The sequence below is a fragment of the Catharus ustulatus genome, chromosome 23 (genome assembly GCF_009819885.2).
Source record: "Catharus ustulatus isolate bCatUst1 chromosome 23, bCatUst1.pri.v2, whole genome shotgun sequence".
In the NCBI taxonomy this organism is placed as follows: Eukaryota; Metazoa; Chordata; class Aves; order Passeriformes; family Turdidae; genus Catharus; species Catharus ustulatus.
The window spans coordinates 257,749-396,303 of NC_046243.1; the positions used below are offsets into that span (position 1 = coordinate 257,749).

Genomic DNA, 138,555 nt, shown 5'->3' on the forward strand with positions numbered 1-138,555 from the left:
CTGGGGGGTCTCGGGACTGGAATTGGGGTCCTGGGGTTGGGATTGGGGTCCCGGTGGTGGAGTTGGGGTCCGGGGACTGGGATTGGGGTCTCGGTACTGGGATTGGGGTCCCCGTTGTCCCGGGCATTGGGATTGGGGTCCCGGGGGAATTCGGGGATTGGGGTCCCGGTACTGGGATTGGGGTCCTGGGGTTGGGTTTGGGGTCTCGGGGGACTTGGACTGGGGTTCTGGGACCGGGATTGGGGTTCTGGGGGGTCCCGGGACTGGGATTGGGGTCCCGGGGCTGGGATTGGGGTCTCGGGGGAGTTCCGGGGGTGGCTCCTCCTCCCCTCCCCCCCCCTCGCCCCTCCCCCTCCTGCTGTAATTAACTCTTAATGAGGCCGCTGTTAATGAGCCGAGCGCCGCTCGCTCCCGCCCGGGCCCCCCGATCCCACCCCCAAATCCTAAAAAAAAAATTTAAAAAAAAAAAAAAATTGTTAAAAATTCCTTAAAAAAAAAAAAAAGTTTAAAAAATTCCTTAAAAAAAAAAAAAGTTGGGAAAATCCTGGAAATGTTTTGGGAAATTCCTAAAAAAAAATGTTGGAAAAATTCCTGGAAAAATGTTGGAAAATTCCTAAAAAATATTGGGGAAATAAAAAAAAAAGAAAATAAAAATAAAAATAATTTTTTTAAAAGAAATAAAAAATTTAAAAAAATTAAAAAAAAATAAAAAATAAAATAAAAATAAAAATAAAAATAAAAATAAAAATAAAAATAAAAAAAAAATAAAAATAAAAATAAAAATAATGTTAGAAAATTCGCTAAAAAATGTTAGAAAAATCCTAAAAAAAGTTTTGGGAAATCCCTAAAAAATTCTGGGAAATTCCCTTAAAAAATGTTGGAAAATTTCTTTAAAAAAAAGTTGAAAAATCCCTGAAAAAAGGAAAATTCCTAAAAAATTATTGGGGAAACTCCCGAAAAAATGTTGGGAAAATTCCTAAAAAAAAGTTGGAAAATTCCCTGGAAAAAAAAGTTGGAAAATTCACTTTAAAAGTATTGGAAAAATCCTTAAAAAAATTATTGGAAATTTCTTTTAAAAAATGTTTAAAAATTCCTAAAAAAAAAGTGAAAAAATTCCTTTTAAAAAGTTGGAAAATCCATGAAAAATGCTGAAGAATCCCTAAAAATACATTGAAAAATTCCTGCAAAGTTTCCTGTTGGAAAATTCCTAAAAATTCATATAAAACAACTCCAAATTTAATGAGGACCCCTAAAGATTCAATAAAAACTCTAAAAATTCAATTTAAAACTTTGAAATTCAAATTAAAAACTCGAAATGAAAAAACCTCAACATTCAATTTAAAGAAATTAAAATTCAACGTAAAACCAAATCAAAATTCAATTTAAAAACATCGAAATTTAATTTAAAAACATCGAAATTCAAATTAAAAAACTCGATTTGCTGAATGAGGAACAGAAGGCTGAGAAATGAGGGAGGAAAAAAGCAAAAAATGGGGGAAAAAATGTCCTAAAAATAGAGAAAAAAAAAACCCTAATATTTGAGATAAAAATACTCCAAAAATGGGGGGAAAATTGAGATTAAAAATACCCTAAAAATGGGAAAAAAACACCAAAAAATAAGATTAAAATATTCAAAAAAATTGGAAACCCCCTCAAAAAAATGAGATGATAATACCACAAAAAATGGGGAAAAAAAACCCCAAAAATTGAGATAAAAATACCCAAAAATGGGGGGAAAAAAACAACAAAAAAAGAGATTTAAATGCCCTAAAAGTGTGCGTGGGGGGAACCAAAAAAAATTATATAAAAATACCCTAAAAATGGGTTGAAGAAATACCCAAAAATTGAGATTAAAATACCCCAACAATAGAAAAAAATTGAGACTAAAAATACCCTAAAAATGGGAAAAAACACCAAAAATTGTGATAAAAATAACCCAAAATGGGGGAAAAAACCACAAAAATTCCAAATATTCCAAATAAATATTCAAAATATTCCAAATATTCTTTATCCTAAATCTTCCAAATATTAAAAATATTCAAAATGTTCTTTATCCTAAATTTTCCAAATATTTCAAATATTTTTTATCCCAGATTTTCCAGGGAAACTCAGGAATGTTTCACCTTTCCCAGGATCTGGTTTGGATCAGGATTTTGGACAATTCCTGGAATTTCCAGCTCTAGAATTCCCTATATTTGGTGTTAAACCCCAAATTTCCAAAATTCTTTATTCCAGATTTTCCAGGGAAACCAGGGAATGTTTCACCTTCCCCAGGATCTGGTTTGGATCAGGATTTGGGACAATTCCTGGAATTCCCAGCTCACATTTGCTGCTAAACCCCAAATTTCCGAAGTTCTTTATTCCACATTTTCCAGGGAAACTCAGGAAACCAAGATCAGGTTTGGATCAGGATTTGGGACAATTCCTGAAATTTCCAGCCCACATTTAGTGTTAACCAAAGTTCTTTATTCCAGATTTTCAAGGGAAACTCAGGAAACCAGAATCAGGTTTGGATCAGGATTTGGGACAATTCCCAAAATTTCCAGCTCTAGAATTCCCTGTATTTAGTGTTAAACCCCACATTTCCAAAGTTCTTTATTCCAGATTTTCCAGGGAAACTCAGGAAACCAAGATCAGGTTTGGATCAGGATTTTGGGCAATTCCTGGAATTTCCAGCTCTAGAATTTCCTGTATTTGGTGCTAAACCCCACATATCCAAAGTTCTTTATCCCAAATATTCCAGGGAATGTTTCACCTTTCCCAGGATCAGGTTTGGATCAGGATTTGGGACAATTCCTGGAATTTCCAGCTCACGTTTGGTGCTCAACCCCACATTTCCAAAATTCTTTATTCCAGATTTTCCAGAGAAACCCGGGAATGTTTTTCCTTTTCCAGGATCTGGTTTGAATCAGGATTTGGGACAATTCCCAGAATTTCCAGCTCACATTTAGTGTTAACCAAAGTTCTTTATTCCAGATTTTCCAGGGAAACTCAGGAAACCAAGATCAGGTTTGGATCAGGATTTGGGACAATTCCTGGAATTTCCAGTTCACATTTGGTGTCAAACCCCACATTTCCAAAGTTCTTTATCCCGAATATTCCAGGGAATGTTTCACCTTTCCCAGGAGCAGGTTTGGATCAGGATTTTGGACAATCCCTACAATTTTCAGCTCTAGAATTCCCTGTATTTGGTGTTAAACCCCACATATCCAAAGTTCTTTATTCCCGATTTTCCAGGGAATGTTTCTCCTTTTCCAGGATCAGGTTTGGATCAGGATTTGGGACAATTCCTGGAATTTCCAGCTCACATTTGGTGTCAAACCCCGGATTTCCCAAGTTCTTTATCCCAGATTTTCCAGAGAATCCCAGGAATGTTTCACCTTTCCCAGGATCTGGTTTGGATCAGGATTTGGGACAATTCCCAGAATTTCCAGCTCACATTTAGTGTCAACCAAAGTTCTTTATTCCAGATTTTCCAGGGAAACTCAGGAAACCAAAATCAGGTTTGGGACAAATCCTGCAATCTCCAGCTCTAGAATTCCCTGTATTTGGTGTTAAACCCCACATTTCCAAAGTTCTTTATTCCAGATTTTCCAGGGAATGTTTCACCTTCCCCAGGATCAGGTTTGGATCAGGATTTGGGACAATTCCCAGAATTTCCAGCTCTAGAATTCCCTGTATTTGGTGTTAAACCCCAAATTTCCAAAGTTCTTTATTCCAGATTTTCCAGGGAAACTCAGGAAACCAGGATCAGTTTTGGATCAGGATTTTGGGCAATTCCTGGAATTTCCAGCTCACATTTGCTGCTAAACCCCACATTTCCAGAATTCTTTATTCCAGATTTTCCAGGGAAACCCGGGAATGTTCCACCTTCCCCAGGAGCAGGTTTGGATCAGGATTTGGGACAATTCCTGCAATTTCCAGCTCTGGAATCTCCCACATTTGCTGCCAAACCCCACATTTTCAAAGTTCTTTATTCCAGATTTTCCAGGGAAACCCGGGAATGTTTCACCTTCCCCAGGATCAGGATTTTGGACAATTCCTGGATTTTCCAGCTCACATTTGCTGCTAAACCCCGGATTTCCCAAGTTCTTTATTCCACATTTTCCAGGGAAACCCGGGAATGTTCCACCTTTCCCCAGGGAGCAGCAGGGGAGCGGATCCAGCTGGAAATTCCTCCCACCCGATTAACTCCCCCCCCTTTAATGCGAGGAAATCCCAGGGAATGATTTTCCCTGGAGCTGGGGCGGCGCAGAGCACACACCATAAAGATACGAGGATAAAATTCCCATTTTTCCATCTGGGGTTTATGGCCAGGAGCAGATCCCGGCTTTGGGATAAGGGACGGCGGGGCCGGGGTTAATGAGCTCCCCGGAGGGTAATTAGCGCTTAATGGGTTTAATCACCCCCTGATGGCTGAGAGGAGCAGGGTGGGGAGGGGGGATCCAGGGAGAGGGAGTGGGGATTTAGGGGATGGGGGATTTAGGGAACAGGAGTGGGGGATTTATGGAATGGGATTGGGGGATCCAGGGAGAGGGAATGGGGTTTTTAGGGAATGGGGGATTTATGGAACAGGATTTGGGGATTTATGGATTGGGGTTTGTAGGGAATGGGGGATCCACGGAACAGGATTTGGGGATTTATGGAATAGGATTGGGGTATCCAGGGAGAGGGATTGGGGATCTGGGGAGAGGGATTGGGGGATTTAGGGAATGGGGTATCCATGGAGAGGGATGGGGGATTTGTGGAACAGGGATTGGGGTCAGGGTTTGTAGGGGATGGGGGATCCAGGGAGAGGGATTGGGGTTTGTAGGGAATGGGGGATCTATGGAACAGGATTGGGGGATTTATGGATTGGGATTGGGGGATCCAGGGAGAGGGATTGGGGTTTGTAGGGAATGGGGGATTTATGGAACAGGATTGGGATTTGTAAGGGATGGGGGATCCAGGGAGAGGGATTGGGATTTGTAGGGAATGGGGGATCCATGGAACAGGATTGGGGGATTTATGGAACAGGATTGGGATCAGGGTTTGTAGGGAATGGGGTATCCAGGGAGAGGGATGGGGGATTTATGGAACAGGGATTGGGGTCAGGGTTTGTAGGGGATGGGGTATCCAGGGAGAGGGATTGGGGTTTGTAGGGAATGGGGTATCCATGGAACAGGATTGGGGTATCCAGGGAGAGGGAATGGGGTTTATGGAATAGGAATGGGATTTGTAAGGGATAGGGGATCCAGGGAGAGGGAGTGGGGTTTGTAGGGGATGGGGGATCCAGGGAGAGGGATCGGGGATTTACGGATTGGGGTTTGTAGGGAATGGGGGATCTATGGAACAGGATTGGGGGATTTATGGAATGGGATTGGGGGATCCAGGGAGAGGGAATGGGGATTTAGGGAATGGGGGATCCATGGAGCGGGATGGGGGATTTATGGAATGGGATTGGGGGATCCAGGGAGAGGGATGGGGTCAGGGTTTTTAGGGAATGGGGGATCCATGGAGAAGGATTGGGGGATTTATGGAACAGGGTTTGGGGGATTTATGGAACAGGGAATGGGTTCAGGGTTTGTAGGGGATGGGGGATCTAGGGAGAGGGATTGGGGGATTTAGGGAGAGGGGTTGGGGTTTTATGGAATGGGATTTGGGTCAGGGTTTGTAGGGAATGGGGGATCCATGGAACAGGATTGGGGGATTTAGGGAATGGGGTATCCAGGGAGAGGGACTGGGGGATTTATGGAGAGGGATTGGGGATCCAGGGAGAGGGATGGGGGATCCATGGAACAGGATTGGGGTATCCATGGAGAGGGATTGGGGTATTCAGGGAGAGGGATTTGGGATCCAGGGAGAGGGAATGGGGAATCCAGGGAGAGGGAATGGGATCAGGGCTTGTAGGGGATGGGGGATCCAGGGAGAGGGACGGGGATTTATGGAATGGGATTGGGGGATCCATGGAGAGGGAATGGGGGATTTATGGAACAGGGTTTTGGGGATTTATGGAACAGGAATGGGGTATCCAGGGAGAGGGAATGGGGTTTGTAGGGAATGGGGTATCCAGGGAGAGGGACGGGGATTTATGGAATGGGATTGGGGTATCCATGGGGAGGGAATGGGGTATCCAGGAAGAGGGAATGGGGGATTTATGGAATAGGGAAAGGGACTGGGGTTTGTAGGGAATGGGGATCCAGGGAGAGGGATTGGGGGATTTATGGAACAGGGAATGGGTTCAGGGTTTGTAGGGGATGGGGGATCCAGGGAGAGGGATTGGGGGATTTATGGAACAGGGAATGGGTTCAGGGTTTGTAGGGGATGGGGGATCCAGGGAGAGGGATTGGGGTTTGTAGGGAATGGGGGATCCATGGAACAGGATTTGGGGATTTATGGAACAGGATTTGGGGCTTTATGGAACAGGATTGGGGTATCCAGGGAGAGGGGTTGGGGGATTCATGGAACAGGATTTGGGGGATTTATGGAACAGGGAATGGGGTTTGTAGGGAATGGGGGATTTATGGAGAGGGATTGGGGGATCCATGGAGAGAGGTTGGGGTTTGTAGGGAATGAGAACAGGGATTTGGTTTGTTGGGAATGGGGGATTTATGGAACAGGATTGGGGATTTATAGAACCGGGATTGAGGTTTGTAGGGAATGGGGGATCCATGGAACAGGGATTTGGGTCAGGTTTTGTTGTGATTGGAGGATTTATAAAACAGGATTTGGGTTTGTTTGGAACAGGGCAATCCCAAAGGAGGATCTGGCAATCCCAGACCAGGATCTGGGAATCCCAGACTTGGATTTGGCAATCTCAAATAGGATTTGCCTATCCCAAAATGAGATTTGACAATCCCAAAACCTTGTGGCAATTCCAATACCGGATTTGGGAATCCCAGATGAGGATTTGGAAACCCCAGACCAAGATTTGGAAACCTCAGACCAGGATTTGAGAATCTTAAATAGGATTTAGCAATCCCAGACCAGGATCTGGCAATCCCAAAATGAGATTCGGGAGTAAGAAAAGAAGATTTGGGAATCCCAGACCAGGATTTGGGAATAAAAACCAGGATTTGGCAATCCCAGATCAGGATCTGACAATCCCAACCCAGATCTGCCCCTCTCCATCCCATTTTCAGGGAACAAACTCTGGATTTGGGGCTGGCACATCCCTGGATTTGACCCTGATCCAACCACCAGCCCCAAAATCCTCGGATTTCACCCAAAAAGGAGCAGCTTGGGGGTTTTTTTTGGTTTTTTTTTCCAGGAAAAAATCCCGGGAATTCTGGATGGTTTGTCCATGGAATTAGGGCTGGGACGTTTAATTGCAGAAATGTTTAATTGCCATTAATGTCAACATTTCCCCAGGTGATTTCCTGGCTGGAATTGCCCCCAATTCCCAGCTGGATTTCCTGGATACCCCCCTGGGATGGGGATAAAAACTCCCAGAGCTGCTCAGGGGCTGCAGAAAATCGGGAATCCGCCAGGAGGGAGGTGAGGAAAAATCGGGAATTCTGCCTCTCCTGGTGGGAATTGGGGTTTGGAATTCAGGGTATTTGGGAAATCTCTGTGCAGGAAATTCAGAAATTCTGCCTCTGATTGTGGGAATGGGGGTTTGGAATTCAGGATTGGGAAAATCCCTGAACAAGGAAAATCAAGAATTCTGAAATTCAGGGAATTTTATATTGGGGAAATCTCTGTGCAGGAAAATTGGGAATTCTGAAATTCAGGGGATTCAGGATTGGGGAAATCTCTGTGCAGGAAATTTGGGAATTCTGGAATTCAGGGAATTAGGGAAATCCCCGGACAAGGAAAATCTGGAATTCTGCCTCTCCTGGTGGGAATTGGGGTTGGGAATTCAGGGGATTCAGGGAATTTGGGAAATCCCTGAACAAAGAAAATAAGGAATTCTGAAATTCAGGGAATTTGGAATTGGGGAAATCTCTGAGCAGGAAAATCGGGAATTCTGGAATTCAGGGAATTTGATATTGGGGAAATCTCTGTGCAGGAAATTTGGGAATTCTGAAATTCAGGGAATTTGGGATTGGGGAAATCCCTGTGCAGGAAAATTGGGAATTCTGTCTCTGTTTGTGGGAATTGGGAATTCAGGGAATTTGGGACTGTGGAAATCCGTGAATTTTTGGGAGGATGGAGCTGGAAATGTTGGAATTTTTCTGCAAAGTAGATTTTGGGTTTTTTTAATGGAATTTAGGGATTTGTTGTGTTTTGTACAGAATTTCAGGGAATTTTGGGGGTTTTTTAAATGGAATTTGGGGGATTTGGGGTTTTTTTTAATTATCCAAACATTATCCCGGTGTTTTTCCCGGTGTTATCTCGTTTTTTTCCTGGTGCTATCCCGGTGTTTTCCCAGTGTTTTCCCGGTTTTCCAGGAGCAGATTCCAGCTGAAGATGTCCCTGAGGTCCCTGCGGGCGCTGCCGCTGCTGCTGGCCTGGCTGGGGGTGGTGAGCATGGAGGAGAGCGGCCCCGGGTGAGATTCTGGGAATTTTGGGGGTTTGGGATCTGGGATCTGGAGTTTGGGGTTTGGGGTTGGGTGAGCATGGAGGAGAGCGGCCCCGGGTGAGACTCTGGGATTTGGGATCTGGGATTTGGGATCTGGGATCTGCTGTGCATGGAGGAGAGCGGCCCCGGGTGGGATTTTGGGGATTTTGGGATCTGGGAGCCTTTCCCAGCCCCTTCTGGGTGGATTCCATGGACAGGGGGTCGATTCCATGGATTGGGGATGGATTCCATGATCCCATGGATTCAAGATGTGACCGAATCACCAAATCCCAATGGGATCAGGAATCCCAACCCAATGGGATCAGATCCCAATGGGATCAGCAATCAATCACATCCCCATGGGATCAGCACTTCCATCCCCATGGGATCAGATCCCAATGGGATCACACTCCCATCCCCATGGGATCAGGAATCACCAAATCCCAATGGGATCAGCACTCCCAACCCAATGGGATCAGATCCCAATGGGATCAGGAATCACCAAATCCCGATGGGATCAGCACTCCCATCCCAATGGGATCAGATCCCAATGGGATCAGGAATCACCAAATCCCAATGAGATCAGAAATCACATCCCAACAGGATCAGGAATCACCAAATCCCAATAGGATCAGGAATCCCAACCCAATGGGATCAGATCCCAATGGGATCACACTCACATCCCCATGGGATTCTTCTCACTGTCCCTGTCCCCATCCCCATGTCCCCATCCCCATGTCCCCATCCCCATGTCCCCATCCCCATGTCCCTGTCCCCATTCCCATGTCCCTGTCCCCATTCCCTGTCCCTGTCCCCATTCCCATTCCCATGTCCCTGTCCCCATTCCCCGTTCCCATTCCCTGTCCCTGTCCCCATTCCCTGTCCCTGTCCCCATTCCCTGTCCCCATTCCCTCTGTCCCCATCCCCATGTCCCCGTCCCCAGGGTCCCGGTGGCCGTCCCCCGGCCGCTCCATCGCCGTTACTCCGAGGCCACCCTGGCCAGCGATTACAGCCGGACCATGGACCACGTGCTCAGGAAGAATTTCGTGGAGTGGCTGCTGGCCAGGAGGGAGAAGAAAAGCCAGTGAGTCCAAATTCCCAACATTCCAAATTCCTGAATTTCTGAATTTCCAACATTCCCAAAATTCCTGAATTTCCAAATTCCTGAATTTCCAAATTCCTGAATTTCCAATCTCCTGAATTTTCGAATTCCTGAATTCCTGAATCCCCAAATCACTGAATTCCAAAACTCCTGAATTTCCAAATTCCCGAATTCCCATACTCCCAAATTCCTGAATTTCCAAATTCTTGAATGTCCAAATTCCTGAATTTCCAATTTCCCAAATTCCCAAATTCACGAATTTCCAAATTCCTGAATTCCCAAATTCCCGAATCCTCAAATCACCAAATCCCCAAATTCCTGAATTCCCATATTTCCAAATATTCCCATATTCCCAAATACCTGAATTCCCAAATTCCTGAATTTCCAAATTCTCAAATTCTCAAACTCCCAGATTCCTGAACCCCCAAATTCTCAAATTTCTCAAAATTATCAAATCCCCAAACTCCCAAATTCCCCAATTCCTGAATCCCCAAATTCCCAAACTCCCCAAAATTCCTGAATTTCCAAACTCCTGAATTCCAAAATTCCCAGATTCCCAAATTCCCGAATTTCCAAATCCCCAAATAAATCCCAAACAATTCCCAAATTCCCAACTGTTCTGGGAATGTTCTCTCCCAGCAGAACATCAGGATTTTAATTTTTTTTTCCCCAAATCCTTGGAAGTTTTATTTTTGTTTTTATCATATTTATATTTGTATTTATATTTATATTTATGTTTTTAATTTTATTTTTATTTTTCCCCATTTTCCCCCAAATCCTTGGAATTTCCTCACGCCCCAAAATCCCGGGAGATGGAACAGAAATTGCTGGAAATGCGGAATTCGGGCTCCCTCTGCTGGGATTTTTGAGATTTTTTTGGGGATTTTTGGGATTTTTTTGGGAGATTTTTTCTGGATTTTCGGGATTTTTTGGGGGAGATTTTTAGGGGGGGTGGTTTTGGGATTTTGGAGAATTTTTTTGGGATTTTTGGGGAAATTTTTTTGATTTTTTGGGGGAAATTTTTTTATTTTTGGGATTTTTTGGGGAGGATTTTTTGGATTTTTTGGGGGGAATTTTTTCTTTATTTTTGGGAATTTTTAGGGGGGATTTTTTTTTATTTTAGGGATATATTTTTTGTGTGTTTTTTTATTTTTTGAGGATTTTGGGATTTTTGGGGGGGGAATTTATTTTTACTTTTGGGATTTTTTGGAGTTTTTTTGGGATTTTGAGGTGGGGTTTTTTTGAGGATTTTTTGGAAACCTTTTTGAGAATTTTGGGGATTTTTGGGGGGGATTTCCGGGATTTTTTGAGTGATTTTTTTTTATTATTTTTGGGATTTTTGGGGGGGAATTTTTTTGGATTTTGGGATTTTTTAGATTTTTGGGATTTTTCCCTTGCAGGGACATCTCGGAGCCCTTCAAGAGGGAGGCTCAGCCCCAGAACTCGGCCCCAGAGGGAGAAATTCGGGATTTGGGAACTCGGGGAGCCCCAGAACTGCAGGAGAAGGAGAGGTCAGGGGGGGATTTGGGGTTTTTATGGGGTTTTTATGGGATTTGGGGTTTTTATGGGATTTATGGGATTTGGGGTTTTATGGGATTTATGGGGGTTTTTAATTGAATTTTTGGGGGGATTTGGGGGTTTTTAAATGGAATTTTGGGGGGGATTTGGGGTTTTTATGGGTTTTTTAATGGGATTTATGGGGGTTTTTAAATGGAATTTTGGGGGATATGGGGTTTTTTATGGGATTTATGGGATTTGGGGTTTTTTATAGGATTTATGGGGGTTTTTAAATGGAATTTTGGGGGGATTTGGGGTTTTTTAAATGGAATTTTGGGGGGATTTGAGGTTTTTTTAAAAGGAATTTGGGGGGATTTGGGGTTTTTATGGGGTTTGGGATTTTTAAAATGGAATTTGGGGTTTTATGGGATTTGGAGTTTTTAAAATGGAATTTTGGGGGGGATTTGTTTGGGTTTTCTGCAGAATTTCGGGGGATTTGGGGTTTTTATGGGTTTGGGGGTTTGGATTTGGGGGGTTTGGGGTTTTTAAAATGGAATTTTGGGGGGATTTGAGGTTTTCTAAAAGGAATTTGGGGTTTTTATGGGATTTGGGGTTTTTAAAATGGGATTTAGGTTTTTTTAAATGGAATTTTGGGGGGATTTGTTTGGGATTTGTTTGGGATTTGCGCAGGATTTGGGGTTTTTATGAGATTTGGGGGGTTTTTAATGGGATTTGGGGTTTTTATGGGATTGGGGGGTTTAAAATGGATTTTTGGGGGGATCTGTTGTGTTTTGTACAGAATTTATGGGTGATTTGGGTTTTTTTTACTGGAATTTGGGGATATTTTTGGTGTTTTTTATAGACCTTGGGGGGATTTGTTGTTTTTTTCAATGAAAATTGGGGATATTTTATTTGTTTTAAATGGAATTCAGGGATTTGTGCAGAATTTGGGGGGATTTGTTGCATTTTAAATAGAAATTTGGGGGAATTTTCTCCCCTTTAACTCTGTTTTCACTGCTAATTTTATTTCTTATTTTTTAATTAATTTTTTTTTCAATTTTTTTTTTCCCTTTCAGTTCTGCAGCCCTGGAAGGCTCCGAGGGCCTGAGGGAATTTTTGGAGCAGGAATTCCTGACCTGGCTGATCTCGGGCGAGCTCTGCAGGGCCACGTGAGATCCCGAAATTCCCTTTTTTCCCCAAAAATTTTGTTTTTTTTTTATTGGGATCACATTCCCAGAAAATCCCTGGGATGCTCAAAGGCAGGGATGAAGATCTGGGTGGGATTTGGGATTTTTTTCGACCTAAATCCTACTCAGGATTTTGGGATTTCACTGATTTTCCAAAATTATTTCAGGCAAACTCCCACAAAAATAATAAAACAAACAAAAAACCAACCAAACAAAGCATAAAATAAAATTTAAAAAACCTAAACCAAAACCAAAACAAAAAAAACAAGACAAAATGAACAAAAAAACAAAAAAAAGCAAACAAAAAAACCAAAAAAAACCCAAACCAACCAAACATCATTAAAAAAATAAACAAAAAACAAAAAAAAATCCCCCAAAAACCCAAAACCAAAAATAAACTGGGGAAAGGGAAATTTCCAGTAATTCCTGCTCTTTTCTTTCTTTTTCATGGAAAATCTGCAATTCCTGGTATAAAACAGAGACAAAAAAACCCCAAAATCTCTGGAAAAAAAATGGCAAAAATTGGCAATGGGGAGAAAAAAAAAATTTAAAAAAGGGGGTGAATAATTCCCTGAATAAATCAGGAAAACCCTTTTAAAAATCCCTTTTTCCCCAAAAAAATTTCCAGGATTTTTTTTCCTTTGGATGCAGGTTCCATGGGGGGTGGTTGGATTAATAAAATCCCATTTTTTAGGAAATTTTTAGGAATTTTTAGACATTTTTGTTCTTTATTTTTTTCCCCTGCCAGGACTCAGTAGCTCCAGAATTTTCCATGGAATTCCCTCGGCCTCGGGAGGAGCAGCAGGATTTTTCTTTGTGTTTTCCTCATGAAATAAATCAATTTAATTCCAATTAATAATCAATTTAATTCCAATTAATAATCGTTATTAATTCCATTATTAATGGGGGATGTGGGGAGGGGGTTTAAACATCACAGAATTCCCAAATAAAAGCTGGGAATTCTTCAAGGGATCCTAAAAACCCCAAATCCAGCCTGGATTTGGGAATTCCACAGGAATTCCATCCCTAAATCCCAAATAAATTCCCTCAAATCTCCTGGTGAAGGGGCCCTGGAATCCTCCCAGGAATTTGTGGATCCCACAAATCCTTCTCTGATCCCACAAATCCTTCTCTGATCCCAAAAAATCTTCCTTGGTCCTAAAAAATCTTCTCTGGTCGCAAAAAACCTTCCCTGGGCCCACAAGAACCTTCTCTGATCCCACAGGATCTTCCCTGATCCCACAAATTCCTCCCTGATCCCATAAATCCTTCTCTGATCCCACAAATCCTCTCTGGCCCCACAAATCCTTCCGTGATCCCACAGATTCTTCTCTGATCCCACAAATCTTTTCCTGGTCCCACAGAACCTTCTCTGATCCCAAAAAACCTTCCCTGATCCCAAAAAACCTTCCCTGATCCCACAGAACCTCTCCTAATCCCATAAATCCTTCTCTAATCCCACAGGACCTCCCCTGGCCCCACAAACCCTCCCCATGTCCCACAAATCTTCCCCTGATCCCACAAATCCTCCCCAAGTCCCACAAATCCTCCCCCGGCCCCACAGAACCTCCCCCGGCCCCATAACCCCTCCCCTTGTCCCACAGCCCTTCTCTGACCTCACAAACCCTCCCCATGTCCCACAAATCCTCCCCTGATCCCACAAATCCTCCCCTGATCCCACAGATCCTCCCCTGACCCCACAATTCCCCCCCGGTCCCACACTCCCTCCCCTTCTCCCCCCCCCATTTCCCATCCCCTCAGACCCTCCCTCAGAACCCCCACAGACCCCGCCCCTTTCCCCGCCCACCGCCAGATTGACAGCTCCCTCATCCAATCAGCTCCCACCCCGTGCCCTCAACCCACCAATCACCGCCCACCTTCCCGCCACGCCCTCCCCCCTTCTTCCCGCCGTTACCGGATGCGGGGAGGCGGGGCTTGCACAGGGCTCGGCCAATGGGAAGGGCGGACGCGGGCGCGCGGGCGCGGCGGCAGCCAATGGGAGCGGAGGACGCCGGCGGGGACACGGCCAAGGTGACGCTGCCCACAGAGCCGCCGCCGCCGCCGGCCCGAGCGGACCCCGCGCAGGTGGGAGCCGGCCCGGGCCGGGCCCGCTGCTCGCTGCCCCCGCCGCAGCCTCCGGGCTCCCGGCAGAGCTCCGGGCACCGGGCTGGGGTCGTGCCCTTCGCTGCCAAGCGGGCGTTGGGGCCTGCGATGCCCTCAGGGGGTCGTGAGGGAGGGGATGGGGCTGGTGAGGGAAGGGAGCGAGCGGGGATTGACGGGCAGGGCTGAGGGGACAGCGGGGGACACGGAGGGGATGGTGGGGCAGAGACCTGGGGACAGCTGGGGACACTGGGGAGGAAAATCTTGGGGACACTGAGGTTAAAACCTTGGGGACATAATGAGGTTAAACCTTTGGGGACATGGGGGAGGAAAATCTTGGGGACATGATGGATTCAGTGGGATAAAGCCATGGGGACAGTCGGAGACACGGTGAGGTTAAATGTTAGGGACAAAACCTTGGGGACACGGGGGAGCAAAGCCTTGGGGACATGAGAGATTCAGTGGGACAAAACCTTGAGGACATGGTGAGGTTAAATCTTAGGGACAAAACCTTGGGGACACGATGGATTCAGTGGGATAAAGCCTTGGGGACATGGTGAGGTTAAATCTTAGGGACAAAATCTTGGGGACAAAACCTTGGGGACATGGTGAGGTTAAAACCTTGGGGACACAGCGGGGTCAATGTGACAAAGCCTTGGGGACACAGAGCAGGGGTGGGGACAGCCCAGATGTGTGTGTGACCCCAGCAGGGGTGACCTGGGCATGGTGACATTGGGAATCCTGCTGATTTGGGTTTATTTTCCTCTGAATTTGTTGCAGATCCAGCAAGATGCAGGCTCCCCTGGCGCTGCTGGGCTCCCCGGCTCTGGTGGGTGCCTTTCCCTGCCTCATTCCCGCTGGGAATTTGGGGATTTGGGGATTCCCTGCCCAGGCCAGGCTCAGCTGGGCCGTGGTTTAAACCCGGGTTTAAGGAGGAAGGGAGCAAGGTGACCTCTGGTGACACCATGTGAGTGGCTGGCACTGAGCTGCAGGGCCCTGGCGCTCCCTGCAGCAACTCCTGCATTTCCACTCGGGAATCTTCATTTTTCCAGGAAGAAATGTGGGAGTGATGGAATTCCTGGGGCTGTGCTCAGCCTGGGGTGTGTGGAATTGCTTGATCCAGGTGGCTGAAATAGAAACACTGCATTAACACCATCAATAACCCTTTGTGTTCCAGATTTGTTGGGATTTTAGGGGGGTTTCAATGGGGCTTTTCCTGAGGGGGGCTGCTCTCTGCTCCCAGGGCTTTGGGGTGGATTTTTAGGTGCTGCAGAGGCTTTGGGGTGGATTTTTGGGGGTTGGGGTGGGTTTGGGGTGGGGTTCGGGCTGGGGGATGTCCCTGAGCTGTCCTGTCCCTGTCCCTGCAGTTCCGCTGCTGCTCCCGGGCCCTGGCCAGGCCCGTGTCCGTGGCTGTGTTCAGCAGGCCTGAGGCTCAGACTGCACAGGTGAGCTGGGGGGGAATTTGGGGTTATCCTGCTCCTGATCCTTCATCCTCATCATGATCCTTTATCCTGCTCCTGATCCTTCATCCTCATCATGATCCTTTATCCTGCTCCTGATCCTTCATCCTGATCCTGATCCTTTATCCTGATCCTCATCGTTTATTCTGGTCTACTCCATACTCATCCTGATCCTTCATCCTGCTCCTGATCCTTCATCCTCATAATGATCCTTTATCCTACTCCTGATCCCCATCCTTGTCCTGATCCTTTATCCTGCTCCTCATCGTTTATTCTGGTCTGCTCCATACTCATCCTGATCCTTCATCCTGATCCTCATCCTTCATCCTGATTCTGATCCTTCATCCTGATTCTGATCCTTCATACTCATCCTGGTCCTGATCCTTTATCCTGATCCTCATCGTTCATCCTGCTCCTGATGCTCCATCCTCATCATGATCCTTTATCCTGGTCCTGATCCTTTATCCTGATCCTCATCCTTCATCCTGATTCTGATCCTTCATACTCATCCTGGTCCCCTGATCTTCCATCCTGGTCCTCATCCTTTATCCTCATCCTGATTCTTCATCCTCATCATGATCCTTTATCCTGGTCCTGACCCTCCATCCTGCTCCTGATCCTTTATCCTGTTCCTCATCCTCCATCCTGATTCTGATCCTTCATCCTGATTCTGATCCTTTATCCTGCTCCTCATCCTTTATCCTGATCCTTCATCCTGATCTTCATCCTTCATCCTACTCCTGATCCTCCATCCTTTATCCTCCATCCTTCATCCTGATCCTTCATCCTTCATTTTCCATCCTCATCCCCATCCTCCTTCTTTTGATTAGGACCAACCTGCCCCTGTCCCCAGCCCTGGGTGTCCCTGCCTGTCCCCTGAATGTCCCTTGCCCTGTCCCCTGAGTGTCCCTGCTGTCCCCACAGGTGTCCCTCACTGTCCCCTGGCTGTCCCCTGAGTGTCCCTGCCTGTCCCCTGAGTGTCCCTGCTGTCCCCTGAGTGTCCCTGCTGTCCCCACAGGTGTCCCTCGCTGTCCCCAGCCCCGTGCAGCCCCTCAGGCCGTTCCACAGCACGGCTCTGTCCCGGGACATCGACACGGCCGCCAAGTTCATCGGGGCCGGCGCCGCCACCGTGGGGGTGGCCGGGTCAGGGGCGGGGATCGGAACCGTGTTCGGGAGCCTGATCATCGGATATGCCAGGTGAGGGGGCCCTGGGGGTCAGGGGGGACAGGGGCTGCTCCCAGGGGGACTCTGGGGGCTTCTGAGGGGACAGGGACTGGTCTCTGGGGTTCAGGGGCTGCTCCCAGGGAGTTCTGGGGCACTATTCCCTGATTTCATTCCCTGTTTGTGGCACTGTTCCCTGGTTTCAGTCCCTGTTTATGGTACTATTCCCTGGTTTCATTCCCTGGTTTCATTCCCTGACTCTGGGCTGGTTTGGGGAATTATTCCCTGGTTTTATTCCCTGATTTGGGGCAGGAATCCCTGGGTTTATTCCCTGCTTTGGGTCATTATTCCCTGATTTCATTCCCTGTTTGTGGCACTACTCCCTGATTTCATTCCCTTATTTTATTCTGTGTTTGTGCATTATTCCCTGGTTTAATTCCCTGCCCTGTGGCACTATTCCCTGTTTTCATTCCCCGATTTCATTTCCTGTTTGTGCACTATTCCCTGATTTTATTCCCTGATTTAATTCCCTGTTTGTGCACTATTCCCTGATTTCTCCCTATTTTCTCCCCCAGGAACCCCTCCCTGAAGCAGCAGCTCTTCTCCTACTCCACCCTGATTTCATTCCCTGTCTCATTCCCTATTTGTTCATTATTCCCTGATTTCATTCCCTGTTCCATTCCCTGATTTCTCCCCATTTTCTCCCCAGGAACCCCTCCCTGAAGCAGCAGCTCTTCTCCTACGCCATCCTGATTTCATTCCCTGATTTCATTCCCTGTTTATGGCACTATTCCCTGATTTTATTCCCTGATTTAATTCCCTGTTTGTGCATTATTCCCTGATTTCTCCCCATTTTCTCCCCAGGAACCCCTCCCTGAAGCAGCAGCTCTTCTCCTACACCACCCTGATTTCATTCCCTGTTTGTGCACTGTTCCCTGGTTTAATTCCCTGATTTCTCCCCATTTTCTCCCCAGGAACCCCTCCCTGAAGCAGCAGCTCTTCTCCTACGCCATCCTGGGCTTTGCCCTGTCCGAGGCCATGGGGCTCTTCTGCCTCATGGTGGCCTTCCTCATCCTCTTCGCCATGTGAAGCTGGGACAGCCTCTCCTCACCAGTAAAACAAGGATTTCTCTACTCAAATCCCTCTTTCCTGCTTTATTTTCCTTTGGTTTTCACTTTCTGGGGGGGATTTTGGGCTGGGTGGAAAATCCCAGCTGTGGGATTGGGGATGGGGTGGAAAACCAAGGTGGGGTCAGCTCAAATCTGTGAAAATTCTCCCAAAATTGGGCCTGGGTTTGAATTAAATGTTGGGGAGAATTCCTTCTTTTTGAGGAAAAAGAAATCACAGGGAATGGGACACAGGGATGGGTTTGGGGACATTCCTGGGAATGGGACATGGGACACAAAAATGGGAATGAGACCCAGGAATGGGACACAGGAATGGGTTTGGGGACATTCCTGGGAATGGGACAGGGACACAGGGATGGGTTTGGGGACATTCCTGGGAATGGGACAGGGACACAGGGATGGGTTTGGGGACATTCCTGGGAGTGACACAAGGAATGGATGGAATTCCTGAGGAGAACTCGTCTCAGAAAGCTCCGAGCTCTGGACAAACGCGGCTGTGGAAGCAGAAGGAATTGGGGATTGTGGTGGGAATTCCCTGGAGTCTGGGCAGGATCTGTGACCCTAAAGCAGGGACAGCCTTTGGGAATTGTCCCAGAGAACAACAACCCTGGGAGCTGGGTCACATTTGTCCTCTGGAAAAATGCAGATGGAATTACTGAGCGCCCCTGGGACACTCCAGGAATTTTCCTTTTCCCCTCTCACTCCTCTCTGATCCCGCTGTTCTCCATCCTGGGGGTGCTGGGATCCAAACTGGGATCCAGACCAGGATCCAAACTGGGATCCAAACTGGGATCCAGAATCCAGACTGGGATCCAGACTGGGATCCAGACCAGAATACAAACTGGGATCCAAAGTGGGATCCAGACCAGAATCCACACTGGGATCCAGACCCGAATCCACACTGGAATCCAAACTGGGATCCAGACTAGAATCCACACTGGGATCCAGACCAGAATCCACACTGGGATCCAAAGTGGGATCCAGACCAGAATCCAAACTGGGATCCAGACCAGAATCCAAACTGGGATCCAAAAACCCCAAATTCCCCTTTCCCCCTCCCTCCCGCCAGCCCTCCGGCCCAGCAGGTGGCGCTGTCGCACCTTCGCCCTCCGCTATCCCGTAATGCCCCTCTGCGGAAGAGCCGCTCCTCCCTCCGCTCTATGGTACCGGGGCGGGCAGCGTGGGCGGCGCGGGGCCGCTCTGGCCGCGCGCCTCGCTGGTGCGGAGTCCCGGAAGCGGCGCGGGCCGAGGCCGCAATGGCGGAGAGCCCGGCGGCCGAGGACGCGGCCCCGGCCCCGGCCGCGGTGCTGGCGGCGGGCGGCGGCAGCGCCTCCCCCAGCGCCGCCGGAGCCGCGGGGACCCCCGGCGTGTTCATCCCCGCCGAGCTCTGGGCGGCGGCGGGGTTCGGCGCGGCCGCGGCGCCCGGCAGCGGCGTGGCCCCCGGTAGCGGCGGCGGCGGCGGCGCTCCCATGGCGGCGGCGGCGGCGGGGGCCGCGCTCCTCACGCACTCCGCCTTCTGGGACCCCACGGTCAGCGGAGACTGGGACAGCGAGCGGCCCAGCCCGGCCTGCCTGCTGCGGATCAAACGGTGAGCGGGGATCGGCGGGGCCCGCGGCCGGTAACGGGCCCTGCGGCACCCGCGGGCACCGGGACTCGGGGTGGGAACGGGACACGGGATGGGAACGGGACACGGGGATGGGGACGGGACACGGGGGTGGGAACGGGATACGGGGATGGGAATGGCACCGGGACACGGGGATGGGAACGGGACACGGGGATGGGAACGGGACACGGGGATGGCACCGGGTCACGGGGATGGGGCTGGCACCGGGACACGGGGATGGGGCTGGCACCGGGACGCGGGGATGGGGACGGGACATGGGGATGGGAACGGGACACGGGGATGGGGATGGGAACGGGACACGGGGATGGGGACGGGACATGGGGATGGGAACGGGACTGGGACACGGGGATGGGAATGGCACCGGGACACGGGAATGGGGATGGGAACGGGACACGGGGATGGGAACGGGACACGGGGATGGGAACGGCATCGGGGATGGGAATGGGGACGGGGATGGCACCGGGACACGGGGATGGGGATGGGACACGGGGATGGCACCGGGACACGGGGATGGGAACGGGACACGGGGATGGAACCGGGACACAGGGCCGGGGATGGCGCCGCTCCCCCCTGGTGTCCCGGGACAAAGGTGGGGACAGGTCCTGGTCCCTCCCGGTGTCCCGGAGGTGGTGAAACCCCAGAACACCTCAGACTCTTTTGGGATTAATTCATCCAGAGCACTAAACCTCCCAAGATAAAAATTTAAAAATTTAAAATTGAAAATTAAAATTTGAAATATAAAATTTAAAATTGAAATCCATTCCAGGGATATCATGTCCATCTACAAGGAGCCGCCGCCGGGAATGTTCGTTGTGCCTGATCCCCACGACATGACCAAGGTTTGGGGTTTTTGGGGATTTTTGGGGATTTTTGGGATTGATGGAAGGGTTTGGGATTGATGGAAGGTTTGGGGTTGGCGGAAGGTTTGAGATTGGGGAAGGGTTTGGGATTGGTGAAGGATTTGGGATTAGTGAAGGATTTGGGATTGGTGGAAGGTTTGGGATTTTCAGAACCCCCAGGCGCTCAGATCCATGGGATTTTTGGAATTCCCAGGGATATTTTGGGACCCCTGGGATTTTTTGGAACCCCTGGAATTTTTGGAACCCCCGGGATTTTTGGGACCCCTGGTGCTCAATATCCATTTTGGAACCCCAGGGATATTTTAGAACCCCTGGGATTTTTGGAACCCCTAGAATTTTTGGAACCCCATTACTGACCCCCTTTTGTGCCCCCAGATCCACGCTCTGATCACGGGTCCCTTCGACACCCCGTACGAGGGCGGCTTCTTCCTGTTCCTGTTCCGCTGCCCCCCGGACTATCCCATCCACCCGCCGCGCGTCAAGCTCATGACCACGGGCAACAACACGGTCCGGTTCAACCCCAACTTCTACCGCAACGGCAAGGTCTGCCTCAGCATCCTGGGGTAAGCTGGGCTTAAATCTGGGCCTGCCTCAGCATCCTGGGGTCTGCCTCAGCATCCTGGGGTAAGCCAGGCTTAACAGGGCCTAGGGTCTGCCTTGGCATCCTGGGGTAAGCTGGGCTTAAATCTGGGCCTAGGGTCTGCCTCAGCATCCTGGGGTAAGCTGGGCTTAAATCTGGGCCTAGGGTCTGCCTCAGCATCCTGGGGTAAGCTGGGCCTAAAGCCAGGCCTAGGGTCTGCCTCAGCATCTTGGGGTAAGCTGGGCCTAAAGTCTGCCTAGGCATCCTGGGGTGAGCCGGGTCTAGAGCTGGGCCTAGGGTCTGCCTTGGCATCCTGGGGTAAAGCGGGTTTAATGTCTGCCTCAGCATCTTGGGGTAGGTTGGGCCTAGAGCTGGACCTAAGGTCATTATTGATCCTTAATGATCATTAATGAACTCATTAATGAACTGTGTTTATGGTTCAGCACATGGACAGGCCCGGCCTGGGGCATCTCCTCAGTGCTGATCATTAATGAATTCATTAATGAACTCATTAATGAACTGTGTTTGTGGTTCAGCACGTGGACAGGCCCGGCCTGGAGCCCGGCCCAGAGCATCTCCTCAGTGTTGATCATTAATGAATTCATTAATTAACTCATTATTAGCACGTGGACAGGCCCGGCCTGGAGCCCGGCCCAGAGCATCTCCTCGGTGCTGATCTCCATCCAGTCCCTGATGACAGAGAACCCGTACCACAACGAGCCCGGCTTCGAGCAGGTGAGGGGACAGCACAGCTGGGGACAGCACATCTGGAGGGGACAGAACATCTGGGACAGCACATCTGGGGACAGCACAGCTTGCGGGGACAGCCCAGTTTGGAACTGGGAGTTCAGGCTGGAATTGGGAACCTTGGCTGGATCTGGTCAGGGCTGGTCAGGGCTGGGCTTTGGACTGGTCAGGGACTGATCAGGACTGGTCAGGATCAGTCAGAGATGACTCTGGACTGGTCAGTACTGGTCAGTACCAGTCAGAACCAGTCAGAACCAGTCCCCACCAGTCCCCGTCCCGTTGCAGGAGCGGCACCCCGGGGACAGCAAGAACTACAACGAGTGCATCCGGCACGAGACGATCCGCGTGGCCGTGTGCGACATGCTGGAGGGGAAATGTCCCTGCCCCGAGCCCCTGCGGTACTGGGGACACTGGGGGGGACTGGGGGACACTGGGGGGGGACACTGGGGGGGCTGGGGGACACCAGGAGAGACTGGGGGAGATTGGGAGGAGTTGGGGACAGTGGTTGGGACTGGGGGACACTGGGAGGGGCTGGGGGATACTGGGGGGACCCCAGAGGGGTTGGGGGCACTGGGAGACACTGGGAGGGGTTGGGGACAGTGATTGGGACTGGGGGACACTGGGTGGGGCTGGGGGATACTGGGGGGGACACTGGGACAGGTTGGGGGACAACCAGAGGGGCTGGGGACACCAGGAGAGACTGGGGGACACTGGGGGGACACTGGGAGGGACTGGAGGGCTCCAGAGGGACTGGGGACACCAGTCTGGGGACAGTGGGAGGGACTGGGGGACACTGGGAGGGGCTGGGGGGCACCAAGAGGGCAGTGTGGGCTCTGGGCAGTGTCCCCTGGGCTCTGTCCCCTCCCTGCAGCCCCTGGGGACACCTGGGTGGCCCAGCAGGGTCCTGTGGTGGCCCAGCAGGGTGCTGTGGTGGCCCCAAGGGCCCTGGTGACAGCAGTGTCCCTGTCCCCAGGGGGGTGATGGAGAAATCCTTCATGGAATATTTGGATTTCTACGAGGGCGTGTGCAAGGAGCGGCTCTACCTGCAGGGCCAGAGCATGCAGGTGAGAGGGGAGGGGACACAGCTGGGGAACATCTGGGGCACATCTGGGGACACATCTGGGGCTGGGGACACAGCTGGGGAACATCTGGGGCTGGGCCTGGGCCTGGGGACACAGCTGGGGCACCAGGGGTGATTCCAGGATCCTTCCTGTAGGGAATTCAGGATCCTCTGCACCTCATTTGGGATTCACCCCCAAAACTCTGCTCATTTGGGATTTCCCCCCAAAACTGTTCCCATTTGGGATTCACCCCCAGATTTACTGGGATTTCCCCCCAAACCACCCCTAGTCTCCCCCCAGCCCCTCTCCCCCACCCACCCCACCCCAATCCTGTTTGGGGTTTGTTTCAGGATCCCATTTGGGTTTGTTTTAGGATCCCATTTAGGATTTGTGTTTCAGGATCCTGTTTGTCTGGGGTTTGTTCTTTAGGATCCCATTTAGGATTTGTATTTCAGGATCCTGTTTGGGATTTGTTTTTATGACCCTTTGATCCCTCTGGGTTTGTTTTAGGATCCCATTTAGGATTTGATCCCTTTGGGGTTTGTTTCAGGACCCCTTTGGGGTTTATTCCAGGACCCCATTTAGGATTTGTGTTTTTTGACCCCACTGTGTTTGCTGCAGGACCCCTTTGGGGTTTATATTTCAGGATCCCATTTAGGATTTGTGTTCCAGGATCTCATTCAGGATTTGTATTTTTGATCCCTTGGGGTTTGTTTTTATGACTCTTTGATCCCTTTGGGGTTTGTTCCACGACCCGCTTGGGGTTTATATTTCAGGATCCCATTTAGGATTTGTATTTTTGACCCCTATGTTTGTTGCAGGACCCCATTTAGGATTTGTATTTCTGACCCCTCTGTGTTTGTTGCAGGATCCCATTTAGGATTTGTGTTTCAGGATCCCCTTTGGGGTTTGTGTTTAGGATCCTGTTTGTTTGGGGTTTGTTCCAGGACCCCTTTTGGGGTTTGTTTTAGGATCTCATTTAGGATTTGTATTTTTGACCCGTTTTTGTTGCAGGACCCCATTTGGGGTTTATATTTCAGGATCCCATTTAGGATTTGTATTTTTGATCCCTTTGGGGTTTGTTTTAGGATCCCATTTAGGATTTGTATTTTTTACTCCCTGTGTTTGTTTTAGGATCCCATTTAGGATTTGTATTTCTGACCCCCCTGTGTTTGTTGCAGGACCCCTTTGGGGTTTGTTTTTATGACTCTTTGATCCCTTTGGGGTTTGTTCCATGACCCGTTTGGGGTTTATATTTCACGATCCCATTTAGGATTTGTATTTTTGATCCCTTTGGGGTTTGTTTTTATGACCCTTTGATCCCTTTGGGGTTTGTTGCAGGACCCGTTCGGGGAGAAGCGCGGGCTCTTCGATTACCAGGCGCTGCTGGGGCGGCTGCAGGCGCTGCGGGCGCGGCTCCAGGAGCGGCTCCAGCCCGACAGCGCCGACATGGACTCGGACAGCAGCTCCTCAGAGCCCGAGCCGGACACTCAGGCCTGCCCCAAAGCCTAAAGCCAGCCCTAGGCCGGGCCTAAGGACTGCAGAGCAGCCGGGCTCGGGGCGGGAGAGCCGCGGGATCCTCCCCTCCCTGCTCCCACCCTGCCCCAGCCACGGGGATTCCTGCAGGAGAATTCCCAAAGAGAGGATTCACTGAAAGAGAGGATTCCCAAAAAGAGAATTCACTGAGAGAGAGGATTCCCAAAAAGAGAATTCACTGAAAGAGAGGATTCCCAAAAAGAGAATTCACTGAGAGAGGATTCCTAAAAAGAGAATTTCCTGGGAGAGGAGAATTCCCAAAAAGAGAGAATTCCCAAAAAGAGAATTCCTAAAAAGAGAATTTCCTGGGAGAGGAGGATTCCCAAAAAGAGAGAAATGCCTGGGAGGAGGAGAATTCCCAAAAAGAGAGAATTCCCAAAAACAGAATTCCCTGAGAGGAGGAGAGGATTCCCAAAAAGAGAGAATTCCCAAAAAGAGAATTTCCTGGGAGAGGAGAGGATTCCTAAAAAGAGAATTCCCAAAAAGAGAGGATTCCTAAAAAGAGAATTTCCTGGGAGAGGAGAATTCCCAAAAAGAGAGAGAACTCCCGAGAACAGAATTCCCTGAGAAAAGATTTCCCAAAAAGAGAATTCCCTGAGCGAGGAGAATTCCCTGAGAGGAGAGAATTCCCTAAAAGGAGGAGAGAATTCCCAAAACCAGAATTCCCTGGGAGAGGAGAAATCCCAAAAAGAGAATTCCTTGAGAGCTGAGGATTCCTAAAAATAGAATTCCCTGAGAAAAGAGTTCCCAAAACCAGAATTTCCTTGAGAGAAGAGAATTCCCAAAAAGAGGATTTCCTGGGAGAGGAGAATTCCCAAAAACAGTTCCTAGGAGAGGAGAGCAGAATTCCCAAAAAGAAAATTTCCTGAGAGAGGAGAGAATGAGAATTCCCTGAAAGGAGGAGAGAATTCCCAAAACCAGAATTCCCTGAGAGAAGAATTCCCAAAAACAGAATTCCCAGAGAGGAGAGAATTCCCAAAAATGTAATTTCCTGAGAGGAGAAATCCCAAAAACAGAATTCCCTGAGAGGATTCCCAAAAAGAGAATTCCCAGAGAAAAGAGTTCCCAAAACCAGAATTTCCTTGAGAGAAGAATTCCCAAAAAACCAAAAATCCTGGGACAAAGCCGAGCTGGGGCCGGGCTCCTCTTGGACAAAGGGAATTCCTTTGGCACCAGGAGATTTTGGATTTTGTGTTTGGAAAACACCTGCACTGCTTGGGAATTTGGGGGGATTTATTTTTTGGTTTTTTTTCCAGGGTTTTTAAAATTTTTTTTCCTTTTTTTTGGTTTTTTTTTTCCTTTTTTTTGTTTTTTTTCCTTTTTTTTTTGTTTTTTTTTCCAATTTTTTGGGGGTTTTTTTCCATTTTTTTGTTGTTGTTTTGTTTTTTGTTTGTTTTCCCTCAGATTAAAGAACGAGCTCCAGACTGCAAATCCTCGAGAGCTTTTTCTGGGGCCTCCCTGGTGTCTCTTCTAGACCAAAGAATTAAAAAAAATTTTTTAAAAAAGTTTAAAAAAAGGAAATTTTCACTGCTGGAACTGGGGGCTCCTTCCCCAAAAATTCACTTTGGAGATTTCACGTGGGAACTGCAGGAATTTCAATTTATTCAGATTTATCTGCAGGAATTTGTGGATTTATTCAGATTTATCTGCAGGAATTTGTGGATTTATTCAGATTTATCTGCAGGAATTTGTGGATTTATTCAGATTTATCTGCAGGAATTTGTGGATTTATTCAGATTTATTTGCAGGAATTTGTGGATTTATTCAGATTTATTTGCAGGAAATTTGGGAAAGGAGGGGGAGCACTCAAAGATCTCAGTTTGGATTTCTCCAAATTTTGCTTTGGATTGATTTTTTTTTTTGGGAGATTTTTGGGTTTTTTCTCCTGGAATTCTCTGCTCCCCTCCTGGAAAAAAAAAAAAAAAGACAAATTCCCAAATTCCAGGTGGATTCTTTTGCCAAATTCTGAATTTTTGGGGATGCTCAGAGCAGGGACACCCCAAAAAATTCAAAAAAATTCAAAATAATTCTGGATTTTCCAGGGAGGATTCACTGCAGCACAGTTTGGGTGACTTTTCAACATCAATTTTATTTTTTTTTTCATTTTTATTGACAAAACCCAGCACAAAATTCCACATTTTTTTTTTTTACCCCTCTCCCACTTTGGGTCCCTCCTGGTGTTGGGAAAAATTTCCAAAAAAAAACCTCAAAAAAACCCCCCAAAAAACAGGAAATATTTGGGATTTGGGATTGCTCTGGGCACAGACGTGGAAAATTTGGGGAATTTTGTGGAAATTTGGGGAATTTAATGGAAAATTCAGGGAATTTTGTGGAAATTCTGGGAAATTCATGGAAAATTCGGGAAAATTCATGGAAATTTCGGGAAAATTCATGGAAAATTTGGAGAATTTTGTGGAAAATTTGGGAAATTTTGGTGGAAAATTTGGGAAATTTTGGTGGAAAATTTGGGGAATTTTGTGGGAAATTTCAGTGGAAAATTCTGGGAATTTTGTGGAAAATTTGGGGAAATTTGTGGAAAATTCAGGGAATTTTGGTGGAAAATTTGGGGAAATTTGTGGAATTTCATGGAAAATTTGGAGAATTTCATGGAAATTTTGGGGAAATTTGTGCAAAATTCTGGGAATTTTGGTAGAAAATTTGGGGAATTTCATGGAAAATTCAGGGAATTTCATGGAAAATTCTGGGAAATTTGGGGAATTTTGGTGGAAAATTTGGGGAAATTTGTGCAAAATTCTGGGAATTTTGGTAGAAAATTTGGGGAAATTCATGGAAAATTCAGGGAATTCATGGAAAATTCTGGGAATTTTGTGGAAAATTTGGGGACTTTTGGTAGAAAATTTGGGGAATTTTGTGGAAAATTTGGGGAATTTCATGGAAAATTCAGGGAATTCATGGAAAATTCTGGGAATTTTGTGGAAAATTTGGGGAATTTCATGGAAATTTGGGGAATTTTGGTGGAAAATTTGGGGAATTCATGGAAAATTCAGGGAATTCATGGAAAATTCTGGGAATTTTGTGGAAAATTTGGGGAATTTCATGGAAATTTGGGGAATTTTGGTGGAAAATTCAGGGAATTCATGGAAAATTCTGGGAATTTTGACAGCAAACCACCTTGGGAATTGTTTTCCCCTTCATCCAAACCCCCTGGGGCCGGTTTGGATTCACCCCTGAGCTTGGGGATCCCCAGGTGCCACCTCTGGGTCACTTTGTGTCACTTTTTTGTCACCTTTTGTCCCCTCGGGGCGGGGCTGGGATTTTTTCCAGGGGTGGGAATTGCCTTATCCCGGCCCTTTTTTTTATTTGGAATTTTGTCCCCAACCCCAAGTGACAATCCTGGAGCCACTGCTGTAGGCAGAGAGGTTTTAGCAAAAAAAAAAAAAAAAAACGGATTTTTAGGATTTAAATGGAGTTGAGAAGGAAATAAATGCACAAGAGATCTCTGCTTGTATCTATTGTACAGAAGATTCTGGAAATTTTTTGGTTTCTTTATTTTGTTTTGGTTTTTTTGGGTTTTATTTTCTTCTTTTTTTTGTTTTTTTCCCTTTGTGCAATAAAGTTTTGTTTTGGCAGAACGGATCCTGTTGGTGTTTCTTGGTGGGGATTTTTATGGGGTGAATTTATTTAATAAATAAATTAATCATTAATTATTTAATTAATAAATTAATTGAGCTATAATTTATAATTAATTAATTTTATTATTTATTTTTTTCCATTGCTAGGAGCCAAAATTCCCATTTCCCACTGCAAATCCCATTTGCATCTCCAGACTCCGCCCTCAGCTCCTTTTCCAAAATTTCCAACTAAAAAAAAATTTAATTTCCACCTAAAAAATTTCCAGGCAGTGAAATCCAAGGATTCATCCCAGGGAACTTCCAGAGCTCAGGAAGTTTTTACAAAACTTTTATTGCCAGGACAGGAGGGGAAATTCCAGGAAAAAATTCCAACAATCCTGGCAGGGATTCCTGAAAATTCCAGGGGAATTCCTGAGGATTCCAGGGGGAATTCCAGGGAGGATTCCAAATAATCCCAGGAGGGATTCCTGAAAATTCCAGGGGGATTCCCAAGGATTCCAGGGAGGATTCCTGGGAATTCTGGAGAAATCTGGGAGGGATCCCCCAGGATTCCAGGGGGGATTCCAGGGAGGATTCCCAAAAATCCTGGGAGGGATTCCTGAAAATTCCAGGAGGGAATTCTGAAGATTCCCAAGGACTCCAGCAGGGATTCCAGCCAGGATTGCTGGGAATTCTGGAGAATTCCAGGAGGGATTCCAGGGGGAATTCCTGAGGGTTCCAGCAGGGATTCCTGGGGATTCCAGGAGGGATTCCCAAGGATTCCAGCAGGGAATTCTGAGGATTCCTGAGGACTCCAGGGGAAATTCCAGGGGAAATTCCAGGCAGCATTCCCAGGGATTCTGGCAGAGATTCCTGAGGATTCCAGCCAGGATTCCAAGAGGGATTTCTGAGGAATCCTGGGGGTTCCTGCTGATATTCCCAGGGATTCCTGCCACCATTCCTGGTGTTCTGGGTGCTCAGGGCTCAGCATTCCCAGGAATTCCAGCCCTCAATCCCAGGGATTCCATGTTGATTCCCACCCTCAATCCCAGGGATTCCAGGGGGATTCCAGCTCTCATTCCTGGGAATTCCAGGGGGATTCCTGCCATCATTCCCAGTGATCTGGGAGGGATTCCAAGTGGATTCCCACCCTGAATCCCAGGGATTCCAGGGGAATTCCTGCCATCATTCCCAGTGTTCCAGGCACACTCAGGGCTCAGCATTCCCAGGGATTCCTGCCACCATTCCTGGTTTTCTGGGAGGGATCCCACCCTCCCTCCCAGGAATTCGAGGTGGATCCCAGGTGGATCCTGCCCTCACTCTCAGGAATTCCAGGTGGATCCCAGGTGGATCCTACCCTCATTCCCAGAAATCCCAGATGGATCCCAGGTGGATCCCCCTCTTTCCCCCACTGTTCTGGGTGCTCAGGGCTCGGCATTCCCAGAAATCCCAGATGGATCCCAGGTGGATCCCCCCCTTTCCCCCACTGTTCTGGGTGCTCAGGACTTGGCATTCCCAGGAATTCCAGGTGGATCCCAGCCCTCATTCCCAGGAATTCCAGGTGGATCCCAGGTGAATCCCAGCTGGATCCCAGGTGGATTCCCACCCTCATTCCCAGGTGGATCCCAGGTGGATCCCCCCCCTTTCCTCCACCGTTCCGGGCGCTCAGGGCTCGGCATTCCCAGGAATTCCAGATGGATCCCAGGTGGATTCTGCCCTCACTCCCAGGAATTCCAGATGGATCCCAGGTGGATTCTGCCCTCATTCCCAGCTGGATCCCAGCTGGATCCCAGGTGCTCAGGGCTCAGCATTCCCCGGCGCCGCCTCGGGGGCTCCATCCTGGCCGTGGAGCTCCGGGAAGAGCGCGGGGAACCAGAACTGCGGCTCGGCCGGAGCCTGCGCGTCCAGCCAGGCCATGCCCTCCCTCAGCAGGTGGTCCTGGAATGGGAGGGACTGGGAATGGACTGGGAGGGACTGGGATGGACTGGGAATGGACTGGGAGGGACTGGGAATGGGACTGGGATGGACTGGGAGGGACTGGGAGGGACTGGGATGGACTGGGAATGGACTGGGAGGGACTGGGAATGGGAACCCAGCCAGGCCATGCCCTCCCTCAGCAGGTGGTCCTGGAATGGGAGGGACTGGGAATGGACTGGGATGGACTGGGAATGGACTGGGAGGGACTGGGAGGGACTGGGAGGGACTGGGAGGGACTGGGAATGGCACTGGGAGGGACTGGGATGGACTGGGAATGGACTGGGAGGGACTGGGATGGACTGGGAATGGACTGGGAGGGACTGGGATGGACTGGGAGGGACTGGGATGGACTGGGAGGGACTGGGAGGGACTGGGAATGGACTGGGAGGGACTGGGATGGACTGGGAATGGACTGGGAGGGACTGGGATGGACTGGGAGGGACTGGGAATGGGAACCCAGCCAGGCCATGCCCTCCCTCAGCAGGTGGTCCTGGAATGGAACGGACTGGGATGGACTGGGAGGGACTGGGAGGGACTGGGAATGGCACTGGGAATAGCTGGGGATGGGCTGAGTCATTCCCACTCTCATTCCTATTCCAATTTTCCCATTTCCCCATCCCCATTTTCCCATTTTCTCCCCACTTCCCCATTTTCCCCCCATTTCCCCAACTCCATTTCCCCATTCCCATTTCCCCACCCCAATTTTCCCATCCCCATTTCCCCATTTTCCCAATTTTCCCCATTTCCCCATCCCCACTTCCCCATTTTCCCCCATTTCCCCACCCCTATTTCCCCACTTTTTCCCCATTTTTCCCCATTTTTCCCATTTTCCCCTTTCCCAGCCCCACCTACCAGCACTTGCTTCGCCCGCTCCGTCTCCCACTTGAGGCTGGTCCGGATCTCGCCGACCGTCACAAACCCTTTTTTCTGGGAATAAAAACCAGGAAAAATCCCCCCTGGAATTCCACCCATGGCCCAGCAGAGTGGGAACAGCTCAGGCTCATCCCAATCCCAGGATTTTATGGAAAATTTTTTTTTCTCTGGCTGCTTTTCACCCAGATTTAAATCCACATTTCAACCGATCCAATCCCAAATTCCCAGTCCTGGAAGCACCAATTCCCCTTTCCCAGCCCTTTTCTCAGTGTCACTCCCAACCCTTTTCCTAATTCCCCATTCCCATTTCTTTTTCAGGTCATTCCCACCAATTCCTCATTCCCAGCCATTCCCAGCCCATCCCCAGTTCATTCCCAGTAATTCCCAGCCCATTCCCAGTTCACTCCCAGCCATTCCCAGTAACTCCCAGTAATTCCCAGCCATTTCCAGCCCATCCCCAGCTCATCCCCAGTTCATTCCCAGTAATTTCCAGCCTCTCCCAGCCATTCCCAGTAACTCCAGGCCCATTCCCAGTTCATTCCCAGTAACTCCCAGCCATTCCCAGCTCATCCCCAGCCCATTCCCATCTCATTTCCAGTAATTCCCAGTAACTCCCAGCCATTCCCAGTAACTCCCAGTAATTCCCAGCCTCTCCCAGCCATTCCCAGCTCATCCCCAGCCCATTCCCAGTTCATTCCCAGCCATTCCCAGTAATTTCCAGTCCATTCCCAGTTAATTCCCAGCCTCTCCCAGCCCATTCCCAGTAATTCCCAGCCATTCCCAATAACTCCCAGTAATTCCCAGTAACTCCCAGTAACTCCCAGCCATTCCCAATAACTCCCAGTCATTCCCAGTAACTCCCAGTAACTCCCAGCCATTCCCAGTAACTCCCAGCCATTCCCAGTAATTCCCAGTAACTCCCAGCCATTCCCAGTAACTCCCAGTCATTCCCAGTAACTCCCAGCCATTCCCAGCCTTTCCCAGTAACTCCCAGCCTCTCCCAGCCATTCCCAGCCATTCCCAGTCCCTCCCAGCCATTCCCAGTAACTCCCAGCCTCTCCCAGCTCATTCCCAGCCCATTCCCAGTAACTCCCAGTCATTCCCAGCCATTCCCAGTAATTCCCATCCTCTCCCAGCCCATTCCCAGTCCCTCCCAGTCCCTCCCAGCCATTCCCAGTAACTCCCAGTAGCTCCCAGCCCATTCCCACCTCTGCCAGCTGCAGCACCACCGTGTGATCCATGTTCAGCTCGGCCGGCACCGACTGCACCAGGAACGTTCCTCCCACTGGGATGATCCCAAATCCATTCCCCAGAACCTTCAGCTTCTTGATGGCCCTCAGCAAATCATCCCTGGGAGCAGCAGAGGCACCTCCAGCTCCATCCCAGGGACTGCTCCCACCAGGGAATTTGGGATCGGGGGTTTGGGCATCTGGACTTGAAGGGGCAGCCCCAAAAATGGGAATTTTGTCCTAAAAAATCCTCCCTGGGATTGGGTTTGGAGGGAAAAATCCTACTGGGGTTGGGTTTGTAGGGAAAAATCCTGCTGGGATTGGGAAAAATCCTACTGGGATTGGGTTTGTAGGGAAAAATCCTACTGGGATTGGGAAAAGTCCTACTGGGGTTGGGTTTGTAGGGAAAAATCCTACTAGGATTGGGTTTGGAGGGAGAAAATCCTACTGGGATTGAGAAGAGTCCTACTGGGGTTGGGTTTGTAGGGAAAAAATCCTACTGGGATTGGGTTTGTAGGGAAAAATGCCCTTTTCCCATCCCAAATCCCAAGGATCCCCAAGGATTCCCAGATCCCAGCACTCATTGGCTGATGGATCCCTGCCCCTTTCCCACCCCAAATCCCAAATCCCAAGGATTATTCCCAGGATTCCCAGATCCCAGCACTCACTGGCTGATGGATCCCTGCCCCTTTCCCACCCCAAATCCCAGATCCCAAGGATTATTCCCAGGATTCCCAGATCCCAGCACTCACTGGCTCACGTCCTGGGCGAATTTCCCCCTTCCCTTCAGCACCTGCTGCTGCAGCTCCTCCAGCGTGATCAGCCCTGCAATGAGGGAATTGTTCTGGAATTGTTCTGGGATTTTACCCGGGATTGTTCTGGGATTGTTCCGGGATTTTATCCAGGATTGTTCCTGGGATTGTTCCAGGATTTTACCCGGGATTGTTCCAGGATTGTTCCTGGGATTGTTCCAGGATTTTACCCGGGATTGTTCCAGGATTGTTCCTGGGATTGTTGTGGGATTGTTCTGGGATTTTACCCGGGATTGTTCTGGGATTTTACCCAGGATTGTTCCAGGATTGTTCCTGGGATTGTTCCAGGATTGTTCTGGAATTTTACCTGGGATTGTTCCGGGATTGTTCCAGGATTTTACCTGGGATTGTTCTGGGATTTTACCCGGGATTGTTCACTGGGATTGTTCTGGGATTGTTCCTGGGATTGTTCTGGAATTTTACCTGGGATTTTACCCGGGATTGTTCCAGGATTGTTCCCAGGGTTGTTCGTGGGATTGTTCCTGGGATTGTTCCAGGATTGTTTCCAGGATTGTTCCAGGATTGTTCCAGGATTTTACCCGGGATTGTTCCAGGATTGTTTCCAGGGTTGTTCCTGGGATTGTTCTGGGATTGTTCCAGGATCAGAGATCCACGGGATCAGGGATTCCAGGATCAGGGACAAAGGATCCCAGGGATCAGGGATGTCAGGGGATGGATCCCCAGGATCCCTGGGATCAGAGGATCAGGGGATCAGGGGTCAGGGATTCCTGGGATCAGGGGATCACAGGATCAGAGGATAATGAATCATTGGGATCAGGGGATCAGGGAATGAAGGATCACTGGGATCAGGGACAGTGGATCATTGGGATCATTTGGATCAGGGGATCTCTGGGATCAGGGGATCAGGGATCAGGGTCCGCTCACCTCCGTTGCGGTGTTTCAGCGCCAGGCACACCTCGATGATCTGCACCCCCAGCTCGTAGTAGAAATCTCCAACGCCCAACATCTCCGCCCAGAAACCTTTGCCAGCTGGGGAAGGATGGGGAAAAGGAAATCAGGGAAGAGGGAAATCAGGGAAAAGGAAATCAGGGAAATCAGGGAAAAGGAAATCAGGGAAATCAGAGAAGAGGGAAATCAGGGAAGAGGAAAACCAGGGAAAACGGAAATCAGGGAAAAGGAAATCAGGGAAATCAGGGAAAAGGGAAATGAGGGAAATGAGGGAAATGAGGGAAATCAGGGGAAAGGGAAATCAGGGAAAAGGGAGCAGGGAAATTCCCTCCCAGAGCAGTTCCTGCCCGCTGTGGGATGTGGATTTGGGGTTTGTCCCTGATGGGAATGGGGAATGGGAATGGGGATGGGGATGGGAATGGGAAATGGTGAATGGGATGGGAATGGGAAGGGAAATGGGGAATGGGAAATGGCACAAAAATGGATCGGGAGGACAGGGATGGGAATAGGGACAGAAATGGGAAATGGGAATGGAAATGGGATGGGATGGGATTTCTGGGATGGGATTTCTGGGATGGGATGGGATCAATGGGATGGGATGGGATGGGATTGATGGGATGGGATTTCTGGGATGGGATGGGATGGGATCAATGGGATGGGATGGGATGGGATTTCTGGGATGGGATTTCTGGGATGGGGGGACGAGCCCCAGCCCTCACAGGCCAGCGGGTCCACGCCGATGGTGGCGCACATGTCCTGGAACTGCAGGCGGAACTCCGGGCTCTTGCGGATCTCCTGCTTGTGCTTGCTGGCAAACGCCTCCAGGTGTGTCCGGAACGTCTCCAGCTGCTTGGACATCTGGGGACACCGGGAATAACGGGAATAACGGGGTCAGGGAGGGGGACACCGGGAATAACGGGGTCAGGGGGATGGGAATAACAGGAATGGGGTGGGGATGGAGATGGGGATGGGATTTGGGATGAGAAACGGGAAACAGGGATGGGGACAGGGACAAGAAGAGGAATCCCCACCTGGGCCAGCTGATCCTCAGCCAGGACCGTCCCTCGCTCCTTGTACTTGGCCTGCGGGGGAAAAACGGCGTGGGGAACGGGAAGGGCGGGACAGACCCGACCCGGGACAGACCCGAACCAGGACAGAGCCGACCCGGGACAGACCCGAACCCGGACAGAGCCGAACCAGGACAATCCCAACCCCTCACAGCTCCCCTCACCCCAAAATCGGGTGGCCCTGACCCCCCTCCCACAGCACCAAGGGCCCCCCTGGCACTTCCCTCACCCAATCCCGAGGACCCTCGGCCAGCCCCGCTCGTGTCCCGGGCCATCCCCGCTCGTGTCCCGTGCCATCCCCGCTCGTGTCCCGTGCCAGCCCCGCTCGTGTCCCGTGCCATCCCCGCTCGTGTCCCGGGCCATCCCCGCTGTCCCGGGCGGTTTTTCCCCGCACACCTCGGTCAGTTTTTTCCTGGCGATCGCCCCCGCCCCCACCCCCCTCCGGTGCATCCCGGCTCCGCCGCCGCCGCCGGCGCGCCCGCGGTGACGTCATCGAGCGGCGCCTGCTGTGATGTAATCGAACTGCGCCAGTTGTGACGTCATCGAACGGCGCCGCGCGCGGGGGAAAGGCGGGAACGCGCCGGCCCCTCAGAGCAAACCTTCCCCCCCTCAGTGAGGGAAAGGGGAAAAAGGGGAAAGAATAAAAGGAATTATGAGAGAATAAAGGGGAATTGTGAGGGGATAAAGGGAATTGTGAGGGGATAAATGGGAATTCTGAGGGGAAAAAGGGGGATTCTGAGGGGATAAAAGGGAATCTGAGGGGATAAAGGGGGATTCTGAAGGGATAAAGGAGAATTCTGAGGAGGAAAAGAGGAATTCTGAGGGAATAAAGGAGAATTCTTAGAGGAAAAAGAGAAACTCTGTGGGGAAAAAGGAATTCTGAGGGGAAAAAGAGGAATCTGAGGGGGGAAAAAGAATTCTGAGGGGATAAAAGGAATTCTGAGGGGATAAAGAAGATCTGAAGCTGTTTTTTATCTTTATTTTGTTTCAATTTTTATCTTTATTTCCCCTTCTCGCTCCTGTTTTCCCGGGGCTGTTTTGCCGTTCGCGGCCGCCAGGGGGAGACAGAGTCCAGAGAATCTCCGGGAATTCCAAAATTCCCCGGAATCCCAAAATATCCATTTATTTATTTCCTGTACCACACTACATTTTTTATATTATTATATTATAATATCATATTATTAAAAGACAATATTATTTAAAAATCACTCAGCACAGGATGGGCAAAAAATTAGGTTTTTTCCCGTTTTAAATGGGATAAAAGTGGTTTTAAAATTTCCCAATTTAAATGGAATTAAAAATGGTTCGAAAAATGGTTTGTGACTTTTTTTTTAACCCAAAATTCCCAAATTTCTGTCACCTCAGGGATCAAAAGGGTTTTTGTTTTTTTTTTTCAATTTAAATGGAACAAAATGGTTTTAAAAAGAGTTTGTGGGGGGTTTTTTTAACTCAAAATTCCTGAATTTTTGTCACCCCAGGGACCAAAAGAGGTTTTTTTTTTTCAATTTATAATTGGATTCCATTTCTAATTCCAGGCCTCTAAAATCTTGATTTTTTTTTTAATTCCAGGCCTCTAAAACCTTTTATCTTAAAATAAAACCTTAATTTCTTTCCTAAATTCAGGCCTCTAAAATCTCAATTTCTCACCTTATTTTATCCCTTTTAAACCCTCATTTCTTTCCTAATTCCAGACCCTAAAATCTCAATTTCTTACCTATTTTAATCTCTTTTTAAACCCTCATTTCTGTCTAATTCCACACCTCCAAACCCTCGATTTCTCACCTGATTTTAGCACTTTAAAACATTAATTTTTTTCTTAATTCCAGACCCTAAAATCTCAGTTTCTTACCTAATTTAATCTCTTTTTAAACCTTCATTTATTTCTAATTCCAGGCCCTAAAATCTCAATTTCTTACCTATTTTAATCTCTTTTTAAACCTTCATTTCTGTCTAATTCCACACCTCCAAACCCTCGATTTCTCACCTGATTTTAGCACTTTAAAACATTAATTTTTTTCTAATTCCAGACCCTAAAATCTTTATTTCTCACTGTATTTTATCTCTAATCCCAGGCCTCTAAAACCTCGATTTCTCCCCTAATTTTATCAGTTTATTTTTATTTTTTTTCCTAATTTCAGGCCTCTAAAATCTCAATTTTTTACCTTATTTAATCTCTATTTAAACCCTCATTTCTTTCTAATTCCAGACCCTAAAATCTCATTTTTTTACCTTATTTTATCCCTTCCACTCCACTCATTCCCATTTTTTTTTGCTCAATGAATAATTCTGATTTTTCCCCTCTGTCTCAGCTCCTCACCCTCCATTTATCACCCGCCAGGAAAATAAATAAAAAACCCAAAAAGGGCGAATTTCACCCCAAAGCCCTTGAGGGGTGAAGGATTTTTTCTGGAGATGATTGATGGGGAGGGATGATGGATGAGTTTGGGATTTTTTTGTTTTGTCAGGAAAATCCTTGGCTGGCAGCGCTGCCCTCGACCCCGGGATGGTGCAGCAGAAATTTCCTGTCAGGAATGAGGGATTTGGGGACAATTCTCGCATTTTTGGGGTTGGGAGGAGGGAAAAATAAAGGGGAAATGAAGGGGAAATTAAAGGGAAAGGAAGGGGAAATTAAAGGGAAATGAATGGAAAATTGAAGGGAAAATTAAAGGGAAATGAATGGAAAATTAAAGGGAAATGAAGGGGAAATTAAAGGGAAAATTAAAGGGAAAGGAATGGAAAAGGAAGGGAAAGTGAAGGGAAAAAAATGAATGAAAAATGGAGGAAAAATGAATCAGAAATGAAGGAAAAAAATAAGGGAAATTAAGGAAAAAATGAAAAAAAATGAAAAATGGGGGAAATGAAAGGAAAAGTGAAGGAAAAAAATGAATGAAAAATGGAGGAAAAATGAATCAGAAATTAAGGAAAATGAAGGAAAAAAATAAGGGAAATTAATTTTAAAAATGAAGAAAAATGAAAAAAATGGGGGAAATGAAAGGAAAAGTGAAGGGAAAAAAATGAATGAAAAATGGAGGAAAAATGAATCAGAAATTAAGGAAAATTAAGGAAAAAAATTAAGGGAAATGAAGGAAAAAATGAAAAAAAATGAAAAAAAATGAAAAATGGGGGAAATGAATGGAAAAGGAAGGAAAAGTGAAGGAAAAAAATGAATTAAAAATGGAGGGAAAATTAATCAGAAATTAAGGAAAATGAAGGGAAAAAATAAGGAAAATGAAGGAAAATAAAGGAAAAATTAAAGAAATTGAGGAAAATGAAGCAAAATTAAGGAAATTAATTAAAAATGGGGGGAAATTAAGGAAAAATGTAGGAAATTGAAGAACAATTAAGGGAAATTAATGGAAAATGGAGGAAAATTAAGGGGAAATGAAGAGAAAAAAAGAATATTTGAAATATCTTTGATTGAATTCCCTGGGAATTGACAACCCATGAACATCTCCACCTGAAATATCCCGAATTTCATCAATTCCAATCCCAAATTGTGCCAATTAATTCCATTTTTTGGCCAATTGTTCCATTTTTCCCCCAAATTCTTTCCCATTTTTTCCCAATTCTTGGCCATTCCTTTTTTTGAGGGGTCTTTGGTGGGGTTTTGAGGTTTTATTTTTAGGGGTTTGAAGGGTTTTTATGAGATTTCGGGGTTTTACTTTTTGGGGTTTTGAGGTTTTATTTGTGGGATTTTCAGGTTTTATTTGTGAGGTTTTGAGGTTTTATTTTTGGGGTTTTGAGGGTTTTATATTTAGGGTTTTGAGGGGTCTTTGGTGAGGTTTTGAGATTTATTTGTGGGGGTTTGAGGTTTTATTTGTGAGGTTTTTAGGGTTTTATATTTGGGGTTTTGAGGTTTTATTTTTGGAGTTTTGAGGTTTTTTAATTGGATTTTGAGGGGTTTTGAGGGAAGGGAAGGGAAGGGAAGGGAAGGGAAGGGAAGGGAAGGGAAGGGAAGGGAAGGGAAGGGAAGGGAAGGGAAGGGAAGGGAAGGGAAGGGAAGGGAAGGGAAGGGAAGGGAAGGGAAGGGAAGGGAAGGGAAGGGAAGGGAAGGGAAGGGAAGGGAAGGGAAGGGAAGGGAAGGGAAGGGAAGGGAAGGGAAGGGAAAATAAAATAAAATAAAATATAAAATAAAATAAAATAAAATAAAATAAAATAAAATAAAATAAAATAAAATAAAATAAAATAAAATAAAATAAAATAAAATAAAATGAGGAAGGGAAATGAGGGAAAGGAGAAAGGACAAAGAAAAGGACTAAGAAGGGAAAAATGAAAACAAGGAAAGACAAGGACAATGACAAAGGAAGAGGACAAGGAGAAGGAGGGAAAAAGAAGGAGAAGGTCGGGATTGTGCCCTTGGCCAGCAGGATGAGGAGCGGATGGTGCTGCTGGCGGGGCGGGGCGACAATCGCGACAATCGCGACATTGTCCCCGGCGCGGGGATCGCCGCAACCCGGCACAACAGCTCCGTGTCCAATCCTGCAGATCCCTTCCCTCAATCCCTGCAGGAATTCCTGCACCCTGCAGATCCTTTCCCTCAATCCCTGCAGGAATTCCTGCACCCTGCAGATCCCTTCCCTCAATTCCTGCAGGAATTCCTGCACCCTGCGGATCCCTTCCCTCAATCCCTGCAGGAATTCCTGCACCCTGCAGATCCCTTCCCTCAATCCCTGCAGGAATTCCTGCACCCTGCAGATCCTTCCCTTCAATTCCTGCAGGAATTCCTGCACCCTGCAGATCCTTTCCCTCAATCCCTGCAGATCCTTCCCCTGAATTCCTGCAGGAATTCCTGCACCCTGCAGATCCCTTCCCTCAATCCCTGCAGATCCTTTCCCTCAATTCCTGCAGGAATTCCTTCCCGGATCCCCGAACCGAGCGGTGCCAGGCCCCGGGGGAGCTGCCCGGGGGTAAATCCCGGGATTTGGGGTTCAGGTCATGGCAGGGGAAAAAAACTGATCAGGAACTGCTGGAGCCCCTGGAATGCCCAGAACCCCTGGAGCATCTGGAACCCCTGGAATTCCTGGAGCCTCTGGAATTCCTGGAACCTCTGGAGCCCCCCAAGCCCTCAGAGCCTTGGAGTCCTTGAAGCCCCTGAAGCTCCTGGAACCTCGGGAATCCCTGGAGTCCCCAAAACTCCTGGACCCTCTGGAAATCCTGGAACTCCTGGAGCCTCTGGAGCCCTCAGAAACCCCAAAGCCTCTGGAATCCCTGGAGCACCTGGAGCCCCCTGAGCCCCCCAAACCCCTGGAACCCGTGGAACCTCGGGAACTCCTGGAGTCTCCAGAGCCTCTGGAATCCCTGGAGTTCCCAAAACCTCTGGAATCCTTGGAACTTCTGGAGCCCCTGGAACCCTCAAAGCCCCTGGAACCTCTGGAACCTCGGGAACTCCTGGAGTTCCCAGAGCCTCTGGAATCCCTGGAGTCCTCAAAACCTCTGGAATCCTTGGAGCCCCCAGAACCTCTGGAATCCTTGGAGTCCCCAGAACCTCTGGAATCCTTGGAGTCCCCAGAGCCTCTGGAATCCTTGGAGTCCCCAGAGCCTCTGGAATCCTTGGAGCTTCTGGAGCCCCCTGAGCCCCCCAAACCCCTGGAACCCCTGGAACCTCGGGAACTCCTGGAGTCCCCTGAGCCTCTGGAATCCCTGGAGTCCCCAGAGCCTCTGGAATCCCTGGAGTCCCCTGAGCCTCTGGAATCCTTGGAGTCCCCAGAGCCTCTGGAATCCTTGGAGTCCCCTGAGCCTCTGGAATCCTTGGAGTCCCCAGAACCTCTGGAATCCTTGGAGCTCCTGGAGCCCCCCAAGCCCCCGGAGCATCCAGAACCCCGGGAGCCCTGGGAACCCCTGGAATCCCCAGAATCCCTGGAGCTCCCCAAGAGCCTCTGGAATCCCTGAAATCCCTGCAGCCCCCAAAAGCTCTGGAGCCCCGGGAGCCCCCCAGCGCCGAGGAGGGAATGGGGAGACTCGGGAGCGTCCCCCGCTCCTCCCTCCCTCCCCTCTCCCTCCCTCCCCTCTCCCCTCCTCCTCCTCCCCGCAATAAGGAAAGGCGCTCAGGGGTGGGGAAGGGCGGACTTTGACACCCCCACCCTCCCTGACCCCCCTCCCGGGCGGGTGTGGCACTCGGGGTCACCCCGGGAGGTGACAACACCCCGGGGACACCGCCAGGGCCACCCCGGGGTGCCCAGGGCAGATCCCGGGGTGCTCCGGGGGTTTCTCTGCCCTTCCCACGCAATTCCCAACTCCCTGCGGTGGGAGAGGGAGGAGGAGCTCTGCAGCCCCAGTTTGGCCCCAGAGCATTCCCAGTTCTCCCAGTTTGGCCCCAGAGCATTCCCAGTTCTCCCAGTTTGGCCTCAGAGCATTCCCAGTTCCCCGTTTCCCGTTTCCCGTTTCGGGTTCTGTTCCCAGTCCGTGGCTGTTGCTGCTCCCACCTCGCTCCGGGATCTCAAAGTGAATTCAAGGAGGGGAAGGGAGGAAAGCCTGGAACTGGGGAGGAATTGGGGAGGAATTGAGGAGGAATTGGGCAGAAACTGGGGAGGAATTGAGGATGAATTGGGATTGTAGAAACCTCACACACCTTATGAGGATGTTCACATCCCGATTTCACCCAAACCTCAGTCCCAGAGGCCTGGGGATGTTTTTTGGGTGATAATTCCGATCCCATGGAGGCCTGGGGACCTCATTGCTGCAGGTTTGGGCTCATCCCTGCCCAGTCTGGGACTGGGAGCAGCCGTGGATCGTCCTGCCAACATTTTCTGAGAGGTCTGGGAATGTGGAAATCTCCAGGCAGGGAGTCAGGGCCTGGCCCTTGCTGGGATTTCTGGAATTCTCAGTGCCAGAATTGCTGGAATTGCTGCCCTCAGGTGAAATCTCTGAGCAGAAAAGAGAGAAAATCCCACCCAGAGCACCGGACTGGAGCAGAGGCGCTTCCAGCTGCTCTTCTCTCGGAGTTTTAGCAGCAGGGAAGGGAATTCCTGCAATTCCAGCTCCAGCACGGGATGGATTCCTAGCAGGGGCACGACTGGGATGGGAGAGAAACACCTGAGCTGCCTGGAGGCCACCAGAGTCACCTCCTGCAGGGACAGCAGGGACAAAATCCCACCCTAAACCAGGGATCCCCTCCAGCAGCTCCGTGCTGGGAGATGCACACAGCAAGGGATGGATGGATGGAATCCATGGGTGGATGGATGATGGATGGATGGAAGGAATCCATGGATTCATGGATGACAGATGGGTGGAGAGAATCCATGGATCCATGGATGGATGGATAGAGAGAATCCATGGATTTATGGATGACAGATGGATGGACGGATGGATGGATGGATGGATGGATGGATGGATGGATGGATGGATGGATGGATGGAGAGATGGATGGACGGATGGATCCATGGATGGATGGATCCATGGATGGATGGATCCATGGATGGATGAATGGATGGAATCCATGGAATCATGAATGATGTATGGATGTGTGGAGAGAATCCATGGATGGATGGATAGATGGATGGAATCCATGGATGGATGGATGGATGGATGGAATCCATGGATGGATGGATGGATGGATGGATGGACGGAGAGAATCCATGGATTCATGGATTCATGGATGGACGGATGACGGATCCATAGATCCATGGATGTTGGATGATGGAGGGATGGACGGGATCCATGGATCCATGCATGGATGACAGATCCATGGATCCTGAACGTTGGATGGATGATGGATCCATAGATCCATGAATGCTGAATGATGGATGATAGATCCATGAATGTTGGATGATGGATGGTTCCATGGATGGATGGATGGATGGATGGATGGAATCCATGGATTCATAAATGATGGGTGGATGGGTGGAGAGAATCCCTGAATCCATGGATAGATGGATAGAAGGATGGATCCATGGACATTGAATGATGGATGACGGATGAGATAACGGATCCATGAATGTTGGATGATGAATGTTGGATAGATGATGATGGATCCATGGATAGATGACGATGATGGGTCCATGGATGATGGATGATGGATCCATGGACATTGGATGATGAATGTTGGATGGATGATGGATCCATGGATAGATTATGATGGATCCATGGATGGATGGTGGATGATGGATGGATGGATCCATGAATATTAAATGGATGACGGATGGATCCATGAATTTTGGATGGATGGTGGATCCATGGATGATGAATTTTGGATGGATGATGGATCCATGGGTTATGATGGATCCATGGATGATGAATTTTGGATGGATGATGGATCCATGGATTATGATGGTTCCATGGATGGATGGTGGATCCATGGATAGATGGTGGATGATGTATGGGTGGATCCATGGATATTAAATGGATGATGGATGGATCCATGAATTTTGGATGGATGGTGGATCCATGGATGATGAATTTTGGATGGATAATGGATCCATGGGTTATGATGGATCCATGGATGGATGGTGGATCCATGGATGATGAATTTTGGATGGATCAGGGCTCAGGGTTGCTCCCTTTGTGCTTTCAGCCTCCCAGAGCTGAGGCAGAGGCAGGATGTGGGCACAGGGCTCCCCTGGGACATTTTTGGGGTTTGGATCTGGGGCAGGAGGAGCCTTTGGGGACCCCTCAGGGGCTCGAGTTCTGTCTGGGGGAGAGGAACAGACCCGAACTGGGGGGCTCAGCTTGGGCAGCCCTGGAGCCAAACCCTGGAGCCCCCCGGACTGCTGAGATCAACCAAAAGGTAAAACCAGGAGTGGAGGAGAGCCTGGGGAGAGGAGAAAAACCTGGGAGGGGCAGGAACGGCAAAACAGATCCCACAAAATCCCCTGAGTCTGGAATCACCCCAAAAATTGATCAAACAAAACCCCCTGAGTCTGGAATCACCCTAAAAACTGATCCAACAAAACCCCGAGTCTGGAATCACCCCAAAAACTGATCAAACAAACCCCCGAGTGTGGAATCACCCCGAAAACTGATCCAAGAAAACCCCGAGTCTGGAATCACCCCAAAAACTGATCCAACAAAACCCCGAGTCTGGAATCACCCCAAAAACTGATCCAAGAAAACCCCCCGAGTCTGGAATCATCCTAAAAACTCATCAAACAAAACCCCCGAGTCTGGAATCACCCCAAAAATGAATCCAACAAAACAAAACTCTCCAGTCTGGACTGACCCCAAAATCTCTCCACAGAAACTGATCCAACAAAACCCCAAAATCTCTCCTCAAAGCCGACTCCAACAAAACCCCCGGGTCTGGAATCCCCACACCCACCCCAAAAACTGATCCAAGCAAACCCCGCGGGTCTGGAATCATCTCACATCCTCCTCAAAATCTGATTAAACCCCCGGGTCTGGAATCACCCCAAAATCGCTCCCCAAATCCGGCTCCAACAAAACCCCCGGGTCTGGAATCACCCCAAAATCTGTCTCCGAAAACTGGTCCAACAAAACCCCCTGAGACTGGAATTACCCACCCCAAAACTGGCTCCAAAAAAATCCCCTAAGACTGGAATTCCCACAACTCACCCCAAAAACTGATTAAAAAAAAAAAACCTGGGTCTGGAATTACCCCAAATCCGACCCCACAAATCCCCCAGTTTGGGGTCCTCATCCCAAATCCGACCCCACAAATCCCCAGCTCTGGAATTTCCCCAAATCTGACCCCACAAATCCCCCGGGTCTGGAATTACCCCAAATCCGACCCCACAAATCCCCACTCCCACCCCAAATCTGACCCCACAAATCCCCCGGCTCTGGAATTACCCCAAATCCGACCCCACAAATCCCCACTCCCACCCCAAAAGCGGCGCCGGGGAGGGACGAGCAGCCGGGCCGGGCTCTCTGTTCCCCTGCCAGCGATTCCTTCAAAGGATCCCCCAAAAATCCGCCCCAAACTCCAAATTCGGGAGAGAAAAAATCCCAAAAATCCGCACCTACAATCGCCGAGTTTCCGGGGAGGGGAAGGAGAGACCGGAGCTGAGAATGGGAGAAAAATAACAATAAATAAATTTTTAAAAAATATCAAAACTATTAAAAAATATTTTCCTTTATTTGATTTTTCCTGCCCAGAATCAGGAAAGAGCCGGGCTCCCTTCCAGACCCAGAATCCAATTTTCCAGCCATTGATTATTTCCAAACGTGAAGTCTTTAAGTAGTTCCAATTTTTTTTTTTCCCAATTAATTTTTTTTCTCCTCCTCTTCAAACCGCTTTGGGGTTTGGGTTGGGTTTGATTTTTTTTTATTTCCTTTTGTATTTTGGAAGGACGGGTCGGACTCAATCGGTTTAAAAAAAAAATAAATTGAAATCACAGACTTTTAAAAAGCTGTTCCAGCGATTTTCCAGGCTCCAGATGGGATAAATATTAAATGGATCCTGTGGAGAATAGAATAAAAAAAAGCTGCAAACTGATAAGAGCGTTTGATGATTTTCATGCCGATCATTGAGAAAGGAATTGGTGACAAATTCAGATTTTTTTACTGTAAGATAAACCCGTTCCTCTTGCTCTAAACGCCGAAATTTTCTCCGTAAAATCGCCGGGGAAGAAAAAAATCTGATTGTGGGTTTGGAAATCGCGATTTTCAACAGCTCCGGCGGCAAAACCTGCTCGGAATTCGAGCGGTGTTAAAAGAAATTTGGGGAAAAAATGAATAAATGAACTGAAGAGGATTTTTTTGGGGTGAAAAAGGAAAATTCTCGGGGCAGCATCCGGGGACGAAGCCGCGCTCACCGGGACTCGTCGGGAAAAGGGAAAAAATCCAATTTATAAAATACAATTTATAAAGATCCAATGGATAAAAACCCGATTTATTAAAATGCAATTTATAAAAACCCAACTGACAAAATTCCAATTGACAAAAATCCGATTTCGGTGCCGTCCCCGCGTTTTTCGGGCCGATCCCTCTCCACCTTTTCTTCCTTCCCGCGTTAAAAACAAAAAACAAAGGGAACTAAAAGGAAAAACTCAGCGCTAAAAAACCCAAATAAATCGAATTGAAATGTAAAAAATCGCAGGAAAATCCTCAGTGCACAAATTCAGCCTCAAATTGGGGAAAATCCCGAATTTTCCACCCCAAACCCCGCGGCCCCAGAGCTCCTCAGAGCCTTTAAATTTAAATTTTAACTTTCAACTTGGCCTTGACCTCGCGGCTCCGGCGCGACCTTTCCGTGCCGGGAACCGGGCGAGACCCTCGGCAAACACCGGCGGGGGCTGCGGGGGAAAAAAGGGGAAAAAAAGGGAAAAAACTGGGCTGGAGGAGGGGAAAAAAATCAATTTTAAAAACTTGGGATTGCGGCGTTTTGGGGTTTTTTAATTTGATTTTTTTTCCCCTGTGGAAATTGGATTTTTGATTTTTACTCGATTTTTTTTTCCTGCTGAAATTGAATTTTTGGGTTTTTGATTTTTACTTGATTGGGTTTTTTTACTGCGGAAATTGAATTATTATTTTTTAAATTTTTGATTCTTAGCTGATTTTTTTTCCCCTGCTGAAATTGAATTTTTGGATTTTTTTATTTCTACCTGTTTGTGTTCGGGTTTTTTTTTTGTTGTTGGTGGTGGTGGTTTTGGGGTTTTTTTTTCTTTTGTTTTTCTTTGCTTTGTTTTTTTCGGGTTTTTTTTGGGGTTTTTTTTTTTTTGTTTTTTTCCCCCTAACTGCGGAGATTGCGGGGTTTTTTTAGGAGTGGATTTTAGGGCTGTGTTTGGGGAGTTTATTGGGATTTTCCCCGCTCCTACCCCGATTCCCACCGGATTTCTGCCCCTGCGGCTCCTCCGTTCGCGGTTTGGCCCAAAGAGCAGAAAGGGGATTTTTTATTGCAGATTTTTGCTCAAAAAGCAGAAATCTCCGGATTCATCCGAATTTATTCAACCTCTTTTGGGGGAATTTCCTCAAAACTTTTCCCCAGCGCGACTTTCGGGAAGAAAACAGAGGGAAAAAGGAGGAAAAAAAATCTGTTTGTAGCACGAATACAGAAAAATAAAAAAAACCCGGATGGTTTAACAGCGGGCGCTGCTATTATTAGATTAAATTATTAAATTTTATTAAATTAAATTAAATTAAATTATTGTGTTCACCCCAAATTTTCCAGATCCACGGGATCCCTCATCTTCTTTCCCATTTCTCCACCTGCCCGGAACCCCAAAGGAATTTTCCTCTTTATTTTCCCTGCTCCCTTTTTCTTTGGGATCTTTTCAGGGCCCGGGGTTGCTCTGGGTTATTCCTGAATCTCCGAGGGTTTTTTTTTTTTTTTTTGGGATATCAGATTTTTCCCGTCTCTCCTGACTTTCAGGGAATAAATTCGGGGATTTTTTTTTTGGGATATCAGATTTTTTTCCCGTCTCTCCTGACTTTCAGGGAATAAATTTGGGGATTTTTTTTTGGGATATCAGTTTTTTCCCTTCTCTCCTGATTTTCAGGGGATAAATTCGGGATTTTGGAGGGAATGGAATCGCTGAGGAAGGGAAGGACGAGGCTGGGATGGGGGGAAGGCCCCGAGGGTCAATCCCTGCCCCCCTCGATGGGTCCCGGGCAGAAACCGCTGGGAATAAACATTTTAAACATTTAAAATAAAAATAAAAAATTAAAATAAAGGTGTTTTCAACCCAAGCCCGGATTTTTCCACCCTCGCGCTGCCGTTCCTGTTTTTCCCTCTCCTCGCCCTCCCTCCCTTCTTTCCCCCCCTCATTTCTCCGCCTTCCCCGCACGATTTTTATTTTTCACTTCCAAGAAGCCGCTCAGGAGCCACCTCCGCGTCCCCTCCTGTCACGGCGGTGTCCCCTCCTCCTCCTCCTCCTCCTCCTCCTCCTCCTCCTCTCCCCTCTCCATAAAACCATTTTCGCAATTTCTCCAGCGCTTTATTACACCCGACGGATTTTTTTTTTTTTTTCAATTTTTTTTTTTTTTTTTTTCCTAGCGCTGGGTTGGATTTTTCCTCTCCCCCCTCCCTTTTTTTTCCCCCCTCTCCCACGAACCAATGAGCGAACCTCCACCCCTCGCGTCAGTCCGGCCCTGCAGCAAAAGCCGCTCTTGGGGAGCCCGGAGCCGCTTTTCGCACCCAGAACCGGGGACCCCCCTCGGGCAGAGCCCCCCAAACTCTCCCCATGCCCTCCCCCCATGCAGCCCCCGGGCCTCGAGGGGCTCCTGGCTCCGGGTGGCTTCACCTCCCAACCCCGGGGGCTCCTTCCTCCCCCTCCTCCTCCTCCTCCTCCTCCTCCTTCTCCCCCCCCGTCCATGAACCCCGGGTACCCCCCGGAGCTGCCCCCGGAGCCCCCCAAAGCCCCCCCGGGCTCGGCTCCGCTGCCCTACGGCTACTTCGGCAGTGGCTACTACTCGTGCCGCGTGGCTCGCGGCTCCCTCAAGGCTGGCCCGGCTCCTCAGGGCCCTTTCCAGGCTGAGAAATTCCTGGAAGCTCCCGGAGGAAGCGGAGAGGATTTCCAGAACCGTCCCGCCGAGTTCGCCTTTTACCCGGGTTACGGCGGCGCGTACCAAGCCGTGCCGGGTTACCTGGACGTGGCCGTGGTGCCCGGGCTGGGCGAGCCTCGCCACGAGCCCTTGTTGCCCGTGGATGGGGGCTACCACCAGCCCTGGGCGCTGGCCGGGGGCTGGGGGGGCCAAATGTGCTGCGGCAAGGAGCAGGGCCAGGCGGGATTCCTGCTGAAATCCGCCTTCGCAGGTAACGCCCGGGAGGAAAGGGTTAAAGGGAGCGGGGAGGAAAGGGTTAAACTGAGCTGGGGTTTGGGGTTTTTGGGGGTTTGGTTTTGTGGGGGGGTCGTGGGGAGGGGAGGGGTTGGGGTTCATGAAATAAGAATCATAATTTTATTTAATTTAATTATTTTATTTAATTTGATTTGATTTAATTTGATTTGATTTGATTTGATTTGATCGCGGCCATTTCTGACTCTGAGGCAGAATGGGATCGGTGGGGGTTCAAGTGATCAATTATTGGGATTCAGTGGTTGATTATCGGGACTCAGATGATCATTTATTGGGATTCAAGTGATCAATTATTGGGATTCAGTGATTGGTTATCGGGGTTCAGATGATCATTCATCGGGTTCAAGAGATCAATTTTTGGGATTCAGTGATCGATTATCGGGGCTCAGATGATCATTTATTGGGGTTCCAGTGATCAGTTATCGGGGTTTAGATTATCGTTTATTGGGATTCAAGTGATCAATTATTGGGATTCAGTGATCGATTATCGGGACTCAGATGATCATTTATCGGGATTCAAGTGATCAGTTATTGGGGTTCATTGATCGGTTATCGGGGTTCAGATGATCATTCATCGGGTTCAAGAGATCAATTATTGGAATTCAGCGATCGGTTATCGGGGTTCAGATGATCATTTATCAAGGATCAAGTGATCGTTTATTGGGATTTAGCGATCGATTATCGGGATCCATTATCCATTCTCAGAATTCAAATTACGATTTCTCAGAATTCAGATGATCAGATATTGTGATTCAGGTAATCAATTATCGGGGTTCAAGTGATCGGTTACTGGGGTTTAAATGATCATTGATCAGGACTCAAATGATCAGTTATCGGGGTTCGAGTGATCAATTATTGGGATTCAGGGATCGATTATCGTGGTTCAAATTATCATTAATGGGGGTTCAAGTGATCAGTTATTGGGATTCAGAAGATCAATTATTGGGATTCAGTTGATCCATTATCGGGATCCATTATCCAGTCTCAGAATTTAAATGATCATTTATCAGAATTCAGATGATCAATTATCGGGGTTCAAGTGATCAATTACCGGGGCTTCAGATGATAATTTATCAGGGTTCAAGTGATCAATTATTGGGATTCAGTGATCAATTACCGGGGGTTCAGATGATCAGTTATTGGGGTTCAAACGATCATCGATCACGATTCAAGTGATCATTTATTGGGGTCCAGCTGATCAATGATCAGGGTTCAAATGATCATTGATCAAGATTCAGATGATCATTGATCAGGATTCAGATGATCATTGATCAGGGTTCAGATGATCAGTTAGCGGGGTTTAAAGGATCAATTATCGGCATTAAAAGGATCAATTATCGGGATTAAAAGCATCGTTTATCGGGATATAGATGACGATATTTTGGGGGTTCACACGATGATATTTTAGGGCATCAGACGATATTTATTTTGGAAATTTGGACAATATTCTGGGGGTTCACACGATGACATTATCGGGGTTCACAAGATGATATTTTGGGGTTCACACAATGATTTTTTGGGGTTTACATGATGATTTTTTGGGAATTCACAAGATGACGTTTTAGGGTTTACACAATGACTTTTTTGGGGTTTACACAATGACATTTTGGGGTTCACACAATGACATTTTGTGGTTCAGGCAATGACTTTTTTGGGGATTCACACAATGATTTTTTGGGGTTTACACAATGACATTTTGGGGTTTACACGATGATTTTTTGGGGGTTCAAACAATGACATTATCAGGATTCACACAATGATATTTTGGGGGATTCACACGATGTTATTTTGGAGATTCAGACGGTTTTTTGGGGGCTCAGGCAATGAAATTTTGGGGTTCAGGCAATGCCATTATTCATGGTCACACGATGATTTTTTGGGGTTTACACGATGATTTTTTGGGGTTCACGTGATGATTTTTTGGGAATTCACAAGATGACATTTTGGGGTTTACACGATGATTTTTTGGGTTCACACAATGACATTTTGGGGTTTACACGATGATTTTTTTGGAGTTTACACGATGATATTTTGGGGACTCAAACAATGATGTTTTGGGGTCTCAGACAATGACATTTTTGGAGTTTACACGATTATTTTTTTGGGGTTTACACGATGATATTTTGGGATTCACACATTGACATTTTGGGGTTTATACAATGACATTTTGGGGTTTACACGATGATATTTTGGGGTTCACACTATGATTTTTTGGGGTTTACACAATGACATTTTGGGGTTCACACAATTATATTTTTGGAGTTCACACGATGATTTTTTGGGGTTTACACGATGATATTTTGGGTTTTACACAATGACATTTTGGGGTTCACACGATGATTTTTTGGGGTTCACACGGGGACATTTTTGGGATTCACACCATATTTTGGGGTTCATACAATGACATTTTTTGGGTTTACACAATGATTTTTGGGGTTCCCACGGGGACATTTCAGGCCCGTCCCAGGCCGGTTTTGGGGGCTCTGCAGGGCACGGGGGGTTTCTCCCACCCTCCGCTCTGGGGTTCAGAGATTGATTAAAGTTATTGATTTAATTAAAGAGATTCATTTAATTAAAGTGATTAAAAGGGGTTGAGCACTTCGCTCATTTACCGATATTTGGATTTCACCAGAGCAAAAAAATGTCAAAACATGCAGAGCATGAAAATCAAATCTTGAAATATCGAGAGGGAGAAGATGGAACTTAAAAATGTTTAAACATCGAGAGGCAGAATATAGAAATTTAAAATCTTTCAATTTTTAAAGTGAGAATACAGAAATTTAAAAACTTTAAATATCGAGAGGGGGAATATAGAAATTTTAAAATTTTAAATACTGAGAGGAAGAATATGGAACTTAATTTTTTTTCAATATTTAGAGGGAGAATATAGAACTTTAAAATCTTCAAATATCAAGAGGGAGAATATAGAAGTTATTAATTTTTAAATACCGAAGGAGAGAATATAGAGCTTAATTATTTTAAATATCGAGAATTCAGAAGTTTAAAATCTTTAAATATCGAGAGGGAGAACACAGAACTTAAAAACTTTAAATACCTAAAGGGGGAATACAGAACTTTAAAAACTTTAAACACTGAGAGAGAGAACACAGAACTTAAAATTCTTTAATTATCGAGTAGAACATAGAACTTTAAATACCAAGAGGGAGAATATAGAACTTTTTTTTTTTAATATTGAGAAGAGAGAACTTGAAATTTTTAAAAGGTTGAGAATTTAGAACTTTAAAAACTTTTTTTTCGGAACTTTTTTCCGTATTTAGAGGGAGAATATAGAACTTTAAAAAATTTAAATACTGAGAGAATATAGAACTTTTTTTTTTAATATATGGAGAATATAGAAATTTTGTATTTTTTAAATAGGAGAGGGACAACACGGAACTTTAAGATTTTAAGAGGAGAACCCAGACAGGAATTTTTCAAACCCCAGAGCTCGGGGAGGGGAGAGCGGGGACGGGGCTGGGAGGGGTTGGGGACAGCCCTGACCCCAAAAGGACTCGGGGGAGTTTGGGGACATCCCTGACCCTGTGTCCCCAGGAGGGTCGGGCTGAGTTTAGGGGATTTTTGGGGTGTTTTTTTGGGATTTTTGGGGACCCCACTGACCTCATGTCCCCAGGAGGGCTGAGCTGGATTTGGGGGATTTTTTGGGATTTTTAGGGACACCCCCTGACCCTGTGTCCCCCCATATCCCGGTCCCCAGGAGGGCTGGGCTGTGTTTAATGTTTTATTTTGATTTTTGGGACACCCCAGACGCCGCTCCCCAGGAGGGCTGGACTGGGTCTGGGGGGTTTGGGGTTTTTTGGGGGGATTTTTGGGGACACCCTGACCCTGTTTCCCCCCAGATGCCGGTCCCCAGGAGGACTGGGCTGGGTTTAATGTTATTTTTTTTGGACACCCCAGATACCACTCCCCAGGAGGGCTGGGCTGGGTTTAGGAGATTTTTGGAGGGATTTTTAGGGACCCCCCTGACCCCGTGTCCCCCCAGATCCCGCTCCCCAGGAGGGCTGGGCTGCGTTTAATGTTTTTTTTGTTATTTTTGGGACACCCCAGATCCCGGTCCCCAGGAGGGCTGGGCTGTATTTAATGTTTTTTTTTTTTATTTTTTGGACACCCCAGATCCCGCTCCCCAGGAGGGCTGGGCTGTGTGTAATGGTTTATTTTTTATTTTTTATTTTTGGGATATCCCCAGACACCACCCCCCAGGAGGGCTGGGATGTGTTTAATGTTTTATTTTTTATTTTTTGGACACCCAGACACCGCACCCCAGGAGGGCTGGGCTGTATTTAATGTTTTATTTTTATTTTTTGGACACCCCAGACACCACCCCCCATGAGGGCTGGGCTGGGTTTAATGTTTTATTTTTTATTTTTATTTTTTGGACACCCCAGACACCACCCCCCAGGAGGGCTGGGCTGTGTTTAATGTTTTATTTTTTATTTTTTATTTTTGTGACACCCCAGATACCACCCCCCAGGAGGGTTGGGATGTGTTTAATGTTTTATTTTTTATTTTTTATTTTTTGGATACCCCAGACACCACCCCCCCAGGAGGGCTGGGATGTGTTTAATGTTTTATTTTTTATTTTTGGGGACACCCTGACCCCGTTTCCCCCCAGATGCCGCTCCCCAGGAGGGCTGGGCTCTGTTTAATGTTTTATTTTTTATTTTTTATTTTTTGGACACCCCATATCCCGCTCCCCAGGAGGGCTGGGCTGGGTTTAATGTTTTATTTTTTATTTTTTATTTTTTGGGACACCCCAGACACCACCCCCCAGGAGGGCTGGGCTGTGTTTAATGTTATTTTTTTTTTTTTGGGCACCCCAGACACCACCCCCCAGGAGGGCTGGGCTGTGTTTAATGTTTTATTTTTTATTTTTATTTTTGGGACACCCCAGACACCACCCCCCAGGAGGGCTGGGCTGTGTTTAATGTTATTTTTTATTTTTTGGACACCCAGATCCCGCTCCCCAGGAGTGCTGGGCTGTGTTTAATGTTTTATTTTTTATTTTTATTTTTTGGACACCCCAGACACCGCCCCCCAGGAGGGTTGGGTTGTGTTTAATGTTTTATTTTTTATTTTTATTTTTTGGACACCCCAGACACCGCTCCCCAGGAGGGCTGGGCTGTGTTTAATGTTTTATTTTTTATTTTTTATTTTTTGGACACCCCAGACACCGCCCCCCAGGAGGGCTGGACTGTATTTAATGTTATTTATTTTTATTTTTTGGACACCCCAGACACCACCCCCCAGGAGGGCTGAGCTGTGTTTAATGTTTTATTTTTTATTTTTATTTTTTGGACACCCCAGACACCACCCCCCAGGAGGACTGTGCTGTGTGTAATGGTTTATTTTTTATTTTTTATTTTTTGGACACCCCAGACACCGCCCCCCAGGAGGGCTGCTCTCTGCGCCGCGGCCGCAAGAAGCGCGTTCCGTACAGCAAGGGGCAGCTGAAGGAGCTGGAGAAGGAATTCGCCAGCAGCAAATTCATCACCCGCGAGCGCAGGAGGAAAATCTCGGCCGCCACCAACCTGAGCGAGCGGCAAATCACCATCTGGTTCCAGAACCGCCGCGTCAAGGAGAAGAAAGTGGTGGCCAAAATCAAAAACAGCGCCAGCGGCACCCCCTGAGTGTCCCCGTTTGTCACCGGGGGCTGGGGGGACACCGGGACCCCCCCTTTGTCACCGGGGCAATCAGGGGACTCCGGGACCCCCCCTTGGCCCCTGAGCAATGAGGGGACACCGGGACCCCCCCTTTGTCCCTTGCAGACTGAGGGGACACCGGGAACCCCCTGTTTGTCACCGAGACCTCCCGTTTGTCCCCTGGGCACTGAGGGGACATCGGGACCCCCCCGCTTTGTCATCCTGGCGCTGGGGGGACACCGGGACCACCTCCTGTTTGTCACCAAGACCCCCGGTTTGTCACCGGGACACTGAGGGGACACCAGGACCCCCTCGTTTGTCACCGGGACCCCCCGTTTGTCACTCGGGTAATGAGGGGACACCGGGACCCCCCCCTGTTTGTCACCTGGGCGCTGGAGGGACACCGGGACCTCTCGCTTTGTCCCCTGGGCAATGAGGGGACACCAGGACCCCCCTTTGTCATTGAGACCATTCCGTTTGTCACCCGGGACCTCTCCTTTGTCCCTTGCAGACTGAGGGGACACTGGGACTCCCTGTTTGTCACCGGGACCCCCGCCTGTGTCCTCTGGGCAATGAGGGGACATCGAGACCCCCTGTTTGTCACCGGGGCGCTGGGGGGACACCGGGACCCCCCCCCGTTTATCACAGGGACCTCTCCTTTGTCGCCTGGGCACTGAGGGGACACTGGGACTCCCTGTTTGTCACTGGGACCCCTCCGTTTGTCACCCGGGCCCTGGAGGGACACCAGGACCCCCACTTTGTCCCTTGAGCAATGAGGGGACACCGGACCCCCTCGTTTGTCACTGGGAGCCCCCCCCAATTGTCCCTTGCAGAGTGAGGGGACACCGGGACCCCTCCCTTTGTCACCAGGACCCCCTGTCTGTCATCCGAGCGCTGAGGGGACACCGGGGACATTCCCTTTGTCCCCTGGGAAATGAGGGGACACTGGGACTCCCTGTTTGTCACCAAGACCCCCCGTTTGTCACCCGGGCACTGGGGGGACACCAGGATCCCCCCCAGTTGTCACCAGGACCCCTCTTTTGTCATTGGGACCCCCCACTTTTGTCACCCGGGAGCCGAGGGGACACCGGGACCCCCATTTTTGTCACCAGGACCCCCCAAAGATTCCCCAAATCGAACGGAACCGCCCCAAAATTCATCAAAATTCACCCCAAAAATCATCAATTTATCCCAAAATTCACCCCAAAATTCATCAATTCACCCCAAAATTCACCCCAAAATTTACCCCAAAAATTCATCCCAAAAATTCATCAATTCACCCCAAAACTCCCTCGAAAATTCACCCCAAAATTCCCCCGAAAATTCCCCAACTCACCCCAAAATTCCCCAATTCACCCCAAAATTCACCAATTTAACCCCAAAATTCACCCGAAAATTCATCAACTCACCCCAAAATTCCCCAATTCACTCCAAAATTCATCCATTCACCCCTAAATTCCCCCGAAAATTCCCCAATTCACCCCAAAATTCCCCAATTCACCCCAAAATTCCCCAATTCACCGCAAAATGACCCAATTTAACCCCAAAATTCATCAATTTACCCCAAAATTCCCCTGAAAATTCATCAATTTATCCCAAAATTACCCAATTTAACCCCAAAATTCACCAATTCACCCCAAAACTCCCGACCCTGCCGGCAGAATTTGGGGTTTTAAAATAACAAAAAAAAAAAAATCTCCCCAAATTCAGGCAGAATTTGAGGGAGAATAAACGGAGAATAAATGAGGAGGAAATGAAGAAGAAAGGACGAAGAAAGAAGGAAGAAATAAAAAACAAAAAGAAGAAGAAAGAAAAAAAATGAAGAAAAAATAAAGAAAAAAATAAAGAGAAAATAAAGAAAAAATAAAGAAAAAATTCTAAAAAATAAAGAAAAAATAAAGGAAAAAAACCCAACAAAAAATAAAGAAAAAAACGAAGAAAAAAATAAAGAAAAAAATTTAAAAATAAAGAAACCCACGCAAATAAATCCCAAAAAAAGGAATGTACAGGACATGCTATGACCATGTAGGCACCCATTTATAAAGGCACGTACAACTTTTTATTCTTAATATTATTATTATTATTCTTATTATTCATGTTTTTGGTATAAAAATCCCATATGCACATGCAGATATTTAGCGCTGGCTCCCGGATTTTTTGTGCTTTCTGTATTTTCTGTATTTTCTGCACGATTAAAGGCGCTGTAGCCCTGTGTGGATTTATCAAAAACGATCAAAATGATAAAAAAATTATCAAAATGTACTCGGAGCAAGGTGTATGAACATTTATAACCCGGAAATCCGCTTGTATTTTGAGAATTAAAGGACGCCCCAAAATCCAGCTCTGGTTTGTGCTGAAATCCCTGGGTTTGAACCCCAAAATTTATTTTTAAAATTATTTTTTTCTTTATTTTCTTTCTTTATTTTTTATTTTTATTTTTTATTTTTTTTATTGTCGTTCTTATTTTCTTTATTTCTTTATTATTTCTTTATTTTCTCTTTTCTTTATTTCTTTTTTTTAAATTTCTTTCTTATTTTTTAATTTCTTTCTTATTTTCTTATTTTCTTTCTTATTTCTTTATTGTCTTTCTTATTTTCTTCGTTTCTTTCTTATTTCTTTATTTTCTTTCTTATTTTATTTCTTTATTTTTAAAAATTTTTCTTTCTTGTTTTCTTTATTTCATTATTATTTCTTTATTTTCTTTCTTATCTTCTTCATTTCTTCATGTCTTCATTTTCCCCACCCAGAATTTTTTTTTTTTCCCCAAATGAGCCGGGACTTGCTAAACCGGGCTTGGACCGGGGGATCTGCTGCCCTTCCCCTGCCCAGCAAAGCACTGATCCCGGCTTAGTGACCCCGGCTTAGTGACCCCGATTTATTGATCCCGGTTTAGTGACCCCGATTTAGTAATCCCGGTTTAGTGACCCCGATTTAGTAACCCCAGCTTAGTGACCCTGGCTTAGCGATCCCGGTTTAATGATCCAGGTTTAGTGACCCCGGCTTAGTGACCCCAGTTTAGTGACCCCGATTTAGTAATCCCGGTTTAGTAATCTCGGTTTAGCGATCCCGGTTTAGTGACCCCGACTTAGTGACCCCGGTTTAGTGATCCCAGTTTAGCGATCCCAGTTTAGTGACCCCGGTTCAGTGACCCAGATTTAGTAATCCTGGTTTAGCGATCCTGGTTTAGTGACCCCAGTTTAGTGATCTAGGTTTAGTGACCCTGGTTTAGTGACCCCGGCTTAGTGATCCCAATTTAGTGATCCCAGTTTAGCGATCCCGGCTTAGTGACCCCGGTTCAGTGACCCCGATTTAGTAATCCTGGTTTAGTGATTCCGGCTTAGTGATCTCAATTTAGTGATTCCAGTGGTGGTAGGGACGGAGGAGGAGGAGGAGGAGGAGGAGGAGGAGGAGGAGGAGGAGGGGAAGTCTCGGTGGGAGCCGTAAAACCCGAGCGAAGCCGAGCTTGGCCCCGAGCCCGGCCCGACATCCTCGTAAAACGCCGGGAACTGCTCCCAACCCCCTCCCGCTGCCGTTGAACTTGAGACTTGTAAAACCCGGGCTAGAGCTGGGATAAAAAAAAGGAAATGGTGAAAAAAAGGGTGGGGGGATAGCGGGAAATCGGGGTTTAAAAAGATACAAAACCCGGGCTAGAGTTGGGATTAAAAAGAGGGAAATAGCGAAAAAAAGGGGGGTAAATCGGCGGTAAAAAAGATACAAAACCTGGGCTAAAATAGCTTCAAAACCCGGGTCAGAGCAGTGTTAAAACCTGGGCTAAAATAGAGAAAAAAAAGGGGTAAATCTGGGGTAAAAAAGATACAAAATCTGGGCCAGAGCTGAGCTGAAAACTGGGACAAAATAGAGAAAAAATCGGGGCTTAAAAACCTCAAACCCTGGGCTAAACCAGCTCAAAAAACTGGGACAGAACAACCCCAAACCCAGCTTAGAATAACCCAAAACCTGACCTTGAACAGCCCCAAATCTGGCCTAGAAGAGCCTCAAACCCGGCCTACAACAGGCCCAAACCCGGTCTAGAACAGGCCCAAAACCCGGACTAAACCAGCCCAAAACCCGGCCTAGAAGAGTCCAAAACCTGGACTAGAACAGGCCCAAAACTTGGCCTAGAACAGCCCCAAAACCCAGACTAAACCAGCCCCAAACTCGACCTAGAAGAGTCCAAAACCCGGCCTAGAACAGCCCAAAACCCAACCTAGAACAGCCTCAAAACCCAGACTAAACCAGCCCCAAACTCGGCCTAGAAGAGTCCAAAACCTGGCCTAGAACAACCCCAAACCCGGCCTAGAGCAGCCCTCTCCTGTCTCATCTCCCTTTTCTCTCCTCTCCCAATTCCCCCAAACCCCAAAATCCCCCAAAATCCCCCCAAAAATTCGTTCTGGGATCACCAAACCTCCCCTCTCCCCTCTCTCAATTCCCCCAAATCCCAAATTCGCAAAATCCCCTTGGAATCCCCAAAATCCATTCTGGGATCACGAATCCTCTTCCGTCCCCTCTCCTAATTCCCACAAACCCCCCAAAATCCCCCAAATTCCTCCCAAAAATCCCCCAAAAATCCATTCTGGGATCCCCAAACCTCCCCTCTCCTCTCTCCCAATTCCCCCAAACCCCAAAATTTTCCCAAAATTTCCCCCAAATTTCCCCCAAATCCCCCGGAATTTCCCCTTCCCCTCCCCCTCCCCTTTTGTCCAAGTTCATCCCCCCCGCTCTCCGTGTCTGGCCCGGCTTTTGTTGGGTTTTTTTTGGTTGTTTTTTATTTTATTTGGGTTTTTTTTCCTCTTTTCCTCCCTTTCCCCTTCAAAGGATTTTGTCATTGAACTTGAGCCCGCGCCGTGAACATTCCTGGGCTCCCTCCCCGCTCCTCTCCCTTTTTTTTTTTTGTATGGAAATGTAAAAAAAAATTTCATTTTTTACCCCCTCACCTCGTTTTTTTCCCCCTAAAATAACCCCGATGTTTCATTCTGTACCCACAACAAAAATCTCAAATTCTCGTCCTCTCAGTTTATTTAAAATTTTAATTATTGTTGGTTTGTTTTGGTTTTTTTTCCCGAATTTTTAACGCGTTTTATTTCAGAGCTGTAAACAAAACAAAACACGAAAAGTCCTCGCTGGGGTTAAATTTAAATTTATTTAATTTATTTAAATTTAAACGATGATCGTATCTGACATCCCGTAAATTTTAAATTTAATTTACTCCTCTCCAGCCCTCCCCGAGTGTTTCTTTTTTTAATACATCAACCCTCAAACAAAACAGAATTATTTTCCCCCTGAAATCATTTTTTTCACATTTTTTTCGCTAGATATTTAATAGCTTTTCATAAAATAAAGTTTTTTTTTTAAACCCGAAAAAAGTGGAATGAGTTTATTGTTTGCAGCGCGATGAAAAAACACAAATCAACAGCAAAAATCGCTTTTTTATCTTTTTTTTTCCCCTCCCGATGCTCAGAACGGAACACCCGAGTGAGGAAAATTCCGATTTTTCTGCTGCGGTTTCGTTTGTTCCGACTCGACTCCTGCTGCAGAGCTCCGTGTGCTGAATATTAATGGGGGAAAATCCGCATTACAAACCCGAAATCTGCATTGCAAACCCGAAATCCGCACTACAAACCCAAAAATTCCCATTACAAACCCAAAAATTCGCATTACAAACCCAAAAATTCACATTATAAACCCAAAATCTTCATTACAGCCCGAAAATTCCCAATTATGGCCCTAAAAATCGGCATTTCAGACCCTAAAAATTCAAATTGCAGACCCCAAAATCTGCATCACTGACCCAAAAATTCCCATTACAAACCCAAAATCTTCATTGCAGCCCGAAAAATCCGAATTATAGCCCGAAAAAATCGGCATTTCAGACCCTAAATATTCGAATTGCAGACCCCAAAATCCGCGATTTTCTGTCAAAGAAGAAAACCCAAAAAAACCGGATTTTTTAATTCATTTTTTTACTTTATTTTGTCAGTTTTTCCCCTCGGTTTTTTAAATTGAAAGGATAATTAATGAGCTCCGAATATTCGGATTTTGCCGCGTTCCTCAGGCTCCGTCCCCCTCGTCCACAGCACAAAAAAAATCTAAAAAAAATGTTTAAAAATCCCGAAAAAACAAAAAAAGTTATTTTTTTCCTAGCAGGAGGAAAAAGCGAAGCCCGGGGGTGAAACTGGGGAAAATTCCGATTTTTTGTAAAAGGAGATCCCTGTTGGGAGAGGCAAAAAAAAAATTTAAAAATTGCAATTTTCCCAAAATTTGGGAGTTTTGGCTGCAGCCGAGGCAGAATTTTTTCTGTATTTGTTGGCGTTTTTTTGGTTTAAAATGTGGTTTTAATTATTAATTATTTTATTTTAAGATGCAATCCCTCACTTTTAATTTTAAATTTATTTTTATTTTCAATAGAATCTCTGTGCATGGAGAATTTTTCTAGTAAAAATAGGAATTATTCTAGCAAAAAATCAGAATTGTTCCACCGAAAAATAAGAATACTTCTACCAAAAAATAGGAGTTCTTCTACTAAAACTTTAATTTTATAAACGTTATTGTTTCATGAATTTTAGTCTTTTATAAACTTTTAATTTTATAAACTTTATTTATTTTCTAACCTTTATTCTTTTATACATTTTATTCTTTTATACACTATATTATTTCATAATCATTTTAAAAATCTATTTTATTAATTTTATAACCTTTGTTCTTGGCTGCCACCGTGGTTTTGTCTTGTTGCAGAATAATGTTTATTATTTAAATAAACATTAAATTAAATGTTAATTTAAATCTAAATAAAAAACTAAATTAAATTTTTAAAATTATAACTTTAATAAATTAAATTTAAAAACTAAATTTATTTAAAATAAATTAATTCGGGAATTGGGGATTTTTTTAGCAACAGGAATTCGGGAATTTGGGATTTTTTAGCAGCAGGAAATCGGGAATTTGGGGGATTTGGGATTTCTCTAGGAGCAGGAATTCGAGAATTCGGGAATTTGGAGATTTGGGATTTCTTTAGCAGCAGGAATTCAAGAATTCGGGAATTCAGGAATTCGAGGATTTGGGATTTCTTCTCTAGGAGTAGGAATTCGGGAATTTGGGATTTTTTAGCAGCAGGAATTCGGGAATTTGGGGATTTAGGATTTCTTCTCTAGCAGCAAGAATTCGGGAATTTGGGATTTTTTTAGGAGCAGGAATTCGGGGATTTGGGGGATTTGGGATTTCTTCTCTAGGAACAGAAATTCGGAGATCTGGGATTTCTCTAGGAGCAGGAATTCGGAATTTGGGATTTTTTTAGCAGCAGGAATTCGGGGATTTGGGATTTCTCTAGGAGCAGGAATTTGGGGATTTGGGATTTCTCTCGGAGCAGGAATTTCGAGATATGGGATTTTTTTAGCAACAGGAATTCGGGGATTTGGGATTTCTGTAGGAGCAGGAATTGGGGGATTTGGGGTTTTTTAGCATCCAGGGCAAATCTGAATTCCAGAGGGTTCCTGGAATCATGGAAGAATGGATGGGGAACAACCTCGGGGATATTTTCCTTTTCCTTTTTCTTCCCTTTCTCCTTTTCCCTTCCCAATTTCCCCCCCTTATTTTTAACCCCAATTAACCCCGGACATTCCCCCACCTCCGAATTTACCAAATCCCCCCGAAATCCCATTAAAATCGCGGATTTGGGCTCCCCCATAAGGAGAATTCTCCCACCTGCCCCCCACATTAAAGTGAATTTCTCCAGCATCCCACCTGATGTTCCTCAGGAGTCCACCTGGAATTTTGGAATCACAAAAGTTCCTGAGTCAGGAGAGCGCAAAAAACAAAAAAAACCAAAAAAAAACCCAAAAAAACAAAACCAAAAAGTCCCAAAACCCCAAAAGAGAAAGGCAAAAAACCTCCCAAAATAAAAAAAAATTTAAAAAGAAAAAAACACACACACACAAAAAGACAAACAAAAAACCCCAAAATAATAACAAAATAAAATTTTAAAAGATAGAAAAAAAATAAAAAAAAAAAAAAATTCCCAAAACCCCAAAACAGAAAGACAAACCCCCCCCCAAAAAAAAATTTAAAAAAAGAAAAAACCACAAACACACACACACAAAACCAAATTTAAAAAAACCCAAAATAATGACAAAAAGTAATAACAAAAAGTAATAACAAAAAATAATAACAAAAATAATAACAAAAAATAATAATAAAAAGATTTTTAAAATAAAGGACAAAAACAAAAAAAACCAAAAAACCAAAACCAAAAAGTCCCAAAACCCCAAAAGAGAAAGGCAAAAAAAACCCCAAAAAAAAAAAAAAATTAAAAAAGAAAAAAACCACAAACACACACACACAAAACCAGACAAAAAACCTCCAAAATAATAACAAAAAGTAATAACAAAAAATAATAAAAAGATTTTAAAAAGAAAGAAAAAAAACCCCAAAAAATCCCAAAACCCCAAAATAGAAAGGCCAAAAAAACCCCAAAATTAAAAAAAAAATTAAAAAAGAAAAAACCACAAACAAAAAACCTCCAAAATAATAACAAAAAATAATAACAAAAAATAACAAAAATAATAACAAAAAATAATAACAAAAATAATAACAAAAATAACAAAAAATAAGAACAAAAATAACGAAAAATGACAATAAAAATAATTTTTAAAAACCGAAACAGGACAAAATAACAAAAAAAATTGCTCGATTTATAAATCTTTAATAAATTTTAAATCCCCCCCGTGCTTTCAGCTTTGTGGAAAGGATTTTAGGATTTTTTTGGGATGTCAAAGCGCCGCGCTCGGCTGGGCAGGTGCTTCTTGTTAAAATTCCTGCGGGTTCTGCCGGCGGGGACAGGAATTCTGGGGGTGGGCTTCCTGTCATCCCTCAGCATTCCAACATTTCCTGAAACCCCCCCGGGAAAATCCCATTTCTCTGATTTTTCACCCATTTTCAGCTTTTTTTTTTTCCTTTTCAGAGATGGGCCTGAAGCCTGGTTTTGCCCCTGAGAATTTTAATTTTTTTTTGGGTTCCTCAGAGATTTTATTTCGGATTTCTCAGTGTGTTTATGCAGTTATTTATCCCCAAGTGCGTTTTTCAAAAAAATATTAGCGATTTTTACCCCAGTCCTGACTCTTTCTTTGGGATTTAAAATTTAAATAAATAAAAAAAAAATCCCTTTGTGCTGCAGCTCTTTGGATTTTCACAAGCTGAGGAAGGTCGGCGGCGCTTTTATGGCCGGCTCAGCTTTATGGGTGTTGCCCTTTCTGATAAAAATCCCGATTTTTTTTATTCCCATCGCCATGAACTCCCTCACCTCACGATTTAGGAGCGGTTTTAAGGAGTCCCTACAGGTCTGCACACAGAGCAGAGCATTTAAATCAATATTTACATTAAAATCCCAACCCTCAGCTTTGTGATCGCGTCTTTGGGGCACCCCAAAAATCCCAAATTTCTCCCCCCAGACATGGCTGGAGCAGAGCAGGGTGGAAAAAGGGAAATAAAAACCTCCCAGGGTCGGGAATTTCATGGAAATCAGGAATTGGAGCTGAGGAAATCGGAGCAGAGTTCTGTCCCCACCTTGTCACTTTGTCCCCATTAACAAATGGGATTTGCCGAGGGTGACTCAGAGCAAATGGAAAAAGGGACAAAGATCAGACCTGGAGCTGAGCAAAGGCCTGGTTCTAAAGGGTGTTCAGGGAAATGGAAAAAGGACAAAGATCAGTCCCATAAATCTGAAAAATCCCAGTTCAGGGGGGATTCAGGGAAATGGAAAAAGGACAAAGATCAGTCCTATAAATCTGAAAAATCCCGGTTCTGAAAGGGGTTCAGGGAAATGGAAAAGGGACAAAGCTCAGTCCTATAAATCTGAAAAATCCCGGTTCTGAAAGAGGTTCAGGGAAATGGGAAAAGGACAAAGCTCAGGCCCAGTTCTGAACACAGACCCGGTTCTAAAGGGGATTCAGAACAAATGGAAAAAGGGACAAAGCTCAGTTCTGGTTCTGAGAACAGGTTCAGCTCTAAAAGGAATTCAAGGAAATGGAAAAAGGACAAAGATCAGTCCCATAAACCTGAAAAATCCCAGTTCTGAGGGGGTTCAGGGAAATGGAGAAAGAGACAAAGCTCAGGCCCAGTTCTAAAAGGAATTTAGAACAAATGGAAAAGGGACAAAGCTCAGTCCCATAAAACTGAAAAATTCCAGTTCTGGGGGGATTCAGAGAAATGGAAAAAGGGACAAAGCTCAGTTCTGGTTCTGAGCACAGGCCTGGTTCTAAAAGGAATTTGGAACAAATGGAAAAGGGACAAAGCTCAGTCCCATAAACCTGAAATATCCCGGTTCTAAAAGGAATTCAGAGCAAATGGAAAAGGGACAAAGCTCAATCCCATAAACCCGAAAAGTCCGGGTTCTGAGGGGATTCAGTGAAATGGAAAAAAGGACAAAGATCAGTTCTGGTTCTAGAGGGGGTTCAGTGAAATGGAAAAAGGAACAAATCTCATTTTGTTTTTGCACAGCCCCATTTCTGAGAGCAAAGGGATGTTGGATATAAAATCCTTCCTCCTGGGCCCAGCCCTGGGTGTGTCCTCACCTTCCCTCCCCTTCCCTCTCCCGGTTCTGCCTCTCCCGCCTGGATTTGCTGAATTTTGGACTCTGGGAATCGCAGATTTCCCAACCCATCCCCGAAAAATCCCTGGGGACATTTTCCACCCCAAACCTCGGGATTTTCACTGCGGCTTCTCACAAAAGTGAAATTCCTGGGAGGATTTTCTGCCACTGAATCCAGCTCTGAGCCACTTGCTGTTGGGGATACCCCCACCCCAAATCCCTGTCCCTGTATCAAATCCCAAATCCCTGTATCAAACCCCAAATTCCTGTCCCTGCATCCCCCACCCCAAATTCCTGTCTTGTATCAACCACCTCAAATTCCTGTCCCTGTACCAATCCCAAATTCCTGTCTTGAATTCCCCACCCCAAATTCCTGTCCTGCATCCCCCACCCCAAATTCCTGTCTCTGTATCCACCCCAAATTCCTGTCCCTGTACCAATCCCAAATTTCTGTCTTGAATTCCTCACCCCAAATTCCTGTCCCTGTATCCCCCACCCCAAATTTCTATCTTGAATTCCCCAACCCAAATTCCTGTCTCTATATCCACCCCAAATTCCTGTCCCTGTACCAATCCCAAATTCCTGTCTTGAATTCCTCACCCCAAATTCCTGTCCTATATTCCCACCCCAAATTCCTGTCCCTGTATCCCCCACCCCAAATTCCTATCCCGTATCCACCCCAAATTCCTGTCCCTGTCCCGAGGTGAAATCTGGGATGAGATTCCCGCTCCGTTTCCCTCCAGCCCCGAGTCCTTTTTGGGATTTTGGGAGATTTTTGCTCCCAAAAATTTGGGCTCAGCCTCACCCCGGAGTCTCGGGAGGAGCAGACACCGGGAACGATGGAAAATGGGAGGGAAAGGGAGGGGAAAAGATGGAAAAGGGGGGGGAAAAGGTGGGTAAAGGTTGGAAAAGAGGTGAGAAAATAGGTGGGAAAAGGGGTGGAAAAAGCTGAAAAAAGCTGGAATAAGAGCTGGAAACTGCTGGAAAAGGGTTGGGAAAGGTTTGGAAAAGGGTCCTGGCAAAAGACAGGGAAAAGCTGGAAAAGAGATAAAAAAGGATTGGGAAAGGCTGGAAAAGGGCCCTGGAAAATGGCTGAAAAAAATGCTGGGAAAAGATGGAAAAGAGAGGGAAAGTGGCTCTGGAAAAGGGGTGGAAAATGATGAGAAAGGCCCTGGGAAAGAACTGGGAAAGAGATGGAAAAGGATTGGGAAAGGTGGAAAAAAGACCGTGGAAAAAAAACTGGGAAAGAATTGGAAAAGAGTCTGGAAAAGGGTTGGGAAAGGCTGGAAAATGCTGGAAAATGCTGGAAAATTCTGGAAAATTCTGAGAAATGCTGGGAAAGCTCTGCAGCCTCCAGAATTTGTCCCAGTTCAGCATTTCCCTGAGTTCCACATCCCAAAACCCCAGAGAGACAAAATCTGGAATTAGGAAATGTTCATAAATCCTCTGGGAACGCTCGGAATTCCCGGGAGCTCCTTCATCCCCCCCCAGATCTGGGCAGGAAAAACGGGAACATCCAGAGCTGGGCTTTGTCCAAGAACTAAATAAAATAAAAATTAAATAGAACTTGGCTGGGCTGTGCTGGAAGAGTTTAAAACAAAATTCTGGGAGAGTTTTGAAATCCCATAAAAAGCCGAGGTTTGGATGGAATTTGGGAAGGGATTTTTGGGATTTCAGCCCCGGAGCCGGATCCTTCCCGAGGTTTGGAGCAATTTCTGCCTTTGCCACCACCCCAAAATTTTTATTTGTGCTGAAATCCCGTGGGGATCCGGGCTGAGGGAGAAGCGATGGCAAAATCCCAAAGAAATCCCTCAAAGCTGCCCCAAAATATCCTGGGACACCCCAAAATGTCCTGGGACAACCCAAAACTCCTGGGACACTCAAAAAATACCCCGGGACACCCCAAAACACCCTGGGGTACCCCAAAGTTCTGTGGGACAATTCAAATCTTTGGGGTCACCCCAAAGATGTGGGGAAAACCTGACCCAGTTGTGTGGGGTCACCCCAAAGTTCTGTGGGGTCATCCCAAAGCTGTGGGACACCCCAAAGCTCTTTGGGACACCCCGAAATTCTTTAGAACATCCCAAGGATCTCAGGGGTCACCCTAAAATGTGGGACACCCCAAAGCAGTGGGGACACCTGACCCGGTTCTCTTGGGTCACCCCAAAATTCTCCAGAGCACCCCAAAGTTCTTTGGGACACCCCAAAGCCGTGGGGTCACCCCAAAGATGTGGGGAAAACCTGGCCCAGTTGTGTGGGGTCACCCCAAAACTCTTTGGGACACCTCAAAGCTGTGTGGGGTCACTCCAAAGTTCTGTGGGGTCATCCCAAAGCTCTGTGGGACACCCCAAAGTTCTTTGGGACACCCCGAAGTTCTTTAGAACACCCCAAAGCTCTGTGGGGTCACCCTAAAGTGTGGGACACCCCAAAGCAGTGGGGACACCTGGCCCAGTTCTCTTGGGTCACCCCAAAACTCTCCAGAACACCCCAAAACTCTTTGGGACACCCCAAAGCCGTGGGGTCACCCCAAAGATGTGGGGAAAACCTGGCCCAGTTGTGTGGGGTCACCCCAAAACTCTTTGGGACACCTCAAAGCTGTGTGGGGTCACTCCAAAGTTCTGTGGGGTCATCCCAAAGCTCTGTGGGACACCCCAAAGTTCTTTGGGACACCCCGAAGTTCTTTAGAACACCCCAAAGCTCTGTGGGGTCACCCTAAAGTGTGGGACACCCCAAAGCAGTGGGGACACCTGGCCCAGTTCTCTTGGGTCACCCCAAAACTCTCCAGAACACCCCAAAACTCTTTGGGACACCCCAAAGCCGTGGGGTCACCCCAAAGATGTGGGGAAAACCTGGCCCAGTTGTGTGGGGTCACCCCAAAACTCTTTGGGACACCTCAAAGCTGTGTGGGGTCACTCCAAAGTTCTGTGGGGTCATCCCAAAGCTCTGTGGGACACCCCAAAGTTCTTTGGGACACCCCGAAGTTCTTTAGAACACCCCAAAGCTCTGTGGGGTCACCCTAAAGTGTGGGACACCCCAAAGCAGTGGGGACACCTGGCCCAGTTCTCTTGGGTCACCCCAAAACTCTCCAGAACACCCCAAAACTCTTTGGGACACCCCAAAGCTGTGGGGTCACCCCAAAGATGTGGGGAAAACCTGACCCAGTTGTGTGGGGTCACCCCAAAACTCTTTGGGACACCTCAAAGCTGTGTGGGGTCACCCCAAAGTTCTGTGGGGTCATCTCAAAGCTCCCTGGGACACCCCAAAGTTCTTTGGGACACCCCGAAGTTCTTTAGAACACCCCAAAGCTCTGTGGGGTCACCCTAAAATGTGGGACACCCCAAAGCGGTGGGGACACCTGGCCCAGTTCTGTAGGGTCACCCCAAAAACTCTTTGGGACACCTCGAAGCTGTGTGAGGTCACCCCAAAACTCTCCAGAACATCCCAAAATTCTTTGGGGCACCCAAAATTGTGGGGTCACCCCAAAGTTCTGTGGGGTCATCCCAAAGCTCTGTAGGATCACCCCAAAGTTCTGTGGGACGCATCCAAGGTGTGGGAACACCCCAAAGCTGTGGGGTCACCTGGGCCAGTTCTGTGGGGTCACCCCAAAACTCTTCAGAACACCCCAAAGTTCTATGGAAAACCTCAAAACTCTGGGGTCATCCCAAAGTTCTTTGGGACACCCCAAAGCTCTGTGGGACACCTCACATTTGTGGGGACAGTTCAAAATTGTTGGGACACCCCAAAAGTTCTGTGGGGTCACCTGGACAAGCACTCTGGAAGACCCCAGAGATCTCTGGGGTCACCCCAAAATTCTATGGGACACCCTAAAGCTGTGTGGGACACCCCAAAAGTGTGAGGACGCCCCGAAGTTCCCATTTCCCGACTTTTTTTATCCATGAAAATTTCCCAGGAATTCGAGCTTTCGCCAGGAAAAATGAAATAAAAAATAAATTTAAAATAATTTTTAAAATTATAATAATAATAAAAATAATTAAAAAATAAAAAATTTAAAATATATCTAAAAAAGAAATAAAAATATATAAAAAGTTTAAAAAATAAAAAAATAAAAAATAAAACCATCTCCATCCCCGAGATCCCGGGTTCAACTCAGCCCAGCCGGGATCGCCCCCTCCTGGAGACCCGGGAATTCCGCAGCCCAAAAATCCCAAAAAACCCCAAATCCCCAAAAATCACAAAAATCACAAAAATCCCCAAAATCACAAAAATCACAAAAAACCCAAAAAACCCCAAACCTCAAAAAATCCACCAAAAAAAAAAAGCACAAAAAATTAAAGAAAAAAATCCCCAAAATTTAAAAAAACTCCCAAAAATAAAACCAGAAATAAAATCAAAAATAAAAATAACATTAAAAAAATCCACAAAAAATCCACCAAAAAAATCCCGCCCCCAAATAATTTTTTAAATCCCAATAAATAAATTAAAAATCTCAAAAATCCCTCCCCACCCCCCCTCAAAAAACCTCAAAAAAATTCACAAAAAAAATTCGGGGGGTGGCGAGTGGGGGGGGAAATTCCAAGAAAAAAAATCCCAAATAAATAAATTTTAAAAAAAGAATTCTCTCATCAATGAACCTGACCCGGGACTCCGTTAATTTAATTACCGACATTAATTAATGAACCGGGCCCGGGGCTCCCTCTGGCGGCGCTCGGGGCCCTTCCTCACCCGAGCAGCAAAAATTCAAAAATTCCCCTCCCTGGGCTTTTATATCAGATATTAAACAGATATTTAATCGAATGAAATGAAATAAAATAGAAAAAATAAACCCCAAACCCAAAATCCCCAAACCCTCAAAAACAACAAAAGAACCCCAAACCCCAAAACTCCAAAACCCAAAACCCAAAACCCTCAAACCCAAAACCTCAAACCCAAAACCCCAAACCCCAAAACCCTAAATCCCCAAACCACAAAGCCCAAAGGACCCAAAAATCCCAAAATCCCAAAACACCAAAACGCCAAAATCCCCAAATCCCAAAATACCAAAACTCCAAAAACCCAAAAAACCCGAAAAACCAAAAAACCCAAAAACCCCAAACCCCAAAAAACCCAAAACCTCAAAACCCCAAAACCCCAAAATCCAAACCCCAAACTTTTCCCGAACCTTTCCCAAAATTTTCCCAACCCTTCCCAACCTTTCCACCCTTTCCCAACTTTTTCCAATTCTTTTCCAGGCCGTTTCCAAAACTTTTCCAAATTTTTCCGTCCCTTTTCCAGACCCTATTCCAGGGTTTTTTTCCATCCCTTTCCCACCCCTTTTCCTGCCCTTTTCCAGTTTTTTCCATCCCTTTCCCAAAACCTTTTCCATCTTTTTTCCAGGTCATTTCCCAGCCCTTTTTCCTACCCTTTTCCTGGATTTTTCCTGTCCTTTTCCAGGATTTTTCCTGTCCTTTTCCTGTATTTTTCCTGTCCTTTTCCTGGATTTTTCCTGCCCTTTTCCTGTATTTTTCCTGCCCTTTTCCTGGATTTTTCCTGCCCTTTTCCTGGATTTTTCCTGCCCTTTTCTTGGATTTTTCCTGCCCTTTTCCAGGATTTTTCCTGCCCTTTTCCTGTATTTTTCCTGTCCTTTTCCAGGATTTTTCCTGCCCTTTTCCTGGATTTTTCCTGTCCTTTTCCTGGATTTTTCCTGTCCTTTTCCAGGATTTTTCCTGCCCTTTTCCTGGATTTTTCCTGCCCTTTTCCTGTATTTTTCCTGTCCTTTTCCTGGATTTTTCCTGTCCTTTTCCAGGATTTTTCCTGTCCTTTTCCTGGATTTTTCCTGCCCTTTTCCTGGATTTTTCCTGCCCTTTTCCTGTATTTTTCCTGCCCTTTTCCTGGATTTTTCCTGTCCTTTTCCTGCCCTTTTCCAGCTTTTTTTTTACCCTTTCTTTGCTCTTTTCCAACTTTTCCCACCCCTTTTCCAGACCCCTTTTCCTGCCTCTTTCCAGGTCTTCTCCGGGCCCTTTTCCAACATTTTCCAGCCTTTTCCCATCCATTTTTCAAATTTTCCCATCCCTTTCCATGCCCCCACTCCCCCTGCCCGATCCCTTTGGAATTTCGCTGTTTTTCCCCAATTTTTCCACCCCAATCCCGGCCTGAGTCTCTCCCGATCCCCCCCCGGCTGCTGCTCCAGGGGAAAAAAAACTGAGGCACCAAATCCCAAAATTATTAAATTATTCCAGAGCAGTTTTGGATCTTCCATCCCCGCCTGCACCGCTCCGATTTTTTTATTTTTAATTTTTTTTTTGAGTCTCCCCCTCTCTCCCCTTCCCTGGGCACTCTCCCCACTCCAGCCCCTCGATTTTCCTTTTTTCCCTCCTTTTTATTTCTTTTTTTTTTCAGGAAATTCCCAGCCCTGGGACCCTCCGGAGAGTGCAAACAGCAATAAATAAATAAATTTTATTTTATTTTTAATCTTTTGGGGTGAGTCTCTCCCTCTTCTCCTTCCCTGGACACTCTCCCCTCTCCAGCCCCGCGATTTTCCTTTTTTCCCTCCTTTTTTTTTCCTTTTTTTTTCAGGAATTTCCCAGCTCTGGGGCCCTCCGGAGAGTGCAAACAGCAATAAATAAATAAATTTTATTTTATTTTTAATCTTTTGGGGTGAGTCTCTCCCTCTTCTCCTTCCCTGGACACTCTCCCCTCTCCAGCCCCGCGATTTTCCTTTTTTCCCTCCTTTTTATTTCCTTTTTTTTTCAGGAAATTCCCAGCCCTGGGGCCCTCCGGAGAGTGCAAACAGCAATAAATAAATAAATTTTATTTATTTAACCGCCCCGCCCCTCCTTCCATCCCCCGGCTGGGGGGAGTCTGCAGGTATACAGCCCATAATACTCTGCTAAATTGAGTTTTTTTCGCTTTTCTCTTTGTTCCTCTGAGGTTTTGTTGTTTTTTTCCCCTCCTGTGATCCTCGGCAGACGCGCCCCGGGTTTCAAATCCCATCCGAGACAGGCTGACCTTGAAGGTCAGACGTCTCCAATCCTAAAATAAAATAAAAACAAGAATAAAAAAACAAATCCCAGGAGTCCTCAGGGGGAATCTCTCCCTCCTTTTCTCTCCGTCCTGAAATTCCTCCGCACAAATCCCTCCTCCTCCTCCTCCTCAAAAAAAAAAAAAAAAAAGAAAAAAAAAAAGAAAAAAAATCCCGCCGCATTAATAAAAATAATATATGAGGGGTAGTGGCTCTGGGGGGTGGGGAGAGACCTTAAAAAGAAGAGAAGAGACCTTAAAAGGCCCCAAACTGGCAGGGACGGAATTCGGGATGATCCAGGGCAAGGGATGAGGAGCCGAGGATTGATTCTGATTTTTTTTTTAATTATTAGAGATTTTTTTTTAATTATTATTTTGTATTTTGAATGGGTTTTGTTTGCTCCGCGGTGGAAGAGTCGGGGATGGATGGGGAATTTTTGGGGTTTTTTTTGGGGGGTTTGTTTTCCTTTTTTTGGTTTTTTTTTCTCTTTTTAAGATCCGAATTTTGCGAGGGAGAAGGGAAGGGGAGGCTCGGCCCTGCAGGGTGTGAAAGGCTGACACTGCACAGAGCCGAACCATAAAAACCCCGGAAAAAGGGGAAAAAAATCGGGAAAATGAGGAAAACAAAAAAAACCCGGAGGGGAGGAAAGCTCCCAGCCATCCCTTCCCAAGGAGAATTAATCCCGGGATTTGTTTCCCCCTTCTCTCACCTCGTTCTCCCCAAAATTCGGCTCCAAAATTCGCTTTTAGGAGGAAAAGGAGCCCGAAAAAAGCAGCGAGCGAACACCTGAGGAGCCGCCCCGCGCTGGGAATTTTCTACGTGAAAAATTGGGAATATCCAGGAAAAAACTCTGGACAAACCTCGGTGCTGAAGGAGAAATCTTGGGAATCCCAAAAATTCCTAAAAAACACCAAAAAAACCCAAAAATCTCCGAAAATCCCAAAATCCCGCGGCCGGGTCTGAACCAGCGCTCAGGTTTGGGGTTTAATTTAAATTTAAATTTTAATTTAATTTAATTTAATTTTAATTTTAACTCGAAAAGAAGGGAGAGGACACGCACAGGTAAGGAATGGGATGGGATGGAATTCTGTCCTAGGGGAGGGTTCGTGAAAAAAAAATAAAATTCCCGGGCGGTTTTGGGGCTCGAGATAATAATTCGGAAAATTATTTTTACAAGGGAGGTTTTGCCGCTGGGTTTTTTCCAAGGGATGATTCCTGGGATTTTCTTTTCCCTGCCAGGAACTCAGAATTATTTTCCTTTTTTTTCCCAAAGAGCAGAGTTTTGATAATTAAATTTTTTTTTTAATGGGGAAAAAAAAGAAAGGAAAAAAAAAAACTTTTAGACGAGAATCCCTACAACTTTAACCCTCGATTTTTCCTTTTTCTCTCCCCTCTCATTCCCCGATTCCCTGAAAGTTTAATCCCGGAATTTTCCTTTTTTCCTTCCCTCTTATTCCCCACTTCGCTGAAACTTTAATCCCGGAATTTTCCTTTTTTCCTCCCAATTTTCCTTCCCCAATTCCCGGGAACGGGAGGGGAGCAAGCTCCGGGACTGCCCCGATTTTCCCTTTATTAAAAATTTTTCCCTAATTCCCGATTTTCCCTTTATTCCAGGTATTTTTCCTTAATTCCCGGTTTCCCTCTCATTCCCGGTTTTCCCCTCTCTCCCGGTTTTTCCCCTCATTCCCGACTTTTCTCTTTTATTCCTCTTTTTTTCTCTAATTCCCGATTTTCCCCTCATTCCCGATATTCCCTTTATTCCCGGTATTTTTCCTTTATTCCCGATTTTTCCCTCTCACTCCCGGTTTTTCCCCTCATTCCCGGTTTTCCCTTTTATTCCCCTTTATTTTCTCTCATTCCCGATTTTTCCTTCATTCCCGGTTATTCCCTTTATTCCCGATTTTCCCCCATTCCCGATTTTTCCCCTCACTCCCGGTTTTCCCCTTTATTCCTGATTTTCCCTCTCATTCCTGGTTTTTCTCTCTCATTGCTGGTTTTTCCCCTCACTCCCGATTTTCCCCCCTAATTCCCGCTTTTCCCTTTATTCCCGATTTTTCCCTTTATTCCCCTTTTTTTCCCTAATTCCCGATTTCCCCCCTATTTCCCGCTTTTCCCTTTATTCCCGATTTTTCCCTTTATTCCCGTTTTCTCCCCTAATTCCCGATTTCCCCTTTATTCCCGATTTTCCCTTTATTCCCATTTTTCCCCCTAATTCCCGATTTTCCCTTTATTCCCGATTTTCCCTTTATTCCCATTTTTTCCCCCTAATTCCCGATTTTCCCTTTATTCCCGGTTTTCCCTTTATTCCCATTTTTCCCCCTTTATTCCCGATTTTTCCCCATTCCCGATTTGTGCCATTCCAGCCGTGGGATCCTCGGGCAAAGCGGGGCCGGATTTGGGAAAATTCCCTCGGGGTTGATCCAGAGCCTGGAGGGGAAATGTGGGGATTTAATTAAAGGATTTAATTTGGGGGTTTAATTTAGGGATTTGATTTAGGGATTGAATTTAGGGATTTAATTTAAGGATTAAATTTAGGGATTAAATTTAGGGATTCAATTTAGGGAATCAATTTAGGGATTTAATTTAGGGATTTAATTTAGGGATTAAATTTAAGGATTCAGTTTAGGGATTTAATTTAGGGATTAAATTTAGGAATTTAATTTAGGGATTTAATTTAGGGATTCAATTTAGGGATTTAATTTAGGAATTTAATTTAGGGATGAGGGAAATCGGGAATGCGTCTGGAAGAGGAGGTGGGAGATAAAACCGGGGGAAAATTGGGGAAAAACGGAGAAATTCCACAGGGATCGGGGCTGGATCGGCCCGGGGAGAGCGGGGCTGGAGAGGGATGGGAAAGGGATGGAAAAAGGGATGGGAAAAGGATGGGAAAGGCCTGGAAAAGGGATGGAAAAGAGATAGAAAAATGATGGAAAAGGGATTGAAAAGAATGGAAAAGGGATGGAAAGGGATGGAAAAAGGATAGAAAAGGGAGGGAAAAAGGTCTGGGAAAGGGTTGGAAAAGAGCCCTTGAAAAGGACTGGAAAAAAAGTTGGAAAAAGACTGGAAAGGGGCCTGGAAAAAAAGTTGGAAAAACCTGGGGAAGTCTGGAAAAGGACCCGGGCAAAGGGATGGAAAAGGAGTTGGAAAAGAGCCCTTAAAATGGGATGGAAGGGGCTGGGAAAAGACCGGGAAAGGATGGAAAAAGCTGGGAAGGGTTGGGAAAAACCCTGGAAAAAGTTGGAAAAGGGCCCGGGAAAAGGGCTGGAAAAGAGCTGAGAAAAACTGGGAAAAAAACTGGAAAAAGCAGGGAAAAGGTTGGAAAAGGGCCCGGGAAAATCTGGAAAAGAGCTGAAAAGTTTTGGAAAAGGTTTGGGAAATCCTTGGGAAAGGTTGGAAAAGTTTTGGAAAAGTTTTGGAAACGGCCTGGAAAAGAATCGGAAAAAACTGGGAAAGGGTGGGAAGGTCAGGAAAGGTTTGGGGAAAGTTTGGGAAAAGTTTGGGAGAAGTTTGCGAAAAGTTTAGGAAAGGTTTGGGAAAGGTTCAGGGTTTGGGTTTTTGGGATTTTGGGATTTTGGGGTTTTTGGGTTTGGGATTTTGGGGTTTTTGGTTTGGGGTTTTTGGGGTTTTGGATTTGGGATTTTGGTTTTTTGGGTTTTTGGGGTTTTGGATTTGGGGTTTTGGGTTTTTGAGGTTTGGGGTTTCTGGGGTTTTCGGTTTTTTGAGTTTTTGGTGGTTTTGGTTTTTGGGTTTTTGGGGTTTTTGGTATTTTGGGGTTTTTGTTTTTTCCCTGTTTGAGTTCTGCTCCCTCCCGTGTTCCCTAAACTGCACCGCCGCCGATTCCTGCTGGAACCGCTCAGGGTTTGTGAAAAGAGAAAAATGGGAAATGTCAATATCAATCAATACCAATAAATAGCAATATCAATATCAGTATCTTCCTGCAGGGAATGAACCATAAAGGGGGAAAATCTGTATTGAATATAGAACATTGAATATAGAATATTTATTATAGAATGTTGAATAGAGCCGGTTTGGAATCCACACAGGGTGTTTAGAATGAAATATTTCATATAGAATGTTAAATACAGAATATTTAATATAGAATATATAATATAGAATATTTAATAGAGCGGGTTTGTAATCCATACAGGGTGTTTAGAATGAAATGTTTCATATAGAATGTTAAATAGAGAATATTTAATATTAAATATTGAATAGATCAGGTTTGTAATCCATACAGGACGTTTAGAGTGAAACATCTCATATAGAATATTTAATATAGAATATTTAATATATTGTGTTCATGATCCATACACGGTGTTAATAATGAACTCTTTAAAATAAAATATTTCATATAGAATATTTAATCTATATTCTCCATAATTCATATACAATATTTATAATGTAATTTTTAATTTAGGATATTTTACACATCGTGTCCATAATCCGTACACGGTGTTTCTAACCAAAATCAATTAAATTTATAATTAAATAAAACCTTCTGAAAAAAAAAAAAAAAAAGGTATTTCTAATTGAAACCGTGCAGGGAAGGGGTTTATATGAAAAAAAATATAAAAAAGGAGAATTATCTCATTAAAGCCGAGCCAAGTGGGGTTTATAAGAAATAAAATTTTTTAAAAAGGAAAATTTGCATTAAAACTGGAGAGGGGTTCATAAGAAATAAAAATTTTAAAAAGCAGAATTCCCGTTAAAGCAGGGCCCGGGAGCCAGGCCAAGCCGGGAGGGGTTTATATGAAATAAAATTTAAAAATAAGGAATTTCCCGTTAAAACGGCGCCCAGGGGCTGAGCCGGGTTTAAACCCGAGTTAATCCGAGCAGGGAAGGGTTTATATGAAATAAAATTTGTTTAAAAAATGAGAATTTCGCATTAAAACCGAGCCCAGTGGGGTTTATATGAAATTAAATTTTAAAAACAGGAATTTCCCGTTAAAGCCGGGCCCTGGGGCTGAGCTGGGCCGGGTTTAAACCCGGGTTAATCTGAGCAGCGAAGGTTTTATATTAAATAAAATACAGAAAAATGAGAATTTCGCATTAAAACCGAGCTGAGCGGGGTTTATATGAAATTTTTTTTTTTTAATGGATTTCCCCTTAAAACCGGGGCTGAGCCGGGTTTAAGGCCGCGTTAGTCCGAGCTCTCTTTTCCAGCCGGGAATTCCAGCTCAGGTCCCTCCCCACCATCGGCTCCTCCCTCCCCCCTCCCCTTCCCCTCCCCTCTCTTTTCCCACCCGAAATTTGGGGCTCCTGCCCCTCCCTCACTGTAGAATTTGGGGTTGGGACCCCCCGGAAAAATCCAGGAGGCTCCCAGGATTTAAAAAAAAATTTTATTTGATTTTAATTTTTTTTTAAATTTCATTTTATCGGTACATTTTTATTTAATTTCAATGGAATTAAATTGAATCTAAATTTAATTTCCTCTCTTTAATTGATTCATTTTTTATTTTATTTTAAAATAGAAAAATCCGAGAATTCTTGAGGAAAACCCGAGAATTCCGGAAGAAAAGAAAGGTGAGTGCCGGGAGTGGGCGGGGCTTTCCCTTTGCTGCATCATTTTGATAATTCATTTTAATTTTGATTAATTCTGATAATTTTGAATATTTGATCCCTCCCAGGATCCCCCAGGTCGGGTTTATTCCCATTTTAGGGGTCCAGGTCGGGTTTATTCCCATTTTAGTTCCCGTTTTAGGGGTCCAGGTCGGGTTTATTCCCATTTTTGGGGATCCAGGTCGGGTTTATTTGTGTTTTAGGGGATGCAGGTCGGGTTTATTCCCATTTTAGGGGTCCAGGTCGGGTTTATTCCCATTTTAGGGGTCCAGGTCAGGTTTATTCCCATTTTTGGGGATCCAGGTCAGGTTTATTCCCATTTTAGGGGTCCAGGTCGGGTTTATTTGTGTTTTAGGGGTCCAGGTCGGGATTATTCCCATTTTAGGGGTCCAGGTCGGGTTTATTCCCATTTTAGTTCCTGTTTTAGGGAATCCAGGTCGGGTTTATTCCCATTTTTGGGGATCCAGGTCTGGTTTATTCCCATTTTAGGGATCCAGGTCGGGTTTATTCCCATTTTTGAGGATCCAGGTCGGGTTTATTCCCATTTTAGGGGATCCAGGTCGGGTTTATTCCCATTTTTGAGGATCCAGGTCGGGTTTATTTGTATTTTAGGGGATCCTGTTCGGGTTTGTTCCCATTTTAGGGTGTCCAGGTGGGGTTGAGTCCCATTTTAGGGGGTTCAAGCCTGGTTTATTCCCATTTTAAGGGATCCAGGTGGGGTTTGTTCCCATTTTAGAGTATCCTGGTGTAGTTGCATCCCGTTTTAGGGAATCCTCTTGGGGTTTATTCCCATTTTAGGATGCCCTGCTGTGGTTGGATCCCTTTTTAGGGCATCCAGATGATCTTGGTTCCCATTTTAAGGGGTCCACGTGAGGTTTGTTGGTGTTTTAGGGTGCCTTGGTGCTGTTGGTTCCCATTTTAGGGGTTCCTATTAGGGTTTGTCCGTGTTTTGGGGTGTCCTGGTGGGGTTTGTTTGTAATTTTGGGGGATCCTATTGGAGTTGGATCCCGTTTTAGGGGATCCAGGTGGTCTTTGTTTGTGTTTTAGGGGATCCTGGTGCAGTTGGTTCCCATTTTATGGGATCCTGTTGGGGTTTGTCCATGTTTTAGGGGATCCAGGTCAGGTTTATTTGTGTTTTGGGGTGGCCTGGTGGGGTTGGATCCCATTTTGAGCGATACAGCTGCAGTCAGTTCCCATTTAGGGGATCCAAGTGGGATTTGCTCAGGTTTTAGAAGGTCTAGGTTGGGTTTATTTGTGTTTTAGGGGATCCTGGTGGGGTTTAATCCCATTTCAGGGGGATCCAGGTGGAATTTGCTCAGGTTTTAGAATGTCTAGGTTGGGTTTATTTGTGTTTAAGGGATCCAGGTGGGGTTGAATCCCATTTTAGGGGGATCCAGATGGAATTTGCTCAGTTTTTAGAAGGTCTAGGTCGGGTTTATTTGTGCTTTAGGGGATCCAGGTGGGGTTTGTTCGTGTTTTTGGGGATCCTGGTGCAGTTGATTCCCATTTTAGGGGATCCTATTGGGGTTTGTCGGTGTTTTAGGATGCCCTGCTGTGGCTGGATCCCGTTTTAGGGGATCCTGGGGCAATTCTTTCATGATTTGGGGTGTCCTTATGGGGTTGGATGCCGTTTCAGGGAATTCTGATGGGGATGGTTCCCATTTTTGGGTGTCCTGGTGGGATTTTTTTGGTGTTTTAGGGGATCCAGGTTGGTTTTGTTTGCATTTTGGGTGATCCAGGTGGGGTTTGTCCCAGTTTTGGGGTGCCCTGGTGGGGTTGGTTCCTGTTTTAGGGGATTCAGGTCTGTTTTATTTGTGGTTTAGGGGATCCAGGTTTAGTTTATTCACATTTTGGGGTATTCTGGTAGGGTTGGTTCCCATTTTAGGGTGAACTGGTGGGGTTGGTTCCCGTTTCAGGATTAACCTGAGTCAGAATTAACCTGAGTCAGGTCTATCCCAGTTCAGGCCTATCCCAGGTCAGGCCTATCCCAGTTCAGAACTATCCCAGTTCAGGCCTATCCCAGTTCAGGCCTATCCCAGTTCAGACCTATCCCAGTTCAGGCCTATCCCAGGTCAGGCCTATCCCAGTTCAGACCTATCCCAGTTCAGACCTATCCCAGGTCAGGCCTATCCCAAATCAGGACTATCCCAGTTCAGGCCTATCCCAGTTCAGAACTATCCCAGTTCAGGCCTATCCCAGTTCAGGCCTATCCCAGTTCAGGCCTATCCCAGTTCAGACCTATCCCAGTTCAGGCCTATCCCAGGTCAGGCCTATCCCAGTTCAGACCTATCCCAGTTCAGACCTATCCCAGGTCAGGCCTATCCCAAATCAGGACTATCCCAGTTCAGGCCTATCCCAGTTCAGAACTATCCCAGTTCAGACCTATCCCAGTTCAGGCCTATCCCAGGTCAGGCCTATCCCAGTTCAGCCCTGAATTCTGGTTAATTCTGAATTTGCACAAAATAAACCCACAATATTCTTCAAAACAAAACAAAACCAAAAAAACCCACAAAACCCCCCCAAAAAATTTTAAAAGTCAATTTTTTCCATTTTTACCCTCCCAAAAATCTGATTTTTCCCCGTTTCTGCCCAGATTATTTTTTATTTTCCCAAAGCGTTTGAAGTTCAACAGCAGCCGAAGTTTTATTGGATTTTTATTGGGATTTTATTGGGATTTTATTGCATTTTTATTGGGTTTTTATTGGATTTTATTGGGTTTTTATTGGATTTCCGGCGCCACAGATTTATATCCCGGCCCATTCTGGTTTTTTTGAGGGTTTTGAGGGTTTTTTAAGGTATTTTTTAGGGTTTTTTGAGATTTTTTGGAAAATTTTTAGGGGGTTTTTGGTTGGTTTTTTTGAGGGTTTTTTGAGATTTTTTTGAGATTTGTTTAGGTTTTTTGAGGGTTTTTTGAGGTTTTTTTAAAGTTTTTTTTTTTTTACCTTTTTGCGGTTTATTGAGGGGTTTTTTGAGGTTTTTTTTTAGTTTTTTTGAAAGTGTTTTTGAGGGTTTTTTTAAATTTTTTGAGGTTTTTTTTGAGGTTTTTTTTGAGGGTTTTTTACTTTTTTTAGGTATTTTTAGGGTTTTTTTTGGAGGTATTTTTAGACGTTTTTTGACGGGTTTTTGAGGGGTTTTTTAGGGGTTTTTTGAGGTTTTTCTGACTCTTTTTTTAGGTTTTTTTTTTTAAGATTTTTTTGGGTTTTGGTGGTTTTTTGGGGTTTTTTTTGAGGTTTTTTTAAAGTTTTTCCCAGGAACCAGAGCCGAGCTCTCGCCGTTTCCGTCTCCTCCTCCCCCACATAATTTTTATTTTTTTAAATTTTTTTTCCTCCCCTGAACTTTTCAACTGCCCCGAATTTGCACTTTTCAACTTCCCAGCCCTGCCTGGGGCTTCCTCCGAGATTTTAAATCTGATTTTTCATTTTTCATTTTTAATTTTTACTTCCTCAGTGTTGAATTCGCTCTGAGGATGAGGCACAGCTCGCCAGGTACAAATTTCAATTTATGGATTAAAAATGTATTCGATATTTATTGCTATTTATATTTTAAAATATTAAAAATGTATAAAATGTATAAAATATATAAAATATATAAAATATTTATTACTATTTCTATATGAAATATATAAAATATATTCGATATTTATTACTATTTCTATATACAATATATTCCATATTTATTACTATTTATTGCTATTTATATGTAAAATATATTAAATATATTCAGTATTCATTACTATGTATTGCTATTTATTACTATTTATCTATATATTTAATATATTAAATATTTATTACTTTTTATTACTATTTATTAAATCTATAAAATATAGAAATATATTAAATATTTATCACTATTTAATACTATTTATCTATTCTCCCTGCTTTTATTCTCTGAAAACCTCTCCAAAATCGCCCTTTTTTACCCCAGAATCTCATTTTTTATTCCTCAAAACCTTCACCAAATTCACTTTTTTTCCCCCAAAGAACTGATTTATTTCACTCCGCAAAAACTTCTCCAAATTCGCTTTTTTTTTACCCCAGAATTTCATTTTTTTATTCCTCAAAACGTTCACCAAATTCTCTTTTTTTCCCCAAAGAACTGATTTATTTCACTCCGCAAAAAAAAAAAAAAAATCTCCAAACTCCGGTAGCTTTAAATTACAAAAATAAAAAAATATATATTAAAATTTTCTTTTTTAAAAACTAAAATTCCATTTTTAATCGAAATTTTTGACCCACCCCCTTCATTTCTCCGCCGTTTTTCCAAACCTCACGTGCGGAGGAGTCGGGGGAAGAACTTTGGGGATTTTTGCTGCTTTTTATCCTTTTTTAAAATCCATTTTACAGCTGCGAAATTCGCTTTTTTTCTCCCTCCCCGCTCCCATTTTCCCTCTCCCTGCCCCGATTTGTTCCCATTTGTAAATCCCGCGGGAGGGACTCGAGCCCGGTAATTTCTGTTCTTTTATTTTTATTATTCCCGTGCTCTCTAAAGCTCCTTTTGTTGCTTTTATTTTGCTTTTTTTGTTTCCTGGCAATTTCGTTTTTATGGGAGTTCGGACCGCGGGTGGTGCCGCTTTTTTTGGGTCGTTTTTCTGCGATTTTTTATTTTTTTGGCAAAAAAAAATCGGATTTTTCCCTGGATTTTTTTCCCCAGTTTTTCCCGGATATTCCCCCAAGGAATTCCGGGAATTGGGGCCATTTTTGGGTGTTTTAATGCAGATTTTTGGGGTTTTTAATGCAGATTTTATTACTTTTTTTAGTGTGATTTTTGGGGGTTTTTTTGCCAATTTAAATCGGATTTTCCCCCACATTTTTTCCCAGTACTTCCCAAATTTTTCCCGGGTTTCCCCCTCAGGAGTTCCTGGAATCTCTCTGGGTTTTGTGGCCATTTTGGTTTTTTTTTTTTAGTGCAGATTTTAGGACTTTTTGGACCATTTTTAGCGCCATTTTTAGGTGATTTTTGCTTTTCAAATCGCAAATTTTCGGGCATTTTTGTGAGGTTTTTAGACTAATTTTTTTTTTCCGCATTTCCCCGACTTTTTTCCCAGAAACACTCTGAATTTTGGCAGGTTTGGGGACGCTTTAATTCCGACTTTAGTGCCGATTTTAAGTGCCCGATGTTCGATTTTAGCCGTTTTTGAGGGGAATTTTTGGGTTTTTTTACAAAACGTCTGTACGGGCTCCTTTTTTTGGGGTGAATTTGGGGTTTTTTAGCCTTTAGCCCCAGGCTGAAGTAGAAGTGCTCTGTGGATTAGGTAGTTTCATGTTGTTGGGCTCGGTTTTAGACGCAAGGACATCGAACTGCCTGGTTCACGGCGGCTCCGGCTCCGCGCTGCTCCTGCTCCGGGTCCTTGGCCTAATCCGTGTCCTAATCCGTGTCCTAAATCTGTGTCCTTGGCCTAATCCGTGTGTCTGTCCTAAATCTGTGTCCTTGTCCTAATCCGTGTCCTAATCCGTGTGTCTGTCCTAAATCTGTGTCATTGTCCTAATCCGTGTCCTAATCCGTGTCCTAAATCTGTGTCCTTGTCCTAATCCCTGTCCCTGTCCTAAATCTGTGTCATTGTCCTAATCCGTGTCCTTGTCCTAATCCGAGTTCTTTTCCTAATCCTTGTCCTTGTCCTAGATCAGTGTCCTTGTCCTAATCCTTGTCCCTGTCCTAAACCGTGTCCCTGTCCTAATCCGTGTCCCTGTCCTAATCTGTGTCCTTGTCCTAAATCTGTGTCATTGTCCTAATCCGTGTCCTTGTCCTAATCTGTGTCCTTGTCCTAAATCTGTGTCATTGTCCTAAACCCTGTCCTCTGTCCTAATCCCTGTCCTTGTCCTAATCCCTGTCCTAGATCTGTATCCTAGATCTGTGTCCCCATCCTAATCCGTGTCCCCTTTCCTAAACCATGTGTCTGTCCTAAATCTGTGTCCTTTGTCCTAATCCGTGTCCCTGTCCTAATCCGTGTCCTTGTCCTAATCCGTGTCCTAATCCGTGTCCTTGTCCTAATCTGCGTCCCCTGTCCTAGATCCACGTCCCTTCTCCCGGGACCGTGTCCTCAATCCTGGGATCGGGTCCCCACCCAGATCCGTGTCCTTGTCTTGATCCTTGTCCCCTGTCCTAGATCCGTTTCCCCTCTCCTGGATCCGTGTCCCTGTCCTAGATCTGTGTCCTTGTCCTAGATCAGTGTCTCTGTCCTAATCCTTGTCCTTGTCCTAATCCGTGTCCTTGTCCTAGATCTGAGTCCTTGTCCTAATCTGTGTCCCTGTCCTAATCCTTGTCCTAATCCGTGTCCTTGTCCTAGATCTGTGTCCCAGTCCTGGATCTATGTCCTTGTCCTAGATCCGGGTCCCTGTCCTAGATCAGTGTCTCTGTCCTAATCCTTGTCCCTGTCCTAGATCTGTGTCCCCTGTCCTAGATCCGTGTCCCTTCACCCGGGACCGTGTCCCTGTTCCTGGGATCGGGGATCCTGTTTGGGTCCGGGTTCCCTTCGAGTCCGTGTCCCCCCTTCCCGGGACCGTGTCCCCACCGGGATCCATGTCCCCGTCCTAGATCCTGTTCTAGATCCATGTCCCTGTCCTAATCTGTGTCCTTGTCCTGGATCTGTGTCCTTGTCCTAGATCCGTGTCCTTGTTCTAATCCATGTCCCTGTTCTAGATCTGTGTCCTTGTCCTAATCTGTGTCCCCTACCCCAAATCCCTGTCCCCCACCCCAATCCGTGTCCCCCACCCCAATCCGTGTCCCTCCCCCGCCCCCTCCCCGGTGCCACTCCCTTTGTTCAAATCCGGTCCCAGGGACCTCCCGCAGCCCCGTCCCCAATCATCGAGAGCTCGTTAAGGCTCTGATGAGGCTGAACCCCCCATCCCAGGGGCTGAACCCCATCCCAGATCCTGAACCCCCATCCCAGGGGCTGAACCCCCATCCCAGAGGCTGAACCCCCTCCCCAGAGGCTGAACCCCCATCCCAGAGGCTGAACCCCCTCCCCAGAGGCTGAACCCCCATCCCAGGGGCTGAACCCCCTCCCCAGAGGCTGAACCCCCATCCCAGGGGCTGAACCCCCATCCCAGATCCTGAACCCCCTCCCCAGAGGCTGAACCCCCATCCCAGGGGCTGAACCCCCTCCCCAGAGGCTGAACCCCCTCCCCAGAGGCTGAACCCCCTGCCCAGAGGATGAATCCCCCTGCCCACCAAATCCCCTCTCCCCAGATGCTGAACCCCCTCCCCAGAGGCTGAACCCCCCCCTCCCCAACAAATCCCCCCCGGGCCGGGCTCAGCCAAACCCCCCCCTTGTGTCTGGTATTAAAAAAAACCCAAAAACAAACAAACAAAAATAAAAACCAAACCCCCCCCCAAAAAAATAACAACAAAAAAACCCCAAAAAACCAACAAAAAAAAAAAAAACAAAACAAAACAAAAAAACACCAAAAAATTTAAAAATCCCCAAAACGCACGCAGGACCATAAAGGAATTTAAATTTAAGGGAGTCTCATTTTAGGAAACGTGCGGGGTTCAGGCAGCACAAAAAGGCTGCGAGCAGCTCCAGGGTTTCATTATTGCAGCTGAGAAAATCAGTTTATGAAAGTTTCCCCCGGTAATTGTTACAGGGATTTTTTTCCTTGAGAAAATTTGGGATTTAGCTGAGCGGATATTGAATATTTGGATTCCTGGGCTGGGATTTTAGGGATTGATAATTCCAAGTCGGGTTTTTTTAGGCACAAAACCGCGCAGGGATGAGCCCTGGTGTTCGAGGCTGGGCGCTGATCTTTAATTTCAGCACCTAAAACATCTCAAACTCCAAATTCATCACGGGCAGCGCTCTCAGAGCTCGGCTGCCAATTCCAATGGATAAAAAATTGATTTTTTAGGTGGCCGCGAGGGTTTCGCCACATCCTTGGCCCTCAATGTGTTGAGGGGAATATATTGATTTTAAAAATTCAAACAAAAAAACAAAAAACAAAACAACCAACAACAACAAAAAAAATTAAAAACCCACAAAACCAAATAACAAAAAAACCCACCCCAACAAAAAAAAAACCCAAATAAAGCCCTAAAGGATAAAATTTCTGTGAGAAGGAGGGAGCAGAGCCCCCAGTTTGTGCTCGGATAAAGTTCTCGCTCCCCTCCCCCGAGTGTCCAAGGAAAATCAAATCTCGGCCTCGATTCTCCCCGCGTTGCTGCTCCAAACTCCATAAAAACCAAATTTCCCATGGTCCGGGCCCGGCTGGACAAGGCTGGGAACTGATCTCCGTGCCAGGCTTAAAGAATTAAACTCTGATACCAAATCCGAGCCTACCCCGCCATCTGCTCCCACTTTTTGGGACCGTGTTACTTTTTTTTTTTTAATTTAAAATTTTTTTCTGCCAGCGTTGCGAGAAAAAAAAAGAAAAAAGCAAACCAGACTGGGCTGGGGGTTTAAACCCGTGCGTGCTTTATTCCCGGAACTGGTTAGACTCTCGCCTAAAAACAAACACTCGAGGGGAGGAGAGGGGGAAAATCAAACAGCGGAAAATAAAAGGGAAATTTTCGGGCTCCTTGTGCCCGGCCTCAAAAGCCCTAAAACGGAAAAGGACAATCTGGGAAAGTTAATCATAAACCCCGGCCTAATACCGGGCCTAAAGGCAAACCCCGAGCAGCCCGAGGCTGCTGATTTTCATCTCCTGCATCAGGGCAGGGAACCAGGGGGGAAAAAATCGGGATTGGGAGAGGGGGGAGCTGCCCCAAAACAGGAATTTGGGGTTTTATTCCCAAATGAAGGAGCCTCAAACCGGAATTTGGGGTTTTATTCCCAAGCCAAGAAGCTCCGAACCGAGAATTTGGGGTTTTTTTCCCAAGCGAAGCAGCCCCAAACCGAGAATTTGGGGTTTTTTTCCCAAGTGAAGCAGCCCCAAACCAGGAATTTGGGGTTTTCCCAAACCAAGAAGCCCCAAAACAGGAAATTTGGGTTCATTTCTCAAAGGAACGAGTCCCAAAACAGGAATTTGGGGTTTCTTTCTCAAAGGAATGAGTCCCAAAACAGGAATTAGGAATTCTTTCCCAAAGGAAGGAGCCCCAAATCAAGAATTTGGGGTTTTTTTCCCCAAAGGAAGGAGAAGAGTGAAGCCAGTCGCGCCCTGCCCCTTCAATATTTTGATTTTTCCCTGATTTTGCTGATTAAAAACCCCAAGAAAATCTTACCTGCAGAGGGTGTAGGGATTTTCCTCCGAGCGGGGCTTGCCTGGCGAGATAAAATCCCGGTTTTAACTCCAATCCCCCCCTCCCAAATCCCGGTTTTTCCCAAACTCAGCCTGGCCGATATTCCCCGCACCAGGACGGGTTTGAAATGGGGGAGAAGCGGCGAGGAAATCCCGTCCTAAAGGAAGAAACTCCCCCTTTTAATTCGGATTTCTGGGAACAATTCCAGTCCCGTACCTGGCCCTGCGTCCCCCCAGCGAGCGGCGATTTCCGCTCCAGCGCGGGGATTTCCCTCCTGAAATCCCCCAAAAAAAGCGATTTGGGGTTTTTTGGGGTTTTTTTTTTGAGGGATATCCCAGGCACCCCGAAACAGAGTCAGGGGAATCCTCTAAACGCGGTTTTGGGGCATTTTTTGGGATTATTTAATTTTTTGAGGGGTATCCCGGCACCCCAAAGCAGAGCCGGAGGAACCCTTTAAGCGCGGGTTGGACAAAGGTTTTGGGATTTTTTTGGGTTTTGGGGATTATTTTGGAGAGGTATCCCTGTTACAACCCCAAAGCAGAACCGGAGGAATCCCCTAATCGTGAATTGGGCGATGGTTTTGGGGTTTTTTGGGGATTTTTTTTATTTTTTTGAGGGGTAACCCGGACACCCCAAAGCAGAGCCGGAGGAATCTGCTAAGCACGAGCTGGACGATGGTTTTGGGATTTTTTTGGGATTTTGGGGATTATTTTGGAGAGGTATCCCGCTTACAACCCCAAAGCAGAGCCGAAGGAATCCCCTAATCGTGAATTGCGCGATGGTTTTGGGGTCTTTTGGGGGTTTTTTTTATATTTTTGAGGGGTATCCCGGGCACCCCAAAGCAGAGCCCGGGAAATCTGCTAAACACGAGCTGGACGATGGTTTTGGGAATTTTTTTGGGATTTTGGGATTATTTTGGAGAGGTATCCCTGTTCCACCCCAAAGCAGAACCGGAGGAATCCCCTAATCGTGAATTGGACCATGGTTTTGGGATTTTTTTTTGATTTTTTGGGGGTTTTGGATTTTTTTTGAGGGGTAACCCGGGCACCCCAAAGCAGAGCCGGAGGAATCTGCTAAACACGAGCTGGACGATGGTTTTGGGATTTTTTTGGGATTTTGGGGATTATTTTGGAGAGGTATCCCTGTTACAATCCCAAAGCAGAGCCGGAGGAATCCCTTAAATGTGAATTAGGCGATGGTTTTGGGATTTTTTTGGGGTTTTGGGGATTATTTTTTGAGGGGTATCCCGGTTACACCCCAAAGCAGAATCAAAGGAATCTGCTAAACACGAGTGGGACAAAGGTTTTGGGATTTTTGGGGACTCTGGATTTTTTTTATATCCCTGTTCCACCCCAAAGTAAAGCCGGAGGAATCTACCAAGCACGAGTTTGACAAAGGTTTGGGATTTTTTGGGGGTTTTGGGATTATTTTGGAGGGGTATCCCTGTCCTACCCCAAAGCAGAGCCGGAGGAATTTGCTGAATATGAATTGGGAGATGGTTTGGGATTTTTTTGGGGTGGATTTTGGTCTTTTTAAATTTTTTTGGGGTTACACCTCAGGTTCCCAAAGTAGAGCCAGGGGGATCTGCTAAATGAGAGTGGGATTTGGGATTTTTTTGGGATTTTTTTTTTGAGGGTATTTTGGTTCCACCCCAAAACAGAGTCAGTGAAATTTGCTAAATGAGAGTTGGGTGATGGGTTTGGGTTTTTTAGGGTTTTCTGGGATTTTTTAGGGGGTTTTAGGATTTTTTAGGGTTTTTTGTTGTTTTTTTTTTTGAGGGGTGTTTCTGTTCCACCCCAAAGCAGAACCAGCAGAATCCTCTAAACGGGAACTGGGTGATGGTTTTGGGATTTTTTGGGGGGGGGATTTTGTGGTTTTTTGGGTTTTTTTTAGGGGTACCCCAGCTCCATCCCAAAACTGAACCAGCAGAATCCTCTAAACGAGTCCACGATGGTTTTGGAATTTTTTGGGGGGGAATTTTGTGGGTTTTTTTGTGATTTTTTTTAGGGATACCCCAGTTCCACCCAAAACAGAATCCTCAGCATCCTCTAAATGAGTGCACAATGGATTTGGGGTTTTTTTAGGGACATTTTGTGATTTTTTTGGGGTTTTTTTTTAGGGGTACCCCAGTCCCACCCCAAAGCAGAAACAGCAGAATCCTCTAAATGAGTCCACGATGGATTTGGAATTTTTTTGAGGCGGATTTTTTGGGGTTTTTTGGGTTTTTTTTAGGGGTACCCTCAGTTCCACCCCAAAGTGGATCCCAGGGTGCAAAACCCGAGCAGGAATTCCCTGGGAGCAGAAATAAAAACAGGGAGGGGAGGGGACCAGGACAGGGGTCCCGAACATCAAACCCAAAATATTTCCACTAAACTCAGCTTTATTCCCACTAAACCCAGCTTTATTCTCACCAAACCAGATTTATTTCACCCAAATCCAACTTCATTTCCACCCAAATCCAACTTTATTTCCACTAAACCAAACTTTATTTCAAACAATTCCGATTTTATTTCGTACAAACCCAACTTCATTTCAAACAAACCAAATTTATTTCATCCAAACCCAGTTTTATTTCCACTAAACCCAACTTTATTTCACCCAAACCCAATTTATTTCCACCAAATCCAATTTATTTCACCCAAACCCAATTTATTTCACCCAAACCCAATTTATTTCCACCAAATCCAATTTATTTCACCCAAACCCAATTTATTTCCACTTTCTCCCCTTTCCAAACTCCTCCACTTCCCAGGGGCGCAAATCCCAAAAATTCCACGAACCGCCGAGGTTAAAAATCTCATTTAAAATCCGATTTTTTCCCTTTTTTTTTTAATTTTCTAAAGCCAGCGCCAGCTTTGGTTCGGAGGAAAACTCTCCCATGTGAAAGTTGTTTTTATTCTCTCCAGACCAGGAATTTCCCCTCCTTCCCTCCCTCCCCGCAGCACTTTGGGGTTTGGAACAGACGCCGCATTCAAATTTCCAGCACAGGAAATGGCCAAGGTGCAGATTTAGGCTGCAGACACTTAAATAAATTTTTTTTTTGTTTTTTTTCCCCGAAAGTTTCACCCCTCAGGAGGGAATTTCTGAAGTTTTCTTTCATAAATTTGCTCAGAGGTGCCTGGATGTATCGTTGGTGAATTATGGCGGGGTTTTAATCTTGTTTCCTGTGCTTGAAAATAAAAAAAAAAGTGGAAAAAAGAGCAAAAAAGCAAACAAAAAAAAAAAAACGGGAAAAAAAAGTGCAAAAAAGCAAACAAAAAAGGGGAAAAAAGTGCAAAAAAGCGAACAAAAAAGAGAAAAAAGTGCAAAAAAACCCAAAAAAAGCAAACAAAAAAGCGGGAAAAAAGTGCAAAAAAAGTAAACAAGTAAAAAAATAAAAAAAAAGAAAGGGAAAAAAGAAGAGAAAAAAGGAAAAAAGAATGGAAAAAAAGAAAAGAAAAAAAGGGGGGAAAGGAAAGAAAAAAGAAAAAATGGGGGAAAAAAGGAAAAAAAAGCTTGTTGTTGAGATTATCAGGTAATTCAAATATTGGAATGTTAAATATTATTTTTAAAATTTAAAATAAAGCCTTTGAAGGTTGAGTTATCATGAAGTATGGGAAGGAAAAAAAAAAAACAAAATCCCCTCAGGTGGGGTAAAAACCCCAAAAAAATCCAAAATTTCCGCAGCCCCGAATCTCCTCCAAGTCAGAGCTGAAATCGGTCACAAGTTTTAATAAACGAGAACAAAAAAAAACTTGGAAAAGTGACAAAAAACCTTGAAAAAGTGACCAAAAATCTTCTAAAAGTGACCAAAAAAATCTTCTAAAAGTGACCCAAAAATCTTCTAAAAGTGACCAAAAAAGTCATGCAAAAGTGACCAAAAAACTCTTGAAAAAGTGTCCAAAAACCTTGAAAAAGTGCTTTAAATGCATTTCCGGGAAGGAAAGGAGCAGCGATTGTTCCTTTATTAAATCAAGATGGATAAATCAGTGAAAGGCACCAAAAATCTGCATTTTCAACCCCTAAAATCTGCAATTTTAACCCCTAAAATCTTCAATTTCAACCCCTAAAATCTGAGTTTTTCAACCCCTAAAATCTGAAATTTTAACCCCTAAAATCTGCAATTTCAACCCCTAAAATCTGCAAATTTAAACCCTAAAATCCGAGTTTTTCGAACCCTAAAATCTGCATAATTAAAAAAAGAAAAAAGAAACGTTGGGGGATTGTTTTTTGGCAGCTGGGCGGTGCCGGGCCCGGAATTTGGGGCAGTTTTGGATTTCTGGGTGAATTTTTCCTTCTCTCCACAGGCAATAAATGGGATTTAGGAGCAGAACTCGAGCTCAGAGAAAATCCTGAATTTTCCCGGAGAAATTCTCTGCCAAACTCGAGGGAAAGTTTCCAACTCCAAGTTTTAATTTATTTATTTGTATTATTTATTTGAATTTATTTATTTCAGTTTATTTATTTGAATTTATTTATTTCAGTTTATTTATTTCAATTTATTTATATTAATTTATTTGAATTTATTTCAATATATTTATATGAATTTATTTCAATTTATTTATTTTACTTTATGTATTTGAATTTATTTATTTGAATTTATTTATTTTTCCCTCCTGCACATCGCAGTCACAGCTCCATCATTAATTCCATTTCCAACCCAGTTCCCATTTCCTGCCTCATTCCTCCCCAAAATTCAGATTTTTCCTCGCTCCTCTTTGAGTTTCCCTTCTCCAAGTTCATTTTTTTTCTGTTTCACCACTAGAATTTAATTTCTGATGGGCTCTAATTTCCGATTTAAACCCAGGCAGCTCCAAGCACCGTTTGCCTCCCAAAAAATGCTAAAAAAATCAAAATAACACGGAGGAAATGAATAAAAAAATAAACTCCTGCAGGCGAAAATGACTTTTCCATCCCAAACCCTCCCGGTTCCCGAGGATCCTTCCTGCTCAAAATTTATATACTCCATTTATACACTCCATTTATACCCTGAATTTATTACAGAATTTATTACAGAATTTATACACTGAATTTATACACTGAATTTACACACTCCACAAAATTATCAACTCGCACGCTGCCAGCTCGGGGTTATTTATGGGAGGATTATTTTTATTTTTATTATTATTATTTCTATTTTTTATTTTTATTTTTATTTCCATTTTTAATTTTTCCATATTAATTCCAGGTGAGCCACAGGTGTTTTCCTTCCACCAACCCCCAATAATTTCATTTTTTCCTCTTTATTTATGGATAAAAACCCAACCCCACCGCTTGATTTTCAATCCCCAACCTCGTTTTTTTAATTTTTTTTTTCTTCTCTTTGTGGAGCTGTCGGATTGGATTTTAATTTTGATTTTTTCCGAAAGGAATGATTTCTGCCAGGCAATAAAAAGCAGAATTATGACACCGGGGCCGCCCGCTCGTATTTCACGGCCGGTGACGCGCGGGGATTTTCCTTCCCCAACTCCCGGGAAGTTTGAAAAAGAAAAGGAGAAAATGAAAAGAAAGAATTACAGTTTTTAGAAATTAAATAAAAACGCGGAAATTTGGGGAAAATTCGGAATTTGAGCTGGAGGGGAGCGAGGCGGCCCCGAGTTGTTTTTGGGATTTATTTGGGATTTATTTAGGATTTATTTTGTGATTTATTTTTGAGATTATTCGGGAATTTATTTTTTGGGAATTTATTTTTGAGATTTATTTGGGAATTTATTTTTGGGGTTTTATTTGGGGTTTGTTTTGGGATTTATTTGGGAATTTATTTTTGAGATTTACATTTGGGATTTATTTTTTGGGATTTGTTTTAGGTTTTATTTTGGGATTTACTTTTGGGATTTATTTTTGGGATTAATTTTTGGGTTTTATTTTGGGTTTATTTTTGGGGATTTATTTGGGAATTTGGTTTTGGGATTTGTTTTGGGTTTTATTTGGTGATTTATTTGGGGGGATTTATTTTTGGGGATTTATTTTGGGATTTATTTTTGGGATTAATTTTGGGATCATCCCCCGAAGAGGAGAGGGGACCCCGCAGGGAACTCACCTGGGGACATTTCCCCCTCGGCCTGGCCCCGAATTATCCCCAAATTGTCCCAAAACTGTCCCCAAAACTACTCCAAAATTACCCCAAAACTGCCCCAAATTATCCCCAAACTGTCCCCAAAAATGTCCCCAAATTATCCCCAAACTGTCCCCAAAGTGTCCCCAGTCCCCACCTTGCCGGAGCCGCCTCTCCAGCGCATTTGGGGTCACAAAAATGAAATTAAAATCAAATTTCCTGCATCCAGCTCCGGCTCCGCTTCCCCATCCCCCCGACCCTGTGGATTAATTTTAATTTTTTAATAAAAGGAACCCTGACAGCGCTCAGGAAATGCGGGCAGGGGGAAAAATTTGGGATTTTTAATCAACTCCATCACCCCGGTTATTGGAGAAACATCTCTGCCATCAACTCCCCACCTCAGCAAGACCAAAATCGGATTTTCTCCCCTCATTTCGGGTTTCTTTTAGCGCCTCTGCCCCGTTATTATCGGCCTGGTAATAAAGATTTCCATCCCCACGCGCTCGGGGATAAACCCGCGATGATTTATCCTCGTTCCTCGAAAATTCTGATTTATCATTCCTAGAAAAATCTGATTTCTCATTCCTAGAAAAATCTGATTTATCATTCCTAGAAAATCTCTGGTTTATCATTCCTAGAAAAATCTGATTTATCAATCCTAGAAAATTTCTGATCTATAATTCCCCGAAAATCTCTTTGCCCTTTGGGGGCGAGGGGGCAAAAAGATGAAAAAGCAGCAAATTGAGCCCGACTGTTACAGCCGAAATCCGGGGAAAATTCACTTTATTTTTATTTCTTTTTCTTTTTCCGGGAGCCCGGGGAGCACCTTTGCCTTTACGAGAACCGCTGGCAATAAATGGATTTATCCTCGATTTATCCTCCCAACCGGGGGAATAAAACAAATCCCGAAATTTCAGATTTGGGGTAAAAAACATTAAAAAAAAACCCAAACAAGAGTGGAGTTGGACACGCAGCGTGGGTCCCTTTTTTTTCCTTTTTTTTTTTGCTTTTTTTTGTTGTTTCTCTTCCTCGGGCAATAAATCCGAGGCTATAAAAATCAAAGCGAGCCGATGGAAGTTTTATGAAACTCTTCAGGCATCACAAGTTCGAGGCATTCCGGAACAAAGCGCCTCGGCTTTTACGGGGCTCGTAAAGTTCTCCCAAAGCCGCCGAATTTCGGGGGAAATATCCCAAAAAACCGCGATAATTTCAATTTTTAAACATTTATTTCTAAGCACATCCTCCCAGGCAGGAGCTGGATGAGCCCGAGCGCTGCTTTGGCCTCTCTAAATTAAAAATATTTGGAATTTTAAAGATTTAAATGTGATATTTCCCCGCGTTATTTTGGCGTGTTTCGCGTCCCTCCTCATTAACCCGCGCTGTTAATTATTTATTTCCCCTCGCGGCTGGGCAAGGCAGAGATTTTTCCTGCCCAAAAATTGGGATTTTTGCGGGTTTTGGTGTCGCTGTGTGACCGCAATGAAATCGCGGCGGGGAGGGGAGGGGAACGGGGGCGGTTTTTGTTTATTCCGGATTTTTTTTTAATTTCCTGATGGTTCTGTGGAGCCGGAGTGACACAGAAATGACTTTTAGCTCAATTCCCCCCACCGACAAAAAAATAAAAATGAAATGAAAATATGAATAAAAATTAAACCCCATGTTTATTTTGAACCAGCAAATCTGAGGAGGAAAAGCGAAAAAAAAAAAAACAACAAAAAAAATCAGAATATTCGCTTCAACTCCGTACGGGATTTTAAAAAAATATATTTATTTATTTATATATTTATGATTTTTTTTTTCCCCTTCTCCCCCGCGACTCCTGTCGTTTTTTTTTTTTTTTTTTTCGGCACCGACATAAAACAATCCATCCTCGATATGGAATGCAAGGGCGGAATGACAGCGCAGCGCAGCCCCCTCGGCCGCGATTGATTTACGCCGAGCCTGACGCTTTATCAGGCTCACGGAAAAAAAAGTTTGACCAATCATTTCAGAGGCAGCTCCCGGCACGGGCAGCCCCAACTGTACTTTTGTGGGTTGGGAACTTGGGGGGGAGAAAAAAAAGGGTAGAGCACAAATCCGGGGCTGTCCTCTCTTCTGTGTGTACATACAGCCAGATTTTCGCTTGATTTTATTAGTGTTATTTCAAATTTTATTCGTTTTCTTTTTTATAATTTTATTTTGATTTTTTTACAGTGTTTTAAGGGTTTTAAACAATTTATTTAGCTTTTGTTTTACAATTTTAATAGTTTTTTTTAGGATTTTTAAAGATTTTTTTAGGGATTTTTAGATTTTTTTCTTTTTTTTTCAATTTTGAAGGGAAGATTTTTTTTTTTTTTCCGCCAACACTTTTTTCATTCCCAAATATTTTTTTTTTATTCTCCCCGCGCTTTATATGATGTCTGACAATGTCCATTTCTGGCACCCTCAGCAATTATTATGTCGACTCCATCATAAACCACGAGAGCGAAGATTCTCCAACTAAATTCCCCTCCGGCCAATTCTCGGCTGCCAGGCAGGGGAGCGAACATCTGGAATTCCCCTCGTGCAGTTTCCAACCCAAACCCGCGGTTTTTGGGGCTCCCTGGGCTTCCCCCGTGTACCCCGCGTATCTCCCGCAGCAAAGCGCGGCCGAGTCGCGCTTCCTGCGCGGTTGGATCGAACCCGCGCCCCGCGCGGAATCCGCGCCCGTCAAATCGGAACCGCTGTTGATTCCGAAAAGCAACCAGGATTTCCATCTAGAAACTTCTGCCGGAGCTCACAGGCGAGGTGGCTTCGAGGATCATAAAGTTTGTGAAGGAAGCGAGGACAAAGAGAGGACAGATCAAAGTAAGTGCGTGGAAAAAAAAAAAAAAAACAAAAAAAAAAAAAAAAAGGGGAAAAAAAAGTGAGGAAGTAAAAGCGGCATAAAAGCGGGAGGAGGCGCAATAAAATCGGGACAATGCGGGAGGGTTGAGTTGAGAATCGGGGCTTGGAGAGGGGAGGAAATGGAAAAGGGAAAGAGAAAAAAAAAAAAAGATGAGGGTGGGGAGGGGAGAGAGGGGGGTGCGGGGGGAAAATAAAAATCAAAATGCGGCTCGGAGAGGAGGGAGATGGAGGAAAAGAGGAGGTGAGGTCGGGGATGGGGTGGGAGAGAGGGGAAAATGGGAAAAAAGGGAAAAAAAGAGGAGAAAAAAGCTCAAAAAAGGGGAAAAAAAGGGAAAAAAGGGGAAAAAAGGGAAATTAAAAGAGGGAAAAAAGGTGGAAAAAAGAAGAGGAAAGGGGGAAAAAAGAGTGAAAAAGAAGGGGGAAAGGAAAAATAAAAGAGGGGGAAAGATGAAAAAGGAGAAAAAAGGGGGGGAAGAGGGAGGGAAAGAAGAAGGGAAAGTAGAAAAAAAGGAAAAAAGGGAAAAAATAAGGGGAAAAAGGGGGAGAAAAGAAAAAAAGGAGGTGAAAAGGAGAAGGGGAGAAGGAGAAAAAAAAGGGAATGGAGAAAAAAAGGGGAAAGGAGGAAAGAGAGAAAAAGAAGAAAAAAAGGAGGATGGAGAGGGAGAAAAGGGTAAAAAAAAAAAAAACGGGGGAAAAAGGTTAAAAAAAAGGAGAAAAAAATGAAAAATCGCGGGGAATTTCTGTCAGAGCAGCTCCGGAACGCGCGGATTTTCCGCGCTCCTTGCGCGGATTTTGCTCCGAGCCCCGCGGGTTTATTTTGCTGTTAATTGTTTGTTTATGAATATTTCAAAGTCACGCTGCTCGCCGACTCCGAAAAAAAAAAAAAAAAAAAAAAAAACAAAACAGGAGGGGGTGCCTGGAAGTTAATTAGCTTTTATATCAGCTTTTATATCGGTTTTTATATCGCTTTTTATCGGGTTTTATATCTGTTTTAATCGGCGTTTATATCAGCTTTTATCGGCTTTTATTTCGGTTTTATATCAGCTTTTATTCCGAATTTTGTCACGTTGGATTCAACTCCAGCGCGGTTTTTTTTTTGTTTTATTTTCCGCGGGTTCGGGCGCTTTTTTCCGCTTGAAATATTAATTTTAAAAATCATCACAATAAGAATAATTCGCTTGGAAAAGATTTCACGTCCTCAATATTATTATTATTATTATTATTATTATTATTATTATTATCATCCCACCTCTTGCTGGAACTCGGTTTCCAGCTGAAAGGTGATTCCTAAAATAATATTTTTCCAGGAAAAAAATGGAATTTTTCCAAACTGGCAGCGCCCGGCCGAGGGGGGGAGACTCCGCTCCTGTTTTTCCTCCTTTTAAATCAACTTTTTTCCCTCTAAAATCGGAATTTTCTCTCCCCTCCCCTCGCGATTTCCTCCCCGGCTCTTGCAGGATGTTCTGGTGGCGCTTTTATTTTATTTTTAATTTAATTTATCTCCTTTTATTTGTTTTCCCCTATCATTTAAGTCGCCCGCAGCCAGGAAAAGAAAAGTTCTTTTTTTGTTGTGCTGGGCACAGATCCAGAACAAACTCCGGGTGGGGAAGGATCCAAATAAAGAAAAACTCCCGGAAATTGAACTTTAAAAATTGAATTTTATCCCAGAAAAAAAAAAAATCGTGATTTTGGTGGGGTTTTTTTCTCGTGTGGGTTTATTTAAAATTATTTTTATTTTGTTTCTTTTTTGTTTTAAAGAATAATTTAATTTAATGTTGGCTTTGAGTTCCTGCCAGGGATTTTTGCAGTGATTTCCCAAACTTTTCCCATTTTTTATTATTTTTATTTTTTTTCCTCCCTAATGAATCCCTGCCTGGAAGCTGTTAGATCATTTGGCATGATTGAAAAGAAAAATACAATAAAATAAAATAGAATAAAATGGAATAAAATGGAATAAAATGGAATAAAATAAAATAAAATAAAATAAAATAAAATAAAATAAAATAAAATAAAATAAAATAAAATAAAATAAAATAAAATAAAATAAAATAAAGAAGTGCCAGGACCTCTCCCCATTCTCTCTCCCTCTCGGGGATTTTTGTGTAGTGAAAAACTTTAAAAAAAAAAGAAAAAAATCGACATTAAAATCTCATTTCCCGAGCCCAAACGCCCCAAATCCCCCGCGATGGAGCAGAACCGTGGAAGGATGGGGAGCAGCATTAACATCATTAATTATTTACAACTTTCCTCCTCTTTAATAATTCATTCTGCATTTTACATCCAGGCAGGGTCACGCAGGAAATCGTGAACCGGCTTCTTCTTTTATTTATTTTATTTTATTTTATTTTATTTATTTTATTTTATTTTCAATTTCTATCCCATCTATTTAATTTAATTTTTGTGGTGCGGGGGTCTGGATTTATCATGATCCGTTTCATTACCGGTTTCTTACTTTATTTATTTTAATTATTTAATTATTTTATTTTATTTATTTTATTTATTTTATTTATTTTATTTATTTTTAATTTCTATCCTGTAGATTGAAATTCATTTTTGTTGGGTGTAGATTTATCATGATCAGTTTAATTACCGGGTTGCAATTGTTAAAATTTTCTTTATTTTCTTTATTTTCTTTTTATTATTTATTTTCTTTATTTTTTATTTTATTTATCTCCTTTGGTTTATTTATCTTATTGGTTTCATTATTTTTATTTTATTTATCTTATTTATTTTTATATTTTTAATTTCTATGCGATCGATTCAATTCGATTTTTGCTGGGTATGGATTTATCCTGATCCGTTTAATTACCGGGTTATTATTTTATTTAATTTATTTTATATATTTTTATTTCTATCCGATATATTTAATTTGATTTTTGCCGGCTGTGGATTTGGAATCACCCACTGAATTTCTGGGAAGTTTTTCTGTCTCGGGACTTTTAATTTTCCTCCTCCCTCACCCCAGATTTGCACCTGATTAAGGAAAATTCGAGTTATTGACCCTAAAACCTTCGGGCTGCGATTTTCGGCACCTCGGCCCCTGCCAGGGGCGGGGATTTGCTCCCAAAATTCCCTCAAGGAAAAAAAATCCTGAAATTTCCTTTTTTCCCCCATTTCCCACGCAGCTTCTTCCACCCACCAGCTTTTCTTTCCCTTTTCAAATTTTATTTAATTATTATATTGTTTCAAAGTTATTTTTAGTTATATTTTCTTTTTAAATTTATTTTTAAATATATTTATTTACTTTCTGCTTTATTTTATTTTTATGTATTTATTTAAAAAATATTTATTTTTATTTCTATTTTTTTTTGTTTCTATTTCTATTTCTATTTCTATTTCTATTTCTATTTCTATTTCTATTTTTGTTTTATTGTTTTTATTTTTATTTTTATTTTTAATCTCTTCATTTATTTCATTTATTTTTAAATTTTTTATTTAATTAATTAACTTTTTGGGCTGCTTTACCCCCCTGGTTTTTGGCTGACGCTCTCCAGAGCTCCCGGGGGATTTTTGTGGCAGCCAGAGCCGGATTTGGGATTTTGGTTTTGTTTGGGGTTTTTTTGGCCACATTGCGCCAAAAAAAATTAATTTGATTTATTGAGGAAAAAGTTCCTGCAGAGTTCCGAGTGTGAGAGACGCGACTGGCGGAGAAAAACCCGGGAAATGGGGAAAAAACGCGGGAAAATGGGGAGAAAAGGCGGGAAAATGGGGAGAAAAGGCGGGAAATGGGGAGAAAAGGCGGGAAATGGGGAGAAAAGGCGGGAAAATGGGGAGAGAAGGCGGGAAATGGGGAGAAAAGGCGGGAAAATGGGAGAAAAGTGAATTTTGGGGTTGGGTTGTGGGGGGTGTGGGGATGGGGGGGCTCAGCTGGAGGGGGTGGAACCCCAAAAACCCCAGAAATTCACCCAAAAATCTCGGGGTGACCCCAAAATAGCCAGAAATTCACTCAAAAAAACCCCAAAAATTCACCCGAAACCCCCAGAAATTCACCCTAAAACCTAAAAAAACCCCCAGAAATTCAGCCCAAAAACTCGGAGTGACCTCAAAATTCCCAGAAATTCACTCAAAAAACACCAAAAAGTCACCCAAAAACCCCAGAAATTCACCCCAAAAACTCGGGGTGAGCCCAAAATCCCCAGAAATTCACCTAAAATCTCAGAAATTCACCCAAAAACCTCAAAAAAACCCCAGAAATTCGTCCAAAATCTCGGGATGCATTAAAAAAAACCCCAAAAATTCAACCTAAATCCTAAAATACCCCCAGAAAATTCACCCAAAAACCTCAAAAACTCCAGAAATTCACCCAAAAAACTCAGGGTGAACCCAAAAATCCCCAGAAATTCCCCCTAAAACCTAAAAAAAAGCCTGAAATTCACCCCAAAACCGCAGGAATTCACCCAAAATATCCAAAAATTCTCCCAAAACCTGAAAAAATTCACTCATAACCCCTCAAAAATTCACCCCCAAAACCTCAGAATCGCCCCCAAAATCCCCAATTTTTTTTTTTGTTTTTTAGGTTTTTTGGGCGGTTGTTTTTTAGCTTGTTTATTTGGTTTTTTGGGTGATTTTTCAGGGTTTTTTTGTTTTTGTTTGGTTTGGGTTTTTTAGTGGATTTTATGTCGGGTTTTTTTGTTTGTTTGGGGTTTTTTTTTGTTTGTTTTGTTTTGTTGTTTGGCTTGGTTAGGCTCGGTTTAGTCTGGGGTTTTAAAAGAAGTTTTTGTTTGTTTTGTTTTGTTTTTCAGTTTACCTAGACCCAGTTTCCTCTCTTTTTTTTTTATTTTTAATAATTTCCCTTTCCCCCCCATGTATATTTTCTAAATAATTCCCCATTTTTCTCTCATTTTTAAAAATAATTTCCCTTTTTCTCCCCATATATATAATTTTAAAAAATAATTTCCTTTTTCCCCATATATATATATAATTTTTTAATAATTTCCCTTTTTTCTCTTATTTGTTGAATAATAATTTCCCATTTTCTCCTCATTTTTAAAAATAATTTTCTTTCTTTTTTTTTAATCCCCAACCCCCTCTCTTTTAATTTTAATTTTAATTTTAATTTTAATTTTAATTTTAATTTTAGTTTCGATTTTAATTTTAATTTTAATTTTAATTTTAATTTTACTTTTAATTTTAATTTCAATTTTAATTTTAATTTTAATTTCAATTTCAATTTTAATTTCAATTTTAATTTTGATTTTAATTTCAATTTCAATTTTATTTTTAATTTTAATTTCAATTTTAATTTTGATTTTAATTTCAATTTTAATTTTATTTTTAATTTTAATTTTAATTTTTTAAAATTTTAATTTTAATTTTTTAAATTTTAATTTTATTTTAACAAATTCCCTTTTTTTTTCCCAGCCAACCCCAGCTGGCTGCAGGCTCGCTCCTCGCGCAAGAAGCGCTGCCCCTACAGCAAATTCCAAACTCTGGAGCTGGAGAAGGAATTTCTGTTCAACGCGTACCTGAGCCGTGAGCGGCGGCACGAGGTGGCGCGGCTGCTCAACCTCAGCGAGCGCCAGGTGAAAATCTGGTTCCAGAACCGGAGAATGAAGATGAAGAAAATGAACAAGGAGCAGGGCAAAGAGTGAGGGGGAAAAAATGAGAAAAAAAAAAAAAAAATTTAAAAAATCCGAGCGGCGCGTCACGAAATGTGGGATTTTCAAATTCTTAAAAATTCTTAAAAATTCTTCTGAAATTCTCCGAAATTCTGCAAAAATCCCTCCAAAAAGCGAGGTCAGATCTTCACCGGAGTGAAAAAAATGAGAAAAAAGAAAAAAAATCCATTAAAAAATGGAGAGGCGCGCCCACGGAATGTGGGATTTTCAAATCTTTCAAAATTCTTCAAAATTCTTCAAAATTCTTCAAAATTCTTCAAAATTCTTCCAAAATTCTTCAAAATTCTTCAAAATTCTTCAAAATTCTTCCGAAATTCCCCCCAAAAAGCGAGGTCAGATCTTCCCCAGAGTGAAAAAAACGAGAAAAAAACCCAAAAAACCTCAAAAAACCCCAAGCAGCGACCCCCGAAATGTGGGATTTTCAAATCTTTCAAAATTCTCTGAAATTCTGCAAAATTCTCACAAAAAATTGAGGTCAGGTCTTCCCAGGAGTGAAAAAAAAGAGAAAAAAGAAAAAAAATCCGTTAAAAAAATGGAGAGGCGCGCCACGGAGTGTGGGATTCTCAAATTCTTCAAAATTCTTCCAAAATTCTCAAAAATGCTTCAAAATTCCCCCAAAAAAGCGAGGTCGGATCTTCCTCGGAGTGAAAAAAATGAGAAAAAAGAAAAAAAATCCATGAAAAACCAGAGTGGCGAACCCAGAAATGTGGGATTCTCAAAATTGTTCAAAATTCTCCAAAATTCTTCCAAAATTCCTCCCAAAAAACGAGGTCGGATCTTCCCCAGAGTGAAAAAAATGAGAAAAAAAAATCAAAAAAATCCGAGCGGCGCGTCACGACATGTGGGATTCTCAAATTCTTTAAAATTCTTCAAAATTCCCCAAAATTCTTCAAAATTCACTGAAATCCTCTGAAATTTCCCCAAAAAAGAGAGGTTGGATCTTCCCTGGAGGGGAAAAAATGAGAAAAAAGAAATAAAAAATTTTTTAAAAAATCGAGGAGACGCGCCATGAAATGTGGGATTCTCAAATTCTTAAGAATTCTCCAAAATTCCACAAAATTCTTCAAAATTCTTCCGAAATTCTCCCAAAAAAGTGAGGTCGGATCTTCCCCAGATTCTCAAATCCTTCAAAATTCTTCAAAAATGAGAAAAAGAGAAAAAAAAAATCCAAAAAAAGGAGAACGGCGCGTCCCGAAATATGGGATTCTGAAAATCGTCCAAAATTCTCTGAAATTCTTCTGAAATTTCCCAAAATTCTCCGAATTTCTCCGAAATTCCCCCAAAAACTTAAGGTCTGATCTTCCCCAGAGTGAAAAAACAAAAGAGAAAAAAGAAAAAAAAACCCCAAGGGCGCCCCCAAATGTGAGATTCTTAAAATTCTTCAAAATTCTTCAAAATTCTTCAAAATTCTTCAAAATTCTTCAAAATTCTTCAAAATTCTTCAAAATTCTTCAAAATTCTTCTGAAATTCCCCCAAAAAGCGAGGTCGGGTCTTCCCTGGAGTAAAAAAAAATGAGAAAAAAGCAAAAATAACAAGCAAAAATACCCAAAAAAACCCGAGCAGCACATCACAAAATGTGGGAATCTCAAAATTCTCAAATTTTCCGAAATTCTCCGAAATTCCCCCAAAAAATCGAGGTCGGATCTTCCCCAGAGTCCCAGTTCTGTTTTATTTTCCTTTTTAAAAATCTCTTTTATTCACTTTTCCTTTAAAAAAAATCTCTTTTCTTTTCCTTTCTTAAAAATCTCTTTTAATTTTCCTTTAAAAAAAAAGAATTCTTTTTTAAAAATCTCATTTATTTTCTTTTTAACAATCTCTTTTCTTTTCCTTAATTTTTTAAAATAATCTGATTTCTTTCCTTTTCCCTTTTAAAAATTTTTTTTTTTTCCTTTTGTTTTTTTTTTAAGTTTTTAAATTTTTTAAGATTTTAAAAACTTTTCCTTTTCCTCTGCAGGAGCTCTTTTTTCTCTTGTTCCCTCTTTTCCCTGTTTTATTTTTATTTTCCCAACTTTTATTTCCATTTCCCAACTTTTATTTCCATTTCCCAACTTTTATTTTTATTTTCCCAACTTTTATTTTCATTTCCCCACTGGGGCAGAACAATTTTTTCTTTTTTCCCCTTTTATTCCCTTTTTTTCTCCTTTTTTTCCCCCCCTTTTTTTCCATTTTTTCCCCAAAAACCCCCCAAACCTCCCCTCTATTTCTTTTCCCCACCCAAAATTCATTTTAAATTTCATTTTTTCCCACCCCAGCTTTAATTAAAACTCCTGCAAGACTCATTAATTAAAATTCTCTTTTATTGCACCCAACAAATCAATTCCAAACTTTGGGATTTCCCAATTTTTTTCCCTTTTATTTCACTTTTTAAACTCGGTTTTAAACTCGGTTTTAACTCCAGGATTTAAATCCCGGTCGCGCTTTGGTGGAAACGGAGCTGGAAAAGTTTTGGGATTTTTTTTTTGGGGCAGAACCGCCCGAATTTGGGATTTTTTTGGGGAGAAGGAAAAAAAAGAGAAAAGGGGGAGCGAGTGGAGAGTTGTAAATTATTTAGGAATAATTAAAAAAAAAAAAAAAAAGAAAATAAAAAGGGGCGGAAGAACCCCCGCCAAGTTAGTCCTGACTTTTTAGACAAGAGGAAAAATGGGATTTTCTAGTTTCAAAAGAATAATTTAAAAAAGAGAGGAAAAAAAAAAGGAAAAAAAAATAAAATAAAAGATAAAACAACAAAAAAAAATTAAAACTTCCTTAGTGGAGCTACCATTGTTCTTAGATTTAGATATTTATAATTTATTGTGGATTTTGGGTTTTTCCTGTAGGGATAAAAGTGCCGAGCCCAGCCCGGATTTGGGGTTTTTTAATTTATTTTGAAATATTTTGAAATATTTTGAAATATTTTAACTTGCCCGGGTTGAGCCTTGGGGGTTTTTGGGTTTTTTTTATTTTTTTGGTCGCTTTGGGTTTTGGGGGAAGAACCCAAAAGTGCCCCAAGGAGGGACCCGGAGCGAAAATCGGTAAAAATGGGCAAAATTCTGCAAAAAATAAAGGCAAAAAGTCCGCAAAGTATCAGGAAAAAATCCGCAAAAATCTGGCAAAAATCCGAAAAAGTACACCAAAAAAATCTGCAAAAAATCCAGGAGCAATTAGTTTTAAAAATCCGCAAAAAATTGGGGCAAAAATCCGCAAAATAAAAAATACACAAAAAATTATCCAAAAATTCACCAAAAATCCACAAATAAAATCAAAAAAAATCCACAAAAAATCCTCAAAAAATCCTCAAAAAATCCTCAAAAAATCCTCAAAAAATCCACAAAAATCTATTTAAAAATCCACAAAAAATCACAAAAAATCCACAAAAAATCCACAAAAAATCCATTTAAAAATCCACAAAAAATCACAAAAAATCCACAAAAATTCAGTAAAAATCGGCAAAAATTCTCAAAAAAACCCCCAAATCTGGAGCTGGGATTTTGGGTTCTTTTATCTCTGTAAAAATGGAATTTTTTTGGGGGAGGGGGAGGGGAGGGAGGGGGTTTAGCTCAGCTCGGTTCGTGTTTGTGCCGCGTGTTTCGTGCTCGTGTTTCTGTGCTGGAGCTCGTTCTGCTGTCGCTGCTGCGGGTTTGGAATTTTTCAAACTTTATATTTTTTATTTTTTATTGTGTTTTTATTTTTTTTTTTTCCCGGAAGAGTTCTGCAGTTAGGGGGAAAAAAAGAGGGAAAAAATGGAAATAAATTCGCTTTTTTTGCGGGGTTTTTGCGTTTTGGCTTTCGAGGAACTCGGTGGAAGCGGAGAGGGAAGAAAAAACAACAAAAAACAAAGAAAATTCTTTTTTTTTCTTTTTTTTTTTCCTGCTGTTTATCTGAAGGAACCAGGGCGAATCTGTTTCCAAACTTTTATCAGCGGAGCAGCTCTGGGAGCAGCGATAGGAACTTCTGCAGATTTTTTTTTTTTTTTTTTTTTTTTTTTTGGGAACTCTTCCTGCATTTTTAAAATTTTTTTTTTAATTCTTTTTTCCTTCCCTCCGCTCTGCCGAGATAAAACTCGAGGAGTTGCGCTGAAATTTTAAAAATGGGTTAAAAAATTAAAATGTAAAATTCAAAATTTATTTTTTTTTTAACCAAAACAGCACTGAAGGGTTTTAAACCATTTCTGGGAAAATAATTTTGATTTTTTGGGGTTTTTTTTTTTAATTTTTTTTCCTGTAAAACTTTTCCATCCTCAAGCGGCTCCTTGGGAATTTAACCCTTCAGCTGCCGGAGCGAGTCCAGCGCCACCAAACTCCGCTCTGGGAGTAAAAACTGAATTTTAAAATCTTGATTTTAGGTTTTTTTTGAGCTTGAGAGCATCAGGATGGATTCTCTAAACTGATTTATTTTTTAAAAAAAGCGATTAAATAAAATAAAACGGGTGGGAAATGGGCGGAATTTTTCCGGGTTGTTTTGGTGAATTAAATTCTTCACCTCTCGGATTTGCCAAAATCTTTTTTATTTTATTTTATTTGCATTATTTTCATTTTCCAGACGCGTTTTTCCCCACGAGTTCCTCGATGTTTCGCGACCCGTCGGGTTTAGAAAAGTTTTTTTTTTCCTCACTTTCCTTAGAGTTGTGGTAAAGAGCAGATATTTTTAAATGAGGTTCTTTGCAAATAGAATTGAAGATGTTAGCTGATTTTATTAGGAAATACTTTAAAAGAAAAAAAAAAAGAAAAAGAAACAAAAAAAAATTATAAAATGTTGGGAAAATTTTGTCTTCTGTAGAAAATTTTCCAGAGATGTTTTAATGCTCCAGAATAAAAATGGATTTTAGAACAACGAGCAGCGCTGTCCTTGTGTTCTTCCCCCCAAATCCCAGAAATATTCCATTTTTTTTCCCCTAAAAAACCTTTTCTGCTTTTTGTAGCGGTGCCGTTTTGGGTTTAGGTTCCAAAAAATCGGTCCAGAAGAATTGGAAATAATTCAGAGTTCGCTGGGTCCCACCCGAACTTGCTGCGCTTCTGAATTTTTATTATTGATAAAATTTCCAATTTTCTCGTTTGTTTGAGGGTTTGAATTTTATTTTTGGAGGAAATTTATTCCCATTTCTTATCTTTTATCTCTCAATTCCCGCCTCAGCCCGGGGGGAAAAGGTTCAGGGTGGAGATTTTGCTTTTCCTCGCTTTATTCCCCTCTCGCCCAAGAGAAAACTTGGCCCAAAAAAACCCCAAAAACCACAAAAAACCCAAAAGAAACCCCAAAAAAACCCAAAAAGGAGCGGAAAACCCCGCTCGGCATCACCTCGGATCCTTTTTCCAAGAGCAACTCCCGGGGTTCCCTCTCCGGATTCGTTTGAGGTTTTATTGCTCGTGAAGCCGCGCCTGGAAAATGAGTTTATATCAATAATAATTTTAAAAAATACAAAAAATAATTGAAATAAAACCAAGCAAAGCCGAGCCCGCTCGGCCCCGCAGGACTCAGGTAGCGAGAATGGGAGCCAGGATCTTTCCCCGGTAATTTTTAACAAAATGCGCCGCTGCAAAGGGCAATATTTCACCTCTTCAAGGGGGAAAAAAGAGAAAAAATTCCTTTCTTTGGGGAGGCTCTGAAAAGGAAACAAAAGAAGAAGGAAGATTTTGGGGGCTCGGAGAGGGAAGGGAGAGAAAGGGAAGGAACTTGTCATAAAAAAAGGAAAATTCAGCGCAGTGTGCGGCAGTAAAAGAATATGACCGCTATAAAAGTTTATAGGGTATAAATTTGGGAAGGTTAAGGAAGCGAGCGGCTGTAAAGGAAACAGCGCAAGGAAAACTTTCAGGAACTCCTGAATTACTGCAGGGAGTGCGGGGAAACCCCCGCGAAAAAAAAAAAATAAAACTCCGGCCTCACTCAGAGCTCCCCTCAGTGTTTTTTTATTTTATTTTGCTTTTTTCTTTTTTTTTTCTAAGGGAGGGGAGCAAAAATACACCCTAAAATAAAATAAAATAAAATAAAATAAAATAAAATAAAATAAAATCACACCAAAATAAACAGTTTGGGGGATAAAGTGAAAAAGTGGGGAGGGACTTTTTGCTGATTTATTCTTCTCTTGCAGATGCCGTGAAAATCCAGCGCTGGGGATGATTCCCTTTGTTCTTTTTTTTGTTTCCTTCTTTTTTTTTTTACTTTTTTTTTTTTTCTTTCAAGCCATCCCAGGCCCTGCGCACAACAACAACAAGGCCACGCTCAGGAGGCCCCCCCGGCCCCGCATCTCGAGCTTCTGGCGAGACGTCTGGGCTGGGGAAGCTCTTGATGATTTTACAGCCCCGGCCTTTCCCCCCCGCGCCTCCCGGGCAGCAGAAAGAGCGATTGTTCCGTCTCGGAATTTGAAACAATAGAGCGTTTCAAAAGCCGACTCACTTCTCCTCTTTTTTTTTCTCTTTTTAATTCTCTTTTATTTCTCTTTTTTTTTTTATTGCCGCACTTTGAGAAAACTCCAGCGCGGCGAGACAAAAAAAAAAGAATTCTCACTCCCCGTGCCTAATTCTCCCTCACCTCCTTTTTTCTTTAAACTCATTTAATCTGTTTTATCCTCTCAGCGAGGAGCGCGATTTCTAATTTTGATGTTTTTCCCCTTTTTTATATTTTTTTCCCCAAAAAAGAGCGAGGGGATGCGGCGCTGCAGTTCCGCGCGCGGCCGCGAGGTGGAGCCCTTGCTCCACGTTTGAGGCGCCCCCTCCGCGAGTTCATCAAATAATTCATTAAATATTTCATTAAATATTGCGTTAATTACGGCGGATCCGCCGCTCTCACTGCTCGCACCCCCTCGTTTTTTGGACTCGGGGTGAATTATGCGGGGCTGGGAAGGGGAGAAAAGAGGCGAGAAGGAGGCAGAGATGAGGGGAGAGGTGGGGCGCGCATCTCTCCGAAATGTTCGTTTAAAAAAAAATAATTAAAAAACCCCTCGGTTTTAGTTTTTTTTTACTGGTTTGGAGAGGTGGGAGGACAGAAATTCTCCCAACCCCACAGATTTGGGGTGGAAGGGTTGGGAAAAAAGAGAGAAAAGAGAGAGAGGTTGGAAGGTTTCGGGAGGAAGGGACGGGCGGAACCGGGACAATATTTTTCCCCTCGGCCATTAGGATGATCTGCGCTTTCCCCGCTCGATATTTTATGTGTTTTATAATCCCAGCCACCGCAGGAAAAAAATAAAACACAAAACACCCAAACCAACCCAACCGTGCGACAAAACAAGAGCATTTGTTTTTGGATGTTGAAGTTCAACCACTCATTTCTGGTACTGCCGCCCCATCTTTGCTGAAATTCTTCACTTTAACAGCTTTAGAAATATTTTAAAAATGCCACAAACGAGTAAATTACCCCAAAAATGCTCTTAAACCTCCCCGGTTTGGTCTCCATATAAATACACCGCTGATGCGGTGGCAATAATGTCAACTCTTAACTCCGCTTTTATTATTTTATATAAAAGTTCACTTCTATTTTGGCCTTTGATTCCTCAGAATTACGAGGCAAAAAAATTCATTCAGATGTTGCAATTCTTCCCCTACAAATAATTTCAAGATGGGTTTTCTTCCCGATTTTTTTTATTTCACCCCTGACTGGAATTTTCTCCCCAATTCCATCAGAAACCCCTCAGCTGCTCCCAAAAATCGAAATTTTGGGTGAGGTTGGAACGATTCAAACCCACAGGAGCCGGCACAGGGTGGGAAATTTGATTTTCAGAGGGAAACTTTCGGCATCTCGAGGCTCCGTGAGGTGAAATACGAGCGCGAGTAGAAATAAATGAGGGAAATGAAGAAAAATTTCGCCCCTGTGAATCGGCAGAGCGCAAAAACTTGAGGTTCACCAAGGAAAGGATTTGAGGTTCTTTCATTTATTTTTTTATTTAATTTTTTCCCCCCAGTTTATGAATTCCTAATAAATCTTCCCTCCGCTGGGTGTTTATAAATTATCGCCCCCCGACACCCGGGCTCGCTTTTCCTCGCAATGGAAACATTTTCCTTTCATCGGGCAGCGCGAGTACAGTGCGGGCGATGATTTAGGATCAGCCATTGATTTCGGAGCTACCAGCCATAAAAATTCCCCCTCTCCCGATAAAAATTCAACTTCCCGGGGAATCCCGGCTCTTCTTCCCCTTCCCCAAACTTCAGGGGAGGAGAAACTTCTGCTCTAAAATCACTTTACTCCGTTCCATTTGAATTTATTTCGTTTTTTTGTTGTTTTTTTTCCTGCCCCACCTTGAATATTCCACGCAGCTCTATTTACTTCTGTGCTCCATTTTCGGGGCTTTTTATGCCGCGAGATGAAACTCAAATCTGCTCAATCGACAATAAAAGTGAGGAGAGAAAAGAAAATGTTAACTCGTCTTGTAGAGGGGCGAGAAAAGCTTTAATTATCGCGCTGCAAGTGCTCCAGCAGCAATAATTACCCGAAAAAAGCTCTTAGGCTCGGTTGGAATTATCCCTCCTCAAAATAAAGGGAGCGTATTTACTTAAATTATTTCTCTAAGGATGGGTTTAAAGTTTTATTCCGTTACTATCTTTGGTTTTTTTTTCTTTCTGCCTTCCTCCACTCCCTGCTTATCCCCACTGATAATTTTAATGCGAGTTTTTGTTGGGTTTTTTTTAAAACCAATGCAGAAAAAGTGAAATAATTCAACTTTCCCCTCTTTTCTCCTTGCGGTCGAGGTTGAATTTTGTCGCTCAGCTCCCAAAATTCACTTTTCTCTCGTCCAGCAGCAACCTAGGAGGGGCAAAATGGGGGGAAAAAATAAAATTAAAAATTGAGTTTGAAAAAGAAAGGATGGAGGGCTGGGAAAATCCATCAGGAATTGCGGGGGGCTCTGGAGGGGCCGGGGGGGTTCGGAGTCGTTATTAACTGAGGAACGTCTGGGTAATATTTGCTGAGTGCGAGAAATGAATTTCCAAATCTACCCCCTGTGTGTTGAGGCGCTGGAAAATTGCAGCGCTGGCATCCGAGGGGCAACTTGGGCTGCGCGGGTACCAAACGCCAATAAAAGAGAAAAACGGAGCGCTCCTCTCCTCTCCTCTCCTCTCCTCTCCTCTCCATCCCCGAGTTTTTCCCTGGGAGAGGGAGGGAAAAAAAATAATTAAAAATAAATTTTAAAAACTGAATAAAGAACTGGAAGTTGCGCGGGGGTTTCGCGCTCTGGGGCCTCAATTTTCGGAGTTTTTTGAGTTCCCGAGCGAGGTGCGAGGAGAGGAGGAGGAGGAGGAGGAAAAGTCGGGGCTGGAGATGAAAAACTCGAATGATTTGGATTCAATATCGACACCTCCGCGGCCGCGCAAGGCTCCGATGGAAAAACCTCTGGTTTATGGCGCTGGAGGAGCGGACTCGTAAAACCCGAGCGGCTTTTATGGAGTGAGGAATAAACAACAACAACATCCCCGGCTTGATGGCGTTTTATAGTTTGTTAAACACTTTACGGCCTTTTTTGGGGCTATTACAAACGCAATTCCCTTCATGCCATAGTTAAACCTTTATCAATAATAAGGAAATTGATCATTAAAATGTTAAATATGACTACCTCGTTTGTTTTAAAATATGTTTAGGGTAAGAAGCTGTATGATTTGATAACTTGTATTAAAATACCAATTACATTTATAGGACCTTTTAAAACTGGTAGCAATTAAATCGTGTTCTTTTACAGTTTTCCAAAGCGACCCTGACATTTAAAAAGGCTAAAACTGCCTCGTTAAAATTTTGAAATTAACGGCTGCGAGCGCTCCTCTTTAATTTTCCAACACTCCCCAAAAATCAATCTTTTGGGTGGTCTAGGTACGTGATTTGTTGTGAGGCGAGCGATATCTCATTAATGTGGGTAGTTAAACATATTTAATCCGTATATTCACCCCACCTCCTTCTCCCTTCTCCCTTCCCCTCTCCCTCCCTCTCCCTCCCTCCCTCCCTCTCTCCCTCTCGCGCTCCCCCTCGCTCGCTTTTCCTTCTTTATTCTCTCACACTCTTCCTTTCACAATCATGCGGTGCCGAGTCCGTGTGGAGTAAGGAGAAGCCAATCGGATGAGGTTTTGGTAATAGATGCAAATGATCATGAAAAGACACTGCAAAATATGAAACAACTCATTTGCGCTGAAGTAAATCACTGAAAACTGTTTATGAACTGGCATCTCTTCTTGGAAATGTAAAGCGAGAACTCTTTAAGTGGCGATTTTTTTTTTTTTTTTTTTTTTTTTGGAGGGGTGGGGGGGGAGGAAAGAATTCAATATCATGCAGGCTTAGAGTTTTGATTATATCCTCCTTTTATATTCCTGGAAATCACAAACTGTCGTTGCTTAGCATCTTAGCGCTTTCTTTTTTTGCTAATAGATTCCCGTGCTCTGGTTTGTTGTGGGGTGATTTTTTCCTTAAAATTTTTTTTTTTTTTTTTTTACAAACAATTTTTTTTTTCTTCGCCTTCCTCCTGCAACATCACCACCACCACCACCACCACCACAACAACAACAACAAAAACCTTATTGAAATTAAAATGAGCTCCTATTTTGTCAACTCACTCTTCTCCAAATACAAAACCGGCGACTCCCTGCGCCCCAATTATTATGACTGTGGGTTCGCTCAGGATCTCGGGGGCAGACCCACCGTGGTGTACGGACCCAGCGCGGGGGGAACCTTCCAGCACCCGCCCCAAATCCAGGAGTTCTACCACGGAGCGTCCTCACTCTCCAGCTCCCCTTACCAACAGAATCCCTGCGCCGTGGCTTGCCATGGCGACCCCGGCAACTTCTACGGCTACGAGCCCTTGCAGCGGCAGAGCCTGTTCGGAGCGCAGGAGCCCGAGCTGGTGCAGTTCACCGACTGCAAACTCGCCGCCAGCGGCCTCGGAGAGGAGGCGGAGAGCTCCGAGCAGAGCCCTTCTCCGACCCAGCTCTTCCCTTGGATGCGACCGCAAGGTGAGGCGAAAATAGCCAAGAACGCCATAAAGTAGCCCCCACCTCCCCTGCACCCGCCCCAGCCCCGTCACCCCTTTATTTTATTTTTTTTTTTTTTTAATGCTGGTCTTTCTTTGCTGCGCTTTTCTTTCTTTCGCTGCCTTTTCCTTGCCCCCTGTATTTTACTGCTTTATGGGGGTAAACTTTTGCACTGCTAAATTGCTTTATAGTTTAATTACCCTGAAGGAGACCTTTTCTTCTGGGGGCTGAGCGAGCTGGGCTTTCTGTGGAAGGAAGCGTCCTTAAAGTTTATGGCACTTTTATAGCCTTAAAAAGCTCCCTCATTTTTGTTCCTCCTTCGTTTCGGGCTCTCGGCCGCGCTGCCGCCTCTCTCCGGGCTGCAACCTTTTATTTATTTTTATTTTGGGGTTTTTTTTTTCCCCTCCCCGATCGGGCTGCGCTGTTGTTGTGCAGGGGGTGATAATCAGTGTGCAAAGCGCAGCTCCAGCCGGGCTGCTCGGGGTGGGCTGAGGGTGAACCCCCCTCCTCCTCCTCCTCCTCCTCCTCCTCTTTTCCCTTTCCCCTTCAGCACCATCTCCCCTTCTGCAACATCCTTTTCCCTTCTCCCTGCCGGTTTGTTTTATTTTTCATTTTTTAAATATTTTTTTCCTGGGTTTGGGCGCTGCTGCCGGGTTGTTCCTCTCTGTGCCCCGAGCCTGGTTTATGTTTCTCTCAACCTCCTTCTCTTCTTCCTCCCCCTTCTCCCACCCCAACCTTTGCCATCCCCCAGCAGCCGCCGGACGCAGGAGGGGGAGGCAAACCTACAGCCGCTACCAGACGCTGGAACTGGAGAAGGAATTTCTATTTAATCCCTACCTGACCCGCAAACGGAGGATCGAGGTCTCGCACGCCCTGGGATTGACAGAGAGGCAGGTCAAAATCTGGTTCCAGAACAGGAGGATGAAATGGAAAAAGGAGAACAACAAAGACAAGTTTCCCAGCAGCAAATGCGAGCAGGAAGAACTGGAAAAACAGAAAATGGAAAGAGCCCAAGAGGTGGACGAGGAAGGGGAAGCACAGAAGGCGGACAAGAAATAATTAAAAAAAAAAAAAAAGGAGTTTTGAGGACTGGAAGGCAAGCGCTGCTGGGGAGGAAGAGCCCCCGAGCCCCGCGTTAATGGCAGGGAGGGAGGGCTGGGCTGGGGGGGGGCACAAAAAAACAGCAAAAACAAAGCGTAGAAAAGAGTTTAAAAAACAAAAAAAACACAAAAAACCCCTTTTATTGCTGTAAAACAATTTAGCTGTGAGCGCCACTTTGCTGATTATCCTTGGACACAATGAGCGGGAGGCACCGGGAGCTCTTTGCAGTCCTTAACTAGCGGTAGTGTAACGCAATAGCTTCTGTAAAACATGACTGTGAAATTCTCTCTCTCTCTCTCTGTCTTTTCTCTCTGTCTCTCTCTTCTTTCCGGGGCGGGAGGGGGGTGGGGGTGGGTTGGTTAACATAGCTTTCAGCGCTAGAGGACTTCTGTGATATTACATTCGTGCACTTTTTTATTTGAATTTTCAATTTTAGTTCTGTTGTTTTTTTTTTTTTTCCCCATTCCCATTTCCTTTTTTTTTTTTTTTAATTTTTTTTGTGATTTATCTGTACGTACTGGAGGTAGCTATTGAGAACAAACATCCCAACAACATGAAACTGCCTATTTATGCTGTAGTTATCTCTCTCTCTCTTCACTCTCCCCTCTTGTTCTTTACCTTGTTTAGGGTTATATTTTTTATTATTATTTTTTCCCCAATTTTTCAATGTCTCTTCCAAAAAAAAAACCAAAAAAAAAGGAAAAAAAGCAGAAAAAAAAAAGAAAAAAAAAGCGTTTTTCTCTCCTTTAGTTAGCATGCGCACAGTGAAGCGAGTTGTAAAGTGATCTTTAGGTTAACTGTGAAAAAGAATGTATACTGTATCCGTGAATTACTTTATTGGGGGAACTAATGCTATATTTTGTTGTTCTTTCACCACTTTGTTCTATTGTCTAAACCTGGAAGCGGCGGAAGAAAAGTTACAATAAAGTTTACAAGCCAGAAATTCCGTGACATCATTCTTTTCGGCCCGCTCCGCTTCCTCCAGGACCGCTGGCATAGAAAGGAAATATTAAAAAAAAAAAAAAATTCAATTTATGTGGGAACAAAAAGGCAAAACTCGCCCGGGGCTCGGAGCTGCGGCGGGGCCGGGGAGGGGAAGGGGCCGCGATGGCTCCGGCTCCTCCTCTCCCCAATCCCGGCTCTGACAGCTCGGGCTGCCCGCTGGAATCATCAAGGTAACTTCTTGCCTTTCACCTCTTTTTTTTTTTTTTCCGCTTTTTTTCCCCCCTCATTTCCCCCTGTCCTGGAAATCATCTCGGTGAGCAGCGCAGCCGATGCTCGTAACCTTGGGGAAGGAGAATCCGGCACCAACCCCGCATTGTCCGCTTTTCCTGCCCCTCAGCTTTTATTTTAATTTTCCTTTTCTCTCCTTACACCCCTCACTCCCCATCCCACTCAAGCTGGGGCCGCCACCTGCTTTAAAAAATAATTTATAAAAATACAACACACTTTAAAAAAATGGAAAAAAAATGGAGCGAGCTGTCGGGTTTGGATGGTCCAGCGAAAAGCGAATCCGAGCTGCTCAGGTTGGAGTTGCCACGGAACAAGGGATGCGAGCGCTTTTTATTTTCCCCAACCAGAAAAGCGAGCGATGCCAGCTCGGTCCGCGGCTCACAGCCTGAAATAAATTAAATATTGAGCTGAATGGCATTTTGGGGGTGGGAAAAAAGACGCCTGAAACTATTAGGTATCAATGAGACATTTGTCTTTTTTTTTTTTTTAGGTGGGGGGGAAGAGGTTGAGGAGGGGGCGAGGGTCAAGGGGGGAGGGGAGGGAATTATGGACATGGAGAAAAAGTAACTGGGAGCCGAGGAAATGGTGTGAAGGAGGGGAATTTAGCTGGGATCAATAAAGGGATAAACAGAGCTCCCTTCCCTTTCCTCCAGCAGAGAGAGACCGAGAGAACCTCGCTGCTCCACCAGCAACGTGCTCGTAACCCCCTCCCCTTCCTTTTTAAAAAAAATACATTTATTTTTTAATTTTTTTTTTTCCGCCCTCTCCCTGAGCTGAAAACCGATTACAGGTTTCTTATGGACTCCAGCACGGCTTCACCCCTTCCAGCAGAGCTCGTGCGGGGTTTTATACGGCATCAATTATTTATCATATTTTATAAATCCAGCCGCACAGTCCCGTGCCCCCGAGGAGGGGGCGGCCGGCGATTGGCGCCGCGGCAGCCACGTGCCCGCGCGTCACCGGGGCCGGGAGGAAAAAGGCTCCTTTTTGGTGTAAATCTGGACTCTAATTCCGTAATATATCACGGTACCTCGTAAAACCGACACTAAAACGTCCCGACCTACAAATCACCCGGCCAAATTATGAGTTCATTGTATTATGCGAACGCTTTATTTTCTAAATATCAAGCCGCAAGTTCGGTTTTCCCATCCGGAGTGTTTCCCGAGCAAACTTCTTGCGCTTTCGCCTCCAACACGCAGCGAGCGGGGTATGGGGCCGGATCCACGCCTCCCTTCGCCGCTTCCATGCCCGGGCTCTACTCCAGCGGCAGCTCCGTGCACCCCCAGCCCCCCCCCGGCATGTACTCCTCGGGGTACGGCCTGGAGCCCGGCTCATTCAACATGCACTGCTCCCCTTTCGAGCAGAACCTCTCCATGATGTGCGCGGGGGACGCCTCCAAGCAGAACTGCAGCAAAAGCGACCAGAGGGACTCGGATTTGCAGGGCGACAGCAATTTCCGTATCTACCCCTGGATGAGGAGCACAGGTAGGGCTTGAGAGGGTGGAGGGGGCTCGGTCAGGGGGAGGAGGAGGAGGGGAGGGGGGTCTGGGGGTGGGGGGAGTGTGAATTATTTGCTGGCGTGCGCGGGGGGTGGTGGAGGAGGAGGAGGAGGAGGAGGAAGGTGGGTGGTGGTGGTGGGGGGGGATTGTCCCCAACTCCTTCCATGACGTTTCACTAAAATCGAGGCTTTAAAAGAGAGGGAGAAGGGGGGGAGAGTCACACACCCCCTCCCCAGCCACCCCCTCCTCCCATAAAAACATCCTTTTGGTTTTAAATATTTATCGGGGCCGTGTCTGTTTGTCTCGGAGGGGACAGACGGAAATCATGGCCAGCCCCTTCTCCTGCTGCTGCGCTCTGTGCGCACAGAGAGAGGGGTTGGGGGCCGAAATTCGGGACAGGAGCAGCTCTGAGGGCTCGCCTCGTTTGCTCTGAGGTGGCCAAAGCTCCATCCGGGAGCCCCTCGAGGTGTCCCGAGCGCTGCGGGGTCAGGGACGGCAGCGCTTCTTCACTCCCTGCAGCGGGAAAAAAAAAATTAAATCCCCAAAAATGAAAAAAAAAATCCCATAAACGTTCCCCAAGAGCTGACAGCGTGGCCGGGATCGGGATGGAGGGATGGAGAAGGGATGGAGAGATGGAGAAGGGATGGATGGAGGCAGGGATGGATGGATGGATGGATGGATGGATGGATGGATGGATGGATAAAGGTGGGAGCTCCTTCTGTCCCCAAACCCTGCAGGAAATCACTTTTTGGGGTGCCCAACCTGGATCTGGGGGGGCTCCAGGGGCCGCCCCACTCCGGGTCACACTGACCCCGCGCGTGTCCCAAAGCTCAGCGCTCCCGTCTCGGGGTATTAACGGCAATTAATAATTAATAAAGATCCTGCTCCCCCTCGCGGGAGGGGTCTCGGAGCGTTTCGGGGTCGGACTGGGCCCGGTTCGGGTCCGTGGTCACTCTGGGGGTGATCACAGTGCCCGTGGTCACCCTGGGGAAGGTCACAGTATCATTTGGGATGGTCACAGTGCCCGTGGTCACCCTGGGGAAGGTCACAGTATCATTTGGGATGGTCACAGTGCCCGTGGTCACTCTGGGGATGGTCACTCTGTCCGTGCTCACATGTGGGAGTGGTCACATTGTCCGTGGGGTGGTCACTGGGTCCGTGGGGTGGTCACAGTGTCCGTGTCCACTCTGGGGATGGTCACAGTGTCCCTGGGGGTGGTCACAGTGTCCGTGGGAGTGGTCACAATGTCCATGGAGTGGACACAGTGTCCATGGGATGGTCACAGTGCCCCTGGGGGTGGTCACTCTGTCCCTGGGGGTGGTCACTCTGTCCGTGGGGCTGGTCACAATGTCCATGGGGATGGTCACTCTGTCCGTGGGGGTGGTCACTCTGTCCGTGGGGGTGGTCACTCTGTCCGTGCTCACACGTGGCATTGTCCACAGTGTCCGTGGGACTGTCCACAGTGTCCGCGCTCCCTCGTGGGGCTCCTCACACCCTCGATGCCAAGCAGAGGCTGCAGGGCGCTGCTGTCCCGCCCGGACAAGGCTCGAGCTCCTTTTCCAGCCTCAGATCCCAACTCCGGAGCATCACCCCCGGAAAATCCCGGGGTCCCGGGAAGGGAGGGCAGGAGGAGAGAGCGCAGCCGGCAGCGCAGAGCCGGCTCTGAAGGCTCGAGGCAGCCTCGCTCTTTTTTGGTGCTCGGCTCTTTCCATTACCTGCTCCATAATTCATCCTCTTTTACAGTTGATTTATCAAAGACCAAATATTTCTGCTCGTAAACACTTCATCTCCGCTTTTATCCCACTTTAGATTTAAGAAGCCCCCACACTCTCTCCTCTTTCAGCCGGTGACGCTGCGAGGATCAACACTCAAAAAAAACCCCAAAACAAACCCAAAAACCTGCGCGTTCTGCTATCAGCTGAGCCTAAAAGCAGAAAAACCCGGCTTAGGGGGTTAAACCCGGCTTTAGGGGTCCCCGGCCTTGCAGCCCCCCTTCCCTGGGCGTTCCTGGTGCCCAGGGTGCGATCCCGCCGCTGGAATTCCAGCAGCGAGCGGAGATAGAGTTGTCATCCCCATTCAGCAGCGCTTTATGGCTCTGCCCTCAGCGGATTTTACAGCCCGCATTCCACGAGCTGCACATTTTTACTTTACAGCTCGGGCAGGGTTATTTCGGCTTTTTTTTTTTTTTTTTTTTTTTCCTTTAATGACTAGATCTTTTCTTAAAAAAAAAAAAAAAAAAAAAAAAAGGTGGGGGAAAGGAAAAAAGAACAAGAAAGGGGGATGTGTTTTGGGGGTAAAGGGGAGAAGAAGGAGGAAAAAAAGAGGAATTGGAGCAGAGGTCGAGCGCGGCTGTTCTGGGGAAGAAAGAGCCCGTCCCACCTCGGATTCACAGAGCCTTTACACCGAAGGCGATCACAAACACCAGATTGTAGAATAATTCCCGAGCAGGAATCCAGGAAATGTCGGGTGGAGAGGGAAAATCAGGAGCTGGGCCGCGATCCAGGCTGGGAGCCGAGGCTCTTCCCATCCTCCCAGCCCCAAAATGAGCAGCGTGGGGAGGGGGAGAACCCCCCTGAGAGCCCCAAAAATCCCCAAAATATCCCCAGGGATGATGAAAACCATCCCAGGATGGGTGGGCACCCCGTGACAACTTTGGGAGGAAGAGCTCTGGGTGTGCGGGGCTCGCAGATGTTTCTCTCCTTTCCCTCCCCGGTTGTGTTTCCGCCTTTATTTGTCCCCAAACCATCCCAAAATTCTCTTTTCTGGATGGAAATCCAAGCAGGAACTCGGAGTCTGCCCGGGGATGGGAGGGCAGGAAACTTTCTGAACTTTGTTGTTGGCTCCGAGGTGTGCGAGGTAAAAAAAGAAAAAAAAATTCAAGCTGGGGAGGTTTGGGGGGCTGAGAACAGCGAGGGAAACCTCGAGAATGAGGAAAACACCCAAAATTAAAGAATTCCTCTTTAATCCCCAAAATTAAAGAAAATCAGCGCAGGTTGTGCAGGGGGAGCAACTCTTGGATTGCGCAACCAACAGAGCAAAAAGAAACGTAAAAAAACCAAATTAATTCCCCTAAATTGACCCAAATCTGGTTTTTTTTTTGTAGGAACGGACAGAAAACGCGGCAGGCAGACCTACACCAGGTACCAGACCCTGGAGCTGGAGAAGGAATTTCACTACAATCGCTACCTGACGAGGAGGAGGAGGATCGAGATCGCCCACGCGCTCTGCCTGACCGAGCGCCAGATCAAAATCTGGTTCCAGAACCGCCGCATGAAGTGGAAAAAGGAAAATAAAAGCGCCTGCCCCGGCTCCAGCGGGCAGGAAAAACCAGACGCCGAGGAGGACGAGGAGGAGTGAAAAGGGGAGAGAGGGATGAGGGAAAACGAGAGGAAAGAAAGGGGGAAAACACAAAAAAACAAAAATAAAACACACACAAAAAAGGACTACATATAAAAATAAATGAGAAGCGCATAAATAATTAAACCCCTAGCAGTGATGCGTTGTGTTTGATGACACTGAGAAAAAATACTACCTATATTGAAATATCTTTGTTTTTTGTTGGGTTTTTTTTTCCTTTTTTGTACAATAGAATATCTACCTATTAAATGTGGCTTTAGAGTCAGCATAGACACTTTTTTATTTTCCTGTGTGAGCCTTCCTCTAGCGCCAGTAATTTGTAATTTGTACTTGGCTGTGTCATTTTGATTTTTAATATTTTTTTTTTCAGTGGGGGTGGGTGATGAAGTAACGTGGTCGTGGTTTTTAGCACCTTTAATTTAGAAAATGTGACCCGAAAAAAAAAAAAAAAGCCTGAATGCAAATTCCATTTAGCGCGTAGAGTCCTGTACATAATATGAATTATTCTTCCTCCTTCCTCCCTGGAACCTCCGCGGTTCTTTTCTCCTTGCTCTTTTGTCTGTGGATATTTTTACCTTCGTCGTTCGAGCCTCTACGGGGGGGAAAAAAAGGGGAAAAAAAAAGAAAAAAAAAAAAAAAGAAGAGGAATTAATATTGTGCTACGTCAAATGTTGTATATCAAAGTAGCAAATTATTTAATGGCGGCGCGTTGCTTTTTTTTTTTGTTGTTATTATTAATTATTATTATTATTATTATTTTCCTTCGTCTGTGATTATTATTCTTGGAAATAAAAAGGAGATCTCCAATAACCTGCAGCGCCTTGGGTGCCTTCCTCTTTGGCTCATTAAAAACCAAACATCTTTTAGGGCTGGCTGGGAAATAAAGTGGTGAAATGTCCTTTTACCCCGATTTGTCACCGAAATTTCTCCTTTTCCTTGGCACAGCCCATCCTCTGCAGATATCGCTGCTTTTTCCATAGATTTGGCGAATATCCTGAGAAATATTTGATTTTCGGGGGCTCTGGAAATGCGGACTGGGCTCTCTCCCTCTCTGCGATTATTTCTGAGGAAAGAAAAAGCGAAAAAAAAAACCAATTAAAAAAAATAATTTAAATAACCCAGAATCACCCCAAATAATCCTTCCCGCTCCTCGCTTCCATTCTCTCCTTCTCGTAACCAATTTTCGCCCACCCGACCCATTCGGCCGCGCCTTGAGCCATTTTATTTATTTATTATTTTCTTTTTAAGGTTCTCCCTCCGCCCTTCAATTACTTTACTGCGGACTGGAACTCTTTCATTAGCGCCAAATAACGCCGAGCATCAAAGCGCGCATAAAATAAATTAAAGCAATTAAACGCGGGGAAGAAGGAGAAGGAGAAGAAAGAAGAAGAAGAAAAAAAATAAATATATAAAAAAAATCAGCAGGGCAAAACAAAAGGCGAGGGAATTTAAGCGCTTCCCCGCCCTGTTTGTTGATTTATTTTATTTATTTCCTCTGCGCATAAAGACGCGGGGTTTTGCTCCACGAGATGGGCGCGATGAGGAGGGAAGGGGATTTGAAACGATGGGGATAATAAATGAATTCAATAATATTAAATAAAATTTTTAAAAAATTTTTAAAAACCCAAAAAACAAATCCCAAAAACCCAAAAAATGAACCCAAAATTTCCGCGCTTTCCCCTTCCTCCCCTCCTCTCCTCGTTCCTTTTCCACCTCCCACCACCCCCAGATGATTTCGTGCCCGGGCGCATCCTCGGGGATGATTTTTAATTTTCTTTTTTTCCGTTTTTTTCCCCCCAAAATAAGGCGCCACGTCAGGGATCTGCGCCCCCAGATTCGATGCTGGCGCCGCACGCCCTAATTATGGCGAGCCCGTTATTAAATCCATTTTATTTCTTTATTTCGCTTTTTCCACCCCGAAATTCCCACTTGGAAGGGGCAAAATCGAGGCAAAACCGAAGGGGAAAATTCAATTTTTTAAAATTTTTTCAGCCCCTTTGCAGAGCGAGATTGGGGAGGGGGGAAATAAATAAATAAAATTTAGAAATGTTTCCAGAAATTTCCTTTTTCCTGTTCCTGGAGCGCTCGGCTGGAGCTGTCCCCACCTCTCAGCGCTGGGATTTGGGGAGAATTTCAGAAAAAAAAGGCAAATTCACCCCAAAATCCCAACCTGGGGACAAGGGCGGGGTCTCTGGGGGGGTTTTGGGCTCCGACCCCAAACCCGACCCCGCTCGCTTTTTTCTCTTTTATTTCACCCCCTCCCAAATCCTCCTGGTTACTCCTTTCAGTCTAAATAAAAAAATCCCAATTGTGCCCAAAAAAAAGGGAAATGAGCCCAAAATCGCGCGGCCCCCGCTGTTTTACGGCGCCTTTTCCCCATTCCAAGGCAACCCCAAGCTCCAGCTCTTTATTCTGGGGGGGTTTTATTGTTCGCAAATACCAGCAATTATTCCATTTTTTTTCTCCCCAAAATCCCCCCCCTCAAATCCAAACCAAGGGTGGGGTTCAAGGATGGGGGGGATTAAAAAAAAAAAAAATCCTCGACCCCCTTTTTAGATATTTTTTTACAAATTTTTGTTTCATCTATATATATATATATATATTAAAAAAAAAAAAAAGATGGCGGCTAAGAAAAAGACTGCTGTTAAACCGGTCATGAAGAAATGCAATAAATTCCTTGTTGTTTTATGAAAATTTACAACTTTGTGATAGAACTTTATGAGTGGCTGGGTTCTGGGATTGGCCAGAGCCGGTCATGTGGACTGCTAACCGTGAACATGAACTTTTTATTATTTCCCATGTGGTTATATTGCACCATTCTTCTGTCCGCTGCACCTTGGGTCGGATCAGTGTCCTCTGTAGGGCTCTCGCCCTCTCTCTTTTCCATTTTTTTACTTTTTGTGTGTAAGCTCGGCAGGGCTAAAGCAGGGCAGAGGGGAGGGGGGGCCCCGAACGCGACTCACACGCACCCCTGGGCGCCCACCCCCGCTCCCGACACCTTCACCCATTTTTCCCTTTTTTTCCCCAAATTATCATCACTATTTTTCGCGTTTTTTAAAGATTAAAAAATATTTTTTTCCCAGCTATTTTTTTTTTTTTTTGTATTTTAAAAAATTATTTTTACAACCCCACTTCCCCCCCACTCCTCTCCCCTCCTCCTCCTCACTCTCCCCGCTGCTTTTTTTTTTTTTTTCTCCTTTTTTTTTTTTTTAATTTTTGGGAATCTCACTAATTATGGAAGGGCTGCAGGGGATTCTGCACCAGGAGCGGTTTTTGCAGACGGGGAAGTTGCTCCGTGTTCCGGGCAAGTGGCAGCCGAAGGCGAGAAGCCCTCGGGAGGCAGAGAGGCGATGGACGGCTCTCAGCCTGGGACAATATTTGTCATCCCTCAGATAAGCGAAGCCTTATCTCTGCTTCCCAAAATCCCCGCCGAGATGGACGTCAAAAGGTAAGGGAAGCATTTCTCTCCGTTTATTGTTGTGGTGTATAAAAATATATTTATTCTATTTGGATTTTTTCTGTGAAATAATGTGATTTTCCAGCTGTGGTTTTTTCCTGTTTCCTCCTGCCCCGGGAGGAGGTGGTGGCGCGGTGGGGAGGATGGAAAAGGGTGGGGTGATGGAGAAAGGAGGAATTCAAGGTTTTGGAAATGTGTTGGAGAGACAATTTCACCCGAAAAAAAAATAAAAATAAAGCGGAGTTTGGAGGTGGAAGGAAAAAGCGAGAGGAATAAAGGTGGGAGGGAAAGGGGAAGGAAGAAATGGAGAGGAGGAAGAAATGATGGAAGAAAAAGGAGAAAGAGAAAGAGAAAAAGAAGGGGGAATGAAAAAGAGAAAGGGGAATGGAAAAGAGAAAGGGGGAGGAAAAAGAAAAAGGAGGAATGGAAAAGAGAAATGGAAAAGAAAAATAAGAAGGGGAATGAAAGGGAGAAAGGGGGATGAAAAAGGGAAAGGAAAAGGAAAAGGGGAATGAAAAGGAAAAGGGGAAAGAGAAAGGAAAATGAAAAATAAAAAGGGGAATGAAAAGGAAAAGGGGAAAGAGAAAGGAAAATGAAAAATAAAAAGGGGAATGAAAAAGAAAAAGGGGAATGAAAAAGAGAGGCAGAATCGGAGGAAAAATGGAGCAAGGGAAGGGGAAATGGGGAGGAAAATGGAAATTGCGGAGTGAGAGGAGGACGGAGCCGTGCGAGGTCACCTGGACGCACTGGAGGATTTTCCAGCCGGGTTTTGCCTTTAAACATCCCCGAGCCCTTTGTGGGCACTTGTCGCGTTTTATTTTGTTGTGTTGGGGTTTTTTTTTTTCGGTTTTTTTTTTTTTTCCTCCCCCTCGCAGAAGCTCATGCCAGTTTTTTCTCCGTGATTTGGCGAAGTTTCCGCGGGAGCCGCTGGGGTTTGGAGCGCAGCTCTCCAGGGTCACGGGGATGGTTTGTTCGGCAGCTCGAGGAAATCTGGAAATTAATATTCAAAAAGAAAGCAAAACAAAATAACAACAACAACAAAAAAAGCACGAACCAAAAAGGAGGGGGAAGAAAAAAAAATAAAAGAGGAGCGAGAAAAAAAAAAAAAAAATGAAGCCAACCCAGAGCGCAACGCTCTCATTATAATTTTTTTTTTTTTTTTCTCTGCTCAAGTCCCAAATGAAGCTGACGTCGGGAAGCAATTAAGCTGCTCGGATTTTAATTGCGCTCTGCAGTGGCTTTGAGGCTTTGGGGTGCGCGGGGCTTTCCACGCCAGGTTCAAATCTCCTCTCACAACCCGAATTTTCCTGCCGAGCTCATTGTCGCTTTAAATCCCATTTATTATTTTTTTTTTTTTCACCTCGCTGTTTCAAGGGTGGGATTTGAAATATTTGTATTAATCGCTGCCGTGGCGGGGTGATGTTAAATAAGGAAATGAAAGAGTGAGATGGGCTGAGGGAGATTCATGATTTCAGCATCAACCATTTTCTGATTGATCTCATCGCAACCTCCGCGCGAGAGGGGGAAATGATCGCGAGCAATAAACACAAAGACATTTTTAAAAGCCATTTCTCCCCCGAACCTGTTACATTTTTCATCAATCACGGCGGCGAGGAGGCTGAAAAAAAAAAAAAAAATCCAAAAAATGATGCGGGTTCAACCTCCCGTTCTCCCTTTTTATCCCTAAAATATTTTCGTGGTGGTTTTGTTATTTTTTCCTATTCGGAAAAAAAAAATATTGTTATTATTCCTATTTATTGCTTTCTGCTATTGGTGCTGGGGATGAAAAAATGAATAATTTAAGGCAGAAACTTGGATTTTAGAGCGATTCGAGAGGGAAACCACTTGTGGAACCGCGGGGGTTTGGAACCGTTTGCGAGCCCGAAACCTCGGGGGGATTTGGGGGCGATTTTGGGATGATTTGGGGGGATTTTTGGATGATTTGGAGTGATTTTGGGGTGTTTTGGGTGATTTTGGGGTGTTTTGGGATTATTTTGGGTGATTTGGGGCGATTTTGGGGTGATTTTGGGGTAATTTGTTGTGATTTTGGGGCAGTTTTTTGTGATTTTGGGGTAATTTGTTGTGATTTTGGGGTAGTTTGTTGTGATTTTGTTGTGATTTTGGGGTGTCCCCACTGCCGGCCGCTCCCCCCACTGTGTCCCCGGTTTGTTCATTTACAGAAAAGGTGATTAACGGGGTAATTAAATCTCCGGTGCCGCGGGATCTCTCATTCCGCGCCGTCTGCTGCCATCTACCGACCGCGACCGCCGGGCCCGGGGGTCCCGCGGGGATTTTGGGGGGTCCCGGGGGAATTTTGGGGGGTCCCCCCCTGATTTGGGCTCTCCCGAAACCCCCCGAGATGGGAGCAGCGATTGCACCCCCACCTGATCCCCCGGGGTTTTAATTATTTCTATTATTTTTATTATTTTTGTATTTTTAAAATTATTTTAATTTTCATTATTTTCATTATTTTTTGAATTATTTCTATTATTTCTATTATTTCTACCATTTCTACCATTTCTAGAATTTCTATTATTTATATAATTTTTATTATTTATATATTTTCTGCTATTTCTACTCTTTCTGTTCTTTCCATTCTTTCTACTATTCCTATTATTTCCATTATTTCTATTCTTTCTATTATTCCTATTCTTTCCATTATTTCTATTCTTTCTATTATTCCTATTATTTCCATTATTTCCATTATTTCTATTATTTATTTCTAATATTTCGAATATTTCTAATATTTCTATTCTGCGTCAAATCCCGCTGGGAATTCCACAGTTAAGGGAGGTTCGGGGTTGTCCCGATGTGATTTTTTTTTTTTTCCAAGTCTAAACATCCCCAAAGATGCTCTGAGAAATCCCAAATCCCAAATCCCGAATCCCGAATCCCTCGGGATGGGAGAGGTGAGGCCAGGACGGGCACGGTGGGGGTTGGAGCTCGGGGTCATCAGAGAAATATGAAATAAAATGGGGAAAATATGGAAAAAAATGAAAAAAAGAGACAAAAGTGGAAATAAGAGGGATAAAGTGGAATTAAATGGGATAAGATGGAATTAAAATTGAATAAAATGGAATTAAATGGAATAAAATGGAATAGAATGAAAAAATCAGGAAAAATGGGGGGAAATGGGGAAAAGTGGGGAAAAGTGGAAAAAAGAAGGGGAAAATGGAAATAAATGGAATAAAATGGAAATAAATGGAATAAAATGGGAATAAATAGAATAGAATGGAATAAAACGGAATAAAATGCAATAGAATGGAATAAAATGGAATAAAAAGGGAAAAAAGGGAAATATAATGGAATAAAATGGGGAAAAAAGGAAATAGAATGGAATAGAATGGAATAAAATGGAATACAATGGAAAAAATGAATGAGAATAAAATAGAATGGAATAAAATGAAATAGAATGAAATAGAATGGAATAAAGTGGAATAGAATGGAATAAAATGGAGTAAAATGGAATGAAATGGGGCAAAAAAAGAAAAAAAAATGGAAATAAATAGAATAAAATGAAATAAAATGAAACCAAATTTTTAAAAAATAAATAGAATGGAATAGAATGGAATAAAATGTTTTTTAAAATAGAATAAATAGAAATAAAAACGCAACCAGAGCTGCTCTGCTCCGCTCGGGGGGTCCCGGGGGGGGTCGCGCTCGTTGCTGGGGACCGGGGTCACCTCTGAGTCCCCGTGGGGACAAAGCGCCCCCGGAATTTCCAAAGGTTCCTCTCCCTCCTCCCTCCCTCCCTTCTCGTTTTCTCCCTCCTCGTTTTCTCCTCCTGCCCCGCAGTTTCCTGGCAACTGTTCGGGCCCCGCAATAATTCCGGTTTTCCCCCAGAAATCGCCGCTCTAGGGTGGTGGTGAGAGGGGAAAAAATTCAATAAATAATTAAAAATATATAAAAAACGAGTGGAAAAAAAAAAACCAAACTTTCTGTCCTCAGCGCAGCCCCAGCCGTGATTTTTATTTTTCTGGTGATTCACTCGTTCCGTGCTGTAATTCCTGACCCGTCTCGCCTTTCCCTGCTCTCCCAAAATCATTTCATTCCCCTCTGCCCTTCCCCGGGAATTGCGGAAAAATTCGGATTTTGGGCACTTTTGGGTTCCCTCAACGTCTCCCCCTCCTTCCCTCCCCTCCTCCCCTTTTATTTTTGTGATTTTCTTGTTAATAATTAGCCGCGCTCCTTAATGGAACAATGGTAAATTATTATTGCTGCTTTTCAAAGCTGCCATTAACGAGGTTATTACACCGCACGGGAAGTCAGGTAAATTAAACTTCAATTGCTGGGAATTAACTTTGGTGGTTTTGCGCTGGGAGAAATGGGATTTTTTTTTTCTTTTTTTCCCCCTTTTTTATTTTTTTTAACACCTTCGGGGCTCGTTGTTTGAAGCAGCCCGAGCCTGCAGCTCGGGTTTATTTTCCGAAGTGATTTTTGGAGCGTTGCGGGGCAGCCTCAGCTGCTGCCAAAGGTTTTTTTTTTTTTTTTCCTTTTTTTTTTTCTGTGTCTGAGTTCCAAGAACAAGGGGTTTTTTCAACTGGTTTCGTGCTCTTGGCTTGACTTTATGGCCGCAATAATTCCCTGGGTGGGGAAACCCCCGCTGCGCTCTCACTTCAGAGGGATCGGGAATTCCAGCTCCCCGTGAAAAAGGAAAAAAAAAAGGGAAAAAAAAGGGGGAAAAAAAGAAAAAGAGTTGCATTTTTTATTGGAACCAACTGCACTGAACTTTTCCACCGCCACCGAGTCGGGATTTTGCACAAGCCACGCTCTGTTCTGCCGGGCTGCCGAAATATTTGGGAGTTGTTTTAATTCCCTTCATCCCCCCGGCTCTGCTGGGGCTGCTGGCCAGGAAAACCAAGCTCCAAAAAAAACCAAAAAATAACAAAAAACACCCAAAAAAACCCGGCACCTTCCTGGCCTGAGAACTTGTCCATACCCTAAATAGTTCTCTTTATCTTTATTTATGCGCTGCCGGCTGAGTGCTGCCTGTCAGGAGGGGAAAAGCCGCAATAAAATCTGTAAAATCCGCAAAATCTGTAAAATTTACAAAATCTACAAAATCAGTAAAATCTGTAAAATCTGCAAAATTTGTAAAATCTGTTCTTGCACCTTCTGCTGCCTCCCCGCTTTATCGCTCCTGCTCAGCGCATCCCGCACCCGCTTTTTCGGATTTTTTTAAAATTTTTTTGGGAGGGGACGAAGCCAAAATCTGATTAAAGATGAACCCGAAGCCAAAATCTGATTAAAGATGAGCCCGAAGCCAAAATCTGATTAAAGATGAGCCCGTGGGTGCTGGCAAAGCCCGGTTTAACTTCGGGACTCCTGTCTGAGCCTTCTTGATCCCTCCTGGTTGAATCCAAAATAAATAAATATCTAGAAGAAATACATCTCTGAAATCAATAAATACCTAAAATCAATAAATATAAAAAAGAAATACGTATCTAAAATCAATAAATATCTAAAATAATTCAATATTTTCGCCAAACCCGCCTCATGATTGACTCGAGATTGAGGTTTAAATTTGAAATTCCGCCTTTAAACCCCTCGGACCGGGGAATCGAAGCCACCCCTGAGCCCAACACTCAATTCCGGGAGATTTAGTGCGCCTTAAAGCTCTGCTCGTATTTAAATGTATCATAGGTGGCAAATCAATTACAGCGCGGGCCTGACCCTCGGGAAGATGAAAACTCTGACAGGCTTTGGGCTTTGGGGTGTTTGGGTTGATTTTTTGGGGATTTTTTTTGGGTTTTTTTCAATGCGCGTTGGGAATCAAGTTTTGTTCTTTTGCTGCCCCAAGTAACCGTGGATAAAATCGAGATTTTTTAATCTCCAGAGACGTCAGCAATGTGCAATTAGCGAGCGGCCAGCTTCAATTAGCGCGTTTTTAAATTTTATTTTAAAACCCGAACTCCGCAAAGAGCCTTTTACAACCACGAATTATTCTAACGAGCTGCGGCCGCGAGAAATTTTTAATTTTCCTCTTATTTTTTTAATGCTTTCCCGAACTGTTCCGGGGGATTTATTTGCAGAGCAATCGCCAGGAGTGGCGGAAAACACGAGCTAAACATTTTTTTCCGGCCGATTGCGGCTGCTCACGAGCTGGGCTATCAGGACATCCCATTTCTCTGCCCAAAAAAAAAAAATTTGCATGCGGGGCTGCTGGCTCCTGATAATGGCCGGGTTTGTTTTTTCTTTTTTCTTTTTTTTTTTTTTATTGCAGAGGCACCAAAATTGCGTAACTCATCAAAAGGATGAACCGCAAAGCTGTCCATTATCTTATCCCAGACTTTTTTCTTTTTTTTTTTTTTTCCCATTTCCCCCCTTTCTTCTTTACTCGTCCTCCCCCTCTCCACCTAATTTTTGTAAAATTTTCCCTATTTTAAATTTTTCCCACATTTTTAAAATTTTCCCCAATTTTTGAATTTTAATTTCCTATTTTTTTTTAATTTTCCCGGTTTTTTTATTTTCCCTTTTAAAAAATTATTATTATTTTCTTTTTTTTTTTTTTTTTTTCCAAATTTCCACGCACCAAGGGGAAACTCTGCAAGGACAAAATATCCGAGCTCTGAGCCCAGGAGCGAGGAGGGGGTGGCGGCTGCGAAACCACTTCCTCCTGCTGTTATTTCCTTGAATTCTCGGGATTACGGCCCGAGATGTTCCTCGTGCCAGGAGCCAAATCTTGGCCGGGCTGCTGTAAATAAACGAGCTGGGAATCAAATCCCGCTTTTCGGAGCCTGGCAGCCAAACGAGGGGTTCGAGATTTGTGGAATAATTCCCAGATTTCCAGGGATTTCAGCCCCCGACAGACAGATGGTTACAAATTCGGACAGGAAACAACCCCTTGATGAAGCGGCGCTGATGGGGGGGACGTGCTGCGCTTCCTTTAAGTGGATTTTCCCTTTTTTTTCCTTTTTTTCCTTTCCCTTTTTCCTTTTTTCCCCTTTTTTCTTTTTATTTTTTTCCTTTTCCTTATTATTTTCTTTTCATTTTTAAAAATTTTCCTTATTTTTTGATTTTTCTTCTTTTTTTCTTTACCTTATTTTTTATTTTCCTTCTTTTTCCTCCTTTTATTTTTCCTCCTTTTATTTTTCTCCTCTTTCTTTTTAAAATATTCCTATTTTAATTTTTTTTTTTTACTGTGTCTTCCTGCTGCCGTGATTTTGATTTTCCCCCTTGGAAAGTCACCAAAAAAAATTAAATAAAAAAGCGGCGAGAGGAGCTTCAACCTCACCTTGAGCCAGCGAGGAGCTCGGGGGGGGATGCGCAGGTAGAGCCAAGCGAGGAAATCCGGGGCGAGGCAAAAAAAAAAAAAATTAAAAATAACACAAAAAAAAAGAATAAAAGAACAGAGCAAAGCGGAGCTTTTAGGGAGACGGAGACTTTCGGTGTCACCTTTTGGGGGGGTTTAAATCGACAAAAATCGGGATTTTATGGGGGGCACCCCTCGCACCTCCGGGTGGGTGAGGATCCACAAACTCCGCTGGGTGAGGATCCCTAAATTCCGCTTTTCACCCCGGTGCGAGGCTCTTTTTGAGGCAGAAAAGCTCGGGCTGGGGCCGGTATTAACAAAAAAACGCAAGAGGGCACAATGCGGAGCCGGCCAGCGGAGCACCGCGGGTTTGGCCGGAGCACACAGGAAATATTTCCATTTTTTTTCCCATTTATCTCGCGGATCGCGGAGCTTTTGGGGCGCTGAGAAAAGTGGGGAGATGTTCAGGGGGCCGAGCCAGGCTGGGTCCGAGCGGGGAGCTCTGATTTATTCTAATTAACCGAGAGCTGAGTTGTCAAAAGCGATTTCTGCTCGCAGAGCGAACCCAGCCCGGTCACCGCCGCGAAAAGTTCGCACCAAAAACTTTTAATTCCATTTTCTCCCCTCTTTTCCCCACCCTCTCCCTCTGAACTCAGCTCAGAAACCCTCGGACTGTTCAGGGCGCTTTAACGCGAGCGGTTAAAGTTTGGCCAACGCGAGCAATTAACTTTTTAAATAATTTATTTTAATTTTTTTTGTTGCTTTTCCTCCCTCTCCGCTCGCTTCCAGCGCGTACCCACACGCGTTTTATGGGTGTAAAAATCAAAATTTCTGCGCTCGCACCCCCACGCCGAGCTCCGGGGGAGGGAGGGAGGAAGAGGAGGAGGAGGAAGAGGAGGAGGAGGAGAGGGCACCGCGCGTTTATTTATTTCTGGAGCTCGCAGCGCGCCGCGAGAACGCTTCTTCGGGCAGATATTTTCTATTTGGTTAAGGGGGTGCCTTTCTGTTGTTTAAAAGGGAGGGAAAAAGAGGTGGGGGGTGTGGACGGTTTGTTCTTGGGGGTCCCTGGTGCAATCTCAGCTCCTCATGGGTGCTATTTTGCAACCTCAGGCGCCTGCTATTGGTCAGCCCGTGATCAGATGGTTGTATTTCCTTGTGTCCCTCGCTGGCACCACGCCATCTCCCTTCAGCTAAAACCCAATCTCCGATATCCCGCTAATAGCTAAACCACTTGGACTATAAAACACAACAAATCATAAAAAGCCCGGGCAACAACAACAAAAAAAAAAGAGAAAAAAGCAAAGCAAAAAAAAAAAAGCAAAAAAAAACCAAACAGGGGGAACGGCGCGCACACATCCCACCAGCAAAAAAAAAAAAAAAAAAAAAAAAAAAAAAAAAAGGAAAAAAGAAAGAAAAAAAAAAAAAGGGGAAAGGGGGAATCTCTTTTTTTCTCTCTCTCTCCTTTCCGATGAGTTCTTATTTTGTCAACTCGACCTTCCCGGTGAGCCTGGCGGCGGGGCAGGAGCCCTTCCTGGGACAGATCCCGCTGTACCCCTCGGGCTACGCGGACCCTCTGCGGCACTACCCCGGCACCTATGGAGCGTCGGGCGCGCAGGACAAGCCCTACTCCTCCTCTCCCTACTACCAGCAGAGCTCGGCGGCGTTCGGCGGCCGAGCCTCCGCCTGTGACTACGGGCCCGGCGGATTTTTCAGGGACAAGGAGCCCTCGGTGCCCCCCGGCAGCCTGGACGAGCCCTTCGGCCCCGAGGCGCGCAAGGATTGCGCGCAGAGCAAAAGCGCGTTCGGAGAGAGCGAGGAGCAAAAGTGTTCCGCGCCGGTTTACCCCTGGATGCAGCGGATGAACTCTTGCAATAGTGAGTTTACTCTTTTACAGAAAATAAAATGCATCAATCTCCTCCTCCTCCTCCTCTTTCCCCCCCCTCTCTCCTTTCCCACCCTCTTTTTTCTTATTTGTTAGCGCCGGGGAGGGAGCGAGCGAGGAAAATTCACTTTTAGAGCCCCCCAAAAAAACTTCGGAGGCTCCAAAAGTTCGCGGCGCTCCGCGGTTCTCTCCCCCTCCTCCCTGCGCTAAAAACTTTCAACCCCCAAATCTGTATTTCTGCCCCACTCCCTCCTTTATTTTTTAATTTTTTTTTAATATCCCCCCCCCCTTTTTTTTTCCTGCCACATTCCAGTTTGCGTGTCACTCAGCGACAGCGATTTGTCTCTGTCTCTGCCCCACACGCACCGGGAAATATCTTTTCTAAATCAGATCTGGATGACTTTCCACACCCGCACCCCCACGCAGCTCCCCCCCCCTTCTCTCTCTCCCGGAATTAAATGATATAAAAAGTGTTTAAATATTTGATCCGGCTGCATTTTTAATGCGACCCGCACCTAATGAAAAGTCTGCCTGGGGGAGGATTGTCCTTAATTTTTTTCCCCCCCTCTCCTGGTGATCTATGACTTCTTTAAGTGCTGTTTCCTCAATCGGAATTATAATAATAATAAAAAAAAGAGCTAAGTAAGGGGGAAGAAAAATAATAAAAGCCTCGCTGCGCTGCCTCCCCCGTGTTTAGATGCATTTGTTGCCTTTTAAGCTCCAAATTGATGTCCATTAGCGCGGGGACATCGAGTGTTGTGTCCTGTTTAATGCGGGCTCGGCGCAGATCGATTCACTTCATTATTGCTTAAATGCCCCGATCTATCCTGGGCTGCCGGGAGGGTGCGAGCAGCGCGGGGGGGTTCTCAGAGCACCTTGCGATTCCTCAGCCCGGGATTAGCTGGGTCCTGAGCTGGTTCTAAAGTCCGGCTTAACCTCCGGGATGCTCCGAGCTGCCCCAAACTTCGCCCCCTCTGCGCCATCCCAAAAATCACCCTCGCTCTTCCCTCTTTCCCCTTCTCCCCTCCCCTATTTCCCTTTATATTTCCCTCAATTCTCACGTGTTGTTCGCTGTTTATTTTTACGATTAAATTGATATTTTTAATTTTTTTTTTGCGGGTGTCGCAGGTTCTTCCTTCGGGCCCAGCGGGCGCCGAGGCCGCCAGACCTACACCAGGTACCAAACCCTGGAATTGGAGAAGGAATTTCACTTCAATCGCTACCTGACCCGGCGCAGGAGGATCGAGATCGCTCACTCGCTGTGCCTGACCGAGCGCCAGATCAAAATCTGGTTCCAGAACCGCCGCATGAAGTGGAAAAAGGAGAACAAACTGCTCAACTCCTCGCAGCTCAGCGCGGAGGAGGAGGAGGAGAAAGCGGCCGAGTGAAGGGGAAAAAAAAAAAAAAAAAGAGGGAAAATGATTTTAAAAAAAAAAATTTGTTATTTAAAAAGCGCAGAAAATGATAAAATTTGAATTTAGGGAGTGTGAGAGGTGAGAGGTGAGGGGGGTGTGGGTGGCTCGGAGGAAAATCCCGCACGCTGGCGGGACACAAAGTTTGGGTCATCAACGCCCTGGCCTCGAATTCCCGATGATTTTGTCCAGAAACAAACAAACAAACAAACAAAATCCACAAAAACCCAGGTGATTTTGTCCAGAAACAACAAAAAAACACAAAAATCCGGATTCTCATCGCGTTTTGAATTCTTTTTTTTTTTTTGCCCTTCCTGCACCTCCCTTTCCCTCCCGCTCCACACCCCCCTCTCATGGAATCATAACAAGAATAAGAATTAAAAAGTGAAGAGATGGAGAGAGAAGGAGGGAAAAGAAGGGAAAGAGTAAAAAATTAAAAAAAAAAAAAAAGAAAAAAAAAGGAAAAAAAAAAGGACTCCTAGCCGTGTTTCTACCCTTGGTGTCACTGTTAGTAATCTGCTAACTTGTATTTAATGGAAGTGCTGCAATATTTGTCATTTGGGGTGTTTATTGTCCTAATTTTGTAAAAATGTTCCATGCACGGTTGACATAAGTTGGTTTTTTTATTATTTTCCTTTTTTTTTAAATATTTTTTTCCTCTTTTGGTAAGTTAATCGAGCGCTAGGGTTCTTCGTAATTAGTTTTGGGGTGTTTTGTTTTTATTTTGGCCTTTTTTTATTTTCTATTTGAAAAGTTTAAAAACCTACTGAAAGAACGAGTACTACCTACAAGGCTGCATTAAAAAAAAAAAAAAGAAAAAAAAAGAAGAAGCAACAATGACAGAAAGTTCTATTTTATTAATTTTTGTACGTGTCGTGTTTGGAGTTTGTCTTAGGTATGAACATGGAATTCTCTAATAAAAGCCAAGTCTTGGATCTCACCCGCACACGCCCTCCCCTGTCATTATTGGCGTTTTTATGATGATTTTTTCATTTTCCAGGGGGATTCTTGGTCCTAAAGGAGATTTTTGCTCCCTCTGGGTGCCAGGACGAGAAACTCCGTGCGCACAGTGGGCAGATAAATCTGATTTAATCCGATTTTAATCTGATTTTCCCCCCTTTTTTGGGTCTAATCTTGAGTGGAAGAGAATTTCCTGGCTGACATTTCTGCCTTTAGCTCCTTTCTTTTTTTTTTTTTTTTATTTTTATTGTTACAGTACAAAGAGTTATGAGGAAACGCCGCCCCATCTCCGTAATAAATCAAGGAAAAGGGCAAAAACCGCGCTCTCATTTATCCACCAAAGATACCCAAGGCTTGCCCAGCACCTTTCAAACATCTGCTCCCTGCGCTCCGTGCCCCCAAATCACAGCGAGACGCAAAAAAAATAATTAAATAAAATCTAAAAATCCCCAGATTCACAGAGAATTCATCCCGGAAAAAAAAAAATCGCAGCGTCAAGAATATCAGCCATTTAAACGGTGCGGGAAAAATGTGGAAAAATTCTAAAAGGAGCTTTTGGGAAAGGGGAAATTTGAATTTTTTTCCCTCGCCAGCGCTGGGGATGGGACCGGGGAAGGTTTTGCGCTCCTCAGCGAGGAATTTCTTGTGAAATACCCAAACTTTTCGTGAGGAATGGAATGAAAAAACGATGTTTTCTATCTGCTGGGTGGGGGAAGCATCCTGAGGAATGGCTCGGTGGGAGCCACGAGCCCGATTTAATGTCAGCCACTTTTAAAATCAATTCATGCAGAAGCTTCCCAGCTGTAGGACATTTACTGTTATTGCCACGCTTTTCATTGCCCGTAATTATTATAATTATATGTCACTTGCAATATGGCGCATCATTCCCAATGAGTTGCAGGCGAGCACACGAAATTCCTGAACTGCCTCGGAAAAAAAAAAAAAAAGACAAGAAAAAAAGAAAAAATAATAATAATAATAATAAAAAAGAGAGACAGAGAAAACGAGAGAGGCAGAAAAAATAAGAAGAAGGAGAGAGTAAATAGAAAAGGAAATGAATGGCTAAAAAAGCCCAGCTCTTTCCCAGCGTTTTCCCCAATTTCCGAGCGCTTTTGCTCCCCAATATTCTCTGCAGGTCAAGAAACGGGAAGGAAAAACCGCGGAGCTCGAGGCTCAGAGAGGACGTGGAAATGCCCAGGAACAGGAACACCCAAAAAAGCCACCTTGTCACCATCCCCACCGCCGGATTTCGCCTTTTTTTTTCCTTTTTCCCACCCATTTTCCCCCAGAGTTTGTTTTTTTTTCCAGAATTAAGGTGCGAGCTGCAAGAGAAGCGAAGGAAACCTCGACTTTTCCTGGCGGAACAACCGCGGAGAAACCAAAAAAAATTTCACTCCTCGCCAACTCTTCCGAGTCCGGACACCCACAACGACCTCGCAGCGCCCCAAACCTCCCCCCAAACTTCTCCAACACCACAACCCCAAAGAATTTCCATAAAACCCCCCCAGGACCTCGGGGGGCACCGGGACCTCTCCAGAACGCGCCGCACCCACTGCGATTTTATTTTATTAAAAAAAAAAAATGCGGCACACCGAACCGAACGGAATGTGGAGATGATAATGATAATTTATAATATTTTAAATTTTTTTTTTTTTTGAAGGGGGGGGTTGTGTCCCCCTCCCCGAATGACACCGAGCTGCAGTGGCGCGGCGCGGCCGGCAGGTGGCGCGCTCCGCCCAGGCGGGGGGCGATGGCGGCGCCGGATTTGGGGGCGACTTCGGGCCTGGAGCGGCTCCGCGCTCGTCATTATTTGTAACCATAGAGCATGAATTACCTCTTGAGGTCATCAGTGAGAATTTACGACTGGTCAACAAAAGCACGTGACGCCCAAACGCACCCCCCACCCTCCCCCCATATTTGGCCGCATACATAGCAAAAACGAAGTACAGTGCATCGCTATAATTCATTAATACATCATAAATCGTCAAGCACGGGGGTTATAACGACCACGAGCCACAAATCAAGCCCTCCAAAATAACCCAAATGAGCTCTTACTTTGTAAACTCGTTCTCAGGGCGCTACCCAAATGGCCCCGACTATCAGTTACTAAATTATGGGACCGGCAGTTCCATGAACGGTTCTTACAGAGATTCAAGCACCATGCATTCCAGCTCTTATGGCTACAACTACAATGGGATGGACCTTAGCCTCAACCGCTCGGCCTCCTCCAGTCACTTTGGGGCCGAGAGCTCCCGCGGTTTCCCTTCTCCAGCTCAGGAGAGCAGGTTTAGACAGGCGTCCAGCTGCTCCTTATCTTCTCCCGACTCCCTGCCCTGCTCCAACAGCGAGAGCCACGGAGGCAAACCCGCCCCGTCCCCCTCCGAGCCGGCTCCTGCTGCCAGCAGCACAAATTTCACAGAACTAGACGAGACCAGCGCGTCCTCGGGAGCCGACGAGGGCACTCCACTAAGCAGCAGCATCCCCCGAGCGCAGGCAGAGCCCATCGCGACCTCCACGGCAGCGCCAGAGGGGCAGGCACCTCAGATATTCCCTTGGATGAGGAAACTTCACATTAGCCATGGTACAGCTACTTCTTTTTCCCTGCTTGTTGTTTATTTTTTTCCCCTCGCACCCCCCTTTTCTCTCTTGTTTCTCGCTGGTTTTTCCCCTTTTTTATTTTTTTTTTTTCCCCTAGCCTCCCCTTTTCCTCGACCTTTTTTTTTTTTTTTTTTTTTTTCCCCTCATCTCCCCTTCCTTTTATTCCGCGGAGGCGCTTTGATCAGAATCGCAGCTATTTATTGCTTTTGTATTTCTCGCTCTAAAGCTGCCTCTGGCGCCTGGAAAAGGGGGGGGTCTCTCTCTGTGTGTGTTTCTGGGGGGCGATTTCATTTTAGTTTCGCTCTCCTCGCCGCCAAACCGCCGCTTTTTTATTTTATTTTTTATTTATTTGTTAAAGCTCTTAGCACGGTGCGGATGGTGGGAGAAGGTAAATTAAAAATTGAGGCGAGGGCTGGGTGGGGAGGGAAGAATTGAGCATTAAAATGGAATTAGAGGCGCAGATGGGGCTCGCAGCTCTGATTTTCTGGGTTTGTCCCTGACAATCTGCCCTTGACAAACCCCCAAAACCACCGGGGAGGAAAAGCCAACCCCTCCCAGCCCCAGCCCCGCTCAATTCCCGATTTTCTGCTGGGGCACTAAACCTGCCAAGAACCCCAGGAACACCCAGGCGGGAGCGGAAAATAAAACACAATTCGAAATAAAAGGGAGCAGAGATTCCCAGAGCTCGCCTCCCCATAAAATTCTGGATCTCGGGTGGGAAATGTCGGCTCTGGAGGGGCCAGGGCTGGGGGATCCACACGTGTGCGAGGGGGGTGGGAAAAAAAAACAGAGAGAGAGGAGGGGGGAGCTGGAATTTGGGGGAAAATCGCAGCTTTGCAACATTTAACCTTAATATATAAAAAAAAGCGCGAAAAAATAGGCTTAAATTTAAAAAAAAATTAAAAATACTAAAAAAATCCAAGCAGAAAAAAGGCAAAAAAAACCCCAAACCCCGCTGTTGTTACCCAGACATGACTGGACCAGACGGGAAGAGGGCGAGGACAGCGTACACTCGCTACCAGACCCTGGAGTTGGAAAAGGAATTCCACTTCAATAGATATCTCACCCGCAGGAGGAGGATCGAGATCGCTCACGCGCTCTGCCTCTCCGAGCGCCAGATCAAAATCTGGTTCCAGAACCGGCGCATGAAGTGGAAGAAGGATAATAAACTGAAAAGCATGAGCCTGGCCTCGGCGGGCAGCGCCTTCCAGCCCTAAAAACCCTCCAGGAGAGAGGGGGGAAAGGAAAAAATAATAATAATCAAAAATAAACGAGGAGCTGGTGGTGAAGAAGAGGCAAAAAAAATTTAAAAAAAAGAGAAAAAAAAAAAAAAAAGGAGCGGATAATGGAATAAAGAAATGAATAATTTTAGTTTCGGAGGACTGTAAAGTGAGGCACCTTCTTTGGGGCGTGGGGTTGATTCATCCCTTAAAAAAAACAAAACAAAACCAAACCAGCTCCTGTTGGTTGTCCCAGGACTGAGCTCGTGTCGTGTTCTCTTTTTTGTTTGTTTTTAAAGAAAAAAAAAATTAATTAAATTTTATTTCCAGATGCTCCTCCTGCTCTCGTTGTTCTTCTGAATGTTTGTGTCCGTGCTCTCTTGACGCTTTCTGGAAATGTGTTCTGTGAGCCCTTTGAATGTTCTAACTTATTTATAAATCCAGAACAGATACGGTTCGGTGTTTATTTGTTGGGATTTTCTATTTTTTTTTCTTTTTTTTCCCCTTTATCCCCTTTTTTTTCTCTGAGTTTACCGCTCTTGGGTGAGTTCTTCTCTGCCCAAGCGAAAATCGGGGGGTC

General features: G+C 44.7%; 10 protein-coding genes and 1 long non-coding RNA gene across 13 annotated transcripts; 10 read left to right on the plus strand and 1 right to left on the minus strand.

The window, feature by feature from the left end:
* The first annotated feature begins 8,391 nt into the window (after positions 1-8,391).
* Positions 8,392-12,381, plus strand: LOC117006248 (gastric inhibitory polypeptide). The gene is made up of 4 exons (XM_042779913.1): positions 8,392-8,471; positions 9,426-9,566; positions 10,985-11,030; positions 12,165-12,381. Exons 1-4 carry the CDS (start codon positions 8,392-8,394, stop codon positions 12,252-12,254), a joined length of 357 nt encoding a protein of 118 aa, XP_042635847.1. The 3' UTR covers positions 12,255-12,381.
* Positions 12,382-14,248: 1,867 nt separating this feature from the next.
* Positions 14,249-18,128, plus strand: ATP5MC1 (ATP synthase membrane subunit c locus 1). Of its 2 annotated transcripts, none has more exons than XM_033078889.1 (5): positions 14,249-14,353; positions 15,149-15,197; positions 15,736-15,813; positions 16,847-17,025; positions 17,964-18,128. In XM_033078889.1, the coding sequence occupies exons 2-5, from the start codon at positions 15,159-15,161 to the stop codon at positions 18,076-18,078; spliced, it is 411 nt and encodes a 136-aa protein (XP_032934780.1). In that variant the 5' UTR covers positions 14,249-14,353; positions 15,149-15,158; the 3' UTR covers positions 18,079-18,128. The 2 variants fall into 2 exon arrangements, with proteins under 2 accessions (XP_032934780.1, XP_032934781.1); XM_033078890.1 differs by lacking the exon at positions 17,964-18,128 and adding an exon at positions 17,565-17,680.
* A 1,244-nt stretch (positions 18,129-19,372) lies between these two features.
* Positions 19,373-24,824, plus strand: UBE2Z (ubiquitin conjugating enzyme E2 Z). The gene is made up of 7 exons (XM_033078894.1): positions 19,373-19,704; positions 20,507-20,579; positions 20,976-21,163; positions 21,804-21,915; positions 22,213-22,325; positions 22,901-22,991; positions 24,330-24,824. The coding sequence occupies exons 1-7, from the start codon at positions 19,373-19,375 to the stop codon at positions 24,498-24,500; spliced, it is 1,080 nt and encodes a 359-aa protein (XP_032934785.1). The 3' UTR covers positions 24,501-24,824.
* Positions 24,825-28,648: 3,824 nt separating this feature from the next.
* LOC117006684 lies at positions 28,649-29,947 on the plus strand. The gene is made up of 3 exons (XR_004420012.1): positions 28,649-29,714; positions 29,791-29,844; positions 29,879-29,947. It is a non-coding gene; the product is annotated as an uncharacterized LOC117006684 (long non-coding RNA).
* Positions 29,721-35,453, minus strand: SNF8 (SNF8 subunit of ESCRT-II). The gene is made up of 8 exons (XM_033079240.1): positions 35,360-35,453; positions 34,928-34,978; positions 34,616-34,754; positions 33,873-33,977; positions 32,928-33,000; positions 32,155-32,296; positions 30,926-31,000; positions 29,721-30,034 (listed from the first exon to the last, which is right to left on the minus strand). The coding sequence occupies exons 1-8, from the start codon at positions 35,411-35,413 to the stop codon at positions 29,894-29,896; spliced, it is 780 nt and encodes a 259-aa protein (XP_032935131.1). The 5' UTR covers positions 35,414-35,453; the 3' UTR covers positions 29,721-29,893.
* Positions 35,454-48,169: 12,716 nt separating this feature from the next.
* HOXB13 (homeobox B13) lies at positions 48,170-54,297 on the plus strand. The gene is made up of 2 exons (XM_033078625.1): positions 48,170-48,611; positions 54,047-54,297. The coding sequence occupies exons 1-2, from the start codon at positions 48,170-48,172 to the stop codon at positions 54,295-54,297; spliced, it is 693 nt and encodes a 230-aa protein (XP_032934516.1).
* Positions 54,298-95,015: 40,718 nt separating this feature from the next.
* Positions 95,016-101,066, plus strand: HOXB9 (homeobox B9). Its single transcript, XM_033079042.1, has 2 exons — positions 95,016-95,436; positions 100,837-101,066. Exons 1-2 carry the CDS (start codon positions 95,016-95,018, stop codon positions 101,064-101,066), a joined length of 651 nt encoding a protein of 216 aa, XP_032934933.1.
* A 10,482-nt stretch (positions 101,067-111,548) lies between these two features.
* On the plus strand, positions 111,549-113,175 carry HOXB8 (homeobox B8). Of its 2 annotated transcripts, none has more exons than XM_033078941.1 (2): positions 111,549-111,986; positions 112,759-113,129. In XM_033078941.1, exons 1-2 carry the CDS (start codon positions 111,566-111,568, stop codon positions 113,061-113,063), a joined length of 726 nt encoding a protein of 241 aa, XP_032934832.1. In that variant the 5' UTR covers positions 111,549-111,565; the 3' UTR covers positions 113,064-113,129. The 2 variants fall into 2 exon arrangements, with proteins under 2 accessions (XP_032934832.1, XP_032934831.1); XM_033078940.1 differs by having other exon boundaries at positions 111,566-111,986; positions 112,756-113,175.
* A 2,196-nt stretch (positions 113,176-115,371) lies between these two features.
* Positions 115,372-119,194, plus strand: HOXB7 (homeobox B7). Its single transcript, XM_033078931.1, has 2 exons — positions 115,372-115,823; positions 118,941-119,194. Exons 1-2 carry the CDS (start codon positions 115,421-115,423, stop codon positions 119,192-119,194), a joined length of 657 nt encoding a protein of 218 aa, XP_032934822.1. The 5' UTR covers positions 115,372-115,420.
* Positions 119,195-131,359: 12,165 nt separating this feature from the next.
* HOXB6 (homeobox B6) lies at positions 131,360-133,173 on the plus strand. The gene is made up of 2 exons (XM_033078930.1): positions 131,360-131,777; positions 132,914-133,173. The coding sequence occupies exons 1-2, from the start codon at positions 131,372-131,374 to the stop codon at positions 133,171-133,173; spliced, it is 666 nt and encodes a 221-aa protein (XP_032934821.1). The 5' UTR covers positions 131,360-131,371.
* Positions 133,174-136,200: 3,027 nt separating this feature from the next.
* On the plus strand, positions 136,201-138,009 carry HOXB5 (homeobox B5). Its single transcript, XM_033078929.1, has 2 exons — positions 136,201-136,738; positions 137,725-138,009. The coding sequence occupies exons 1-2, from the start codon at positions 136,201-136,203 to the stop codon at positions 137,970-137,972; spliced, it is 786 nt and encodes a 261-aa protein (XP_032934820.1). The 3' UTR covers positions 137,973-138,009.
* The last annotated feature ends 546 nt before the right edge of the window (positions 138,010-138,555 follow it).

Coding starts and splice junctions, on each gene's coding strand:
- ATP5MC1 (XM_033078889.1), top strand. CDS start 15,159: ATGCAGGCTCCCCTGGCGCTGCTGGGCTCCCCGGCTCTG. Junction 15,198..15,735: donor TGCTGGGCTCCCCGGCTCTG/GTGGGTGCCTTT, acceptor CTGTCCCTGCAG/TTCCGCTGCTGCTCCCGGGC. Junction 15,814..16,846: donor CTGAGGCTCAGACTGCACAG/GTGAGCTGGGGG, acceptor CTGTCCCCACAG/GTGTCCCTCGCTGTCCCCAG.
- HOXB6 (XM_033078930.1), top strand. CDS start 131,372: ATGAGTTCTTATTTTGTCAACTCGACCTTCCCGGTGAGCCTGGCGGCG. Junction 131,778..132,913: donor GCGGATGAACTCTTGCAATA/GTGAGTTTACTC, acceptor CGGGTGTCGCAG/GTTCTTCCTTCGGGCCCAGC.
- UBE2Z (XM_033078894.1), top strand. CDS start 19,373: ATGGCGGAGAGCCCGGCGGCCGAGGACGCGGCCCCGGCCCCGGCCGCG. Junction 20,580..20,975: donor ATCCCCACGACATGACCAAG/GTTTGGGGTTTT, acceptor TTGTGCCCCCAG/ATCCACGCTCTGATCACGGG. Junction 22,326..22,900: donor CCCTGCCCCGAGCCCCTGCG/GTACTGGGGACA, acceptor CCCTGTCCCCAG/GGGGGTGATGGAGAAATCCT.
- HOXB5 (XM_033078929.1), top strand. CDS start 136,201: ATGAGCTCTTACTTTGTAAACTCGTTCTCAGGGCGCTACCCAAATGGC. Junction 136,739..137,724: donor GAAACTTCACATTAGCCATG/GTACAGCTACTT, acceptor GTTGTTACCCAG/ACATGACTGGACCAGACGGG.
- LOC117006248 (XM_042779913.1), top strand. CDS start 8,392: ATGTCCCTGAGGTCCCTGCGGGCGCTGCCGCTGCTGCTGGCCTGGCTG. Junction 8,472..9,425: donor ATGGAGGAGAGCGGCCCCGG/GTGAGATTCTGG, acceptor CCCCGTCCCCAG/GGTCCCGGTGGCCGTCCCCC. Junction 9,567..10,984: donor AGGAGGGAGAAGAAAAGCCA/GTGAGTCCAAAT, acceptor TTTCCCTTGCAG/GGACATCTCGGAGCCCTTCA.
- HOXB9 (XM_033079042.1), top strand. CDS start 95,016: ATGTCCATTTCTGGCACCCTCAGCAATTATTATGTCGACTCCATCATA. Junction 95,437..100,836: donor CAAAGAGAGGACAGATCAAA/GTAAGTGCGTGG, acceptor TTTTTTTCCCAG/CCAACCCCAGCTGGCTGCAG.
- HOXB8 (XM_033078940.1), top strand. CDS start 111,566: ATGAGCTCCTATTTTGTCAACTCACTCTTCTCCAAATACAAAACCGGC. Junction 111,987..112,755: donor CCCTTGGATGCGACCGCAAG/GTGAGGCGAAAA, acceptor GCCATCCCCCAG/CAGCCGCCGGACGCAGGAGG.
- HOXB13 (XM_033078625.1), top strand. CDS start 48,170: ATGAACCCCGGGTACCCCCCGGAGCTGCCCCCGGAGCCCCCCAAAGCC. Junction 48,612..54,046: donor GCTGAAATCCGCCTTCGCAG/GTAACGCCCGGG, acceptor TGGACACCCCAG/ACACCGCCCCCCAGGAGGGC.
- HOXB7 (XM_033078931.1), top strand. CDS start 115,421: ATGAGTTCATTGTATTATGCGAACGCTTTATTTTCTAAATATCAAGCC. Junction 115,824..118,940: donor CCCCTGGATGAGGAGCACAG/GTAGGGCTTGAG, acceptor TTTTTTTTGTAG/GAACGGACAGAAAACGCGGC.
- SNF8 (XM_033079240.1), bottom strand. CDS start 35,413: ATGCACCGGAGGGGGGTGGGGGCGGGGGCGATCGCCAGGAAAAAACTG. Junction 33,001..33,872: donor GCTGAAACACCGCAACGGAG/GTGAGCGGACCC, acceptor CCCTCATTGCAG/GGCTGATCACGCTGGAGGAG. Junction 32,297..32,927: donor TTCGCCCAGGACGTGAGCCA/GTGAGTGCTGGG, acceptor TGCTGCTCCCAG/GGATGATTTGCTGAGGGCCA.